At 37.7% G+C, this 109,017-nt stretch overlaps 4 protein-coding genes across 4 annotated transcripts; 1 reads left to right on the top strand and 3 right to left on the bottom strand.

The window, feature by feature from the left end:
• Positions 1-1,588: 1,588 nt before the first annotated feature.
• LOC117291512 lies at positions 1,589-12,652 on the bottom strand. Its single transcript, XM_033773260.1, has 8 exons — positions 12,009-12,652; positions 11,231-11,339; positions 9,969-10,728; positions 8,870-9,091; positions 7,010-7,051; positions 6,108-6,342; positions 4,898-4,974; positions 1,589-3,265 (listed from the first exon to the last, which is right to left on the bottom strand). Exons 1-8 carry the CDS (start codon positions 12,489-12,491, stop codon positions 2,326-2,328), a joined length of 2,868 nt encoding a protein of 955 aa, XP_033629151.1. The 5' UTR covers positions 12,492-12,652; the 3' UTR covers positions 1,589-2,325.
• A 3,382-nt stretch (positions 12,653-16,034) lies between these two features.
• Positions 16,035-43,744, bottom strand: LOC117291473. The gene is made up of 15 exons (XM_033773195.1): positions 43,129-43,744; positions 29,226-29,358; positions 28,655-28,848; positions 27,470-27,583; positions 26,555-26,641; positions 25,817-25,902; positions 25,149-25,257; positions 24,377-24,463; positions 22,267-22,381; positions 22,036-22,094; positions 21,129-21,260; positions 19,756-19,905; positions 18,451-18,570; positions 17,080-17,902; positions 16,035-16,477 (listed from the first exon to the last, which is right to left on the bottom strand). The coding sequence occupies exons 1-15, from the start codon at positions 43,300-43,302 to the stop codon at positions 16,245-16,247; spliced, it is 2,616 nt and encodes an 871-aa protein (XP_033629086.1). The 5' UTR covers positions 43,303-43,744; the 3' UTR covers positions 16,035-16,244.
• Positions 43,745-46,102: 2,358 nt separating this feature from the next.
• On the bottom strand, positions 46,103-60,233 carry LOC117291471 (integrator complex subunit 10-like). The gene is made up of 17 exons (XM_033773194.1): positions 60,011-60,233; positions 59,266-59,333; positions 58,745-58,848; positions 57,827-57,883; positions 57,243-57,325; positions 55,990-56,071; positions 54,631-54,943; positions 54,079-54,239; positions 52,736-52,863; positions 52,040-52,196; positions 51,508-51,590; positions 50,618-50,698; positions 49,794-49,853; positions 48,745-48,933; positions 47,981-48,146; positions 47,000-47,093; positions 46,103-46,426 (listed from the first exon to the last, which is right to left on the bottom strand). The coding sequence occupies exons 1-17, from the start codon at positions 60,194-60,196 to the stop codon at positions 46,270-46,272; spliced, it is 2,169 nt and encodes a 722-aa protein (XP_033629085.1). The 5' UTR covers positions 60,197-60,233; the 3' UTR covers positions 46,103-46,269.
• A 14,289-nt stretch (positions 60,234-74,522) lies between these two features.
• Positions 74,523-85,065, top strand: LOC117291865 (peroxisome proliferator-activated receptor delta-like). The gene is made up of 8 exons (XM_033773805.1): positions 74,523-74,770; positions 76,876-77,150; positions 78,479-78,555; positions 79,051-79,201; positions 80,472-80,680; positions 81,819-82,084; positions 83,365-83,549; positions 84,468-85,065. The coding sequence occupies exons 2-8, from the start codon at positions 76,946-76,948 to the stop codon at positions 84,719-84,721; spliced, it is 1,347 nt and encodes a 448-aa protein (XP_033629696.1). The 5' UTR covers positions 74,523-74,770; positions 76,876-76,945; the 3' UTR covers positions 84,722-85,065.
• The last annotated feature ends 23,952 nt before the right edge of the window (positions 85,066-109,017 follow it).

Below are 109,017 nucleotides of genomic sequence, written 5' to 3'. Positions count from 1 at the left end.
GCCATTCTCGCTGCGTGACAGGATCCTTGGTCGCATTAGGAAATGCCAGAAAATGTATATCGGGATTTTGCTTAGAATTTCTTAAACACCCACCAAGACACAAGACGTTGGCATGCTGACTAAGCACTTTCCTGTTTACTTCACGTGTCACATAACATCGACTTCCAACAGTACTCGGAGACAAAACATATGAATGAATCTTGTCGCTCAGGCCGAGAAGGATCGCGTAGGAAAACCTAGTGAGTGAGCATGAGGTGGAGAAATGTTTCAGCCCTAGGAGTAGGAATGAATGGTGCGAGAGTGCATGAGGAGAGCATGCGCATACCTGTTGGGCCATGTGCCAAGGGCCCAATTAGAGCTGCTTAGCACAGCTGCTTAGCAGTCCTTGATAAAAACAAGATTATCAACCAAATTTCCACAAGATTTTCAGGATAAGCAAACCACAGCTGATTACCAGGAACAAGCAATATGCAACAAATGGAAATTTGGTTGGTTATCCTGTTTTTATAGAGGAATTTTCTTGCTAAGCAAATTTTTGTGCTAAGCAACTCTATTATTGGGCCAGAGGTCAACTTCCTTTTGATAGGGTGATCCCTTTGCATGCAGAGCACACATTGGCTAAACCTCACATGCATATCATTTGCATATCAGACGCTTTTCATGATTTGAATAAGGCCAAAGCCCCGCATTTTGAGTTGCACTTTCTTGGAAAAATGAAATTTATATAAATATAATAAAAACTGTTGTTTAATTTATTCATAAAAGTAATATAAAGTCACAAGAGATATAAAGTCCACACAAGGTCTTACAACGAATTCTTAGAAACCCTCTTTACATTTTGTTCTTGTTGTTCACATAGCATTGCCCCCTCGCGGCATTTCTTGAACACCCGGCCGCCAACTGCACAACAAACAATCCTGTTCTGGGCGAGCGGTCAAGAGCACTGGGTTCAAGCTCTGGTGTTTGACCAGCAGAGTGTGGGTTCGAATCCGGCCATGACACTTGCTACTTAAAAATGTGGAAGGTCCTGCTTTCTGCTCTACCGGCCAGGCTTCGGACTGATGATACCCAAGCCTACATCCATATATTTCAGCCCTAAGAGTAGGTGGCAATGGCCTCTGGAAAAAAATAATTGTAGCCCACACCTTTAAGTGGCCTTCAGGCCTTGTGTGTCTGGCAACATGCATACAAAAATATATTTTTATATATATAAAAAAATTGCCACTATATGTCACCACACATTACATTTTTTGTACTTAAAGGCAGTGGACACTATTGGTAATTGTCAAAGACTAGCCTGCACAGTTGGTGTATCTCAACTATGCACAAAATAAGAAACCTGAGAAAATTTGAGCTCAATCGGTCATCGAACTTGCGAGATAATAATGAAAGAAAAAAACACCCTTGTCACACGAAGTTGTGTGCGTTTAGATGGTTGATTTCAAGACCTCAAGTTCTAAATCTGAGGTCTCGAAATCAAATTCGTGGCAAATCACTTCTTTCTCGAAAACTATGGCACTTCAGAGGGAGCTGTTTCTAACAATGTTTTATACCACCAACCTCTCCCCAATACTCGTCACCAAGAAAGGTTTTATGCCAATAGTTATTTTGAGTAATTACCAATAGTGTCCACTGCCTTTAATAGTTTCGAGACTCGTAGAGTAGAAAACCGACTGAGTGTTGTGTGTGCTGTAATGTCGTAAGCAAGTGTTCTACTTGTGATGTATACATGTACTCAGGGAGTCAAGCCTTGAATAACACCAAAGCCCCGCATTTATTTGAGTTGCATTTTCTTGAACAAATCAAACTTGCATCATTTAAACAATTTGTTTTAATAAATGACTTATAATGAGTAAACAAAAGTGAAGGTCTAATTCTTACAAATTCTTTGAGTCCGCTCTTCAAGTATTTTGTGATGGTGCACATCAATGCCCCAGAGTGAGTTAAAGCAACGTTTCAACATGCTTCAGTCATCACCAGTATACACATGTTGACTGGCATAATTTGGTAACTAGTGTACGTCTATTCACCCGAGGGACTTTGAGTGACCAGGAGAAATAGACCCCTCTTCTGGTCACTCACAGGCCCGAGGGGAATAGACGTACACTAGTTACCGAATTGTGCCAGTCAAAAGTGTTTTATGTGAAATATAAGAACAGAGAGGGCGCTGTAACCTGGCACTATTTGCAAAGACTAGTGCCCGCTCGGGCACTAGTTCCCGCAAAACAAGTTTTAATTATTCTTCAAATGGCTTCTTCTTTGACTTTAAGTTCCTTTAAGTTACAAAGTAAGTTCTTTTAGGTTCCTTTAAGTTCCTATAAGCATTTAGGGATCAATTCCTTTAAGTTGTTTTCTTTTTCTTGCAGACAATCGCAGGGGTGACTTTGGAAGAGGTCCTTTCTTTGCAGACTTTCGATGAGGTGACTTCGGTAGATGGTCTTTTTTGGCAGACTTTCGACGAGTTGACTTTGGTAGAGGGTCCTTTTTGGCAGACTTTTGTTGAGACAACTTTGGTAGAGATTCTTTTTTTGCAGACTTTCGACGAGGTGACTTTGGTAGAGTTGTCACTGCTAAACTGTTTTTACTCCACCAATCGATGCCATGTTTTTTCTTCTTATGATTCTTGAGACTGATGTTATGGTTGAAAGACTCGTCACAAAGGTCACATGAGTAGGGTTTAATCCCAGTATGGATACGGGTGTGCTTAAACATGTTGTACTTCTGGGTGAACCGACGACCGCAAACATTGCACTCAAAATTTTGTTCATTGCTGTGAATTAGCTTATGCTGCTTTAGAGCCTGTCTCATAATAAACACTTTGTTGCAAATGTCGCATTTATGTTTCCTTAGTTTCTCTCCGCGATGCACCTTGAGGTGCATTTTGAATGCATTCCGAGTGACGTAGCGCTTTCCACAATAATCACACAGTAGGTTTCTGCGTTCCTCCTCAGTTTTGGTGTGTTGCTCCATATGTTGCAGTAGAAGTGTATGCGAGGCACTGACAAATCCACAAACTTGACAGACTTGATGGTTCTCTCGTCTATGCTGCTTCAAATCTGCCACGTAACTTTCACATTGTTTACAAAACCACAGCACCGTTGAGAAATCTTCCGCTTTCATTGTAGGCGGTAGTGACGTGGTCTTCTTAGATGGGGTTTTGTTGTTATGCACCTCTTTATGTTGCGTCGAATAATGCTCAATAACGTGGACCTTTGTTGGCAAATGCTCCTTGCAAATGTTACACTGATGCACTTTTTGCTTTGGCCTGGTGGTAGACGGTAGAAGACAAAATGTTTGATTTAAATGAAAGTGGCTTTTGAAAGTTAACTTTATATATAACACCAGGATTGGCGCACGCACACAAACATCATTATTAACAATCTTAGTGACGACAAAGTTTGCAATCAAGTATAAATTTGAACGGCAGTTTAAGATCATTCCGAATTCATATATTTTGGTTAAAAGGCATAATAGAGTAAGAAACTCTGTCAAACTTATCCCTTTTCCGGCATCCTTTAGCTCTGTATATGAGTTGCATTTTTATGACTGAGAAAATTTCAGTCATGCATTCGTGCACTTAGTAGCATGCATCCTTGTATTCATGGGCCAAAATGGCATGGTGAGATCGATCACCCCTAGGAACAGGTTGTGAGCTTACCCGCTCAAACGTATCCGAAAAACAACAGGTTATAAACAGCTCCAGCTGGTTAGGACTGCAGATGGTCATTATCAACCGTTTAAACACCCCAACGTGACGCACTCTCCACCAATAGGATAAGCAAAACTGTCTGAGGTATTTATGAATGTTTGATTACCTGGTTATACTGAACCATATCTCAAAGAAACTGTGCAATGTGTGTATTTTTGCAGTATGGGAATAAAGTCCACCCGTATGCCATGCCATAACAAGTCATAGCCTGACTAACTCGGGAACTGGTTGTGTGCAGCTTTCATGTTTAATTTCAAAGTAAAATAGTTTGTCTTTGAAAACTTGTCAATTATTTACCATATATTGGCCAACAAAATGAGGCATCTAAACTTATTAACATGGTCATAAAAACAGTTTGAAGGCACTGAACACTAGTAGTAATTACTCAAAATTATCGTTAGCATAAAAACTCTTGGTAACGAGCAATGGAGAGTTATTCAAGGTATAAAACATTTTGAGAACCTCAATCATAGTTTTTGAGAAAGAGATACCCTGTAATTAAATTGTCACTCAAATAATAAAAGACTTTTGCCCTGAAGTCTTCATTTAGGCATATGAAAGCGCACAAATTTGTGCATCAAGGGGTTTTTTTTCATTCAGTTTTCTCTTTAAACTTTGATGACCAATTGAGTAAAATATTTCACAGATTTGTTATTTTAATGGCTTGGGCGATATCAATTTATTTTATTCACGATATATCACCGACAATATATCGCGATATTCTATATAATCGCGATTAATTAAATTTGACATCATCAGTATTCAAACTCCAAGTGAAAGTTGTAGAAGAGACAGTCATAGCATAAGAGAGGTGTTCTAATGACCTATTCTTCTAATTTAACTCCAAACCTATGGGGTGCAAGATGTCTCAGCTAGCAAATACATCGCGATATTTAATCGATATCGCGATATATTCGATAATATCGTGATATCGCCCAAGCTTAGTTGGGATACACCAAGTGAAAAGACTGGTAAGAATAAACTATAAATAATAGTCAACCTATGAGTACAGCTATACGTATTAATAATCTAATAAGGAATTGATGGGTCTGAATAGAGATGGTATTGTCTCAATGTTTCAAACAGTATACTCATCTTCAGGAGAATGCTGGTCTTTGAAAATTACTGAATGTGTTCAGTGCCTTTAATCTATAGATCTATGCCCAAAACAACTCTCAAGATACTCACATCTTGTCAGTGTCTTCTTCCATTTCATCACTGTCCCAGCTGTCTGACGATGATTCATTTGTTTTTTTGGGGAGAAGCTGCATTAATTAATAAAAATACGATCAAACATTGTTGGAGATTGTAGTGTGTGCCCATAGGACAAAGTTAAAGGATGGCGCCCTTCTAGCCCTATGTAGGACTCTTTCTCTGTACACCGCTACAGAGTACTAACTATGAGGGCGGTTTTTGGGGGGGAAATTTTCAAAGCTTCATAACTCACTTACCTGCAACAAGCCACTAATTTCAACAGATTCACATTCCATGGCGGCATACATTTTTCTGCGGTGGGTTTTGGTCGTCATATATTCTCCACAAATCCATTATTTTTGTGAAATAATGCAGCTCCCAATGTCATAAAATTCCGGTTTTGATCGTTTTCTTACAGTGTTGTCTTGTCGCCCATGCTATGCCTACGGGTATACATTCGCGTGCAAGACGCAAGATGCAAGATGCATGAATTCTTGGTCACCGTATCTTGAATGCACAGCGTTAACATGCTATGCAAAGCAAGATTTGCGCCTCGTGCGTCTTGCATACACACGGCAGACTGTGAGAATCTGAACAAAAATGGAAATTTCTTAACGTTGGAAGCTGCATTATTTCATGAAAATGACGGATTTGTGAAGAATATATGACAACCAAAACCACTGCAGAAAAATACATGCAGCCATGGAATGTGAATCTGTTGCAATTGGTTGTTTCTTGGAGGTAAGATTTGAGTTATGAAGCTTTGAAAATTTCCACCCCAGAAATGAACCCTGATACCCAGGACGTCACTGTAGTACAATACAAAAGTGTAAGGTCGCCAAGGCTAGGGCCCTTCATATGTTCTGTTTTAAAAAAATGTTTGCATTATTTCAAATTAGTAACCATGTCTTGTACGGGTGCCCATTTATCCCTGGATGGAGAGAAGTAAAATTTTAACTATAACTGCTTTTTGTAGTGCATTGCTCAGGGACCCAAGTGTCACGACTGGGACTTGAACCCACACTCTGCTGAACAGAAACACCAAAGCTTGAGTTCGGAGCAGTTATTCGCTTGGCCACGACACCACATTTTGGGATGGGTGTACTGCCATAATGGCAAGTAAACCAGAAACATTACTCTAGGTTTCAAACAGTGATTGGCACAGTCACATCAGAGGCTAAAACATGGAAGATTCTCTACTCACAGTTAGTCCACGTCTTCTGCGAGGGCGTCGCTCGATATACTCTGGCACATAATCTGAATCGTTGGGATCATCGTAGGGTTCTTCTTCATCCTCCTCCTCCTCTTCTTCTTCTTCTGATTCTTCTTCTTCTAGTATTACTACATCTTCTTCTTCTTCTTCATCTTCTATTACTATTACATCTTCTTCTTCTTCTTCTTCTTCTTCTTCTTGGTGATATTGTTCAGACCACTCCTCCCTGTCAATGACCACAGTACAGGGTTTGTTAACACTGGGGGAAGAAGCTTGATTTACTTTCAATCTTACAGCTCACTGGATGCACAGCTAAAAAATGTTTGCCCCTGAGAGTTTCACTGTCTGAATTAGCATCACAGTCAAGGATGAAGCTTTTTTTATGACCTCCTTAAAGGTTTCTGGTACTTTTTCAAAATGTCCACAGATTTACATTAAACTTACAGGGTTTGAAAATGGAAGGAGAAAGCTTCCCTTCAAATACTACTTACTGGGGTTCTGTAGCTTTTGAGAAATGAGTAAAAAAAGTCACAAAATAATTTTCATCTCAGTGAGACGAAAATTATTTTAGCAAGTAAAAACCAACTAACCGGTTATGATTGTATACCTTACCATGTAACATAACTGGTTAATATGTTTTTACATGCTAAAATTTAGAGAAAAACATTGGTGTACTTATTTCTCAAAAACTAAAGCACCTCATCAAGTAACATTTTAAGGGTAAGCTTTCTACTATCGTCTTCAAACCCTGTATTATCTGTGGACACTGTGTTTTGTGTTGGAAAAAAGTACGTCGACTGCCCCAAACCCCCAACTATTGCATTTTCTGTGGCCCCAAATTCCAGGGAATGGAAGTTTTTGATGGAAACTACCAAACAACAATGAATATTTACCTCTTCTTAGCTTGCTGTAGGTTTTCCAGTTGCTCCTCTAAGCTGAAAATAATGAAAGAAATCAGAAATACCAATTAAAAGCAGTGGACACTATTGGTAATTACTCAAAATAATTATCAGCATAAAACCTCACTTGGTTACGACGAGTAATGGGGAGAGGTTGATAGTATAAAACATTGTGAGAAACAGCTCCCTCTGAAGTGTCGTAGTTTTGGAGAAAGAAGTAATTTTCCACAAATTTGATTTTGAGACCTCAAGTTTAGAATTTGAGGTCTCGAAATCAAGTATCTGAAAGCATACAACTTCGTGTGACAAGGGTGTTTTTTATTTCATTCATATCTCGCAACTTCGACGACCAATTGAGCTCAAATTTTCACAGGTTTGTTATGTTGGTAATTGTCAAAGACCAGTCTTCTCACTTGGTTTATCCCATCATAACCATAAAATAACAAGCCTGTGAAAATGTGGGCTCAATCGGTCATCAAAGTTGCGAGAAAAAACACCCTTGTTGGATGAATTTGTGTGCTTTCAGATAAGAATAAGACTTCTAGCTAGAGGTCTTTTACTATTTTAGTGAGAAATTACCTCTTTCTCAAAAACTACGTTACTTCAGAGAGTCATTTCCAACAATGTTTTATACTTTCAACAGCTCTCCAATGCTCATTACCAAGTCAGTTTTTAAGTTAATATTTGTTTTGAGTAATTACCAAACGTGTACCTTCTCTTTAAGGTTAATACCAATTGCTGTTAAATAACAGATAAGTTGGGATATTAAATTCTTAGCATAACAGGAAAAACCACAATCTTTGTAGCAGCTCTACTCATGGTGCATCTCGTCTCTTATCATAAATTAAGGGAATCAATGTGTGGTAAAGAGGTTGTCAACTAGTGGTTTAATACCAACGAGGCCTGGTTCTTTACCGAGACAAAGTCGAGGTAAATTATAAAGCACCAGGCCTCGGCGGGTTTAAACCACTAGTTGCAAACTGATTCAACACACTTTGATTCCCATTCATAAATACCATAAAAACATCATCACTTTTTGGTCAAAAATTTACATAAATGCAATAATTATAGTTGTTAAATGATTTCTTTCAACACAAAACCCCTCCAGCTATGAAATGGTAAAGCCCTCCGCCGCCCTCGGGTTAACAACTCCTTATAAGGGAATGCTGTGCACTTCGCGCGTATCGCATGAAAGCACAACTGTTTCAGCCGTTGCTCTCGACCAATAGGAATGAAGAAACTGTCTTATAAGAACAGGTGCAAGATCTCGTGTCACGCCCAACACTTTTTACCGGTCATAAACAAAGGTTTAAACACACCCACGTGACGCGCTCTCCACCAATGGGAATAGCGAAACTGTCTGAGGTATTTATGAATGGTTGTTTTATCAACCACAAGTTTAAGTCAAAACCCTTTTTGGAGTCCTTTTACATAAAGTGTGACAGTAAGTCGACTAAAGCCAGGTTCATACTTCCTGCGAATGCAATACAAATTTTGTCGTCACAAATTCGCAACAAATAACTCACATCAGAAACTTGGCTGAACTGCAAACACAGCCATTCAGAATAATTAAGCACCAAAGATTATGAATGGAGAAACAACTTTGAATAGAGTATCTGGTTTGGGTAATTCAGCACATAAAATGCTCGCTGATATCTATGAGTGAAAGCCTCGAGTGATTTATTCAATTGGCAGACAGTAGACACCTTTCATTTTGTAGCACACTTTGTACCAACAAACTATGCATCATAAATTCCAAGCGTTCACGATTTAAGTTTCGGGGGGGGGGGGGGGAATCTGATATTTTTCTTTTCTTAGGACTCACTGTATCTCAAGATTATTGAAGGTCCTTACCGATCCAGTAAACAAGATGTGAACAGTTCGTCTGTTCTCCATTTAGGCCTGTCTGGATAATTGACATATCGATCAAAGTATGGGAGTTTCTTCATTCTGTCTCTTAGTGTCTCCCATCGTCCGGCTTCATGAGGGAATATCCTATGAAGCTCTGTATGTACTTCTTCGTCTTCATCTCCTTCTTGGTTTATCTCGCTTCCGTGGGCCAGATCCAACTCTAAGCTGATGAAACAAATAGTTTTATTACTAATAATAATAATGGCTTCTCATAAAGTGTCAACATCCCTCACTCAGTGACGCTCAAGGCGCTTAAACATTCAGTATTCTTCTGCATAGCACCACGTTATCGTTTCCAACGTGCTGGGGTGCAAATACGCAGCCAATCAAACCAACAACACCAAGGCGAACTCCTTCTCTTTGCGATAAAAGAGATGTCAGACAACTCGTCCGTCAAACAACTTGACCATTCGGACAACTTGACAGTTGAGACAGCTCGACCGTTCGAACAACTCAACGGTTCAGACAACTTGACTTTGAGACAACTCAGCGAATGGCCAAGACAAGTCGAAGGTTGAACGGTCGACCTCTGTTACTGACATATTTACACAAAGTTCCTGTAAATCCTAACCCTTACCTCCCCCCCCCCCCCTCCCCAGCCCTGTGCGCGCCCTGTACTGAGGCCATCATCATGGCCATCCATTGACTCGTCTCGGTCCTATAAGCAAGTTGCTTGACAGTTAAAAAACCACCGTAAAGTTGTCCAAACGGTCAAGCTGTCTCAACCGTTGTGTTGTCCAAACGGCCGAGTTGTCCGACGGACAAGTTGTCTGAACGCCGATAAAAGCACTGGGTTCTTTTACGAGTGTTAAACAACACATGGGACCAACAGCTTCACGAATAACGTGCTTTCTGAGAGGAAGCATCATGGTTACAAGTCTTACTCAAGGACAGAGGTTTCACGGCTGGGACTCAAACCCACATTCTGCTGACCAGAAATAAGGCCATATGCCAGAGGGACGTTTATCAAAGAGTCTTTCAGACAATCTACTTTTTTAATCCACTTTTACTCGAATAATAATGCAAATAACCTCTTTCTTACCAGTCCAATAGATAACTGGTAAATGCCTCATCGTCACTCCATGAAGTAAACTCATCCTCAACGACCCTCCTAGTGTATTTAAGAAGATCGGAATGAGGGAGCATTTGATCTCGAAGGTTCTCCCATCTGCTAAACTCATTTGGAATGAAACTCTGTAGCCCTTCATATAGATGTACACCATCTTCAACTCCGTTATTGATCTGCTCCTGCACTTCAATGCAATCCTCTGTAGTCAGCGGAGATGAGTCGTTAATCTTGGTCGATACATTTTCATCTCGCACCATGCCATCCTCTGTAGTCACCGCAGAAGTGTCTGAAATCTCAGAAAGTGCATTATCATCTGGTATGTTGCTATCATCTTTTGGCATCGCAGAAGAGACTGCAATCTCATTTGATCCATTCCTATGTCGCACTTTGCCATCCTTAAAAATAATAATCACAGTAGCATAGTCTGCAATCATAGCTGGTAGGTCAATATTTCGCACCTTGCAACCATCTGAAGTCGTTCCAGAAGAGTCTGCAGTTTTGGTTTGTTGATTCTCATCTCGCACTTTGCTATCATCTGGAGCCGTTTGAGAAGAGCTTGCAGTCTTAGTTGGTAGTTTATCATCTCGCACGTTGCCACCAACTGAAGTCGTTTGAGAAGAGCTCGTAGTCTTGGTTGTTAGTTCGTCATCTCGCACTTTGCCACCATCTGGAGCCGTTTTAGAAGAGCTTGCAGTCTTGGTTGGTAGCTTACCATCTCGCACCTTGCCACCATCTGTATTTAAAAGAAAATGCTGATGAGAGGACGGAATAACAAGCTGATGCAATTGCAAGAGAGTTCACTGGTTGGTGTTTTCACGGTTAAAGGCAGTGGACACTATTGGTAATTACTCAAAATAATTATCAGCATAAAACCTCATTTGGTAACAAGTAATGGGAAGAGGTTGCTACATGTAGTATAAAACATTGTGAGAAGCGGCTCCCTCTGAAGTGACATAGTTTTTGAGAATGGGGTAATTTTCTATGGATTTGATTCCGAGACCTCAAGTTTAGAATTTAAGGTCTCGAAATCAAGCATCTGAAAGCACACAACACGTGTGATAAGGGTGTTTTTGTCTTTCACAGTTATCTCTCTCGCCTCGGTATTGAAATGACGAACTAGTTTGTCGACTCCCAATACCTCTGAGAGCTACCCGGTAATATCGACTAGTCATCCTAAAACCATGTTTTATTTGTATTATAATCATTCATGTCAATAAAATTAGTATTCATCATACCTTTATCTTTACCTGTTGTTGATTTCTGTTCATCATGCACGGACACTGCTCCTGACCCCGAACCTCCACAATACTTGGCATCATATGCTTGAAAAGCTTCGAGAAGTACCTAAATATTTAATCAAAAGTAAATTTAATCAAACATAGTACTTTATTAGTAGAGACATTGGAAAAGTTTCCGTATGGCGCCACCACTTTTTCATTCGAAATAAAATAATATAGTATCTAATTTACCTGATTGATATATCCCTTTTTGTAAAAATGAGTGAAAAAGTGGTGGCGCCATACGGAAAGTTATCCGAGACATTTCGTGGAAATAGCCTACATTTATAAAATAGTAGATAGACAAAAGTTTGCTCTTTTCTATCATCATCATACGATAATCACAGAAATGGTGCAAAATTAGGAAAAGTTTCCGTATGGCGCCACCACTTTTTCATTCGATATAAAATAATATAGTATCTAATTTACCTCAATGAGATATCCCTTTTTGTAAAAATGAGTGAAAATGTGGTGGCGCCATACGGAAAGTTATCCCAAAATTAAGTCAATGCAATTTAATTTCAATTGTGTTAAATAATTTTCTTATCCCCGAAGCAATGTAATTGTAATTTAAACAATAACAATTTGTCAGATTTACTCGCCATGTTTTTTTTATCACGAAAATTGTGCAATGCAAGGAATGCGAACCAAAATTGCTACCTTGTTTTTTTTATCACGAAATTGGTTCAATGCAAAACAAATCGGACCAATTGTTGAAGTCCATGAATTCACTAACCCTGGCATGTTCTCTTTTCTGAAACGCTCCCCCTGATCGCCGACGCTTGAATGGCAAGTTCGGGTCTTCGTTGCTCTTATTGCTCCTGCCGCCAGCCGGAGGCTCCCAGTAGCTACGGTCATGACGGTAGCTAGCACTGCCGCCAGGGACAGTGTCGGTGGCCGTTGCTGGCTTTGCACAGTTCGAGGACGGTTCCTTTAATGTTGGTACTGAACCAGGCTTCAGACGAAACTGTTTTGTCAAGCCAAATTGGCGTTTGAGTCTCACAGATTCTACTTCGCAGTTGGCCTCAAAATGTGCACTGCATATCCTCGACGCCAGTATCAATTTAAAGTCTGTTCTTGTTTCGTTCACAAAGTTGAGCCATCCTCGACGCGTAAAAGGGTCCTCAGGAAACTTCAGAAAATGTACCTCGGGGTTTTTTGCGACATTTTTTGAACACCCGCCAACTGCACAAGACGCTCCTTTCTTCTTCCTATTCATGGTCATACTGGACTTCATATGTTCATACTGACTGGGCCCTTTCTACTTCACCACATAACATTGACTTCATCTTTTAAATTATAAACAATTCTAAAATATAAAGCAGTTATTCTCACGCTGGTCAAGACTCAATGAGTAGAAAACCGACCGAGTATTGTGTGCTTGACCATGGCTTGACTTGATCGCTATCGACGTCCGTGTTCATCCGTATCGTCCCCGTGTACTGTTTGTGCATGTTTCATACGTGTACTGTGTAGTGTATACGTAAGTACGTATGTCGCACGTCCACGTACGTCGCGATTATCGTCGATTCGATCGTCATGATCGTGTGGGGCTTCCCGCGGTGGTCTTCCTATCTTCCCGCCGACGATCCACACACCGGCCAAATCATAGAGCGCCCCCATCCTAGAGCGGCGAGCAACAACAAGTGCATGGCACGGTCGGTTCGCAGTGCTGTGTGTGGCAGCAGCAGTGTGGCAACTGCCTCATTTGCATAAAGACTATAGCACCGCATTTTGAGTTGCAACTTTTCTACATTTAATTTAAAAAAAAACTTTTTAAAGACATGATTTAGAGCAAGCAATAAAAAATACATCAAAAAGGTCTAGCAATGAATTCTTAGAGTAATGTCCTGTTACACTAAGTTCTAGGTCTTTTGATTTTGCCATGCCAACGTATCTAATAATCATCGTCAGGAGAACTAAAAAGTGTGTGGATTAGGCGTCTTTATGGATTCAGAGGGGGGGGGGGGGTAGAGTCTAATTGTTTGGAGCTTTTCACCCGAAGAACTAAGAACAGCCAAAGCAGAGTTCTATTTTTTCATCATGGTGGGGGCATACTCTCGACAGACCAGCAGACATCCATACACAATTACTAGTGCATTAACAGTGTGCCATTTGCAGCCAATAAATACAATAACTTAATGAGAAACAAAAGAGAAAGCAATAGTTCTTTTGGCCAACTGTTGATCACAGAATTTAATCGGTATTCTGGGGGAACAAAAATTTTGCACAATTTTACTCTTCGGAGCTTATAAAGAAATAATCAATTGTCATTTCAGATGTGCATTATAAATACTGTGTGAGAAACTTGATTTCAAATTTGAAACATGATTAGTTAACTAAGCATGTACTAAATAATGAAACTGACTGGGTAAGCGACAATAATATCTTTAAAGGCACTGGACACTATTGATAGCTACTAACTATTAGCATAAAAGCTTACTTGATAACGAGCAATGGGGAGCTGTGGATGGTATAAAACATTGCCAGAACCGGCTCCCTCTGAAATAATATAGTTTTTGAGAAAGAGGTCTCTCACTCAAATAATAAAATACTCCAGCTGAAGCCTTTTATTAGGCAGATTAATACACACACGTTTGGGGTATTTTCATTGTTCTCTTGCAACTTCCTTGACCAATTGAGTCAACATTTTCAGAGTTTATTTTTGTGCATATGTTGGGATACCCCAAATGAGATAACGGTCTTTGACAATTACCAAAGGTGTCTAGTGCCTTTAAACAAGTTGTTTTGCTGGAATGAGAATCTGGATGAAGATTACCATCTCATCTCATCTTGTGAAAACACCATACTTTGAAATGTATTTTTTTTCTCTCACTTCAATGGTTTCTGATAGGAATAATTTAAAAAAGCAACCAATTCTTTGCTTAAAGGCAGTGGACACTATTGGTAATTACTCAAAAGAATTATTAGCATAAAACCTTTCGTGATAACGAGTAATATGTAGAGGTTGATATTTTAAAACATTGAGAGAAACCACTGAAGTAATGCAGTTTTCGAGAAAGAAGCAATTTTCCACAAATTTGATTTCGAGACCTCAGATTTAGAATTTGAGGTCTCGAAATCAAGCATCTGAAAGCACACAACTTCATGTGACCATGGTGCGACAAGGGTGTTATTTTCCTTACATTGATATCTCGCAACTTCGATGACCGATTGAGCTCAAATTTTCACAGGTTTGTTATTTTAGGCATATGTTGAGATATACCAAATGTGAAGACTAGTCTTTGACAATTACCAAAAGTTTCAAATGTCTTTATAAAAATTACGACAAAATACCTTTACAAATTCTAAGCTGCAAAGTTGAGCTGCAAAGTCAAAAAATACTTAAATATAAATAATCAGTTGGCAATCCATTTCCGAGTAAAGCATGGAAATCTATATGTAAGTTATATATACACATTCTGTGACCGTCAAAAATATAACTTAATTTTCTCCAAAATATACAGCTACTTAATTTCAAACATTGAAAATATTTAAAATTAAAAAAGTATTGAAATAGAAAAAAAGAAACACATTTTTCATTTTTCATTTTTTTTCTATTCTTAAAATTATACAAATTAAATAAAAGTAATTTCAACTTTAATTCTCATTCTTCATCATATTTTTCTTTTAAGTTATAATTCTCTCCAAGATGGCCCACTGACTTAAGGCACATCTTGTTCTTTCTGTATTCATTTCCCTTAGGGAAACCCAAATTTAAATGTAAACTGCATAGCTCTTAGGAAGCTCATGATGTGTCAAAAATATATAGTATAAAAATGTGACTATAAAAAGAGACTTCTGCAAAATAGTCTGATACTGATCGTATCTGCAATGTTCTGGATCAAAAAGAAAGATTTATCCATGTAAAGCCTTTTCAGTATTTGTAAATTTGCAGCCAAAATACAAAAATAGATGTAAAATTATCTGGGAAACAAAATAGCGGAATATACTTTTTTTTTATGTTCTACCCCAAAGAGGGGTATTTTTATCAAAAGCAACAGTATGGCCAGCATTACTAGTAATGTACTTTAAATTTAAAGGCACTGGACACTAATGGTAGTTACTTAAAATAATTATTTGCATAAAAAACCTACTTGGTAATGAGCAAAGGAGACCTGTTGATAGTATAAAACATTGAGAAACAGCTCCCTCTGAAGTAACATAGTTTTTGAAAAAGACGTAAATTCTCACTAAAACATTTGAATCTGATAAAACACATCGAGCCTTTTTAGGCGTCTGAATGCACACCATTGTGCAACAATGGTGTTTTTCTCTTTTATTATTCTCTTGTAGTTTCAATGACCAGTTGAGACCAAACTCTCACAGGTTTGTTCATTTATGCATATGTTGGGATACACCAAGTGAGAAGACTGGTCTTTGATAATTACCAAAGGTACAGTGCCTTTAAATAGTGTGTGTGTAAATAGTTGTGTTAACACAAACCCTATAGTAGATTAAACCCCAACATTAGAAAGTATAGGAAGGTTTGCGGGAACCCCATGTAATAATAACCTCAAAATGAGTTGGGGTGGTTATGAAAACAACCATAGCTTCCTACATGTCCAACTCAAAGTTCGATCGGAATGCAGCATACTGCTAACCTTACTATATCATATTTCCACCATGCAAAGTTTCAAATCCAAATTAGAAAGTATCTGATCCCGTATGTGCAATAAAGTGTGCGTCCGATTAGCTTCCCTGGGTTGACCTCGCGGTGCTCACTCGGGTGAGCCCCTGACAAGAGCTAATTGAACGATCACTCACCCTCTCATGGTGACGTCATGCACCTCGGGCACGCCCCAAGTGATCCATTCCACAAGCAGGGCACTTGGGTCTGACCCAGGTAAGCCCCTGGAATTACGTCAAAGCAATTCGAACGTAACGGGGGCAGATTGGGGTCGACCCAGGGAAGCTAATCGTACTTGTTCCTGATTAATAGAAACACAACCCTGTATCCAGGATGTCTTTGTTACAGATCAATACCTTTTTCTCTTTCAGCATGTCTCAGTATGTAACTATAAGCCAAAAGGAACTGCAGCACTGTAAAACCAAAGTGTCCCTTGTCTAAGAAATCTGGAAGGTAGTCTTGAAGCATCATCAGCTGGTGGTAACCGCTGGCAACTTCATCAATATCACCATGGAGGAGAAATAAGATGAGAGAGGTCAATAGGTCATCTCCACTCAGCATTCGACATTTACCACCTAGACATGGAACAAAATCAAGAAACTTGAATAAATACACATCAATTATGCCCAGCCAAAAATACTTCCATACAATAATTAATTAATTCATTAATTAAATGATTTCCTTACTGTCTAAAACACAGCATTACAGAATGTATATATAGTAGCGAACAGAGTAGTTTAAGATCTTAACAGTAAACCAAAATGAACAGTATGGAGGCTAATTTGACAAGCCAAGGCTTGCAGTAATCAGCCCAAGGACAGACGGAGATAAGATAGACAAACAAAGAGAGGACGTACGAATAGGAACAAAACAACCTGAGTTGTAGTCACGATGGACGGTGCCGGGTGGGCCTGCCCAGAGCCAAGAAATTCAGCCCAGCACTCTGAGCAATATAAACTTTGTTGTAGTTATACGAGCTGCACAATAAAGTGTAGTTAAATAGGAACTTGAATACTCACATTAATGTGAGTAAGATCTCAAAGATCCCCTTCCCAAAGAAAACCCCTGTTTACTTCTTCTTAAATAATTTACATTATCCATAGATATTTCATAACACATTTATTTATTTGTCTATAGTCCAATGGTAGATTGTCAAACAAGAAAAAGTAATACTTACAGAAGATGAGCTGAGATTGTTTTTCTGCAGTTGAATTGACTTGTTGAATGCATCGATACAGCCACTGCAGCTTAGCCATTGGAACAGTGTCTTGTAATACAACCCGAAAGCAATGGTACGCAGTCTGGAACCTCTCAAGAAACACACGGATGTTTGGGTTATCTTGACACGAATGCCCCAACGGATCGTGGTATCCAGTGGTCTCCACCGATTCACCCTCCTTGTTCAGACACACCCCGGAATCCCCCACCAGACTAGTGATCGGTGTAAATGTCGTGGCATTACTGTTTGTGTTAGGGATATTAATAGGTATTGAGGGTTCCTGGTTAGATTCGCGCGGTGATTTCACATCGGGCGCTGACGTCGCCATGGACAGGGCATCGCTATCCTCCAACCTAGAACTCCCACGACTGCTTCGCTCAATACCACTCCAGGTGGATGATCGCTCTGATTTTGCCTGGGTTTCAACCCACATTAAGTCAATGATCTTGGTGTAGCGATTGGAGTACCTCTGACCCCATGTCCTTGATACTTTCCTTCTGTGAACTACTCCTTCCTCATCGTGAATATCAATCCCTGATTCAAGTCTCTCCCTAGGCCGGCTCTCGCCAGCTTCCTCATCATCTGTTTTCTCTCTCACCTCCTCTCCGACTTGTGGCTGGACAGATAATTGTTCAAAGTCGTGGGTCACTGAAGAAGTTTTGAAATCTGGTGCGTAAAGACCGAGGATATTCAGAATCCATTCATCATCCAGCTCGAGATCTCGCACCGTCACTTCCGGTAAAGTGGCCTTGAGTGTTTTGGTTTCTGAAGCATAGGCTCGCTAAAGGAAATAAAGTTTTAGGAATATTATTAATGATAATAAAACAGCATTTATATAGCATTGCGGATCACAGATCCCTTGATGCATTTTACAATTTAAAAAGGCGATACTTACAAAGATACACTACAGACAAAAATAACAGGTCAGTTGTTTTAACAGATTAAAAATGTAAACACTAAATAAAAATAAATGACTTATTTCAAGATCTGACCAGAAAAATTACAAGCTAAGAAACATATAATCAATACACTAGAAACTTAGTATAAAAAAAAAACACCCGCAATGACCTAGAACAGGGTATTTCTATGAAAACTACAAAAACATAAAAAATAAATTCCCTTATAAAATGATATTTCCAAACTACGATTGTAACTTAAACATTCCTAAGAAAGAATCTGAAACATAAACAATGGTTGTTAATTATAGATGGGGGAAGAAAAGAGAATTTTGGTGAACATCAAAACAGATTTAGTGACTATGTTCACTGAACTCGGTTAGCAAAAGGTTTGAGGATTGGATGGGAAGTTGAAATAAAATAAAAAAATCACCTGATATAGTCTTAGGACATCTCTACCCCTTCTGCTAAAGAAGCACCTCTCATAACTTGTCCACAGTCTTGAAAAGCATGTTGAAGGCACAGCAGCATCTCGGACTAAATTATCAACAACCTGCAAAGAAGGACAAAGAAACATTTCATAACAAACGTTATATTTACAACTTATCTTTTTAAACTGAAGTATGATCTAACAAAACCGGGTTAGGCCAATACTCTTATCATTTGAATTTGAAGCAAAGAAATTTCCATAAATTTGTGAAAAAATTATGATCCCCCAAACTCCCCAAGACAGGCCTGCTTAAAGAAAGGAAAATTCTTATCAAAAGTTCATAATAAGACCCCAATAATTTCCAGATATATTTCCCGCTATATCAAGGGGATCAGCTAGTAGGTTTTCACCTCTGTGAAGACCCCCATCCCAGGTTCGCATCCCATCCCAAACCGGAACCTTGCATGTCGTTTGGGTTTTCAGTCCCCAATGATCGCGCAGGTTTTCCACTTTATGGTTTTCCTCTCACACTATAAAACTGGGCATTTCTTCTTGTTTCTAAGCTTGGGCGATATTTCTTAAACGATTACCTTATCGTCTTGATTTTTTTTTAATCGAATTATCGACAAATCAAAGTTTTGATGAAATATCACGATGTCTTCCCTAAGTGAGACGTCTTGCAACCACAATGGGCTGTTAACAAAAAATATATCAAGTCCCAGAACCAACAAAAGATTCCCCAATTGAAAAAAAAAATAACATCAAAGACTTTATAGGCGCCCAGGCATCCTCCCACAAACACTTCAGAAGTAACACAATGTATCAATTACCTCCCCTGTGTGGGAGCCTTGTGCGCTGCCTCACCTCCGAACTGCAGACCACAACGGGATCATATTACACAAACCACAACCCATCCACAACCGTTTTATGAATGAGAGGTCACCCCATGTGCATTATGGATGCTTATTGGTTAGCTAGAATGAAATGGGCAGGATATACACACATGTAAGAACAGTCATGCGCAGTAGACACTTTAAAATATACAACACCATAGGTAGACAGTACACCTCACAGATCCATACCTCAATTTGTTTAGAATGTAGAAGCATGAAAATTAGGCATGGTAAAATGTCAGAAGTTAAGACTTCAAATATAAATCGCGATTTAATCGACTATTGCGATACTTTTTTGGCGATATATCGTGGGATAATAAAAGCAATATCGCCCAAGCTTACTTGTTCCCTATTCATCCTGCTATTGGTGCTAATGTTCTGTTGGATGTGTAGTCAAAATAAAAAATCTGCTTACTTGCTGGAAGTGTAGGAAGACTTCGTTCTGTAGAGTCTTTGTGAGACCCTGGAAGTGAGCTGACGGCTTCCTCTCCTTGATCGTCTGCCGAATTCGACTGAATTTGTCCGGTGACACTCTCAAACAGGAAACATTAGATGAATCTTCAACCTGGAGGAAACAAAAGTATTCTTGATCTTGATGGAATAATTGATCAGCCCCTTTCCAGGAACAACACTCAATGAGAGGTCAGGTCGGGAGGGAGGAACTCCTACCTGCATTTATGAACACCTATGAGTGTATGCGTCGACTTAGTGGGAGGGCTAGTGATGCTGGTTGTTGTGTAGGGGAGTGAACTTGATCCGAATGGAATTATTGAACTCAGTTACCATTCACATAATAGGCATTTATTCACAGGTCCCAATTTCATAAAGCTGCAAAGCAGTAAATTGCCACTAGACAAAATTTCCTTGCTTAGCAAAATATTTAGAGGGGCACCATCAACAACAATGCAACATTAATTTTATTTTAGCTGGTAACCTGTTTCTGCTACGCAGTACTATTCTGTGCTTAGCAAGTTTTTGTTCTCAGTCTTTTTTAAAGTGAGCCCTGCTGCCTTGATGGAATCCCTGCCTCCCAACATAGTCACAACCTTAATAATCAAAGCAAGGAACCAGTCTGTTTCACCACATGAATTGGTAAGAGAACAGTTGCACTCTACCAACTAAGCTATCTAGCACTTGTCAAGTTTACACTCCATCAAGGAAGCTTCGATCAAGTTCTATGCTTCTCCTCATTGAACCCAAGTCTCGACACTCATGGGGTGACAGGTCTTTTTCTTCAGCCGCGCCACGCATCTGGAACTCTCTACCACTTAATCTTCGATCTTGTCTTTGTACTGCAAAATTCAAGTCTCTTCTCAAAACTTATCTTATGTCACAGGTTTTCAATGACTAATTTTGTTGTGTCTGTTTTTTCTTTGTGTTGTGTTTTGTTTTTGTTTTTGGTTTTTGGTTTTACTGCGCCTTGAACACCCAGCAGGGTGGATATGTGCGCATTACAAGTCTTATTATTATTATTATTATTATTTATTATTATTATATTATTATTGTTTACTACAGTAAACAAGTGAAAAACATTAGTGAATCCAACCATATACCAGTGATGCCAACCTGAGTCAGTGGACTCGAGTTGCCAACTTCACTGACTGGCGACTTGGCTAGAAATTAAATGTACCTTTTGACTCGACTTAAAGAGAAAATTACCCAAGACTTGACTTTTGCAGAAATTTCAAATATGTCATCATTCTATTGATGGAAATCTCAGTTTAAAAAAATGCCCTTAAACTTCCTAAAAATTGTAATGAAATTTTATTCAATGAAATCCCTGCATACATGTGTGCACGGTATCTTTCCCATCCAGTTTGATCCATGGCGTTGGTCTTCCAGTTCTGACGTACAAAATCTTCGTATCCATACATTGAAGTCATAATGCAGTTGCCTTATAACAGGGTTGTACTCTAAACTCTGTAATCAAAAAAGGAAAAGAAAAATTCAGTTTGAAAAAAAAAAAAAAAAAAAAAAAAATCAGTTTTGGCTGTTAACCATAAACTTGCTTTGTTCTCCAAATTATTGGAAATTGTGCAAGGGTGATCAGTGCAAAATCGCTCCCCCCCAAAAATGTATTGAGTCACCGAAAATCAATATTGGGGCTTTCACTGTGTGGCAAAGCAAGTCTTTTTCCAAGATATTAATCAAATTTATTATAAAAATGAAATGTTAAGTTGCAAAGGAATATTTGGAGGTTATTAGCCAAAACTAAGCAAGAGTACATATATTGGGGGTGAACAAAAACGAGTTGACTATAAGCCAGGATTTGAGCCAATGACCTCTAGTTAATTGTGCCGGCACTCTACCAACTAAGCTATCTAGCACTATGGTGGCATTCTCCCTTTTTTCCCCCAATTTCTTTGTTCATTTTTTAATTTTATTTTACGTTTCACCCCCTTGAGGTGATCCCCTGACCATTGCTGACTGCCGCTTCCCAGGTTGTATCATAAACTTGGGTGTGATCTCTTGCTATACCGCAGCTAACGGTTGTATGGCTTTTGACTTTCACCCCAAATAAACATATTGACAAAATGGGGAGACCGCCAATAAGGGCTCGATAAGTCAGTCGCTAGAACGTCAGCACGTTAAAATGCAGGGTCATTGGATCAAGTCCCTCAAGTTCCCCCAATTTTTTTAAATTTACCCAGTCCAAAACATAACAATCACAAAACTTGAATAAAGAAATGATAACCTTTACAACTTGGCTCTGCAATGTTTCCCAGCCAGATGGAAGATGACTTGGTCCCAAAACTGTCAACAAATTAGAAAACAGATGACACACTAATGAATTTATGAAATACTTGAAATTATGTAAGGAAAAAATATTTTACAATGGGTAAGTAGATGAACAAATTACAAGCAACCTTACTTACAGAACTAGAATTATTTGATGATTGGACAATGCCATATGAGCCATTCTTACCATCAGTGGCCTGTTCAGTTCCTGTTGAAATGTACTCTACGCCTGTAGTATCAGCACCAGTTTTTAGCTCTGCCTCGGTAGTAAACAAAGCTTCTCGTACACTCGTAGCACAAACCTATCCACAGAGATAAACAACAACTTTAGCACTAACCAATGCCTCTCATATCCAACAACGTTAGCACTAACCAACGCCTCACATATCCAACAACTTTAGCACTAACCAACGCCTCTCATATCCAACAACGTTAGCACTAACCAACGCCTCTCAAATCCAACAACTTTAGCACTAACCAACGCCTCTCATATCCAACGTTAGCACTAACCAACGCCTCTCATATCCAACAACGTTAGCACTAACCTACGCCTCTCATATCCAACAACTTTAGCACTAACCAACGCCTCTCATATCCAACAACGTTAGCACTAACCAACGCCTCTCATATCCAACAACGTTAGCACTAACCAACGCCTCTCATATCCAACAACTTTAGCACTAACCAACGCCTCTCATATCCAACAACTTTAGCACTAACCAACGCCTCTCATATCCAACAACGTTAGCACTAACCAACGCCTCTCATATCCAACAACAATAGCACTAACCAACGCCTCTCATATCCAACAACTTTAGCACTAACCAACGCCTCTCATATCCAACAACGTTAGCACTAACCAACGCCTCTCATATCCAACAACGTTAGCACTAACCTACGCCTCTCATATCCAACAACTTTAGCACTAACCAACGCCTCTCGTATCCAACAACGTTAGCACTAACCAACGCCTCTCATATCCAACAACGTTAGCACTAACCAATGCCTCTCATATCCAACAACTTTAGCACTAACCAACGCCTCTCATATCCAACAACTTTAGCACTAACCAACGCCTCTCATATCCAACAACGTTAGCACTAACCAACGCCTCTCATATCCAACAACAATAGCACTAACCAACGCCTCTCATATCCAACAACTTTAGCACTAACCATCGCCTCTCATATCCAACAACATTAGCACTAACCAACGCCTCTCATATCCAACAACTTTAGCACTAACCCACGCCTCTCATATCCAACAACGTTAGCATTAACCAACGCCTCTCATATCCAACAACAATAGCACTAACTAACTCCTTTTGTGCGCTAATAATAGCACAAAACTACCGCAAAGTACAGCAACTTTAGCACAAAACCTTGTATTATTTTTTTGCAGAAATAAATTATGAACTTAATTATACAAATATAATATGGTTTGAGGGTGACTAGTCGATTAGCTCCCCAAGGTATTGGAATTTGACAAACTAGTTATCGAGGCCAAGCCGGGGAACTAGTTTGCCAACATCCAATACCAAGGAGAGCTCATATCGACTAGTCATCCAGAAAAAAACATGGTGTATTTATTTTAATCAACTTCGTACATATTCAGTTACCGGCACATGATCTGGAGCAAGAGAAAATGATGACTGTGATATAGAGTGCATATGATAAGTTTGTTAATGTGTTGGATGTCGCGAGAGCGATGTTCGTGCGTTTGTACAACAGTTCCACGAACCTATGACAAGTAGAATAGCGCACGGGCTTACCGGTAGCACAAGGTAAATATGCGCATGACAAGTAGAATACAAGTGAATACTCACGCGCGCGCCTGGTAAATAGCAAAAATAGCAACTGGCTTGTGATGAAGAATAGACCAGGGCTCGATTTCACAAAGCAATAAAATCCATCGTAAGACAAATTTCAGTATCACCATAGTGATTTGCATTGTGACATCACACTTTACTAAGCAACTACGACTGATTTGCAGTTGCGACCAATTTTAGCTCTTTGTGAAATCGACCCCTGTATGAACTCTACTCTAAGTCATGAACATGTATGCGGTGTAGTAAAACAAAATATCAACAAAATATCTTAAAACGTTGTATACAATAACATGAATAAAGCAGAATATAACCACACAATGAAATCTGGACTGTTCCATTTCAATCCGCTTCCCCTCATGAAATGGAACAGTCCAGATTTCACCTCCTGATTATATTCTGCCATTCTGTACACAATGCATCCAATATTATGCTACTACATTAACTTATGCATTTCTTAAAGATGCTATACCTTTTTCCTTTGTAATTCCGACAAATCTTTTGTGTAACTTTCCCATCCCTCCTGTGTTTTGATGTATGCTGTGTGCATCTCATTTAACTGTAGGTAAAACACAATAGAACAATGAATATAATATAAATAAATATAAAAGTTCATATCATTTCTGAGTTATTGAGTTAATTTATCAAATTAAATGAACTACAGAAATTACCATTCCATCTGTCCATGATAATTTTTATAACTGTCCATAACATATACATACACAATGCTAAAAATTGTGTTCTTGAAATTTTATTTTAAGAAAAAAAAAAACTTGTGCCACTCCATAGAAATGTTTCTATTAAAAGTTTTGGGAGTGACACAAAAAGGTTTTCTTGAAATCAGATTTTTTCATATTTCAAGAATTCCATTTTTAACAGCTGTACTCCATCTTTCTGTGATGAATACAAGACATAATTTTTCTACAAGAAAATTAAAGAGAGTTCACAGGAGAATTCCAATGTGCATGTAATAACACGTTAAATTTGCATCGGGGATGAAGAATATTAAAATTTTTCTTCTTTCTCATACACCGATGTGTGTTAGCACTGTATACTCAGTACTTTCCCAGAGTCCTGTTAAAAAAAGGAAAAGTTGGTAAGACACTGCTCTAGAGTGGCAAGAATCCCACCCGAGTAATATGCCTGTGATGTTTATTTCACAAGACTCAGGAAAGTACTGAGTATACAGTGCTACCACACATCAATGTAATAAAAGTTTGAAAAAGATGACTTAAGATTACTACCTTTTGGTTATCCGGTGACTTGCTCAATCTTACCATCAGACCAACTTCTTCAACAACAAACAATGATTTGGTAATACGTTCTGCAACCCGGTCTCTTATTGATCGAACTCTAATAAAATCCAAAGAAATAGTATTTCAGTTTTAATTTTATAAGCTCATATAAGCAAAATAGAGTAATCAAGTTTTGAATATACACACTAAACAACTATCCTCTAAAACCTCTTTCTCGTTATTTATATTTCACCACAGGCTTATGTCAGTCTTATATAGCGCACGTATCTACCAAACAAGGTACTCAAGGCGTTAGAAATATTTCCCTGAATGCAAACTTGCAAACTTTATCATCATTGATCTATTAAAACAATTTGTCAATTCTATAGTGAGAAAAGTCAATATATTGTAAATTGTTTGATAAGACCACAACATTAATCTGTTAAACTTTTTGTATAATAATTATTGGCAAATCATTTATGTTGAACCTTTTTATAGAACCTTTTCTTTAACAATTGATGGCAAGTCATTTCTGTAAGTTCTGTGTAACCTTTTTAGCCTTTGAGAAAGACTCTGCTAGGGTTGAAACGCCAGGCCATTAACTAGTGATTTTTTTGCATTTATACCACACCTTTTGTTTGGTAAGTTGTTTGCAACAGCTAATTTTATCTTCTCACCTTTTTAGATGAGTTATATAATTGTCTCCTTCTTTTCTAAGAACTTTCAACTTGGCTTCCTCCACTTTCTTCTGACACGAATCGAGCTGAAGTAAATACAATGAAAGATCACACAAATAACTTTTGGAAAGAATTAGTACGTTAATATATAGATAATTATGAGAAGGATTTGAGTTTTGCATGGTAGGAGTGATAATCAGGTGAGATTTGCAAAAGCGCCATGTTTTAATCACTTCTGAAAAGTACCAATGGGGTTGAAAACTCAACTTTATATTAGAATGCTCTGATCGTCTTTTGGAGAAAGAAAAACGATCAGAGCATACGGATCGAAACGTCGAGTTGTCAACCACATGTTCTTTTCAGAACCAACACAACTCAAAAGAGATTTACACATTGGTGCTATTGCGAACATCGACGAGACGAGATTGATAATCCTGACCAGTCGGAATTGATGTTTTAAATGTTCAGAAAATACAGAGGAGTATAGTGAAGATATATTTGGCTTGCGGTAACACCATGTGTGTAACTACTTGCCAGGGAGAGTTAGAGAACTGTCTCTAAAGAACAAATTCTACCTGGCAAGTAGCTTTACACATGGTGGTAGCGCAAACCGAGTATAGTGAAGTTGTAATTTACAAGAACAAATTAAGCTCTTTTTATATTTCACATTAATATTAGCTAAACTTAAAAGTGATAATGACGACACATTTGGGACATTACAAATACAACAATGCTCACCTCTACATAAGAGTTTCTGATGTCAACTTCCAAATGTGTGCATAAAAGCTTCAAGAAGGCTGTGTTGCATGAAACAATTGCCTTCTCCTGAAATCAAAAATTGATTTATTGTTTAATAAAAACAATAAAGTATAACACTAGTAAAAACATAAAGGACTGGCATGGGAAGGGGTTGGACTGGTACCTAGTTAGTCCTGTACATGTAAAGTGGGATTTATTTAAAGTACATTAGTCCATCAGTCAGTACTCTTTAGTCAAGGCGCACGCGGCACACTGGATAGCACGCACAACCCCCAAAAAGTAACGCACGAAAAAAAGACTATCACCGCGAGCGGCGAAGCCGCGAAGCGCCTTTACCAACTCGTTTTGGGGCCTTATGTTTTTCTTTGGTGGGAGAAAATGTAATGCATTATGCATTAGCATGGTGAGTTGCTGGCCATTAAGAAGCCACTATTACTTGCATGACGTCACAAGAACGTTCGATGCAAATTCGTTACATTTTCTCCCACCAAAATTTTGGCAAATGTAAAGAAAAACATAAGGCCCCAAAACGAGTTGGTAAAGGCGCTTCGCGGCTTCGCCGCTCGCGGTGATAGTCTTTTTTCGTGCGTTACATTTTTGGGGTTGTGCGTGCTATCCGGTGTGCCGTGTGCGCCTTGATTAAAGGCTAATCAGTCAGTTGAGCGAGAAGATGTCTTCAGCCGACGCCTTCTCAGTCCATAACTACATGTACATATTACAAGACACTGCTGGTCTAGAGTGATTTGAAAAAAACAATATCGGAAGATTTGATTCAGGGTCAGGAATTGGTGTGTTATGGGGAGAGTACATTTTACGCTATAAGTTCATTGGCCACTAAATTACAAAGTACTTTTAAAATATTTATTTCTTTAATTCCAACATCCTTGAACTTACCGTTTGAAGATCTTTGCAGATATCTTCCCTCCATTTCTTCATATCTTCCCTGATCTTTGTTCTCTGGTCTGACATCTGGTCAATCTCAGTGTCAAGTTTTTTAATCTCTAGTTTCTGAAATCAGACAAGTCATAGGCTACAAGTGAACAGCCTGATCTACCCTCCATGTTTAATGCCAACTTCATTTACTCATTGATTGATTATTTGGTTATTTAGTCAATTGATCATTGATTGTTTGTTTACTTGATAATTATTAGCTAAATTGACCAATTGCAAAGAGATAAAACGAAACCAAGAGGTAATGTGGCCTGATGTTCTTTTACCCCAGTTGAGTTTTTCTTAAAGGCTTTTTAAGCCATCAAAATTTGTTATCATTTAAAAATGATAACAGATTTTGATGCACATCATGTATTACTTAAAGGCAGTGGACACTATTGGTAATTACTCAAAATAATTATCAGCATTAAACCTTTCTTGGTAACGAGTAATGGGGAGAGGTTGGTAGTATCAAACACTGTGAGAAACGGCTCCCTCTGAAGTAACGTAGTTTTCGAGAAAGAAGTAATTTTCCACGAATTTGATTTCGAGACTTTCAATTTAGATGAGGTCTCAAAATCAACTTGCATCTGAAAGCACACGACTTCTTGTCTTTTCTTTCTTTATTATCTGGCAACGTCGACGACCAATTGAGCTCAAACTTTCACAGGTTTGTTATTTTATGTATATGTTGAGATACACCAAGTGAGAACACTGGTCTTTGATAATTACCAATAGTGTCCACTGTCTTTGAAGGGTGACAAGATGTTCTGGCCACACAGCTATGGGTATAGTCAAATATGAACACTGCAGACCTGGAACTTCATCTTTGCGAGGACAAGGCCAGTTTCACTTTGCAAAGGGCACTTCCAATCTTAAATTCTATGAGAAACTTTTGAAGGCAGGAAGGTCAAGACCAGGGGCAACAGGAGCCATGGCCTCCGAAGGCCTGAGTGTAATTTCAGGCTCGCATATATCTGTACATAGCACATCGAAATGGCGGCTACAGCTACGGCTACGGCTAGATTTCCACGTCATCATGTGTTGAGGTAAGGACGTCCTTAGCAACACCCTTGGCAATAGCCGTAGCCGTAGCTATAGATGCCAATTTGGATACGGCCTTAAACTTCAATCATAAGCTCCAATCACCTGATTGGTTAAAGCCTCGGTCACATGCTCCTTGTCTTCTGAATGCAGCCTTATGATTGGTAGAATATAGACATGTAGAAGGTGCAATAAGTCGACCAGGTCATCCTCCTTCTGTCGTACTAAGATGTGTTTAGCCAACTCCAGACCTCGGTCAAGATCCACATCAGGAAGGTGGAAGTCTTCATTCAGTAGACCTGGTCAGAAACATAGCAATTGGAACATTGAAAAATGAGGGCGATTCTTGAACCCTACTGTAGCGTTTAAGTTTAACTTCTTCTCAAGATGCACAGTCAAGTACTCTTTTTGAACCAAACTTTCCCACAGTTCTCATATCTGGTTCTTTATAGACCCACAACTTCTTCCTAGAACAAAATTACTCCACGGTCGTTTCTCATAAAACTACCGTAATCTTCGGCTTATTGCAGCTTAAACACTGAGTGGCTTATTTATAAGCCGAAGATTACGATAGTTTAAATCTCAATATCAACACGATAGTATTAATTTTATGTTTGAAAAAGAAAAGAAAAAAATGAAACCAATTCCTGTCCAATTCAGGGTCAATGTCACTCACATTCATGAGCATGCTTGCATCGTTGGAACCCGTTATCTCCCATGATCCTCTGGGTGCAGAGTTTATATCGGCAGGTTGTCCACAAGAGGCTGTTAGAGACGAAATCTAAACACACTGCATCAACGATCAGCACCTAATGCAAGACGAGAAAAAAACCTCATCAAAGGAGGAGTCGAACAATACTGTCATGGTAATGCAATAAAACAACGAATTTATTCACTGGGCACAAAACAAATGAAGGTAGTTAAAGTAATGATCAGTTAGGTACAATGCATGCAAATAAATACTAATATTAGCCAAAGTTACATATGATGATGGTGAAACAGTCTGCTTCTTTAAATCTCAATTGGTTTACATGTACAATATAAGTGCAAGTGAGTACTTTTTATAAGACCAACTGTTCTGGATAATCTGTCTTCAATTTGTTTTAATTTATTTTGGTCTTCAGTTTTTCAACATTGCACTGTTTTGTGCTGTTTGTATGCTCCTATACTTTGTTGTACAGTTTTAAGTAACACTATTTTTGACCCCGTGCAAAGTTTAAATATGGTTATATTTAAGCAATTCTTTTGAGGCAGCCTACCTTGTATGAATAAACCAGAACAATCATAATAATTTGTAGGAGGGCCATTACAAACCAGATACTTGACAAAGTATGATTAATGTCTCTGCTAAACTGCTCACAAAAAGTAAGGAAACTTTTGTCAATCCAGTATAGGCCTTTTGTTATTATTTAATACTCTCTTTGTATATGGTATATATCAATGCAAAGCTGAACTGTTCCTCTTTCAAATGATACCACATTTGCAATGATTACATGTTGCTGAACTTGGCTACACGAGTAACAATGAGGCAAAGTCACAAATCAACTGTGCCAAAATTACCGTTGTCTGTGAATGGTCAATAGGTAATGCTCATTATCAAACCGATCAAGCTTTTTAGAACCATTAATGGTTTACACAATGATTTGCACCAGTGAGCTCATCGGACACAATTTACCCTCATCTCATGAAAAACACCTTGTTTGATGGGTATTTGCAAGACGATATTCTACAGCCGATTGCAGTCCCATACTTGCAGACTCTTGGACCAAATGCCATATTTCAAGAGGACAACGCTTGCCCCCATCGAGCCCGACTGGTGACTGACTACCTGAAAAATGTTGGGGTGCACCGGATGGATTGGCCCGCTAACAGTCCAGACCTGAATCCCATGGAACATCTGTGGGACCAACTTGGCCTCGCTGTCCGCGCAAGAACCCCCAACACATCAACTGTGGCTGACCTAACCAGGTTCCAATGAAGAATGGAACGCCATCCCTCATCATCAGCGCATCAGAAGGTGCTAGGCTTTCATCAACGCCTTCGGATCATCCACTCGTTACTGAACTTTTTGTATCAATAAAGTGGATTAAGATCAGTAAGTTGTCTTGCTCTGTACCAAACTTCTTGTCTCAATAACGTGGATTAAGATCAGTAAGTTGTCTTGCTTGTTTGAATTACAGTGTCAATTTGACTGTTCACACAGTAACACAAAATTGCTAATTTTGGCACATTTGATTTGTGACTTTGTCTCATTCTCATTAACGTGGTCAAGTCCAGCAACATGTATTCATGCAATTGTGGTATCATTTTAAAGAGGAACAGTTCCACTTTGCACTGATATAAACCATACACAAAGAGAGTAGTAAATAATAACAAATATACTGGATTGAAAAAAGTTTCCTTACTTTTTGTGAGCAATTTAGATAACGGGGTTTGTTCATCCAAAGCCTTCACACAATTTGACCTTTGTTTGAAATTTCCAATGTTATAACGAAATTTTGGGGGTATTTTCCTGTCCCTCCATTAATACACAATATATTGACTAAAATTACAAAAAAATAAAGGGGAGAGATGCGAAGGAGATAAAGGACAATCAGTCACTCATAATTCTATAAAGGCACAGTACACAATTCATGTGAGTTGAACCTGACGAAAGAATTACAAAAAATTTAATAAATTCCCCTCGAAAAACCTGGATGATAAAAATGGTCTTCATTAATGCAGGATTGTTCAATAAATGAATGGGTCTTCGCTAAAGATAACATTATATTGTAACTAGGTCCAACCAGGAAGTGTACCCTTCGAGTTCATCCTAGTGTCGCAATTTATTGTTCAAACGGTGGTTCTACAACAGTGTACACAAAAACATTTAAAAATATATTTATTCTAGTAAATAATGGGTTTGTCTGATGCAATACTAGGAAAATCACCTACTTATGAAATGTTAAAAGCACTTGTCTAGACCAAGACTTAGAGAATTGTTTTTTACATTGTTGCTTAAATAAACAACATTGTATACTTGAGTTATCATACTGTTATGTTATGCAATGCAAATGTACTTGCAGGGGATATATTCAAACTGAAGTAACCAACCGTTTATTTCATATCAGAAACATTTATTTCCACATGAATTATCAATAACCTTCAGTTTTTATACAATTTAATAATGTTTAATAGTGTTCTTTCCGAACTCTAGTTTAAAGTAAAAACATCCAAACCAAATGTGACAGAATGCACCAGTAAAATGTATGCAGCCTTTTCAAATGAAAGCTTATTTCAATTGTGGCAACAGAGATTGTAAAACATAATTTTTCTTTACTTAAACTTTGACAATCATTCTCAAAGAGGACCAGTACTTATCTGATATTTAAAGGGTGGCTGCAGTTTTTTTTCTTTTCATTTAAACGATTAAACATGACTTTTTAAACCTGAAATATTTTTTATTTTTTACTAAATGCGCAAGTATTTTAAAAATGGTTTTCAAGAGATTAGGGGAACCCACCCCGCCCCTAAAATGGAGTCTTCATTTGCATAAACGTGACGTCATGTCGGTAACCCGAGCCGTCAGGCCCCCTGGCTGTGTGCATATAGAGACGTGTGTACTGTGTGGCCTGGTACCTAGGCGCGTGTAGTTAGGGACCAGACTCTTTTTGCCGACGATATGTTTGAATTCCCGACGTGGCGTTGATGGTGGGGGCGGTAACAATCCACAAAAGGGGGGGGGGGCATGACTTATTCACTAATTACGCAAGTCAGATATGTCGGGAATAAACAAAACACATTGTATTGATGTTCAATACATCAGAAATAAATGACAGCAAAATTAACAGTTTTATTTTAATTCACTATATATACATAGTATATATAGTATATTATATGTACCAACCTTGCTTTGTCTAAACTAGTCAAGTCTCGCGAGAATACCGCAGGAATCACGGGGAGATTCTGAATATAGAGTCGGAACGCTACAGACATTTAACAACTTGTTCAAAAAAACAAAACAAAAAATTAAAAATAAAATAAAAACCCACCACAAACTAGACTTGATGACAAATCGTTAATGGTGAGATAGTGGGTTGTGGCGGTGCTCTAGCGAGATCACTGCTCTCACAGTAACGTTGGTTGCCAACCTTGCCAGCAGTCTCGCGAGAATACCGCAGGAATTGCGGGGAGATTCTGACTATAGAGTCGGAACATTACATACATTTAACAACTTGTCCACAAGTCTAACCACAAACAGATAAACAAAGAAATAAAAAAAAATCACATGTATATACATTTAAAAGCTTGGGCGATATCGATATATTTTATTCACGATATATCGCCGACAATATATCGCGATATTCGATATAATCGCGATTAATTAAATTTGACATCATCAGTCTTCAAACTCCAAGTGAAAGTTGTAGAAGAGAGTCATAGCATAAGAGAGGTGTTCTAATGTCCTATTCTTCTGGTTTTACTCCAAACCTATGGGGTGCAAGATGTCTCAGCTAGCAAATACATCGCGATATTTAATCGATATCGCGATATATCGCGATTATCGCGATATATCGATATTGCGATTAAAACCAAATCCATCTGATATCGAAATCGTTTCCAAATTAATATCGCGATATTCGATAATATCGTGATATCGCCCAAGCTTAATATACATTGATGACAAAACTTTGAAAGACAAAAACTAAAGCTAAACTATTCTTTGTTGTTTTCTCTACTCAGGGTCATGCATGCAGTGAGATTACAATGAACATTGTAGATGTTGTATAGACCAAAAACTTATTTGACGACACAAATAAAAAAACCAATACTCTCAATTTTCTATAACAAATTCCTTGGTTCATCCAGACAGCCAAACCTGGTCATTGAAAAGGTTTTGCGGTAACACCATGTAATGAAGGAATTTGTTGTTTTTTGTATACTGGGATACAATAGAATGAAGTTGATGTTGCCCCGTTTTCAAGGTTTGTTTTATCCATCCTGGGAATGTGCAATGAAAAATGCTCAGTTAAAATAATGATGTTAATTTGGGTGTGTCTCATCTCTCAACCATCTTTTTTTCAGTATATCAAAATAAAAATTATTAATACTATCGATTGTTGTGTGTGTTATGTAAGTAAGTCTGCAGGCCTGATACTTCACGGAGGCTACGGAGGCGATTGCCTCTATGCCCCCTGGTCATTGCCTTGGTGCCTTTGAAATGTTTCAATAAAAATTCATAATTTCCTCATAGGGTGCCCTTTACTACGAAGAAACTGCCTTAGAGCCATTAGCCTTTCAAAAACGAAGCATACAGGCCTGTAACTGTAAGTCTGTTCTTACAATCATTCTTCTCAAACAAGTACACGTAACTTGGTAACAATAACTTTGGAATTACGTTTCTAAAATCTGCAAAATAACTGTCAAACCACAGGCTTGCCATGAAAAAGTGGAATATGCCTGTACCACTAGACAAAAAAAATCAGCACAAAATGGTCAACTGACATTAAGAACACCTTGTACAGTATGCACGCACGTCATCAACCAAGCTATAACAAGATTTGAAAATAAAGAGAGAGGCTATTTAAAAACTAACTACGGGCTTGTTCTGATTAGTGTCTGACGTACATTGCCGAATGACTAAGGATGATTGCCTGTCAGTCTCGGCTCTCCTTGACTCAAGATGGATACTGTCTGGGGATCAAGTGCAAATCATAAGTGCACTTTATAAAAATAATCTTGAAATCTCATGAGGTTTCAAACAGATGTCATAGACTATTTATAGACAGCCCCCATGAAACAAAATAAAATGTATTTTTATCTCAGCCTATCGGGAAATGAGGGCGAGAAGAAAGGGTCAAGAAATCTCCAGGTAGTTTTACAAAGTTTTAGTTCTGGAGTTAAGTCTAATTTTCAGGTTTGAATTAAAGCACCAACATTAATGTAGGGTTTGCTTGCAGCTTTTACTTTGTTGCTTTTGCTGTAGTAGTGCTAAGGCAAATTCAAATTACACCAAAAACAACAACATTTCCCGATGTGTGATCCGATTGGAACAGCAAGCAATATCTTTTTATTTCTGGAAAATGGCTTCCAATCTTCAAAGTTCCCAAGATACACAATAGACCATTGTGCTTATTAGTGTTGTTGTAAAAGTGTGAAATTTTATCACCTGAAATGTTTGGAAAATGTTGATCTCAATGTTAACATCTAAAAGGTACAAAACACTGATTGGCCAAAATGTAATGATTTTCTGAAGAACTTGCCTGTTCCTGAAAATGGTGACGATATAAGGTGTAGAACATAAGAAGGAGACTACATTTGTCTAAGATTATCTATATATGTAGGCCTAAACTATTATGGAAAAAAACCTGCTTGCTTAGTTTGATGAAAATACTTTCTTTCTTCCTTTCTATATAAGGAACATGCATCATAAAATATGGCAACTGTTTCAATTAAAAACCAGGATGTGGTTCAGAACCAAAAAGAAACTGAGGATAGAAACTTATTTATTTTAATGAGCTAACTAAAAGTCAACAATCTGACTCATCGAAGTGGAGCCTGGTCAAAAGGTTCTCAAAATATGTGTATCTACTGAAAAAGGATGTTAGAAATGAAGCTGAAATTTCAGACAGGTTGAGTAAATTTGCCAGAAACATAAAGCGTAATGATAAACAGGGCCTTCACATTTCTTGTTTAAATCTTCACACATAAGAATGAATAAAAATAGGAGGGTGTGCACATTAAAACAGGGCATTCCAAAACAACAAGGCATAGAAACACTAGTGTTTCTCAAAGATTTAAGATTAGTGTTATAAATACTCTTCCTTACTAGTATTAGTATTAAGTTTTTGAAAAAGTCTTAGGTCTAGTCCTAATGTAGGACTAGTCCTAATGTAGGACTAGTCCTAATGTAGGACTAGTCCTACATTAGGACTAGACATAAGGACTAGTCCTAATGTAGGACCTACATTAGGACTAGTCCTACATTAGGACTAGACATTAGGACTAGTCCTAATGTAGGACCTACATTAGGACTAGTCCTAATGTAGGACTAGTACTAATGTAGGACTAGTCCTAATGTAGGACTAGTCCTACATTAGGACTAGAATGTAGGACTAGTCCTAATGTAGGATTATATTTTGTGAAATGGAGCCCAGAAAAAGCCATTCTAAAACCTAAAATTATTTTGCAAAAGTTTGGTGAGTGTTGCTTTGCTCTCAAAACAAAACAGTCAAAAACGTGGAAAACTACTTACGAACTTTACATTGTATTTTAGATTTTAGACAGTCAATCTTGTACACCATCACCAAAGAAGAAAGAAATCACACTCAACTTAGATATAAGCTACAAGCTCGTCAACTTTTGTCACGTTATCAAGTAAAAATACTTGTAATACTCACATTGAAATACTCTTGTCACACAGGAAACGTTTAAATGGTGAAATCATCACACACACTGAAGTGACACAACTTGGTGCAGTTAAAAGTATGATTAGACCAATAATCGTATGAACCTTAGACACACCGAAGTGACGCAACTTGACCGACAACCGTATTAGGTACGTTTGTCAGAATGTTTGGAAAAAGTTTAGAGTAAAAATGAGCTCACTTTCTCCGGTGTAGTCAGGGGGAGATCCAGTAGGCGACTGGACCCAACTTACTGAGTGTACAGTCTATTTAAAGGCGAAGTCTATGTCACTACTCGTAATTGAATTAGAGAGAAACCTACGCAAACGATGGTCGGCCATGAGTCACTGTGTCTGTAATGGAGGATCACCATCCCACTGCATGACATCACAAAATGATTTCAGTTGGTAATCATCATGTTTCATTGAAGGATTTGGGCGTAATATAGATGGATTGCAATACGCGTCATCGACCGCCATCTTTGATGTATTTGACACTTGAAAAGTGCACGCGTGTACGCACTGCGCATGACTCCTGTGCCTTCCACGTGTAAAATACATCAAAGAAGGCGGTCGATGACGCGTATTGCAGCACATCTATTGATTTGGGAGGAGGGGGATGTTGTTTTCAAAGGATGTGTGGACTTGGGTGAGTTTGACAATTTTAAGATTGATAAAAAGATATTCTGACATGATTTGTTTCCATAAAAAGAGGAAAATGTTATTGACTGCCAGCCCAGACCTATTATTATAATTAATTACATCAAATCAAATGTTATCTTCATTGACATTATAGTTTCTGTGGACCTCGCCACATGCGGATTTCCTAGTTATTAACAACAAAACCTTTCACAATGAACAAAACACAAATCAGGTTTTACCTCAATCTCACTGGGCAAAGTTTATCGGGAAGGACCCTCCAGCCATTTTTTGAGCCTCATACTTAGAGCACTTCTTAACAGGCTTGTATCTAAGAAAACTATCACCCAATCACGAACCTTCCACTTACAATTGAACAAAATACACACGTAGACTGTACATGGATGTCCACATCCATGACATCAAGCATGTCCATCGACCCATTGACATCTGTGGGGTGGTGATGTCACTAATTCATAATTAAGTCAAGCAGGCACAAGCCTAGTGCTTTTTATAAATCCTACACAATCTTCTTCAAATTAAGCTCTACCCCCCCCCTCCAGTTCTCTCTCTCTCTCTAGGTTGCCCACAATGCCTTCAATTAGTACTGTATTGTAGCTAGCAAGATACATTGTACACATACTGTACACTTAGCTTGGCATTTCACAAGTTGTTCGCTGATCTCAAGTTTTGTCTGTGGATATTTCCTGTAGCAGTGGGGAAGCACTGTCAAACTGTTTTTAAAATCACATAGTGGAAGACAAGAGTAAAACAAATTGTACAACACATTGAAACAAAATAACACCTTGAAACAAAATAACACCACTTATTGCAATGGTTCCTAGATGGACAATTTTCTCCACAATATGCACTTTTACTTGGATTGTATCTAACAGAAAAGAAAGACAAGTACTGTGGATTATTTAAATTCATTGAGCTTTTCTTATAACCAGCTCTTTCCTCAAATGTAGATGCTACAACACTTTCAACAGAACTGTGTTAAAAAAATGAAATAAATGGTGCTTATAAACACACAACTTCTTTCATCATTCTGACAATTAATTTAGGTCTGCACTCATTTTAAAATTACCACGGCTGGAAATTATGACATGCATTTTATTCATCATACATGAAGCTGTTGTTTATCTTTGTCTGTCAAATTAATTTAGATCTGCACTCAATTTAAAATTACCATGGCTGGAAATTATGACATGCATTTTGTCATCATACATGAAGCTGTTGTTTATCGTTGTCTGCCAAAAAAAGAAGTCCTGGTTAGTTACCCCCCCCCCCCCCCCCGAAATAACGAAGAAAAAACTAGGAGGAAGAGGGGTAGACGTGCACTTAGAAGTAAACACAAACTCCCACACACTTGAGTTATCAAACTGAAAACATACTGTCTCAAATACAAATAGTCACCACTCCTCAGGGGGCAGAAACGTTATTCTGATTGTCAGTCAAGCGACACCCAACCCCCTTTTCAAACATTCTCCTTTTCTATACTGTTGGGATTAAACCCTACAAACCTAGTGTAAAGCATGACTTCCTGATTAAATTATCATCATACTGGTAAGAGGACCTGCATCCGCTCTGAAGGAAGGCAATATGGGACAACCTCAGAAACTGGATTCCTTCCTCTGGACTAACCAAAGAATATGCCTGGACATCAAACTGTTGCCTACTATATGTTTTTCTTTTATAGGGTAAGGGCACCAAGGCTTTTTCTCCTTGTTGAAGGGCACCCTTAACTTAATGAAGAAATTGTAAATTTCTACTAGAGCATTTCAAAGGTACCAAGGCAATGACCAGGGGGCATCAAGGAAGTTGCCTTCCTTGCCTTAACCACCTCTTCTCTCTACTCTAGATGTTACAACACTTTTCAGCTGAGTGGTGATTAATGATGTCACGCTCACCATGTTGGTGGGCAGTTAGTAAAATGCTCACTGCATAACGCACGGCATAGAGTTATATGAAAACGCACAGTGAAATTGCCCACCAGTATGGCGCATTCAAGATTTTTCTGATGATGACGTCAGGTGAAATGGGTCAATAATTTGATTTCCATGTAGCAGGCCTGGAATTACATGGAGGCCAAGGCCACTGTTGACCCTGGTCTTGGCCGTTTGTGCCCCTTCAAAAGTTTCCCATAGACTTTAAGATTTTCCAATGGAAGTGCCCTTTGCAAAATGAAAATGGCTTTGTCCTCTCAAAGATTAATTCTAGGCTTGATATAGATTTTAACTTAATTACTCTGGCAGAAGCATTGAGTGCGTTTTATGTAACTTTTTACAATTATAGCCTAATCTGTGTAAACCCATGACTAACGCAACATGATAAAACAAATAGGCCCCAAAATTGCTTTTCTTTAATTGGTACATGCATAAGAACCAGTTGAGTTGTTTCACTCAGTTTGTTGAAATCCCTATACGAAAGTTTTGAAGAAGTCAAAACGAAACCTTTAAGTGGCAGATCCCTTCTTTCAAAACCTGGAGAGAAAAGTTACATTGACGTCAAACACAGCTACAAAATTCCCACCACATCATCAAACATAACAGGTGCCCATGAAACACACCCTCTTTTAGCATGCAGGAGGAGGGGGGGAGGGAGTTGTGGTTAGATTCGACCTCTTGGCAAGGAGGGGTGGAGGGGGCAGATTGTCTACTGTAAAACCCTGGGAGTGTAAACCACAAGACGAAGAGGAAAGAACTGACCTGGGACATAATGGAGACTAATGTCCTACCTAAGGCCAGGCAGTGCCGGACTCAACTTCATGGCTCTGCTTACCGCCAAATTCTGTGCATACAATGTCTGATCACCATTCTCCGCTTGCCGTACGGAAAGAAGGCCTACTAAAGTGGAGTACCCACGCTCACTAGCAAATTCCCAGCTAACCCTTTAAGCAGACCCATGAAATTGGGCCCTGGTTTCATAGAAACTAAGCACAACAAATTTATGCTCATAAATCAGAATAAGGCTACCAGCCAAAATACCATGTCTCATGTAACTGATCAATGTCCTGCTTAATTTTTGCCTGGCAGAAATGTGCTAAGAAATACTTTCTGTTATTATTAAGCAGCTCTTTGAAATCGGAACAGGGGCCAAAAGTCATACAGCCTGTTAGCAAACAAACTGCTAACCACAGAAAAAAACTTGGTTGGGAGAACAGAAAATGGTTAGCAGACAAAGTTCCATAAAGTTTACATGTTGCAACTTGTGCCCCACTAACCCACCCATATTTTGTTTAGAAAGAGTTCAATAATTTGCAGCTTATAATCTAGGCCTCAAGAGAGGCTGGCAGGTTAACAAAAAACAGTGTCTGAAACTGACCTTCCAATGGACTGAGCAGGAGGGAAGATGGAGGAGGGAGCCAGTCAATCATAAGACTGATAGAGGGGGAGGGGGTGTGGATATAAGTGTTTCTAAGTATCTGATATGTCACGGAGGCAACGGAGACAATTGCCTCCATGACCCCTGGTCATTGCCTTGGTGCCCTTTACCAAGGAGAAAATGCCTTGGTGCTCTTGCCGAAGCATACAGGCCTGCAACTGTGATTGAGATCATGAAATTACTATGAAATGAACTAGTTCAAATCTTGAATCACTGTTTTATTTGCATGAATAAAATATCCATATTGGTTTTGTGGTCCCCCTTTAATATTCATGACTCGTTTCAACAGGATTTACTCTACTCTCATTGTCCATATAGGGAAGTAGTCTGCATGTGACATCACAAAAACAAGGTGTCTCATGTCCTGCATGCTCATCTCAGTTATCAACCAAACGATAAAGGAATTCTCTATAGGACAGGACTGGAATTATAAACAGACCATGGCCACCGATGCCCCTGATTTCTGCCTTGGTGTCCCTTCAAAAGTTTCCCATTGACACTAAGATTTTCAAGTGGAAGTGCCCTTTGCAAAATGAAAATGGTCTTGCGCTTTTAAAGATGAATTTGCATGCCCTGCCTATGATGATCCTTTCAGCTTAGAAATTATAAGATTTGGGTGCAGCACAGTAGCATGAAGACAATACAATTATGCAGGTTGAAAGGCCCTTAAAGCCATTGGACACTTTCGGTAAACAGTATTGTTCAAAGGCTCACACTTCATGTATCACAACTTATACATAAAATAATAAACCTGTGAAAATTTAGGCTCAATCGGTCATCGTAGTCGGGAGAAAATAACGGGAAAACCCACTCTTGTTTCCGAACGTTTCGCCGTGTCATGACATGTGTTTAAAATAAATCCGTAATTCTCGCTATAGGCCTAATATCGAGAATTGATTGTTTAATGTTTTCTCAAAAAGTAAAGCATTTCATGGACTAATATTTCAGGAGAAGTCTTTCACCATTACCTTCTGTAAACCCTGTAAATTATTTGTAAATCTGTGCATTTTTTTTTTTTTTCTGTACCGAAAGTGTATAATGGCTTTAATACTATGGCACACTGGTGATAATTCGGCCACAAAGGAAAACTACAGTAACTGAGGCCTTTAATGTAAACAGGATGCACAAATAACACACTGTACATGTACCGGTATGTCACGTAAACTTGAAATGGGATCAAAATTCAACCCATGATCTCTTAGTTACTAAAATGCATGCCATTCACAGCTGAAACACATGTATGATAAAATAAGGGAATAAAAGAGTAGGTAACAAGGTCTGAGATGGTCCTTTTTAAAACCGGCAGGGTAATGACCATGCCATAATAAAGATGTAAAATGTTGACTTTCAGGGAAGATGCAATCTTGTCGATCTTCAATTCATAATCATTTGTTTGTGAGGGACATTGGCTGTTGCAAGCTTGGTGTTTATATCCATTGTGGGAGTTTGCCGAGTTCCCTTGATGGGAAGATCATTCAAACAAACAAACAAACAAACAAACAAACAAACAAACAAACAAACAAACAAACAAACAAACAAGCAAGCAAGCAAGCAAGCAAGCAAGCAAGCAAGCAAGCAAGCAAGCAAGCAAGCAAACAAACAAACAAACAAACAAACAAACAAACAAACAAACAAACAAACAAACAAACAAACAAACAAACAAACAAACAAACAAACTGGCCTACATGTAGGTATGAACTGCAGATGTTTAACTTTTTAAGGAGTACAGTGACAGTGCCAAGTTACTGTCTTCAAGCAACAGGCTATATAATTTCATTTTTTTCTATCATCTGGGCCCAATTTCATGGCTCTGCTTACCGTAAGCACAGAATCGGCGCTTACGGAAGCAGGGAATTCTGCGCTTAGACGACAAGCGTATCACGGGTTAGCGGCGAATTTTGGCTTCTGCCCGTGCGTACTCCGCATTACTAGAGATCCTACGCTAACAAGGCTAGCGCAGAAACTGAGCGCTTGCGCGTAAGCGGGGAATCGTGGACGTAAGCGCTGAATTCCGCGGTAAGCAGACCCATGAAATTGGGCCCAGGTCTTTAGCAAAGATTGAAAAAAAGTTATTTCTTGGCTGCCACAGGGTTTTAAAATAAAGAAGGAAAACAATTTCTACATTTGTTCTACTTCCCAGTCCATTCTTTTCTTCAGAATTTCACACAGATAGGATTTATGTAGCAAGTTTGCTCATAGAACTAAAGTTCGTACCGCTATTGTGGAGATGATAGCGGAACGAACCTCATATTCTAGGAGTAGGCGAAACCAACCAATCTGCCTGACATTCAAAGTTAAAAAATAGAAAATTAGCTATATAGGATTTGAGGCATTGCATGGTGAGGTATCAATGTATATTTGGTTTGCGGTAACACCATGTGTGTATCTACTTGCCAGGTAGAGTTGTTCTTATGGAACTGTCTTGCTTTATTCTACTGCCGTGGAGTAGATAATCGGAGGTTCGGGAGACTTCTCAGTTCTGAAAAGAACTGTCCTGCTTTTTAACTATTACCAGGGCGGATGGTATAGAAATTAGACTGGACTACTACTTTAGCTTATAGGATCGTAATGAACTGTACTGCCGCGGAGTCAGTTCTGAAATTGGTCTCAACGTTTCGACTAGCTTGCTCTAGTCATCGTCAGTCTCCTGATGAAGTAAATGTTTACAGAGGCCTGGAGACCTGTTTGATTGCTGACATTTCAATGCTGCGTAAATGTTTTTTTTTTAAATAAAACAACAAGTTTGAAAGACAATCAGGAAATCTGGAGGATAACTTTCCGTATGGCTGCACCACTTTTTCACTAATTTTAAAAAAAAAGGGATATCTCAATGAGGTAAATTTATATTATATTATTAATATTTCATATCGACTAAAAAAGTGGTGGCACCATAAAGAAACTTTTCCAATCTAAATTATATTTTGAACATCACTTAAAAAATAATTTCTCATTTATAAGACCAATGATGTATGAATGATTATAGTATAAATTTACTAATTTAATAAAATTTAATTTCAATTCAAGCAAGACCACCATTAATATTGCATTTAATTGGGTTAATTTGGCATAATTAAATGGTCCAAACAATAAACCATACATTCTTAATATATAAGTTTGAGAATGCAACTTTGTTTTCTATAAAGGATTATCTATAACAGAAGCTAAGTACCTTAAACCACACTGCAGGCTCCAATCCGGTGATGCTCGCCACGCCGTTCCCGATGGTAGGAACACTGCCGTCCATGAGCCCCGCATCCGGGCACCGTTTCCATCTCTCTTCACGTACCCTCGGACTCACACACAGACCGGGCTGGCTCACTTCGCCGTGTAAATACACCCGCATGACCAGGATTTTCCGTCGGTTAACTCAGTTTACAAGATCACGAAATATTGCTTGGTTGTAAGAAACCGAATTGTCTTATTCTAAACAAAATTTCATTCCATAGTGTTTTGCTTTATAAATGCAAGGGCAAAGGAGCGTGCATCATTGGTAGTGAAATTGAACTGTAGCATGTGTAAATTCTTCATTGACGTTTGCGAATAACCAACCTTGACTGAGTGGCAAAAACTTAAAGTTTGCCTGGCTGGGAAAACGAAAAGGCACTGCTTAAAACTTGTTGTTTCGTCATCATTAAACCCACCGTCCAACGTCCATGTCGACGTGATGAAACATCAGATTTTGGAACAGTCAGTGCACAAGTTTTGTAGTGTTAGAATCCATAACAATGATTAATTTACCGTCTAAATTTCGGCTGTCAACGAATAGTAACTACATGTAGTGCACGCTGCAGCATGGACATGACAATGACAATAAAACCCGGATGAGGAAGCAACTTGCAACAAATGCAGCGCCCTCTATGGTGGAGGGGGCTTCCCCCAAAACTTTTTGGCAGCGCCTTTGTTTTCGAACAAAACACCTGTTCTGGGGTACAAACTAGCCATAGATTTCTAGTCTAGAGTCAATTAAAAAAAAAAATAATCATAACAAGTTTTTTTGTGTGAGTTCTTTTGTAAGGAAGTAAGTTGCGGCGGCATCACCGCACACCTTACTTTAATATTTCCCCCCATATGCATAGACTAATTATGAAAAAAGGGAAAAAAAAGACAAAAAAATGACAAAACAAACAAACAAATGGTAATCAAGAAAAACAGAACGTATAAGTCCAAACTGGGGTTAACCCCCCCCACCCCTGATACCAAGTATCAAAAATAATCAACCAAAAACAAAATATTAAATACACAGACACAAAAATGTTAAGGTCTATATGGCTTTTAATGCATACATTTTACAGATCAATTGTAAGTCAAGTGAGCCTTGTAGTAGCATGGAGGTAGGATGCTACCTCCGCATGGTAGAAGTGACCATGGACTATCCGGTCTCTAGCAGGCCAGCCGAAGCAGCAAGCGCTGTGACAGCTGAGATGCCAATGGCTATGGACTATGCTGGCTGGACCTGGGGTCGATTTCACAAAAACGTATGGCTAATCTGAAGTTAGGATGAGTAAATTGTCCCAACTCCAGATACCACTAGTCTCAGACTCTTTGTGAAATCCACTGTAGCTCAAGAATTAAAAAAAAGGTAGTTGGATGGGAGTCATAACTTTTTTAACACAACATTTTAGAAAATGTTATTTTTTCCTATTTATTTTGATGTGCAGAAAGGGTTATTTAAAATGAAATTCACTGACAAAATAATTTTTTTTTGAAAATCTTCAGTAAAATTGATCCTCCTTTTCTCATAAAAATATTAAAATATACATACCCTGCGTTGGGTATTATTATAACAACCCGCACACTACAGGTCAAAAAGCCACAAGTCTGTCCAGCCGTCGATTTCACCAAACTCTTCCTAACTTACGATTAATCTTAGGACTTAGGACGGGTTCAGTTCCATGTCCATAGGCGTTAGGCAAATTGAACCCATCCCAAGTTAGGACAAGCTACTCGTCCTAACTCGAGATAGGATTAATCCAAGCGTTTTGTGAATTTTGTTTTGCTCCAATAAATCACAATAGTTTTGCTGAAAGGCATTCAAACTATTTCTTGTTATCAATCATTACGTGATTTGAAAAAAATGTGAAGTCATGAAGATATGATGCAGGCCTCCTCTTGTAAACTTCCTTTGTGTATCACTCATTTTAATGCAAGGGAGCAGAAATTATGCAACCACTGAAAATAAACTTACTGTTTGGAATCAAGTGGAGTACTTGTTTATCTGATAAAGGCACTGGACACACCTTTGGTAATTGTAAAAGACCAGTATTCTCACTTGGTGTATCCCAACATATACATAAAATAACAAACCTGTGAACATTTTGACTCAGTTGGTCATCGAAGTTGCAAGAGAATAATAAAGAAAAAAACAACTTAGTTGCACAAATTTGGGTGCTTTCAGATGCATAATAAAATACTTTTTGTTTGAGCGGGAAATAACCTCTACCAAACTTCGTTCAGGGGGAGCAGTTTCTCACAATCTTTTATAATATCAAAACAGCTATTTATTGCTCATAACAAGAAAGTTGTTATGCTAAAAATTATTTTGAGTGATTACCAATAGTGTCCAGTACCTTATTTGGTAATAGGTAATGGAGCGCTGCTGAAAGTACAAAACATTGTGAGAAACAGCTTCCTCTGAAGTAACGTAGTTCAAAATTTTTCACTTAAATATTTGAATTTTGGTTTTGGGACCTTAAATTTAGATTTTGGGGTGTCGAAATAAAGCATCTGAAAGCACACAACTTGTGCAACAAGGACATTTTTTTCTTCCATTATTCTCTTGCAACTTCGACAACCAATTGAGTTCAAATTTTCACAGGTTTGTCATTTTATGCATATGTTGAGATACACCAAGTGAGAAGACTGGTCTTTTACAATTACCTCTGGCATTCTGCTTCGCTGCAACACCCCAAAAATAATTCCTGACAATAATAATAATATTATGTAGCACCTTTAAGTGTTTACAGGGTGCTACGGCGCATTCAGCAGCCACAGCCAGGAACACCGGGGCGAACCCCCTCTCTTTTTGATAAGTGCACTGGGTTCTTTTACATGCGTTACACAACACATGGGACCAACAGCTTTACGTCCCATCCGAAGGACAAAGCAAAGGCTAATTGTCTTGCCTAAGGACACAAGTGTCACGGCTGGGGATTTGAACCCACACTCTGCTGATCAGAAAAACCAGAGTTTGAATTCGGTGCTCTAAACCGCTCGGCGAAGACATGTCCACTAAAAAAGGTTGGCCTTGAAAGTATGCATTGCAAATGTGTTTCCTTAGTTTCCATGGCAATAATCTCAATCAGATACAATTTTACATCAGCAATTGTTGCAACGAGTCCCTCTCATTGGTCAGGAATGTTCTCATTAGCATATCAATGTTCTCTCCACAACGCGACACCTGTTTCTCCATGGCAACGCGGAACTCTTCCTTTCCCCCTTTGGTGATGTTACGAGTGACAGTCCTTTGTCTGTGTGCGAGTAAAGAAAAGTCATGTTAGAAAATAAAGAAAAGTTGCAACAGTCTGCATTGATAACACATGTACAAGATATGAAATATTCAAAATGAAGGGAAGAGAAAACAAGTTATTGTTATTATTACTATTACTATTATTATTGATCTTGGGTTGAACACGAAAAATTGACTGGAGCGTGATTTGAACCAACTACCTCTGGATTAACGTGCCGCCAATATAGGGTTAGATACATGTAGCTCAATTGGAAGAGCCCCGTCAGTTTCCCTTGTGATTTTTTATTTGATTGCATCCCCTTAAGGTGATCCCCTAGCTGCTGCTTTCCAGATTGTATCGTTAACTGGGGTTTAAAAATATTGACAAAATAAGGGAGACCCCAACATTGGGCTAGATAGCTCAGTTGGTAGAGTGCAGGCGCGTTAACTATGAGTTTGAATCCTGCTAAAGTAAAGTAAAGTTGTTTTGGTTCATCCCAAAATCGTAATGTGAGAGGCTCGGACCGGGGGATCGCGATCGGCCTGCACCAAGACTATCCAATACCCTTAAAACATGTTAGAAAATAAACTTCACCTCATGACCGAGGGGTTTGGAGGCAGCAGATCCAGCTGCAACTTCCCTCCAGAATCTGTCTTCAAGAAAGCAAACTCCTCCAGCATGTCAATGTCTTGAATCAAGTTATTAAGGAATACTAAGTTAAGACAAGATTGTCTAGACAAGATGGTCTAGACGAGATGGTCTTAGGAAAAGTATTGTTGGAATCAATCCTCCAATTTCAAGATCAAGAAAACAACCTGTGAAAGAAGGCCTATTCAGTGCTCACATTTTGGGGAAAGCAGCAAAACATGTACAAACATGCCTTTAAAGACAACTTTTCTTAAAGGTAGTGGACACTATTGGTAATTACTCGAAATAAATATTAGCATAAAACCTTACTTGGTAACGAGTAATGGAGAGAGGTTGATGGTATAAAACATTGTGGGAAACAGCTCCCTCTGAAGTGGAGTACTTTTCAAGAAAACGGTAATTTTCCACGAATTTGATTTCGAGACCTCAAGTTTAGAATTTGAGGTCCCGAAATCAAGCATCTGAAAGCACACACTTTATGTGACAAGGATGTTTTTTTCTTTCATAGTTATCTCGCAACTCCGACGACCAATCAAGCTCAAATTTTCACATTTTACGCATATGTTGCGATACAGCAAGTGAGAAGACTGGTCTTTGACAATTACCAATAGTGTCCACTGGCTTTAAAGGCAAGGTTTACTTTTGGTAATTACTCCACAATTGAATGGCCACAAAAACTCACTAGGGTAAAGAGCACTGGTCCGCTGTTGATATTCTCAAAAACTACAGCACCTCAGCAAGTAATATTTTAAGCAAGCTTTCTACCATCATTACCTTTATATGCTGTAAGTATAATGTAAATCTGTAGATGCTTGTGTTTTTTTGTTACACAAAAAAGAAGCAAAACCCTTTAAGGTCTTATAGGATCCTTATAATAACTTACCCAGTCAGTTTTCCTTGTAGATTATTAATTGATATAAAGGATACTTATGATATACTGGAAGAATGCAGGATAGAAGAAACTCCCTTGCTTCTTCAGCTTTTTGACGAGGTCTTGAAACAATACCTCTTCTCTCGGCCAATCATATTGCATTAACACCAGCATGTGACCAAGAGCCATGTCTTCTGTCTCCGCGTGGTGAAAAACTTTCTTCTGGAGAAATCAATATACATTTTTTTGTTTAATTACCTTCTTTTTTCCTGTCTTCCTTTTTAAAAGAGGGTGGGAGCAAATTATTTGCACAGAAAGTTCATCATGAGGAGTATTTACATACTTGGTTACGCCTTATGACAATGAGGTCACCCAAAGAACATATCTGCCCCCATCAACCAACTAATTAAACGCCGCCGCTCTGCCTTCTTCAGTCATGTCGCTCGCCTAGCTGACAACATCCCAGCTAAAAAAAGCTCTAGGCATCGCCATCAACTCAAGGGGGGGCCTAGCACCAGCTTCTGGCTGGAAGAGACCTAGAGGCCGCCCTCGATCATCCTGGGCCCAACAACTTGGTCGGCCTAGCGAAATTGACCACATGTGGCGCGAGGCTGTAGGACGTGGACAGAGGAGATCGGCGCGACGGACCCTTGCTGTCTCTGCGGTTGATTATTTGATTGATTGTGCCTTATGAGTGGCAACTCTGGGGTGATCTCTCTCAATCTTCTGCAATTATTTATGTCATTTGAGCTCCAATAGAACCTATTCACAACGCGAAGACAAGTTGCACAGAAAGTTCATAAATATGAGTTAATCATACCTTGTAGCAGAGTAATAAGAGCTGAATGAAGTATGGAAGGAGAGCCGGTGCTGTGCAGGTTACCAGTGGAAGTTGTCTCATATTCTTGCTTAGCATCTTGTCCGTTGTGCTACTCTGACCATTATAGGGCAGGTCCTTTGATGAGAGGGTCAGGTGACATACAGCATTCAGGGTCATCTCACAAGCATTCTATGGGCAATAAATGGTTTGGTGTATTCATTTATTTCATCTCATTTAAAGCCATTATACACTTTCGGAACAGAAACAAAAATAAAAGTTCACAGATTTACAAATAACTTACAGGGTTTACAGAAGGTCATGGTGAAAGACTTCCCTTGAAATATTATTCCATGAAATGCTTTACTTTTTGAGAAAACATTAAAACAATTATCAATTCTCGATATCGAGAATTACGGATTTATTTTAAAAAACATGTCATGACACGGCGAAACGTGCAGAAACAAGGGTGGGTTTTCCCGTTATTTTCTCCCGACTCCGATGACCGATAGAGCCTAAACTTTCACAGGTTTGTTATTTTATATACAAGTTGTGATACACGAAGTGTGGGCCTTTGGACAATACTGTTTACCGAAAGTGTCCAATGGCTTTAACCAAGGAAGTCCCATCAGGGACCAATTTAATGGCGCTGCTTACTGTTAGCAACAAATCGGCGCTTACTAACGTATTTCACATGTTAGCAGGGAAGTTTTGCTGACAATTGCGCATGCGTACTCTAGGATACTAGGCATTCTTCACTGACACAGCTAGCGCAGAAATTTTGGCCCTTGCCCAGTAGCCGCAGAATTTGGTTGTAAGCAGAGCCCTCAAATTGAGTCCTTTTGTTAATGAGCTGTTCTCCCTGGGGACCCTGGTTGCACACTTCAACCCAAGTTCATCCTTCACGTTAATAGGAATTTGTGTACACAAATATTTTATATGCAGATTACAATTCGTTTTTGTGACCCATAAAGAGGTCATTCATGTATTGTTAATAAACAGCCGTGAGGTGGTTCACACTGTTTTCGAAGAAAGAAAAAAAAAGCACTTACAGAATGCTGGCTCAATCTAAAGTAGCAAGCAGCGGTCTGCAAGAGGGTCTTCAGAAGTTGCTGAATAAAAAAAATAAAAAAAATAATAATAATAATGATGGGTGTTTAAACTAAGTGGCAACATGAACAATGTCAAAGTGCTTCACAGCGATTGTAGAACCTATCACATCAGCTAGTCAGAAATAGAAAAGAGGAAGTATTTTTTATAAAGTGATTTATCTACAGCATCTAAAAACATCCTAGTTGATTCAAATTGGATCTTTGACGCATCGGCTGAGAGCTTGTGTGTCAAAAGAAACTTGTCTATAAAGAGAGTGAGCCCTTTTCTTAACTTGAGAGAGAGACAAACAAATCATCAAGTGATAGGGGTTGGTGTCCAATGATCTGATTTGCAGTGCAAATGATGTACAAAAATTTTGACACCTTCTTATAATATTCGGCACCTTGTATGTGTTTACAAGGTAAGGCAGCGCACTCAGCACCAAATCCTGAAAGAAAAAGGTTTTACCTCGTCTTTTTTTGTGCATCACACAACACTCCGGACCAACGGCTTAGTGTTCAATCCAAAGAACAAGTAATTCCAGTTCAGTGTTCAAGTGCCATGAGTGAACTGAACTGTGTTACTGATATCAGCAGAGTGTGGGTTCGAGCCCCAGTTGTGGCACCTGCTTACTAGAGCAAGATAATACACCACTATTGCTTTGTCCTTTAGATGGGATGTAAGCCAACACCAGAACTTGAATAACGAACCCCTGGCAATGACACTCCGCCATCATCTCCAAGAATCTTTGTTACATGACTACGATAACTACACAACTACTAACCTGGTTGCCCTCTATGTGCTGTATCGTGGATAATTTCTTGTACTGCTCCTGAAGCATCCTTAATGCTTGCCCAAACTCAGCCTGGAATAAATGATGAAATAAGATTTTTGTGATTTGTGATGTTATAACAGATATATAAAGGGTCACATGGTGTAGACTGTTAGAGTGATTACCAATAGTGTCCAGTACCCTACTTGGTAACAGGTAATGGAGAGCTGCTGAAAGTACAAAATATTGTGAGAAACAGCTTCCTCTGAAGTAACGTAGTTTTCAAAATTTTTCACTTAAATATTTGAATTTGGTTTTGAGACCTTAAATTTAGATTTTGGGGTGTCGAAATCAAGCATCTGAAAGCACACAACTTGTGCACATGGTGTAGACTGTTAGATGTAACTTGCTTATTAGAGATCACAGCTATGCCAATAAGTTATTCAGCATCACCCGTGAAATAAGTTTTGATCTTGTGGAAAATACACTCTATTCTTCTGAAGGTATTGTCCAATTATTCATCTCAATTCATGTATTCAAGCTGTGTGTGTTGTCCTCAATCCATTCATTCACGTTAATTGACTTGTTAGGATAATAATGAGTTGATTACTTATCATGTGCAACAAAAATTGTATCTTGAATGTTCTTCAAGGCTGTTTTCTGATAATTGTTTGTCTTGCCACCCAAGAAGCCACAATGATACATTGTTAGCATTAAATTGGTTTCATAATATTAAATAATATTAAACCGTTCTTACATAGCGCATAATTATCACAGTGAGGTCCCTATATAAAGCGCATGATACAAAGCTAATAGGAAAGGTTTGCACCACCATCCCTAAAACTAATCCATACTACATAAAACTGCTCCGATTTGAGCCGAGGAGGGAAACTCACACTCACCTTATACAATAACCGATCAATCTGAAATGATGTAAACCACTGCCACGACTCCGCCTTCCATCTCGAAAGTAACCAATTTAAATCTAAAGAAAAACGAACCAAACAGGAGCTACATGTATAATGGCACCGTCATCAAACCAATCTTAAAGACACTTGACACTATTGGCAATTAATAATTGAAATAATTGCTTTGTTAGCATAAAAAACTTACTTGGTAACGAGCAATGGAGAGCTGTAAAACAGCTCCCTCTGAAATAACGTAGTTTTTTGCAAAAGAGGTAATTTCTCACTCAAATATTAAAAGACTTCCGACCTGAAGCCTTTATTATTTTATTACTTATTAGGCATCTGAAAACACTCAAATGTGTGCAACAAGCGTGTTTTTTTCTTGCTTTAGTCTCTCACAACTTTGATGACCATTTGAGACAACATTTTCACAGACTTGTTATTATGTTGGGATACACCAGGTGAGAATACTGGTCTTTTACTGGACTTTAAGAGAAAGTTGGCTCTAAAACAGAATTTCACTTACCTTTTTCAAAAGATTCATTCGAGTAGAGAAGTTGCCAGCAATCAACTGCCGTCTGGAACATGTCAATGACCTCCTGTGTGACCCCTGCTGGTTTGTTTACCCGTATCGTAGCAACAGGGAAGTGGAAACCGGGGTCATCGGAGCTGTCTGAATCTCCCTAAGAATACAAAGCAAGTAAAAGTTGTTTGTTGTTAGAGATATTTGATCCAAATTCATTTGAGGCATTAATTGCTCTGTTTTTCAGTGTAAAGATTATATTGTGAAACTACATTGTTTGAAAAAAAAGCATCAAACGAATAAAGTAATCAGATTGAAGTAGATCAAATTGTGCATTGATATTTGAGGTTGAACAAAGCAAGTCGACTAACATGATGGGTTTATTTGCTGACGCTCTACCAAGTGAGCAATCTAGCCATATGTTTTCTCCCAAAATGTGCACTGTAACACTACATGAATATAGTTTGAAAAAAACGTGCAACAAAATACAGATTTTTATCAAATGCATGTATTATGTAGAGCAACTTGTGCATTAAAACACTATGTAGTTTGAATAAAGAGCCAACAAATACAGAATTTGATTTAATGCACCTCTCTGGTATATCAATGTGTACTGGTACTATAACATTATGTAGTCTGAATAAAATGTCTAATAAAGTCATAACTTGATTAAATTCATCTGTTCAGTAGATCTATCACCTCTTTGTCCGTGCTATCCAGTTTCCTCTTCTTGTGAGCGTGCTTGTGATGTTTCTTCATCCTTCTCCTACACTCTAGATCTTCAAGGAGTACTAGGGATGAGAGATGGCTGGAACCTGTGCTGGTACCTAGGTAATAAGGAGAAAGACTACAGTATGTAAAGAGACCCTTGTGTTGTGTACCATCCTGGATTATATTCTGAGAAACAGAAAAAAGATTAGAGTATGTAAACATAGCTTTCAGTTTTGTACGAACCTGGGTAGTATGCAGGACAAAGATTAGAGTATAGACCAATCCGACAAAACAAAATTGGTAGCGCCCTCTATAGAAAATTACCAACTGCGGTGTCTTTAGGTGCACAATCTAGTCATTGAAGACAACCCAGCAAATGGCACGCGGTCCTCAACGCTTGCGCGCCCGGTGCGCGTCAGATTGGTCTATATAAAGATAGCTTTCATTTTTGTATACACCAGGGACATTTCTCAAACGCCGTCTTGGGCTTGTGGCTGGGGCTCTGCGCACTGCCTTATGCAGTGGAAAGGCAGCGAGTCCGAACTGGCCTTCAGGCCTATTCTTTTTGGGGCAGCATGCTTTTTGCACGCGGTGGTGGTTCAAACATCAGACAGCGCTGGAGCCCAAGCCGAGGTTTGAGAGAGGCCCCTGGGTATTAGGAGACCGATCAGAGAAAAAAAAATACCCGGACGCATATCTGAAACTCAAAATTGTTTTCGGGCGATTGGCACAAAGTGTTTTTTGTCTGTGCTGAAATGATTTGCACAAAAATGTTTGCACAATCAGTCGATCTTGCAGGAATAGTTCGTGCAATTGCCGATCGTGCAGGAATGAAAGGTTTGTGCAATCAGCTTATGTATTTGAGCATGAATAGTTTGCGCAATTTGCCGATAGTGCAGGAGTAGTGTGCGCAATATGCCGATAGATATGGAATAACTTGCACAATTTAGAGATCGTGCATAAACTGTTTGCGCAATTTGACAACAATGCAGGAATGGTTTGCGCAATTTGACGTTAGTGCAGGATTGGTTTATTAGTGCTCGGACAAAATTTAACCCTGTGGAGAACCCCGTGTGTTGTGTACAAACCAGGGCAATATGCAGGAGAAAAATAAAAGTATATTTAGAGAGCCTTGTGTACTGAGATGAGATGAGCACTGAGCATAAACATATCAAAGGATTAGGAATCACCAGGATTGTGTGGCTGTTATGGACCTTTGATGCAACGTAGAGAGGTTTATTATGAGTTTCACTATTCTGATTTACTTTAAAGAATAAGGAATATGTTCAAAAGGTAAACTGCCAGATAAGAAAAGCACTTTTTCAACTCACTAGCAAACTGTTCGGGATCTACAGCACTGGCATACCCATGTACTGCTTGAAGGTAAAGAACTAGCGTTGAGTAGAAGACAGGCTTACGAATGTTGACTGAGTCATTCCCTTTGGCTCGGCTGTAGTTCTCATTTATATGGAGCCAGTTCACTGTGAATGGTCTGGGAAAAACAAACACGGTAGGTAGAAAATAATGTAAAATCTGCATCAACATCAGGTATACAGTATGTTGCTTTCATGAGATCAAAGTTCCTTTAAGCTTACAAGATTATAATTACATCAAGAAATGTTGCAAAGAATTACTCAAAAGTTTTCCAAGCTGTTCAAAGCTACAGAAGTTATGTCCAGTTTTTATACTTGCCCACTTTTTTTCATTTGTAATGTTAAATTAGCAATGCCTGTCATGGACAAGCAAACTTGCTTGGAGCATAGTGTATGTAGCATAGTGTGTGCACATGTCATGTACATGTAGCATAGTGTATGTAGCATAGCAAATGCAGTGTAGGATGGAAAACCAGATTGGTATTATGTAAATTATGTAAATTAACGAACCTCTCCTCATCTGGTACAAACTTGGAGTCCCATCCACATTTATTTGCAATCATAGCCAGCAGTCTATGAAGACTTTCCCATGGCCTAACCAGCTCACTAAACCCAAATCCATGTCCTTTGGCTCCAGCCGACTTGATCCCTGGTGACAGGAGAGGAGTTGGAGGTCCCTTTGCCCCCTTCTGATCGGACTTCCAAGCTGGCTGGGAAGCATACACTGTGTAGAACTCAATGGCCTTCTGAAGCCATTTGTAGTATTGCTTGGGGGCGCAGTTCACCTCCTTACTTGCACAGATAGTGGGGAGGACTTCACAAACTACAGAGTGGAAAACACAAGAAAATATGCAATTCAATTCAGATCAGATACACATTTATTTCCATGCTTCTTGTGTGCAACAAGGGTGTTTTTTCTTTCCTCTTTCTCTTGCAAATTTTATGACCAGTTGAGCTCACATTTTCACAGATTTGTTATTCAGTGCATAATGTTGGTATACAACAACTTAGATTACTAGTTTTTGACATCTACCAAAGGTGTCCAGGGACTTTAGGCCGAGTAAAAAAAACAAACATGTTTCACGTCCGGGTTTTTCAAAAAAAGGAGGAAAAGGGGCTTTTTATTTTTAATTTTTTATTTCAAGATGGCCGCCATTCTTTGTTAAAATGTCAAATATCCATTGTTTTTTCTTCTGCTGAAATACACAAAACATAAATGAAACAATTAAGTCGAGGCATTCACTGAGATCATTTAAAATAACCCTGTTTAAAAAAAAAAAAATGTGCATACAAAAAATAAAATAAAAAATTAAATAAAAAAGGAGGCGGCCTGTAAAAAGGAAGGAGGCGGCCTGTAAAAAGGAAGCGGGCGGGGACGCGAAACATGTTTTTTTTTTTACTTGGCCTTAAAGTTAAGTGTATTATATCTGATACACTAAAACTTATTAAAGGCAGTGGACACTATTGGTAATTACTCAAAATAGTTATTAGCATAAAACCTTATTTGGTTACAAGTAATGGGGAGAGGTTGATAGTATAAAACATTGCGAGATACGGCTCCCTCTGAAGTAACATAGTTTTCGAGAAAGAAGTAATGTTCCACGAATTTGATTTCGAGACCTCAAGTTTAGAATTTGAGTTCTCGAAATCAACCATCTGAAAGCACACAAGTTTGTGCGACAAGGGTGTTTTTCTTTCATAGTTATCTCGCAACTCCGACGACCAATCAAGCTCAAATCTTCACAGGTTTGTTATTTTATGCATATGTTGAGATACAGCAAGTGAAAAGACTGGTCTTTGAAATTTACCAATAGTGTCCACTGCCTTTAAAAGGGTTAAACACAATAAAGAAATATAAGAGGATCTGACCCATGACACGACGGAAGCGATTGGTTGCCTGCTTTTCACCTTCGGTCTTCTCTGCTTCTATCAGCATATCTACCAATGGTATCTGCAAATACAATTAAAAACAGCAGCCGTAAAATCACAGGTTGTAGTTCAGTTCTTTGTAAAAAAAATTATTTATGAATTGAAAAATGACATTACTTATCAAAAGGCAGAAAGTGTGCACTTGATGATAGAGCAATCACCATCTATTGTCCCAAATTCTGGAACAAGTTCCCTGCATATCACAGATGCCAGTTCACTACATCTTTTATCAACCCAAGGCTCAAAGCCACTCTTGGGGTAAGAAGCTACTCTGTAAGTAGAAAAACTATTAAACTTTAAAAAATAGCTAAGGGGAGCTGAAGGTGTGAATTGATATTCCCGTTTAAACAGTCTAGATTGTAGGATGGAGGGAAACATGCACCAGGCAGGGAGTTCCAAGAGATGCAGTATGTGGAATAGTGCTGTTGGAATGGCTCTTTGTTCTACATCTCAGCAGATCAAGAGTGTTTGGGTGAGGAGAAGCAGAAAGTCTGGCATGCTCATATATTCTGATAGGAGGAACTACATTAAATCAAACACACTGGGGGGACTTTTACCATAAAAACATATGTAGAAAAGACAGAGGCTGGCTACAGACCAACTGTGAGAGTAGGTTGTAACAATGAATGATCCCAACACTTCATGAACTCGATAAAAGGAACGTTACCGAATTGGTAAAAAACAAAAATCATGAAGACCACAGATTTACTTATCCCTTGAAATATTTGTCGGAAATTTCATATTTGATGAGAAATAAGTTTAATCTAACTTCGAGTTCGGAGTGTATCGCTCAGTGAGCGCTTTACTCATTTTTGTTTTGGCATCGCTGAATGCAAAATTTGTAATGGGTTTTTCACTATTTTCTCGTGATCCAGAAGGCCGATCGATCTCGAACTTGTACAGGTTTGTCAGTTTATGTATAAAGTGCTTACACTGCGGCCAGCAACTTATTTGCTAGCAAAACCAATTCTGTAATGTTCTTTTAATAATACGCTTCTACACTCATCTAATAAAGATAACTGACAGGCAGAAGCTCCAGCCCAAATGTGACAACAGTACTCCAATAGGGGACGTATAATTGGCTTCCACAGGAAGAGAGTAGAATCGGGAGGTAAGAACTTCCGAGCTTGATACAGAAAACCAACTTGCATGGAAGCACTCATTGCAATGCCCGAGATAAACTTAAAACTCACCCCATGCTCAACAATAGCTGCTGGGAAGCGCTTGATCAACAGTAACTTCAGTTTACATTTCTCCAAGATATCTTTGCAGTGGTCTATAAATAACCCATACGAGAGAAATTTAGGCAAGTGGGATCTAAGCCTGTGACTCTTTCTTTGAAACATTTCCACTAAGAAGTGTTTTAACGTCGTGCACAAGCTTACGTTTTTGCACAATGTAATCAACACATACTGGTAGTCAATGTAAAATATATAACTTCGCGTCTAAATGCACAACCGCTGAGCAGCAATGCAGTGTTGACCCTTTCACGAAATGGAGCCAAATAACGGAGCAAAGATCGAAAATTTTCAGAATTCTCTTACAGGTTCAATCGACTGTATTTCGCTTTTTATCTAAAGGGCATTTATGAATGAAAGTAAAAGAGTAGCGAGTCCGTCTTTTAACTGGCCGTTTAAATCCTTGTAGGGTTGTGACCTTCGGCTCGGTCCTTAATTCCAAGTCCATGACCCTGCCATTTCTTATAACCTTGTTGTCTACTCTTTTATTTCCTTAAAAACAAACACCTCACCCATGAGACACCCCTACCTTCACTCACCTGCACTAAGTAGCAAGATATCATACTGTGTCTGGTCAGGGAGAGCTCCAAATACACCTAAAAGAAACAATTCAAAGTAATCATTCACTTTAATTTCATTCTCAGAAAAACGAGAAGGAGTTTGCCCAATGGTTCCTGGTCTGATCAACAGCATATTTCGCTTCAGCCCCTTGTAAACCATGACATAATAATAATAATAATAATAATAATAATAATAATAATAATAATAATAATGATAACAATGATTTGGGGGGGCTAATCATCCTTACTTGCAGCTAAGAGCTGAAATGCGAAGGACGCGGCTACAACGTGTTTGAGAAGCAGGCATGCAAGGGCGCCTCTGGCTGCCAGCCACATCAACCCTTATCATGACCACGGAGCACAGCCAAGATCGACAGTGTTTGATAAGTTTCCAGAGGGAGGAAAACCTGATGGTCTGTAAAACCCTCGTGGCACAGCAGAGAACCAACGCACAACTCAACTCACATATGGCCCTGGCCGGGAATCGAACCGGAGCCACCTTGGTGAGAGGCGAGCGCTTTACGCATGCGCCAACCATGCCACCCAAAAGAAAATAATAGTTTTGTATATAAAAAACAGTCTTGTTCATGAAATTAAATGGAATAGGTGTCACACTTTAACAACGTAGATCAACAATACCTTGCAGGAAAATACTGAAAGTTAAAACGCCTTGAGGGCCACTGAGTGACTGAGTCAGTGAGTGACGGACCGATATAATATAAAAAGCCATAGTACTAAATTATTAAAGAAATGTATCAAAATTGTGACCTCGTTGGATCCAGACTCTAGTACAGTTGTAGGCCTTTCAGTCTTTGAAAACGAACAATTGTAAATTAAAACAATTTGGTGACAATTGACTTGAGGAGATCTAGTTGAAAATAAAGATAACAATCCTACCTTGTAGAAATACTCCATTTTCATCATCATTGTGTGTCTTCAATGCTCCCGTTATTGTATGTAGTTCATCCCATAACACAACCTCTTCCTTAAACTGCTCAAACCTGGAGAAGTCAGAAGTCAACATAAATATCATCAAAAAAACACTTTTGAAAAGAAAATAATAGTTTTGTATATAAAAAAAACCCAGTTTTGTTCAATTTGTGGTAATCTTTGATGTAATTTTTATTTACAAATAAAAATGACATCATTGCAAATGATTCTCAGAGATAACCTAAAAATTACAAGTAATAATCAACTTTCAAAGGCACATACCCTTATTAATGAATTACCTTCATTGTTTGAGCAGAATTTGATATAAAAATGCCTAAATAACTTTCTAAAGTTTCCACAAATCTGGTTAGAGGTACCAAATGAAGAAAAAAATTATCTCGAAAATCAAACTTTGCCGAAATCACATTTTAAAAGTTTTGCCAGCACCAAATCATAACTGAGTTTAGATTTTTTAAGGGTTTACTTACATCTCCAGAAGTAGCAGCGAAGCTGGGTGTGTGTTTCTTGCTCTTTTCTCAATGCAGTATGCCTCAAACTGTGGAACAAAATTATTCATCGCAGTTCGCTGCTGTTTTTTTTTCATTTTGTAAAACATATTTAATTATAATGAGTGTGTTTTTAGGGTTTGCATTTTTATAAATTAATTTGTCTGAGGTTTATGTTTTCCAAAACGGCTTGTAAAATATAGTGTCAAGGTCATTGAAAATTCCCTAAGTATACTATTAATACTTCCGGATAGCTTTCCGTATGGCGCCACCACTTTTTCAATTCACTTTACAAAAAGGGATATCTCATAGAGGTAAGTTAGATACTGTATTATTTCATCATCGAATGAAAAAGTGGTGGCGCCATACAGAAACTTTTTCTTAATTTGAAAAACATTTTTATTGTGTGCGGCCAGAAAAGGAAATGTCAATATCGCACTACCTCTTCTAACAATACATTGAAAGTCAATGGTTGCTATTGTTGGAATGTTGGAAATGATTGTAAATCATTGTTGGGCTGCTTTACTTTTCAAAACTCAAATTCAGAAATGAAACTCTCTAGATATTCTTCAATTCGACATAGTTCCCCAAGCACTGTCCAATCACACTGTAATCACAACAACTAGTAAAAATTTTCAAAATTGTTTACAAAACATATCGTAACCGGGTAAGGGAAAAGTATGTGACAATTAACTGCAGACTCAATAATTTAAGTGACTCAGTTTACCTGAATTCGTAGGTTCTGTGGATGCAGCGTTCTGGCTGTGATCAGCAATGATTTTGAAGCATCCGGATCATACTTCAGGCATTTCTGTGCTTGTTCTACAAGCCATTTCGGGCCGAAACTAAGGTCATTTTCACCGTCCATTTTATGTATTTTTTCACGGCGCACAAGCAGTCTTGTTCCAAGCATTCACCAACGTCTACAACAGCATAGGGATAAACCAGACTGTTATGTTTTACTAGATGAACTACAGAGGGCGCTATGACCATTTAGACGGAGGGAAACTGTTGAGAGGTTATAATATAGGCGTGGCCACTAAACGTCGGACGATTTGAAATCCATCGCAAGCCCCCGTCGCAAAAGCCCGTCGCAATATCGGATGGGTTTGTTCTGTCACAGAAAATACGTTCTCTTTTGCATGAAGAGCACGCGTTATTCACGTACAGCAGATGCATTGCCACTGAATTTTACGATGGATTTGAGTTTTTGCTTTTACTTGTTGAGCGCCCGCAAAACTCAATGGCGCAAATTCGCCCATTTTGCGACGGGCTTGCCACGGGCTTACGATGGATTTCCAAACGTCCGACTTAAGTGAAGTCAGTTTCTCAAATCCGTCGCAAGTTTGCGACTGATTTCGAAATTTGCGATGGATATTGGCTGTTTGCGATTGATTTAAAGTTTCGTGAAATCGGCCCGTGTTACCTATCGGCAAGTTGCTTTATAAAAAAGAATTGTAATCGTTTGTTTGTTTTGAAAGGCATATGGTTAGAAAGATGTTTTAAAAGTAGAATACAATGATCCACACAAATTTGCCTCAAAATTGCGTAGTTTTCGTTTGCCAACATTTTTGGCGACCGTGAGTCGACGATGCAAAAGAAAAAACAGTGCAATTTTCGAGGCATGTTTGTGTGATCATTGTACTACTTAAAGACAGTGTACACTATTGGTAATTGTCAAAGACTAGCCTTCACAGTTGGTGTATCTCAACATATGCATAAAATAACAAACCTGTGAAAATTTGAGCTCAATCGGTCATCGAAGTTGCGAGATAATGATGAAAGAAAAATAACCCTTGCAACACGAAGTTGTGTGCGTTTAGATGGTTGATTTCGAGACCTCAAGTTCTAAACTTGAGGTCTCGAAATCAAATTCGTGGAAAATTGCTTCTTTCTCGAAAACTATGGCACTTCAGAGGGAGCCGTTTCTCAGAATGTTTTATACCATCAACCTCTCCCCATTACTCGTCAACAAGAAAGGTTTTATGCCAATTATTATTTTGAGTAATTACCAATAGTGTCCACTGCCTTTAATAAGACCAATTTCCGGGTGGGGGGGGGGGGGGGGGATTTCCCCCAGTTTTTGTTAACTCGTGTGTAGGTATAATTATATGGGCACGTGAGTCTCCCTACTTTTTCGTTCACTTGTAATGTAAAATTACCCCACGCCGTAAATGTTATGACTATCGATGTCCCCCCCCCCCGCCCCCAATCTTTCAAAACATATTGACGCCCATGAAGTAGACCATAACCTCGTGAAAGTTCCTATTCTATTGAATGTGAAGTTTCAAGTTCATACCAGGTGCTTTTGATAGCAGACAAGGGATGCTGTGAAGAAGAAAAAACATGTGAACTAAGGTACGCAATTTTAAGGGGGTAACAAAATTGCTTCAACAAATATGACAGGATGTTTTGAAGACGGAGGGTGAAAGGACCACACAATTTCCAGGTATAAATTTGTGTTGATCATTTATTTTATTTTGAAACATCTTTCTTACTATACTTTAATAACAAGCACATTTTGGAGCAAGAAATGCCCAACCATGTAAAGGTATTTCAACAAAAGTCAGACTCAGTACTCGTTATAAAAAATCCTTTCTGCTCAAAATGCAAAATTCAACAATTTCAATCACAACCAAAGATGTCATAAACTTTCTTTAAAGGCAGTGGACACTATTAGTAATTGTCAAAGACTAGCCTTCATAGTTGGTGTATCTCAACGTATGCATAAAATAACAAACCTGTGAAAATTTGAGTTCGATTGGTCATCAGAGTTGCCAGATATTTACTGAAAGAAGAAACACCCTTGTCACACGAAGTTATGTACGTTTAGATGGTTGATTTCGAGACCTCAAGTTCTAAATCTGAGGTCTCGAAATCAAATTCGCGGAAAATTACTTCTTTCTCGAAAAATATGGCACTTCAGAAGAAGCCGTTTCTCACAATGTTTTATACCATCAACCTCTCCCCTTACTCGTCACCAAGAAAGGTTTTATGCTAATAATTATTTTGAGTAATTATACCAATAGTGTCCACTGCCTTTAATCAAAACAAGATATTTCAATGTTTCAGGGATGTTGCACCCTCCTAAGACGATGTGACCTATGTTTACATTCAAACCGCCCTCTGTTGACAAAACACTATATACGTCATGTTTCGCTGGGCACTGAGTTGCGTAGTCATAGTAATATTGCGTACACTTTCTAGCTGGCTGCGGAACGTTGGTTGTGTGTGACCACGCAACACCAATGGTCATAATAAAATGGCGCTGCTCAACTCGCGCATGCGCAATGCGCGTTTAAATCCCAGCAGCGGCAGGGGTCACCGCTTTTGTTCGACGTCAAATTATCCAATGGCATCGCCGTATTTGTGTGACGAAACAATGAATATTGATGATAAGCTGTATTAGTCGTTAAACCAGCACTTAATTTAGTTATTATCACTTTCCTTGGATTTAAAACATTCCAGTCTGGAAAAGTTTTTGTGTGGGCAAATATTGAATCTTTTTCATATGATAGGCCTACCGGTATTTTTTATTAAAAAAAAAAACCCAATTAGCTTTGACTTTTCACAAACGGACGAGGCTGCAGCTATTTTTTAATTTTTTATGTCGGATCCTTAAATTAATTTTCCATTCAAATAAGAAAAAAACTTTAAAACAAATATACAATGAGCAAGAAATGTTTGCCCTTAAAGCCATTATACACTTTCGGAACAAACAAAAAAAGGTTCACAGATTTACAAATTACTTACATGGTTTACAGAAGGTCATGGTGAAAGACTTCAGAGGGAGCTGTTTCTCACAATGTTTTATACCATCAACAGCTCTCCATTTCTCGTTACAAAGCAAGTTTTCATGCTAACAATTATTTTGAGTAATTACCAAAAGTGTCCACTGCCTTTAAAAACCACCTCAAGTCTGAATCCTCAAGGTCAATCAATACTTTCCAAGGAATTATTTGAGAAAAAATACTAATAGGAAGAAGCTTGTTAATTGGCATGCGCCCCCTATAGTTTTGGAACGTGCAATCGTGGCTGGGTGATTGCAGTCCCTGTGGTTTTTCGCATTTTATACAATAATTGAGTTCTGAAAATATATGAAAAATTGTTTTGGTTTTAATGCTTTTTCTAATTTTCTATGGATGCAATAAGAATCCTGAGGAGATGTGGATGGTATATATTTAATCTTGGAAGAAAACAAAAAAATGTTTACCATACAAAAACTGTATAGGGACAGCAATCTCCAAGACAAACACTGATGGACTAACCAGCTTTATTTTCCTAACCCCAGGCTAAATTGGGCGCCAAAGTCTGCGATTCAACTTTGAGGTGTTGATAGATGCCCCAGTACAGGATAAACTTCAATAGCAGGTTCAGTGGATTTTTTTTCTCCAGATGTGGCAGATGAAAAACCATTAGTCAGGGATAGCTGTCACTGTGGTGACTTGTTGGAGAGTTAACATACAGTTACATTATAACCAAGTTTGACAAACTTACAATACTGTACATGTATGTGAAATTTTTATTCAAATGTAAAACTGCTCATTATCATTATACAGCAATCTCGTTTAGAAATATTTCCATTTGTATCGAAACCAAAGATGTGAAAAAGCTCCCAACTACACGTTAAATAACGGCTCCCTCAATGGAAATAATGGTTTCAATACAAATACAATCGTTTACAATCATTATTTTACAATCGAATGATTAGTTAAGTGAGTCCTGTAATATTAAAACCCACACTCGGATGACTTGGACATAATAACTTCTTAAGAGTAAGACCAATCACTTGGCCATAACTCGCTATTTATATACATTAAAAAAAGACCTACACAATACAGAGAACAATTTCAATTCTAAAGCGAAATGCTCCACAAATTAAAATGCAGTAGTTGGTACTCAAAAATGTACATTTTCCTATTACATTAGTGTGTAACAATCGATGTGCACAATTTTCATAAAGCTGTTTAGCAGAAGATCTGCTTAGCAAAAAATTGCTGCGCAAAAACAGAGTGGGCACCAGTTGCAGCAACGTAAACTATCTGGAATGTTATCTGGTAACCTGTATTTACTAAACAAGATTATATTCCTGTGCTTAGCAGGTTTATAGATTATCAGTGAATGCTATCCCAGGGAACTTAACAATAATGGGGACATAGTTAACTACCATAAAAAAGAAAAACCTGTAATGACATTTTCAATTAAGTTCTTAGATTTTCTATTAATTGTAAAAAATATTGAACACTGGCTACAGTTGCATTACTTCATTAACATTATTTTTGTATTGTGACATGACACTTTGCTAAGCAATTTAGATTGATTATGATCAATGATTATCTTAGCTCTTTATATAACTAAGCCCTGGTGTTGTGGTTGTTATCATTTAGATTGCGAGTTATAGGGCGCGTGATAGCTAATAATGTTGGGGCGTTCAGTTTCGTGGCAGAGATGCAGAAGAATATAAGACTTGAGTCAAGTCTAGTGTCCCACAGTCCACAGTCCAAGAAGCCTTGATTACACTCAAGATTGGTTGACTGCATCTCTAAAGGTTATCGTTTCATTCTGCAGGAGAACATTTTCACAAAATAATTATATGATTTTTTTTATTTCATTATTATCTCGCAACTTCAACGACCAATTGAGCTCAAATTTTCACAGGTTTGTTATTTTATGCATATTTTGAGATACACCTAGTGATAAGACTGGTCTTTGACAATCACCAATAGTGTCCAGTTTCTTTAAAAACCTTTAAACAAAGTTTTGCACCCGTTGGTTGTGTAAGTGTTTTTTGCACACTAAACGAGAGGATGATTTGATTCTTTCCTAAACTTTCAAAGATGGTCCTTCTAAAAAATCAATCAACTGAGCATTTGCTTATTGTTTGGATGAAGCCAACTTTCAAGGGCCTCCCTTTGAGTTTATTTACTGACACAAATTCAACTCCATTTTTAATTAGGTTTTCCACCAGTTAACTGCAGTTGGTTGTACGCATGTGTGTTTATTGCATACTTAATGAGCGAAATATTGGATTCTTTCAAATCAACTTTTTACAACCTTAGAAGATGCCCTTTGAATAATAATTCAACTGTTCCTGTATTGCTTGTTTTTTTGGATGAACGTTTTCTTAAAATAAAAGTGAAATAATGAAAGGACTTGTTAAAGCTTACCAAGCGGTGTGTTGTGGATCCCTTGCACCTGTCCTCCATTGACCTCCAACAACAGGGCCCAATTTCATAAAGCCTGTAAGCACTACAATTAGCTAAGCATGAATATTGTTCCTTGATAAAAAAAAAAAGAACACCAACCAAATTGTAGTTGTTGCATAAAATGCTTGATACTGGTGGCATTCAGCTGTTGCTTGCTTATCCTGAAAATCACGCGGAAATTTGGTTGGTAATCCCGTTTTCATTCAGAAAGAAATTTCACGCTAAGCAAATTGTTGTGCTTACACAGGCTTTATGAAACTGGGCCCAAGTCCAGCTGACATGTGTCCAACACTACTGCCAACAGGTCCGGTTGTAGTCGCAACTTCGCAATAGACTGCTTAAAACCTTGGAAAAATAATGGTAAGCACATACAAATTATATATTTTTTAAAAATATCTTTATCTTAAATTGCAAGATGAGCTGACTTCAAATCGCTTTAGGAAGATTTTAAATTTTGTTTGATTGTACAGGAGCTGGGTATTAAGTTGTTTTTAAAGCTCTGTTGTTGACAGGCCGTTCACCGTGCCTGCTTTTGTAGAAGCTCAAATGCTACTAGTATTTGGACTGCTGACTATACAACTATTTAAAAGTTCAAAATGTGGATTGTTTGCATGTATACTTTTTTATCCCAAAGTTATCATTATACTACAGTAGATTTGTTATGATCCTTCAAGCTTCCTGAATGAGTTGTTAGTCAAATTAGTAGTTTTTTTTTTAAAACCAGTTTGTCACCTGCTATTAACTGTTGCTTGACATAAGTCAGTGGTGAGCACTGCCTCAGCTCCAGCTAAGATTTCATTACACAAACTTCTTTAACATCATCAAGATTGAAACACTGATTTTTTGAAGAATAACACATAGAAGGTTTAGCGTTTGGGGTCACATCAATTAGCCGAAGTCAGGTTTACCATTCATTAACTGGGAAAACCTAAATACTATACCAAATCAATGGTGTTTCAGACACTGCAATATGTGCACAAGTCCTTGCCAGGAGATCCATTTCGGCATTAACAGGCTACAGAATGTGAGAAAACAAACACATTTTAATTACCAGTTGAGGGAAAAGAAAGGTAATATTTTTCAATCACATTAAAGGGAAGGTACACTATCGGTAATTGTCAGACCACTTGGTTTATCCCATCATAACCATAAACAAAAAAGGTGTGAAAATTTGGGCTCAATCAGTCATCGAAGTTGCGAGAAAATTATGAAAGAAAAAAACACTCTGTTGGACGAATTTGTGTGCTTTCAGATAAGAGTAAAAGACTTCTAGCTAGAAGTCTTTGATTATTTTAGTGATAAATTACCTTTTTCTCAAAAAAAGTTAATAAGTTAAAAAGTTTTTAAGTTAATAATTGTTTTGAGTAATTACCAAACGTGTACCTTCCCTTTAAAGCTTAGTTCAAACACAAATTCCCAACGAATAATTTGCCAAAGTTAGGCTGTGCTCAACTATTGCAAATTGTTCACAGCAAAAAAAAAGAAAAACCAAACAGCTAGAAGATGAGAGCATACTGATCGAAATGTCGAGTTGAAACCAACGGTTCTTTTCAGAACCACATAATCATTACATGGTGTTACCGTCAACCTTTCCATATCGTTTTTTTCCACAATGAAAAGTTTAAAATCCTACTAACAGCTAGAGTTGTGATGTCAATACTCGCTTGGCATTCGCAGGAAGTATGAACCGGGCTTCATCATCCCTTTATCAAATATACTTCACCTAATACTTAACCTTTGCTGCCAGCACTTGATGATGTGTTGACCCCAATAACAGACTGTCGTGAAAGAAGAAAACAGTCAAAACCTGGTGAGGAAATCGTTAAAAGCTGAAAAGAGGAATTGGCTAGTTTTCTCTCTTGCCACCCATGGACTTTTACCCGATAATCACTTGTTATACTTACCTTGCTGCAAACAGCCGAAAACAACGCTGTAAAAAACAAAACAAAAAATGGTTTAAAGCTGCACAAGAATTTGGTTAGAGCTGTTGAGAAAATGTTTGTTATTTGGAAGTTGTTGAGAAAGTGTTGGCTATTGGAGAGCTACAATGTATTGATAAAATGTTGGTTATTCGGAAGCTGTTGATAAAATGTTGGTTATTTGGAAGCTGTTGAGAAAATGTTGGTTATTTAAGCTGTTGAGAAAATGTTGGTTATTTGGACGCTGTTGAGAAAATGGTGGTTATTATTTTGGATGCTTTTGAGAAAACGTTGGTTATTCGAAAGCTGTTGAGAAAATGTTGGTTATTTGGTGAGAAAATGTTGGTTATTTGGAAGCTGTTGAGAGAATGTTGGTTATTTGGAAGCTGTTGAGAAAATGGTGGTTATTTGAATGTTGTTAAAAAATGTTGGTTATTTGGAAGCTGTTGAGAAAATGTTGGTTATTTGGAAGCTGTTGAGAAAATGTTGGTTATTCGGAAGCTGTTGAGAAAATGTTGGTTACTTGGAAGCTGTTTAAAAAATGTTGGTTATTTGGAAGCTGGTGAGAAAATGTTGGTTATTTGGAAGTTGTTGAGAAATTGTTGGTTATTTGGATGGTGTTGATAAAACGTTGGTCATTTGGAAGAAAATGTTGGTCATTGGGAAGAAAATGTTGGTTATTGGAAAGCTGTTAAAAATGTTGGTTATTCGGAAGCTGTTGAGAAAATGTTGGTTATTTAAGCTGTTGAGAAAATGTTGGTTATTTGGAAGCTGTTGAGAAAATGTTGGTTATTTGGACGCTGTTGAGAAAATGTTGGTTATTTGGAAGCTGTTGGAAAAATGTTGGTTATTTGGAAGCTGTTGAGAAAATGTTGGTTATTTGGATGATGTTGAGAAAATGTTGGTTATTTAAGCTGTTGAGAAAATGTTGGTTATTTGGAAGCTGTTGAGAAAACGTTGTTTACTTTTACCCTGATACTTCACCTGTTATACTTAACCTTTGCTGCCTTCAGTCACTCACCAGAGACATCAGAGGGAGAGTCTTCATCTTCGGCATTTACTGATGACTGGGTAGCTCTTAGTTTTGTTTCAAGATTGAGTATCTTATAATCAAGGCTAAGAACTACACCAGTCATCTTATACTTTACCCGTGCCAGTTAACCTGAGGGAGTTAGTCTGTTTTCTTAAGCTACCACTTTTCTTACTCTAGGCCTTTCTGTCTTACCACCATACAAACCTTGGCATCACTGGTGTCTTCCCCCATGGGTGATCTGCTCTTTCTTTTCTCTCATCATCTTCAGTCTTTCTCCTCGTTTGTTTTTTCTTTTTTTTCTCGCAGCGCTTGCAAAGTGGTTTACGGAAGTTAATATAAAGATGCGCATTTTGAGACTACAGCTTTAGAAGAATTTTACTGCTAAAAGGCACCCATCCCATATTTTGTTCTTTTATTTGAACTTAATTTGCAAGAATTACAGCTATTTGCTTTATTTCGTATGATTTGTTTCCCTAATTTTCAAGACTTAATTAGTTGAAGGTTTCTCCATTCATAAATGATGTAATGCTGATATTAGGAGTATGTAAATTAATAGTAATTTAGCTTGTCTAAATTATCTTTATAAATACTCCGTAATCAAACATTATCCATCAAATGAATGGTAATTTGACTAACATATTCGACTGCATTATTACTTTTACTTATTGTTGAAGATTTATGTTAATGGGAGCGTGTAAAATTGCTTTTAATTTAAATTAAATTGTTGTGCTTTGCTTTGTCCAACAAAATCAAGTTTTCATCAGAACTATTGAGAATTATTGTGAATGAATTTTAAGTTGCATTTTTATTCTTCCTGTTCTAAACATTATGTTTTACTACTTGGAGTTTAAGAACATGACAATTATAAATAAACATGACAACTGGTAACTCCAAAATAAATTTCCAGAAATTTCCTAATTAAAAAGCATCATTGGCTTCGACCAATATGCAAATCAAGAAATGCCAAACCAAGACACTCTGAAGTCACCTTGGAAACTCTCAGGCAAGGACAACATCAACAAGATCGATGAACATCAAGGAGGGGAAGGGGTGGTACGAGGGGTGGGACTCTGCAAGAGAACGGGTAAGATCTTCTCTTACTCTTTGCAGTCTTCATCTTGTCTTGATCTTGATCTTGAGGATCAACTTTCGCTATCCAACCTCCACTATTGCGCTCTATTAAAAATCTGACTTTTTAACTGTTGGTTGTTTTCAGAAAATTCACAACTCAAAAGTAGGTGTTTCATGCACATTCAATTCAATTGATATTTCAGTAGCAATTTATCATGTGCAATCACTAAAAATGTGTGGTACTTTAAGTTCGAGAACTAAAATGTTTCTGTGTTCACACGCCTTACTCCATTGCATTTAGGCCTACTGCCAGTTGAGAGATTATCAAAAGGTAAAACTGCAAAAGCTGACTTTGAAAAGTGGAGGTCGGATATATGGCAAAGTTGTTTTTACCTTGGTCCTTTGGTGACCTCCAAGTACGTCCACATACCACAAATCCATTGATCTTCAACACCCATCTGGACAGGCTGTACAATCTAAAAATTTAAGTAAAAAGAAAGAAAGACATTAATTTATCAAAGAGGTTAAAAAGTGGTGGCGTGATACGGAAAGTTATCTACCGAACATACCTTACCTACTCAATCAAAGAGTCCAGATACGCCCTGGACATAGTGAAAAACGTGCTTTATAAACTAAAAAACAAATTCACAGACGAAAAAGGTTTCGGCGGTGGTTCACCCTCCTACTTTGACCCCAAGCTTACCTCCACAAAACTAATGTTGTTGGTTCGATGTGTACAGCTTTGGTAATTCGGCGGAGTTCCCCATCCATGCATTCACTAACTCAAAACCGAAGTTTACAGCATCATTGCTTTCTGCAGTTGATCTTGAGAACTTCGTGAAACTCTCGAAATTTACTCAATGTCGTTGTGCTGAAGACTGCAGTTTCTAGTAAAAGCTTGTCTAGCCACCCAGTGACAAAAAGGCACAAATTTCATACATTTTGTCATGTAGGCCTACTTGCAATCTCGGCCAAATTGGTACCAAACGTGCAACAGTTATTGTCGAAATATTTCTGAATGCACATAGCTGGCCAGGGTAAGAATTTCGACACATTTACGGGTATACAAGTTCATCAGAAAACGCGACGTCCAAAGTTGTAGAGCCGAGAGGTACCGCCTGCTGCTCCAGTGCGCGACACGGGGAGAAATGCCAAGGGGTCACACGGCTGCAATGGTCGTCTCGAAAAAAGCGCAAAACTCCTTACAATTGTGTCTAACAATGAGATGAACATCAATGAGGTGACATTCCACAGTGACCCCGCCCAAACAAAAGAACAGAACGTGGATGAATTAATTCATTCAAGGGACATCAACACTGAAAAGGCAGTAAGACCTATGGAGAAATAATATGTTGACTCAAAAGAACTAAGCAAGTTAGTGTTCTTTGAGAATGGAAAGCTTTTTCTCTTTATACCATATAGACTTTTTGGAGGGTTGGTGAACAGTTTGCAACAATCAATTACAGACAATGTTGATTTTAAATGAGAAACAAATAATTGTCTAGTTTTTATTGATGTTTTTGACTTCCAATAACTTGTTTTAAGGCACTAGTACAAAGGGCTCTCTTTTATGGTAAACGCAAACACATGGGCTTCGACTTTTGTATCTATCCAGGGGCGGATCCAGGATTTTCCAAACGGGGGGAGGGGGGGGGGGTCGGGGCGTGATTTTTTTTGTCACAATGAAAGACCGCGCCATCCCCAGGCAGCATTTCTTTATGCTACGAAATTGCCAGTGTCGTTAGTGCTCTCAATGGGAAGGTTGTTTCTTCTTAATTGCATGGCTCTGCTTACCGTAAGCAAAGAACTTGGCGCTAACGGAAACAGTGAATTCCGAGCTTAGTTCAAGCGTATTCCACGGATAAGCATGCAGGGGTTTGTTTTGTTGCTTTATGCGCGTGTGGACACCACGTTACGGCCAGGCTGCAGGTGACTGAGACCATAAACTATTAGCCACGATTTAAAAAAATAAAAATAAAGGATTGTAAACAGATGCAGAGAGAGAATAGAGAATAATTTTTCTATGGAGATGCACTACTGACTTCTAAATGTTAATTTAAAATCAGGTTTATCCATAGCAAATTTTGGGGGAAAAAAAAACAGGGAGAAATTCGCATAAACAAAAAATCAGCGTTCCCATTTCTTGGACAAGTATTTTTTAACAGGCCTATATCATTTTTAGTGCACTGATATGATCTATACAACCATCATGTTATAAACATGTAACAGCCGTTGTTGCATTAATTGCGTATAACGTGATCGTGTAATTCTCCTTAAAGCCATGGACACTTTCGGTAAACAGTATTGTCCAAGGCCCACACTTAGTGTATCACAACTTATATATAAAATAACAAACCTGTGAAATTTTAGGCTCAATCAGTCATCGGAGTCGGGAGAAAACAAACGGGAAAACCCACCCTTGTTTCGCCGTGTCTTGACATGTGTTTAAAATAAATCCGTAAATCTCGATATCGAGAATTGATATTGTTTTAATGTTTTCTCAAAAAGTAAAGCATTTCATTGAATAATATTTCAAGAGAAGTCTTTCACAAGTTATTTGTAAATCTGTGAACTTTTATTTTGTTTTCTGTTTCGAAAGTGTCCAATGGCTTTAATTAAGAAAAACAACAAAACAAAACAGATCGCCGGTGTCGCATGCAATTATGTCCTCTATGCAATACTATCCGGAGGACAGTATTGCATATGCAATGTCCGCCGGACTGTTTTGAATATGCAATCGTGTCCGCCCGGACACATTTGCATATGCAGTTGTGTCCGCACCCGTGAAAAACCGTCCTTGCAGTAAATTAAACGCCCTTGGTCGACGGAACACGTTTGGCACTTTTTTTTCAAGCTAACTAAGTGCATGTCATGAATAACATGGGAAATGTTCGGCCGTTGGGTATTCGCTGAAATCATGAAATACGTGAATATTCATGCTGCATTACGTAGGTTCAGTGCATGCACGCTCGCTTAGTCCACTGGACGGTTTTTGCATAGCCCCTGACACGATTGCATATGCAAAAGTGTCCGAAGCAGACAGTATTGCATGGCGGACACAATTGCATCTGACACCGGCCATGCCCAAGCTCGCTTTGGTGACAAAAAATAATGTACGTTTACAGTCGAATAAGCCTGAATGAGTGACAAATCTTGTTTGTGTTTAAATAAAGCAGAGTTAAGCTGTCTAGATTATGGATGAATGCTGGTATAAGGAGGGAAAATACAAATTTAGTGGGGAGTAAGTAAACCTGTAAGAATGTATGTGAATGTCATGTTTTCCTTAGCCCCATACATTGGTCAAATCCCCTCGTGGCCAGTGTTCCATAATTTTTACAAATAGAAAATCTAAGAATTTACTTAAAAATGTCATTAAAAGGTTTTTCTTTGTTATGGTAGTAGACTATGTCACCATTATTGTCAAGTTCCATGTGATAGCATTCACTGATTTTATAAGTATAAACCCGCTATAAGCACAGGAAAATCTTGTCTAGTAAAAACAGGTTCATACAACAATACGCTAAGCAGATCTTCTGCTAAACAGCTTTATGGAATTTGGCCCTGAAATTTTTTTGTCTCAGCTTTGTAAGGCCGTTTTGGCAGCTTCAGTAGTAGCTGCGGTTGGATTGATGAAAATCCCCACTTCGCAACATTGTCACTGGGAGTCTGTGACCATAGCTGTAGTCGTAGCCCCCTTCAACCATTGCCCCCCCCCCCCCCAACCGCAGCCGCAGTCAATGTTGATTCAGACACAGACTTGCATTGATTAAAGATGGCTGCTCCATGATATCAATAGTTAATGTCAAACCTTAGATTTATTAAAACAATGACACATTACACTAATTTACTTGCAAGTTGTGATTTAATAAAGTTTTTGTGCAGGGAATAATTTTTACTGCGATTGGGCAACATTTGCATTACGACAAATTTATACTTCACATGTGTTGTGCACACTGATTGTTACATACTAATGTAATAGGAAAATAATTTTTTGAGTAGCAACTGCTGCATGCATTTTAATTTGTGGAGCATTTTGCTTTAGAATTGAAATTGTTCTCTGTGTTGTGTAGGTTTATTTTTAATGTACATAAATAGAGAGTTCTGGCGAAGTGATTGGTCTAAAAAAGTAATTATGTCCAAGTCATCCGAGTGTTGGTTTTAATATTACAGAACTCACCTAAAGGCAGTGGACACTATTGGTAATTGTCCAAGACTAGCCTTCACAGTTGGTGTATTTCAACATATGCATAAAATAACAAACCTGTGAAAATTTTAGCTCAATCGGTCATCGAACTTGCGAGATATGAATGAAAGAAAAAAACACTCTTGTCACACGTAGGTGTGTGCGTTTAGATGGTTGATTTCGAGACCTCAAGTTCTAAATCTGAGGTCTCGAAACCAAATTCGTGGAAAATTACTTCCTTCTCGAAAACTATGGCACTTCAGAGAGGGTGCCGTTTCTCACAGTTTTTAAACTATCAACAGCTCCCCATGATGCTGAGTGAAGAAAGCCATTGGACCGCCACGGTAGCTCAGGGCTGCAAGATAAAGATTAAAGGAATGTTATTGGCCCAAATGACCGTCAGGGCAAGCACTTTAAGCATATTGATACGCTTGATTATGAATAACTAGTTGTTTAGTGCACTACCGGGTGCATGCCGCAACAAAAGATCGGGCACCAAAAATAATGAGTAATTGATGTAGCGTCATTGAACAATTTCTGCAATATTGACAAGTATTGGGGGTATTATTAAAGTGTTACTTTCTCTGTGGTATTACTGAAAATTCCAAAAAGCTAACTTGCCAAAAATTGAAAAGATTTCTGAGGTTTAATGTCCGAAAACTGGTTTTAAAGAGGCTGAGAGACTTTCAAGTATTTGTTTGAGTATAGCGCCCTCTTTGTCACGGATTAGATTATCCCGTCATTTTCTCCTGGAGGACTTGCACAAGTCGGGGTTATTGGGGTCAACAAAAGGAAAGTAAACACGGGTTGTTGTAAAGACTGAGACCGCCATCAGTTGGCACAGAGTAGTACCCCGATCCGTACGATCCGGGCCCGTGTTTGTGTGTGTGTGATCCGTACGTCCTCGATGATTGATTGTAACTCCATGCTAGAGTGTTCTATTTATAAACCTCAATGACATGACCGTGTATTATGCATTTTGTACCTCACACAGTTACATAGTGTAGTACATACTACAAGTACAAGTTACATCTGACTGTGTACAAAAAACATGGGTTTTTATTACCTATCTACGGTAAGTGTATTGACTAATTAGTGGACCACCCGTCCGGCTCTCATTCGAATCTACATCGGTAGGCCTATACATTGTAACTAAAAAAAAAACCTTAGGCCTAACCATATTTAATTGAATAACGTCATTATGTCGATCCTGTATTGTACGCGTATGTGTAGGCATCATGTATGTACATCATGTAGCTGTGGTTCACGTTTGTTTCAGCAGAATCAGAGCATCATGTTTTATACTATTATAGAGCGCTATCTGGCTGAAGTGTAGGCCTAGCCTACATACATCGTGACATTGTTAGCCATTTTGTGTTTAGTGGGGTCATGGTGGGCTGGCTCAAGGAGACTCGAGCTTGGTGACTATTTTGTGCTAGACCATGTCAACACAGTCGTCATATAATATACAGTGTTGTCTCAGTTCATAAAAAATGAATACAAAACAGGGGTTGTGTCGTCATGATCAAAACATTCATGTGGCTGTAAATGCTATGAACTCTCACCCAGTTATGGTTATAATAATAGATAATAACGGAGACATAGGGCGTGCGTGCAGTCACTAGGTGAAAGGTCATAATGTCATGTACAGTATGGCAGCCACAGGCCCGCTTTAATCGCGATGACTTCCTCTCCTTTAGTTGGGACTATGGTTGGGGCAAAGGGCACTGTGATCGTTAGAACTGTTGCAGAAATTGTACAATACATATATAAAAAAAATAGAAAATAAATTAATTTAAAAATAGAAAACAAATATATAGGATGTGAGGCATTGCATGGTGAGGTATCAATATATATAATATAATTAATAATTCTACTACAACCGCGGAGTAGATTGTTCGGGTGTTCGGGAGACTTCTCAGTTCTGAAAAGAACTGTCTAGCTTATTAACAATATCACCTGGGCGGATGGTATTAACGAAATAGGCTGAGTTACAGAAAATAAGTATAAATCAATGTAATTGGAATCCGTTATTATGATCCATTCGTTAGTTGTTCAATTAATTGTTCCATTTGGAATTCCGTAAAGTCTAAAAAGACCATTCTGAGTTGACATCATGATGTATTATTTACTAGATTTTACTTACACATTCAAGTCAAACAACATTAAAGTATCAAAGTTCAATGGGATAGTATAACAGTTAAACTGCCCGGTGATATTTTTGTTTGGATTTTGGGCACCTTTGTTAACAAAAAAGCTATGATTACTCTTGTGGTGTTTATTATTCTCGTGTAGACTCAGAGGACAGCTATCAATGATACAATAATATTCAACACTTCCAGATAAAAGATCATGCATTAGGTTACTTCAAGAAAGGGATCTTAACGGAGAGAAACAAAAAAACAGCAAAAAAAAAATTTGTTGAGCCAACGTTGTGAAAAATCACACACACAGAACCAACAATTTGATTTGCCGTTGTGCTACCACGATCTCAACCAGTGGAGATATAAAGGCATCGGTACATCAAGTAGGCCCTAATTATACGAAGTATACAAGAGTTGAAGGTATATTATAGGCCAATACAGACAGATAGATAGACAGGTTGTTTTTACATTGTTAGACATTAACAGTAAAAACAATAATTTGTTTTAAAACTTTGTATCGATAAATGACAATTGGTAATTAATGGTAGTTTTGTGTTCTGTGCATTTTTAACCACTTTTGGGGTTTTAAAAACTAGTTCGCGGCTTTTAGAAGTTCATCTCGTTACACACACACACACACCCACACCCACATAGCCTATAGCCAAAGTCGGTCAACACTGTTTCAAATCATACTGTCTTTCAGAGCCTACTTTTTACCAAGTCAACGTTTAGTCCAAAGTGTTTTACGCAGTTCATAAGTTGTGGAAAACAACCAACAATATTATGTTTTTAACCACCCGAGCTAAGAGTAGATACATTTAAAAGATTGAAATCGTAAACTTGCAATTTAACATATCTTAGGCACGATGTTAAATTCAAGATTTAATTGAAAGTCGAACACATCCAAAGTCGAAACCGTTTCAAATAGTTATTTCATTCAGAACCACTTTTTTTACTAATTGAATTTTTTTTGGTCCAAAGTGTATTATGCATCGTTCATGACAATATAATTTTTATCCTGTTTTGTTCACATCAGCGGTCTCCAAGAATATACATTTAAAATAGTTCAGCTTGTAAACTTGGACCAGGGACTATTTAGACATAGCATGGCGGTGACCATAGAAGACTACCGGCGTGCTGAGGCAGACCTTATTGTTACTGCTCGCTTACAACGCCATCTTGAACAAGAAAATCCCTCAAAGAAAGCAAAATCAGAAGACGTAGATCTTCAAGAAAAGGGTGGCTCTGAGACGGCAAGTTACCATTCTGATGACTCGGCCGAAGACAGTAACAAAAGTTTTACTTATAATGGTAAGTCACAAATATAAACATTCACATTAATCAGGAACAGACAACAAAGCATTGAATAACTGATGAAAGGGTTGTGATGTGTGAGGTCATGCTGCCTCCATCTTGGTCATGTTCCTCGTATCGAAAAACGAAAATGAATGCTAATAATATTTTTGCAAATAGGAACCAGACTATTTTATTCTTCCAGCCTCGGTTTGGTAACATTGATACAACGGAGAAATTCACGATGGCTGCACCATGGTAAAGGTCTATTGGTGTGACACCCTGTGCAAGGCCCATGTAAAAGTTTACATTTTCCTCGTAGAGGTGCCCCATAACACTGACCAGTGATAAATTGATGTGCCCCTATAAAAGCGAAGGTCAAGGCCTGTAAGGTACATGCATGAAAACGGTTCACACATCGGTGTATTGTCGAACCAAAATAGTGAAACAAATATTGATAAAGATAAAATCAGATACAGAAATTGCTTTTACGCCCTTTTAGTACAGTTATATCTTCGAGAAGATAAAGAAAATTAATCATAAATGCCTCAAAAAAGATCAGATCGTGGAGTGCGTTTTGGCGACCCCAACAGAAGCATTGGTCATCGGTTGAGCGTTTTCGTGTGTTCGGTTGATCACGGTAACCGACTTGGGGAATCGGTTGTGCATTGGTTGGGGTCGCCAAAACGCACTCATGACTGCACGAACTTTGTAGCAGACACATGGGTGTAAAAGGCACTGGACACAATTGGTAATTACTCAAAATAATTGTTAGCATAAAAAATTACTTGGTAACAAGCAATGGAGAGCTGTTTACATCGCGGGAAACGACTCCCTCTGATAACGTAGTTTTCGAGAAAGAATGAATTTTCCACTAAAATATTATTTGAATTTGATTTCGAGACCTCTGAAATCAAGCATCTGACAGCACACAACTTCGTGTGACAAGGGTGTTTTTCTTCCGATATTATCTCGCACTTTCGACGACCAACTGAGTTCAAATTTTCAGTGGTTTGTTATTTTTATGCATGTGTTGAGATACACCAACTGAGAAGACTGGTCTTTGACAAATTATCAACAGTGTCCAGCCCTAACCTAAACAATAATTTAGGTTTCATTTTGTAAAGTCACACCATTGAATTATCCTGTTTTGGTCACGTTATAACAAAGTTGTCAGGCATGAGAAAACAAGATTATAATTTTGTAAAAAAAAAAAAACCAGTCCCAAAACATTACTTCTGAAAACCAAAACGTTTTTAGAGAAGATTCGCTGCCAGGATTCGAGACAAGTTGATTTTGAAATGTACCATTTCGACACACAATATATTATATTATATTGTTTTCAGAGATAATTCGATGTCAGATTTGCGGTGACAAAGCGTCAGGAATGCATTATGGCGTTTATTCTTGCGAGGGATGTAAGGTAAGTTCTAAAAAGTGATTATTATTTTTGCCTAACCGTTGTCATAACCCAAGTACAGTATCCAATAATATCAGCAAACAGAAGCTAGACTACCAAGTTCAGGTGTTTCCTTTCAGCCTAGGTTTGATTATACCATTGCTTTTTATAAAAACAAACCAAAATCAAAATCAAGATGGCTACAATTATTTCCTCTTAGTTTTTGATAGACGGAATCATTCTTTGGAATATCAGTTTTAATAATAAATGTCATATTGCAAAGAACGGGAAAGGGAAAAGAGGTAGACAGAGAAGAAGATGGAGAGATGACATCAAGGTATAAATATGCAGAAACAACATGGACCAGAACTGCAAGAAATAGAATGGCATTTACACGAGGAGGACTACATCTTAATCCAGTTGAACACACCTATGATGATGATCATCATCATCATTGCAATTCCGTGTACGATGGATTCATGCAACAAAATTCATAATTTCAACTGTTTATTGTTGTAGGGATTTTACCGGCGGACCCAGCGTATGAAGTTGAAGTACAAACCTTGCCCGTATTGGGAAAGTAAACCTTGCGATATTAACATCAAATCTCGTAATAAATGTCAGTACTGCCGATTCCAGAAATGTGTATCTCTTGGCATGTCTACTGGAGGTGAGTTTATTTACCATGAATCGAATAGAATCGATAGTCAGTTTCGATAATTAATACTTGACTCTCATTATCAATTAAAATGATGATCAATATTATCAATGATTGAACGTTATTATCAATCATGATTATCGAACTTTTATATTGCCCCACGTGAGGAAGAATCTCTACAACAATTCAAATACCAGGGTGCGCTTAGATTCGAGAAGAGTTTCTTACTTACATTTTGTTTGCGGATAGGAACGAACATATTATTTTTTGTTTATTTTATTTATTTGTTTTAATTCTTCGGACAAAGCAATAAAACAAGCATAGGCCGCCCAGGGAAGAGCAAAAGTAAAAAAAAAAAACTGTCATAAAAAAAGATGTGTCCCTCGGCCATCCCAATCTTACCCATGTGTTATGTCTGATTGGAAATGGCACACAACCGATTGCATTGATTGTTTTCCCTTTTTTTTCGTGGAGAAAATTTTAGCTTGTTTGTGACTTTTGACAAAACTGAATCATGGTATCCTGGAACTTATAAAATGCTTTAAAATGATTTAATACCTTTAAATAACGCACTGGTATGTTATTTTCCGGCTACAATTATAATAAGATTCCATTTAAATTATTTTAAATGACAGACACTTATACCTCTTAAGATTTCTTTCCAGTCTTAGTATTGAAGAAATTTGAAGACATTAAAGTCACCTGGAAATATATATATTTTTTCTTTCAAACATAAGAGTATATGCTTACGAACAATAAAACAACTTTTTTTAGTAATTGTTTGTCACGATTAAATGTTTAAAAAATATATAAAGTTGTTTGGGGGGCTGACTCCGCCTACCCCTTTTGTGACGTCAATCGAGGCAGACTTTGCCTGCAATGCGTATAGTAAACACACGTGCAAAGTACATGTACGTCCAAGTCGTGAGTTGGTACATTTCAAAAAGTGTTTTTCTGCATTCAGCAGCAATACACCTGGTCGGCATTTTTTTTGAAATGTACAAACTCACGATTTGGTCCGTACATGTACTTTGCAAGTGTGTTTACTCTACGCATTACAGGCAAAGTCTGCCTCGATTGACGTCACGAACAGCGCCCTCTCGGGTCGGGGTCTACTCTTAAATTTGTAAATAACATGTTAGAACTGATTTTTTAAAACCTTAGCTAACTGTTTATTCACATTCCACTCATCAAAACACATATATTAGTGACAAAAGCTTTATTTTGAAAAAATACCACTTCCTGGTGACTTTAACTAATCGATGTTTTTTTGTTCCCAAAGCCGTCCGCATGGGTCGAGTCCCCCGCGCCGAAAAGGAAAAACTTATTCACGATCTGGAACTAATTAAAGACAACTCTCTGCTCTCCGAGACTGATGAAGAGCGCCATCATCGGCAATTTGTGGACAGAATTTATGAGAGCTACGCTGGAATTTTCGAGTGCGAGAAATCCACGGAGGAAGTTGAAGGTTTTCGGAAGTATGTTCATCAGGTATGGTGCACTTTAAGCTTCGTTCAAAACCTTTGCTCAACGCATGTCAATTTTTTATATATATTTTTTTTATGCAAGTTCGCCCAAAACAAGGCTAAAAGCCACTCTAGGTAAAGGGCTACAAGGAAGAAAACATAGAAATGTACAAACCCAGAGGAGCTGAAGGTAGGAATTGATATTCCTCTCTAAAGATTGCTTAGCAATGTGTATCGACTGTCTCCATGGTCTTTATAGACATGTTTTGTCGGCTCAATATAGATACAGTAGTGTGATTTCCGGACACTTATTAGACATCTTTAAAGACCCTTTCACTAAACACTTCAAGGGTCTATGTACTTTTTGTAGGACAAAAAAACCAGTGTCCACAGATTTACATTAAACTTACAAATTAAAGATTATGATAGTAGAAAGCTTCCCTAAAAATATTACTTGAGGTGCTGTAGTTTTTGAGAAATGAGTAAAATAATGTCATGAACATAATTTTCGTCTCAGTGATTATGAGACGAAAATTATAAGCATGTAAAAACGTATTTACATGACATTCTTTTACTAGTTTTTCAAAAACTACAACACCTAAGCAACTAATATTTTAAGGTACGCTCTCTACTAACATTATCTTCAATCCGTGTAAGTTTGATGTAAATCTGTGGACATTGTGTTTTTGTGTTACAAAAAGTACCCCCAAATAAGCCATCTCGTCCACACAATGCACACAAGCTGGTGTCATAGTGTCCCGAGACATTTTTGTGACGGCCGCCGGCTTAATATACAGATAAACTGGTAACAAAAACTACTGAGTTTAAGTGGATCTGTAGTTACAATTTGCTATGGTGTAAAAGTTTAATTTTTTTTCTTCACATAAACAAAAAGTGTTTTTGATTGTTGTAAGAGAATTACCGATCGAGTATCTTGCCCTTTAAAAGCAATTTCGAGTTTGCTGACAAAAGGAATCAAGTTTGTATTAAGATGTGTTGAGTGTTTAAGCCATAAATATTTCTCAAGACAATTTGCAACGGTTTCAGAAGTTCTGAATAAGTCTTCAGACAAACAAAATGTTGTCTTTGTAAGACAATTTTACTGATTGCGTGCCCTATACCCTTTAATATTATAAACTTCGATTTTGTGATTGCCTTTTAAGGACATGGATGTGACATTCCCAACGGGTGTTGTCTTCACCGTCAAACCACTCGGCATCTCGGAGGAGCAGCTCAACGGTAAACCCAGAGAGCTGACCAACCCTTTCCATATCAGCCGGCACATCTCATGCGCATCTGAAATCGGTATCCACAAGACGGCCATCTTCCTGAAGAAGATTTCCGACTTCCGAGCCCTGGGGGCCAACGATCAGCTGATCCTCTTCAAGGAATCTTGCTTTGAAATTGCACTGATGAGCAATGCTGAGAGGTTCATGCACTTTAAGTAGTGTTTTTTTAAATAACAGAAGTTTTGGTCCGTTAGTTTTTCTCCTGTGGTTTTGCTTTGCTCCGGTAGTTTTGCTACGGTATTAAAGCGTTAAGGTACTTTTTGTACGACACGAAACACAAATTTCCACAGATTTACATTAAATTTACACGGTTAAAAAGATAATGATCGCAGAAAACTTCCCTTTAAATATTACTTTCTGAGAGGCTGTAGTTTAGATTTGAGTAAAACAATTTCACGAAAATAATGTTCGTCTCAGTCCGACGGACATTATTTTGTAGGATGTACAACGGATTTACGCGACTCTCCTGAGTACATTGCTTCGTGATGGGCACATTTTTATTTTGCAAAATCTTGAGAGACTAATGAAGCAGGTAAAAAATGATCACAGGTAAATTATATTATATACATCTTCATTCACGGTTAGTAGGGATTCGTGTCATGGCAACAAACTTGATTTTCAAAAGGTATCAAACCCTTAAAAATAAATTTTGCAAACTATATATTTATGGAGGTAGCAAACATTTTTGATATGGTTCTCAGAAAAAGTGTAAAACAACACAAGGAAATAATTTATGTATAATCAAATTAATTGACTCAAATAGTATTTTTTGAAAGACCTGTTACCGATGACATTGCTAACTAAATAGCCAACCAGCTGCTTCAGGCAGGTTTACAATTATTACACTGCATTATAAACAATAATCAACTAGAATGAGGATGGCAATGTGCACATTTTGTAAAACTATTTTTCTCTGCAAAACTTCCCTAGCTGAATTTGCTGCATTATCAGTGCAAAATGTACACCTCAAAGTAATAATAAAAACCTCAAAGGAAATGATACGGAATGCTGACGTATACTTTAATGCAGTGTACACTATTGGTAATTGTCAAAGACTAGCCTTCACAGTTGGTGTATCTCAACATATGCATAAAATAACAAACCTGTGAAAATTTGAGCTCAATCGGTCATCGAACTTGCGAGATAATAATAAAAGAAAAAAAACACCCTTGTCACACGAAGTTGTGTGCGTTTAGATGGTTGATTTCGAGACCTCAAGTTCTAAATCTGAGGTCTCGAAATCAAATTCGTGGAAAACTACTTCTTTCTCGAAAACTACTCCACTTCAGAGGGAGCCGTTTCTCACAATGTTTTATACTATCATCCTCTCCCCATTAATCGTTACCAAGTGAGGTTTTATGCTAATAATTATTTTGAGTAATTACCAATAGTGTCCACTGCCTTGAATTATTTTCTATAGGTACTACCAAGGGGTGCTACATTTCCCAGAGGATAATACCTTCGTCCATGAGCACAGAATGGAGGTAATTCTATCCAGGATGGATATCCAACGACCCAAGATCAAGTACTTCGTTAAACTTAACACATTGAAACTCAACGGACGAGAAAAGGCTCTCTTTACAATGCTTATACTTGCTGCACCAGGTGAGATCCCCTGTAACGTCTTGGTTTTTAATTAAGCCAAACATACAATGATAATACGTATAATGTTTTGCTCAAAGAAAACTGTGCCTAGTGGGGGAAAAAAACAGACTTTGAAACAAGTCAGTGTTTCTTGTCCGATGGAGATACCAAAATAGTTTATCTTAGCATGTTATGTGGTAGTGTAACCTACGCATTAGTATCAATATAGTGCGCCGTATAAATACCGCTTGAAACGAAGCTGCCTACAGAATTACAGTCTCATAGTAACTCACTCTTTGAGATGTTATTTGAAATGTAGACCTCAGATCAATAAAACGGACTACGAAATATTGGCATCACCAAGACTCTGTAGTTTGAAATCTGTACGATCCTGTGTAGTAGCTTGAATGGTTTAAAGTTAGCCTACCTGTGGGTCGACTTCACGAAGATAGTCTTAACGTAGGAATATACCTAAGACTCTTTATGAGTTATTAAGGTAACCTAAGGTAGGACGAGTAAACTTGTCCTAACTCGAGATGAGACTAGTTTTAAACACCTTTTGGAAATCCACCGGGAAGATCAAACGGGAGAAGTGATTGATGTTAGACATCCTTGTTGATCACAAAAATGAGACACATACTGTTGTGCTTAAAATAAATAATAATTATTTTGCAGATGTATACTTCAAAATAGGGACACAAGTGTTTGACTCTAGGAAGAACTAGGCTTAAATATGTTCTGTTTGAACAATTGAGACTACAAAGAAACAAATAATCAAAAAGATGATACACAAAGAAACACAGCAACGAAAAGATGAAGTCATTTCTTTGAAACTGTGTAGAGTAAGGTCCTTCCAAGTAACCTAATTTTTACAACCAAACGATAATGCCTTTCTCGAATAACACTACTGTACTTTCTTTCCATCTCATGCTGTTACAGACCGAGAAGATTTGGAGAACAAGACAGCTGTGGAATTATTCCAGAACCAGTTAGTCACCGCTTTTGCCAAGGAGCTAGCCAAGAACCACCCAAACAAGAAGAACTTGTTAGCGAATACCATTAATCTGCTTACACTACTTCGTGACGTCATGCCAGAACAGATCAGTAAACTGAACGCAATCATCAAAATGTTTGACGGAAAGTTACCGGTACAGCCAAGTCCACTAATGAAAGAAGTGTATCGTCTCACGTGAGGGCGGGCTTCCTGTTTTGTATAGATTATTAAAGTTGCTACTAATAACGATTTTCAAAGGGATTATCGGTTTTTAGAACCGTGTCTATAGGTTTCCCTATTAACCGTTTCCTTTGTGTTTCGGAATGGGGGCAAAGTTATATTCATAAAGTAGTGTTCCAACTGCCAGCACGCTATATTTTGCAAGCATAAGTGTTATGTCAAACTAAAGGCATCATTTATATCGCATCGGTGTACTTATTGCCACCTGAGCCTTGTGTCACCCCGTTGCTTAAATGCACTGGACACTATTGGTAATTTCTCAAAATAATTGGTAGCATAGATCTTACTTGGTAACGAGGATGTTGATATTATAAACCACTGTGAAAAAAACGACTCCTTCTGAAGTAACGTAGTTTTTGAGAGAGAAGTAATTTCTCACTTAAATATTTGAATTGAATTCGACACCTCAGCCGAGGTCTCGAATTCAAAGCATCTGAAAGCACACAACTTGTGCGACAATGGTGTTTTTTTTTCTTTTTCAATTATTAGAAGTCTCGCAACTTCGACGACCAGTTGCGTTCAACTTTTCACAAATTTATTATCTAGTTGAGATGCACCAAGTGAGATGACTAGTCTTTGACAATTTATTACCAAATGTTGTGTACAGTGCCTTTAGGTGAGTGCTCTCTGTGTTATGTGCACTAACAGCTCATTTCCGGACTTGGAGAAAAAGAGACAGAGTTAAATTTCTTATTTATTGAGTTAATAAGTGTCATGACCGGGATTGGAATCCACACCCGATGACTTTGTCATCAGAACCCCGAGTCCAGTGCACCAGATCTCTGGTCCGCGGCATATCAAGCTACCAATTGTGTACACATGGTCTACAAAGGGATCTACCGTCATTTTCACCAAACTCTACTTAACTTGGGATTAATATAAGGACTAATGACGAGTTAAGTTCAATATCCGAAGACGTTAGGACGCATTGAACCCATCCTAAGTTAGGTAGGGTTATAACTCGTCCTAACTCAAGATAGGATTAATTCTAGCGTTTCGTGAAATCGGCTGCAGGCAATACAACTGTGTATGCAAATGGACTCGAGCCTGATACTTCACGTAGGCAACGAATGCTATTGCCTCTCCATACCCTTTGGTCATTGCCTTGGTGTCCTTGAAATGCTCCAGTACAAAATTTACAATTGACAAAAACGAGGCACATCAGGCCTGTAATAGAGCTGGTGTAAAGGTACTGTTGCCGAAATCGTTTGAATAAAGATTTTTGTGTACATGGACATTCGAAGAAAGGCTAAAATAACGTAGGAGCAAACAGTAAGACCTAGTCAGGGAAAACAGTACTACAGTAGTTTACCGTACAATAATTATGTTACCAGTCCCCTGCTTTATGTTTCCTTTATGAATGGTCAACAGCAAATTGTTCCCTTTTCCAAGACACAATTCAGCCTGTGTATACCGTTTGCATGGCCTTTAAAGTAAAGCATTTCTGACCTGATGCCTGTTTTGATTTTCCTGTTGTAAATTAATTTAATTTAAACACTTTCACTTCCTGGGAGGAACTATTGTGAACGGTTGTTTTTCGAGAGAAGTTAACAAATAAGTAGTTCAACCGAATGATTTAATTTTACGAACGGCGATACGTTCGTGACGTAGTGGCACTTCAAGGCACTGGACACGTTTGGTAATTGTCAAAGACCAGTATTCTCACTCGATGTATCCAAACATAAAAATAACAAACCTGTGGAAATTTGGGTTCAGTTGGTCATCGAAGTTGCATGAAATAAATGAGAGAAAAAAAACACCCGTGTTGCACTAGTATGTGCGTTTTCAGATGTATAATAAAAGGCTTCAGCTGAAGTCTTTAAAAGTGATAAATTACCCCCTTAAAAAAAAAAAAAATTCAGGGGGAGCCGTTTCTCCATTGTGTTTAACAATCAACAGCTCTCAATTGCTCGTTACTATGCAAGTTTTATTCTAACAATTTTCTTTTGAATATCCAATGCCTTTGAAACATGCCTTTTTGTATTTAGAAGATTCCTCAATTTGATAAATAAAAAATGTACTGCACGGGATATGTTTAGTTTAGTCACTTTAAAAAAAAATCACTGCACATGGAAATACAAAAACTGTTGAATAAATCAGTAAAAAAGAACCTTGGTTTTCCTGTGTTCTTTAAAACTAAAACCGTTAGGAAGACCTGACCTACATACTGCCTTCAGTATTTTGATCACGAAACAGTCTCAATGGCAACCCCTCATGCTTCACGACATAATTCTTTATTCTTTAGAAGTGTAAATGGGCCCAGTGTGAAATTCTGGACCCTTTAAAATATGTGTCACTCAAAGAGAAATCTTAATTCTTTGTAGTGGCGTGGTGATACGGTTAATCCGTATAGGCGGTATACTGTCTTATCAATGGTGTCAATCGGTTCGATGAAACGGCAAATCTCGGGAATAAAATAAATGCACAAGTCGGGCGAAACCATTATGGTATGGCTTCTTCATTCTGAGTGGGTGGGTGCGGGGGGGGGGGGGGGGGAGGCTTTCTGGATTACGCACATCCTCGTGACATTAACAGATTCAACTGAGTTGTATACGAGTAGTGACATATTCGTGCAATAGTCTGGCCCATTTATCAAAAGTTAATTGCACATAATTATTTGATTAATTTTCTCTGGACATATATATCATGGCGCTATAGGTAATAATAACTCGACGCCATGTAAACACCGGATTTATTTGGGGGGCAGTAAGCGCATAAATCTATATTGGCTGTAGAAACATAGGGGAATGTCCAATGTCCAATATTGATGTTCAATGTAGACACTCACTGTACAAAGCTACGGGAATGTCCAATATCCAATATTGATGTTCAATGTAGACACTCACTGTACAAACCATGAATGGAAATGTCCAATATTATATCAAACTATCCCTACTATCTTCAGAAATCTGTGAGTTATTAAAAACTTAATACTGTTAATATAACATTGAAAATGAAATTTGATTGATTTAACGTCTGTTGTGTTTTGATGGATGTTATAAACGTTTATAGTGATACTTTGTCTGGAACGGCGTTCGTATGACAAAATGCCAGAAGTGATGTTTGCCAAAAAATGTGCTGAATTTCAACCATACAAAATGTCACGTCATAATGTCTGGTAGTTTGAACTTGTGTGTCAAGCAATGGGAATTGCGCTACATTGTCTCTCAATTATTTACACTAAAAACCTCGAACAACTGTATCCTGTGACGCATTACTGATTGTCTTACCATGGACATGTACAACACATAAACCACCGCACATTCTCAAAAACGTATCCCTGTAGAGACATCTTTAATTATTTCCATTGTCCCTGTCCTTATAATGTTCACCGTGACTTTGGTGATAGGGAGCACCCCTGTCTTTAGAATTTCCCTATGGAGTCTTTTTTCCCCTTTTTGTTTTGTACTTGAACTTCAAAAGGTAACGAATAATATGAGAGCTTCTCTTGAAGATTTTTCACACATTTTACATTTCCATTGATTTTTTATTTTAAAATTCGGACAATGCGATTGTGAATGTTGACTAAGGTATTTTGTACAGAATGATCAGTATAAGGGAAAGGGTAAGTTTGTATAGGTTGTAATAGGAACAAGAGAGGTTCAGCCATGGGTCAATCAAGGAAAGGATTTTCCCATCAAATTCCCATACTTCTTATTAAGCAAAGGTGAACAAAACATATGGAAAACGTTTTAAAGGGTCTGTGTACTTTTCCACAATGTCCACACATTTACATTAAGCTACAGTTTGAAGATAATGATAGGAGAAAGCTTTCCTTAAAACATTACTTTCCGTGGTGCTTTATTGTTTAAGAATTAATGTCACGAAAATTAGCTTATAGTCTCAGTTTTAGCATGTACAAACGTATTAACCAGTTCCGGTATCTTACCATAACATACCATGGTTAATACGTTTTTACATGCTAATAATAATGTTCATCTCACTGACGACCGAGACGAAAATGTGACATTGTTTTACTTGTTTGGTTGTATTGGTAACAACCGAAATTAATATTGTTTTACTCATTTCTAAAAAAACTGCAGCACCTCATCAAGTTATGTTTTAAGGGAAGTTTTCTGCAAGTATTTCCTTCAAACTGAGTAACTTTAATCATTAAATCTGTGGACATGTTTTGTGTAAAAAAAAGTATACCTAAATCCTCTAAGCATAACGGCGGGAGAAAATAGAGTATGTTCTGAAGAGAAAGTCTTATAGGGTTTGAAATCAGGGCCCAATTTCATAAAGCTGCTAAGCACACAAATTTGCTTAGCATAAAATTTCTTACTTGATAAAAAACTGGCTTACCAATCATTTTTCCATTTGTTGCATATTGCCTGTTACTGTTTTTCGTTGTTGTTTGCTCATCCTTAAAATCACGTGGAAACTCATGTTGGTTTTTATCGAAGGAAGAAATTTCATGCTAAGCAAATTTGTTTGCTTATCAGCTCTATGAAATTGGGCCCTGGTCGCCGAAAGAAATTGGACAATAGAGTATCTCAATTCGCCCTCTCTCGAAAAATGTGGATATGTTTCTGAGAAGGCTGGAACACAGCCATTAATTTGTCCGAGTTGTCTGGATCTATGTGCCGTGCAGGAAGCAGTCATTTTCGTAGACATTGTACACATGGACTTTGGAAAATACAACTTCCAATGCAAACAACGTTTTACTTGCATGTGAAATTTATCGCCGTATTGTCATTATAACTTTAGTTCTTAAATAGCACATAAGCCTACAATAACCATATCAACGCGCTGTATACAGTACCCTAGTCACTGGGCAAATAACATTCCTCTAAAGATGCTATGTCAGAATTTTGGCCGATTTGACCCAAAAATTTTGATTGAAAATTCAATAGGTATTTTGATGGGGGTCGAGAAAGTTACAAGTTTCATTTGAGCCATTGCTCGAAAAAGTCCGCCAATTATTAGTATTAGTGAAATAAAGTGCCCAAAATTAGTTTTTGTCGGGATCCCGACAATATATCACGTGACAAATTCTTTGGTGTTTTATAAGAAACGTTTCAAATTTTTGTCATGGTTCCTGACCATTAAAAGTAAAAATTAAACTTGTTTTCGTTAGAGCGAGTGATTCTTTGAAATACCATTCACTCAAAAAAAAAAATCAATTTTTTAATGTTTGGGGCAAAAAATCTGACATAGCATCTTTAAGGCATTCGCGTGTGTATGCTCGGCAGATGTATAACGAAAATGTGCGACGCAAATGTCACAAGCAATTATTTTGCAAAATGTTTGTAAGAAAACTTAATGTTGTTTACAATTCAATACATAATATTTTTACGAAACAAACAATTGTGGGAGAAATTGGAGCAACATTAAAATGCGCAATTTTATGAAGTCCTCCTTCCAGGACATGTTGAACTTAGCGTGCCCAGGGGTTCGATTTTACAAAGAACGATATAGGACTAGTTCTAACTTGCGACCAGTCCTTAGAGCTAGTTCTAAGTTAGGACGATTAATTTAGTCTTAACTCTTTGTGAACTTAAGGTGTTGCGTGTGTCGTGTGCTCGGCAGATGTGTAACGAAAATATGCTACCCAAATGTCACACGCAATTATTTTGAAAATTGTGTTCTTATACCGATTGTTTTGTAATGAATAAAGAATGACTTATTAATAATAATAGTACATCTTTGCTTAGTGCGGGTTGAACTGGCTCAAATGCCATCATCTCCGGTCTGTGAAATATATCAGACCACCAACTGAACGTCGCCATTGCAAACATTTAGGTAAACTAATTAGCAGTTACATGTACATACAATCCGCTTAATCATTAACAAGCACGGTAATATAGTTCAGCTGAACTGATTTCCTATAATTAAAGTCCCCTAACATTTTAAGCATTTACCGATTCGTGCTTTATTACACGTTGTGTACATGAAACTAGGCCCAGACTACGTTAAAGGCAGTGGACACTATTGGTAATTGTCAAAGAATAGCCTTCAACAGTTGGTGTATCTCAACATATGCATAAAATAACTAACCTGTGAAAATTTGAGCTCAATCGGTCATCAAAGTTGTGAGATAATAATGAAAGAAGAAAACACCCTTGTCACACTAAGTTGTGTGCGTTAAGATGGTTGATTTCGAGACCTCAAGTTCTAAATATGAGGTCTCGAAATCAAATTCGTGGAAAATTACTTCTTACTCGAAAACTACGTCACTTAAGACGGAGCTGTTTCTCACAATGTGTTATACTACCAACCTCTCCCCATTACTTGTCACCAAGAAAGGTTTTATGCTAATAATTATTTTGAGTAATTACCAATTGTGTCCACTGTCTTTAAAGGGTCTATGTAAGTTTTGTAGGACAAAAACCACAATGTCCACAGATTTACACTAAACTTACACAGTTAGAAGATAATGATAGTAGAAAGCTTCCCTGAAAATATTACATGCTGAGGTGCTGTAGTTTTTGGGAAATGAGTAAAACAATGTCATGAAAATAATTTTCGTCTCATGAGACGAAAATTATTTTCATCATTTACAAACGTATTTTCATGACATTGTTTTACTTATTTCCCAAAAACTACAGCACCTCAGCACGTAACATTTGCAAAAGGTACGTAAAGACACTTTACGTTTGACAATCAAATATTGTCAAGGACCAGTATTCTCACTTGGTGTAGCCCAACTAAGCATACAATAACAAACCTGAAAAAAAGTTGGACTCATCTGGCTGGTCATCGAATTTGCAAGAGAATAATTAAAGAAAAAACACCATTGTGGAATACTAGCCTTTAGATGCCTGCTTGGGGGGGGGGGGGGGGGGGGGGGGTAGACCTTACCGATGATGTTTGGACCATACAACGCTCGACAGAACACGTGTTCTATTGTCGTCATCAGTGGATTTGTATTGCACCGAGAATTAGGGGTTTGCAAAAGGGCGATGTGAAGGAGGAGAGCCTAACATTTGAAGCGTTATTGTCAAAGACCAGTCTTCTCACGTGGTGTATCTCAGAATATGTATATAATAACGAACTTGTGAAAATTTGACCTCAATCGGTCATCGAAGTTGCGAGATAATAATGAAAGAAAAAACACCCTTGTCACACGAAGTTGTGTGCTTTCAGATGTTTGGTTTCGAGACCTCAAATTCTAAATCTGAGGTCTCTAAATCAATTTCGTGGCAAATTACTTCTTTTTCGAAAACCACTCCACTTCAGAGGGAACCGTTTCTCACAATGTTTTATCCTACAACTTCTCCCCATTACTCGTTACCAAGTAAGGTTTCATGCTAATAATTATTTTGAGTATTTACCAATAGTGTCCATTGCCTTTAAACAGGTTTATGAAGCTCGGCCCAGATTGTTTCAACTTTACATACTGTTCAATAATCAGAGTTGCATACACATCGACGTGATTGGGGGGGGGGGGGGTAGACCTTAACGATGTTGGAAACATTTTAAGACTGGGTTGCTGTAAAAATCAAAGATATTTTTGAAATGTTGGCAGACTTCAAAAAATGGATTTTGGCAAAACTCCATGTACGAGTAGGTATGGGTACAGAAAACACAAAAATCGAAAAAAAAAGTTATTTCAGACATTGGTTGCCATGGTTACGGCCAAAATAAGATTTTCAGCAAATTTTCCAAGTTTTTACCTTTTTTAAGTGTTGAAATATAGGTGAATGTAAAGTACTGGTACGTCTAAAGGGGAAAACGTTGAAGTTTTTCTTTCACACATATTGCACAACCATGTTTACTCTTTCAGAAAATATTTAAAAAAATTAAGTGTGCGATCAACTTTGGATCGAACCACTATTTCAAATAGTTGTGTTTTTGTCATATTTTCTAATAGCGAAAAATAGGGTTATTGAATTGGGCCATAAGTCCGAAAGTGGCACGTTGTGGATTATGACACTTTTATAGTTGGAAGATAAGGTACCGACCTACATAAAGATGCAATAATTTTTGTTGGTATTTTAAGTGCGCGAACACAGTTTTGCCGTAAAGTTAGCACTTTTGCAGGGGAAAAAACACAATAAATGACCAAAAATTATACATTATTAATAGGTAAATATCAGGGTTTTATTTTTTTGTTTTTTTAAATACCTATAGGGGGGAAGGGCTGTGAGGTGCATTAAAAAAAAAAACTTTTGAAATCACCACATAGCCCGTTGCCATGGTAACAGCTCATTTTGTGTTTTGGCAATTTTTTTGCCGATTTTGTGTCTGAACAACTGCATTTTAGCATATTGCAGCTCCACCCAGCCTATGCGCATTTTTTTTATTATATAAAACCTTTCACATCAATACAACGAGTCGTCCTTTGTTTTACTTGAGACAAACAATTATTGCTTTAACTTTTACCCTTATGCTATTTTTAGAACGGCATCAGCGCATGTCTTTAGACAATTGCAAAATCAGCATTTTTAGCCTATTTTTGGCCCTCTAAATGACAATTTGCCAGGGTTTTCAGAATGTTTTCCTTTCAGTTGTATTTTGGGCCAACATTGGTCCTTCCATTTTGAGAAAAACCTTTGAGAAAAATACAATTGTATCCAGTTGTAACAGTACATCCTCAAAACAAAAAATGCATTTTGAAGTTGTTTTCTTCAGATTAAAATAATAACATTAATAAAATAATCCTTTTAAAAAAAAAGTTGTCCATCAATCCGGTACCTTTCGTTAGCACCCTGTAGCCCTTTGGACTACCCAACATTGACCAAGAATATTTTGAATGACCTAAGTTTTGGATTTTATACTTTGTTGACAATGCATTACAAAGCGCTGTGAACAGCGTCTCCTTCGTTGAAAGTCCCTTTTTAAATTCCCATTGCACATCATTAGTAGTAGGAAAGTCTGTAGTGCCTTCAGTTTCCTTCAGAGAATATATGATGTTGATTGAAAAAAAAACCAGGATAAAATAAAGCAAAGCAACTTAAAATAAAAATATAACTCTCAATTGTATACAGTGTATAGTTCGAAGACTCACCCCAGGCTAGCTTATTCGGCTGGTATAGTGTTTAAAGGCAGTGGACACTATTGGTAATTACTCAAAATAATTATTGCACAAAACCTTACTTGGTAACGATTAATGGGGAAAGGTTGATAGTATAAAACATTGTGAGAAACGACTCCCTCATTGTTTTCGAGAAAGAAGTAATTTTCCACGAATTTGATAGTATGCATATGTGGAGATACACCAAGTGAGAAGACTTGTCTTTGACAGTTACCAATAGTGTCTAGTGTCTTTAAGGAACTTGGAAATTAATTGATTTTCGTAACCATTAATTGTACAGTCACTGACTATGTGATGCCTGTGCGCCGCGTTAAGGACATGTAAGAAATTTTTGATAGTTCAAACGAAGAGCTGTGAACGTCCATTTGTCAAGAAAATTGAAAATTTTGTTGATGCTATAGCCAAACGTAAATGACCACAATCATACAACAGAATGTCTTTGTGATGCATGTTTATACAATTGAAAATTATATTTATATTCTTGTAAGTTGCTTTGCTATATTGTGTGCCTGTTTTTTCAATCAACATCATTGTTCAGCATGTAAAAAGTAATTAAAGAGCATTATTTTTTCATATGATTATGAAATTTGCAAAATACATTTTTTTTTCAAAAAAGCATGAAGTTTCTGGCAACACTGCTCCACAGTTCAAAAAATACAAAAACTTTCTTTTTTAATTATGTGATGCATGTTTATACAACTGAGAGTTAGGTTGCCATAAAATGCTTTATTATATTATTTTGTCAGTCTTCAATCATTGTTAAGCGTGTAGAAAGTTGTAAAAAGAGCATTATTTTATAACTTTAAATCTATACAATTGCCAAAAAGCATGAAGCTCTGGCAACACTGCTCCCCAGTTCAACAAATACAATTTTTTTTCGAAATTCCTACAGACCAGTATCTTATCTTTCAAGCCTGGTAGCAAAACCTTCCTAAAATAACATGCTACTATCGGACTTCTGACAGACTTAGCAACCCCCTCTATTTCCCAAAATGACCTTTGTTCAAAACACCCCTTTTGAAATAATGGATTGTTCCATTCACAATTATCTGTACCTGTTTTAGGTGCATTTTTGGAAAGACCAATGATGTCTATTTACCATATTCAGTTGAGAGGCAGGTCATATAATTTGGTCTTTACACAGTGTAGCTGTCAACTTTGGGTAGTTTTTACTTATGAAAATAGCTAAATTAGGTGAAATATGGCAATTTTCTTATTATTTTTTAAGCGTTGCCATGGCAACCAAAGTGTGGATGCGAAAACTATGCTTTCTTTTTACACTTTGGTTGAAAGAATTAACATGTGCAAAGAGTAAACAAGATCCTTTAAAAAAATAATTTTTTATATTTTATTTTTGTTGTTATACAATTTGAAAATAAACACCTTTTTTCCCCAAAAAGCACGAAGTTTGTGGCAGCACTGCACCCCAGTACAACAAATACCAAAACTTTCTATTTGAAATTCTTACAGACCAGTATCTTATATTTCACGCCTAGAAGCAAAACTTTCCTAAATATGCTACTTTAGGACTATATTTCCCAAGTTGACTTTTCCTCAAAACACCCCTTTTTGAAATAATGGAATCTTCCATTCACAATTAATTGTACTTTTGTCAAATGCATTTTTGAAAAAATTAAGGATCTATAGTTACCATATCTAGCTGAGAGGTAGGTCCAGTATTTGGTTTTTACACAGTGAAGCCCTAAACTTTTGGTAATTTTTACTTATTAAAAGTGCTAAATTAGGTGAAATATGGTAATTTTCGACTTTTGACCGTTGCCATGGCAACAAAGGTGTAAAAGCCAAAAAAAAAAAACATTTTGGTTGATGGCCTTCACTTGTGCAAAGTATAAACGAAATCCATTTTTGAAAGTCTGCCACCACTTCTTTGATTTTTACAGCAACCCAGTCTTAACTACGGTCAGTGCACATGATCTCAGTTACGATCGTCATACCAGTCATAACATATAGATGTTGTTCCCAAACATTTCTCACAGTATTTGGAGTTCGACAACCCGCTGAAGATGTCTTTTTTTTTTCTTGTTGCTGTGTCTTGGTTCCCACTCACTCAGCCAGACATTGAATGACCCCAGGCCACATTTGATGGACCAGTTTGCGGGAAGAGATCTAAGATGCGATCCTCAAGATATAGTCTTGAAACGAAATGATTACAAAACGAACGCTTGGGGGAAAATATGAACCAACGCATTATTGTCATAGACAGTGTGAAGGGGGCTGTTATAGACTAGGGGCTTGCATCAATTAAAAAAAACCGAACATTGTGCTGTTTATTATGACACTCATATTGAACATTTTGATGATGCAGCGATAGTGGGATGTTTAGTTCATGGGACCTTTATAGAGGCTCCTTCAGAGACAAAACAATGTGATTAGAGACGCATTTCTTGCAAAGTTTAATGGTCCCTTTAGGGAACGATTGACCGAGGTTTCCAAGGGTTTTGTTATTCGTGCATCGTCCGCAAACATCTCAAACTTATTTATAGCATTTTGTTCTCGTCTTCTTATTTTGAAATATAATTGAATTTGACAGCCTTTAATGTATTTATGTTTTGATGGACGCATTTTTTGTGTTGATGGCACCAGAGAGAGTTCGATGAATGTTTCCCGACGTCTCCTTTCCCAGATAGTTATTTCAAGCATCCATGATTCAGAGCCAATGTGGAAACGTCTATTGCAGATTCATGTAAATACTGACATTGGATATCTTTTGGACCTTAGGAAGACTTAGCATACCGTTAGAGACACTCATAGGCGTTAGGAGTCACGACTGTTACACGACTGTTACAAGACTGTTACACGACTGTTACGCCACTGTTACACCTCTGTAATACCACTTTAACACCTCTCACACATTTATGACCATACAAATGTCCTTGGTAAGAATTGCACTGCACTTGATGCTAATGTATTACATTTGAATACATAAGGTTTTCTACACTACTGTTCACTGTACACAACTGTAACACCAGTTTTAAACTACTGTCTGTTTCACAGTTCAACAGCCCTCATTATTGAGAAAATGTAAACTTCAGGTTAACGTTTTTGCGTAACTTGTCACGGTCGACTCCCCTAAATGTGACATTCGTGTTTCTTCTCTGTCAGCCAGAGGAGGGGGCTTTACCCGAGAAACTGTTCATCTGTAATCTTACAGGTGGACTCTATGATGGACAAGAATCTATCGGGGGTCTTCAACTATTGAATTACTTGGCGACAGCATTACTCATTCTCTGTCATTTATGATATTCAGTTGATCCGTTTCATACCTTAGTAATTGAATATAAACGCAGGGGATGATGGAGCACAAAAATGAAAGGATTGTTTTATTCCTTTGAGAGCCACCATGTTTTATAATTGAGTTTATGTTTGGTGCGTCAGTGACACCATGGTTGGACTTGAGGGCTAGGGAGCTAAATTGGTATCACTTTCATGTTGGTTGCTTTTAACCTAAATCACATCGCTGGGCATCTTAATGCTCATCATTTTTGTTCCACCATGTGGGGATTTTCGTTTAAAAGGAGAGTGGGGTGAATTTGATGTGTGCTGAGAATTGAAGTAGAATATGCAGAAAGGTGTTGCAAAAGAGGAGGGCTTGTATTTTGGAAAGTTGGAGTTTGAAGTGGATTAAGCCTATAAGGACACCCGAGGAGTTGGGCGAGTACTATAGAAGGAACATGATGCCAGTCACATACATCACCTACAGATTAGATTTCATATTCACATTTTTATGGAGACCGGGAACAAATCAAGAAGGGGAAAAACAAAAGGGTAGGGGAATTCTAAGGACTGGGGTAGGGTGCTTCACAAGGGATTTTGTGTACAAAGTATATGGGAGGTTCTTCAGTGACAAAGGAAAGAACCAAAAGGTGTTTCCACAGGGATGCAAAACATAAAATTAGTGCACCCGATGAGAGTGCTTAGAAAATAATACACATAACACCGAGAGCAGATGCTGATTCGAGTGCACTTTGCTCAGATTTTAAAACAGTGCAGTATATGGATTTAGCTTTTGGCGTATTTTCTGCAAAGGTACACCATCCCTTTAACTTCAGCTCATATGAAAAGAAGTACACCGCACGCAGTGCGAGTTGGCTTACGAGTGTTAAAAATGGTTAATTAAAAATTTCAAAACTCAAGTCCACCCAGTACAACTAAAGAGGCTTACTGCATGGCAAGTACACTAAAAGCAAACCTACTAAAAGGGAGAGAGTAAACAGGTGCGAAGAAACCAAGTTGGGTAAGCGTACAAAATGCGAAGACAGTATACGAGTACGGTTAGACAGCAGTCTACACTCGTACCAAGTTAACTGCTCAGAGCACCATGTATACGTGTACACAATAAAGTACAAACCAAACGTACCAAAGTATGTGCAATTAACGAAACGAGTACAGAACCGAGTACAGGAATAAAAATACATTTATTGAAAAAGCCAAGAACAATTTGGGCACGTGTTCAACATGGGAAAGATTGAAATAAACTATACGAGTTTATTATAGAGAGCAGTAGTCCAATGGCAGTACGTGTACCGAGAGAACTTATCAGAGTATCTAGGGTATACGTGTAAGTACAAAGCGAACAGTCAAGTAAAAGATCCGAGTACAGAAATAAAAACACACGAACGAGTACAAGTATTTGTCAAGAAATAAAAACACATGAACGAGTGCAAGTATTCGTACAGAAATAAAAACACAAAAACGAGTACAGGTATTCGTACAGAAATAAAAACACATGAACGAGTGCAAGTATTCGTACAGAAATAAAAACACAAAAACGAGTACAGGTATTCGTACAGAAATAATAACGCATGAAAGAGTGCAAGTATTCGTACAGAAATGTGTATTCGAGTACTTGAGTACAAAGTGCAGATATTTGTACAGAAAAAAACACATAATTGAGTACAAGTACTTGTACAGAAATAAAAACACACGAACGAGTACAAGTATTTGTAAAGAAATAAAAACACATGAACGAGTACAAGTATTCGTACAGAAATAAAAACACAAAAACGAGTACAGGTATTCGTACAGAAATAAAAACACATGAACGAGTGCAAGTATTCGTACAGAAATAAAAACACAAAAACGAGTACAGGTATTCGTACAGAAATAATAACGCATGAGAGAGTACAAGTATTCGTACAGAAATGTGTATTCGAGTACTTGAGTACAAAGTGCAGATATTTGTACAGAAAAAAAACACATAATTGAGTACAAGTATTTGTACAGAAATAAAAACACACGAACGAGTACAAATATTTGTAAAGAAATAAAAACACATGAACAAGTACAAGTATTCGTACAGAAATAAAAACACAAAAACGAGTACAGGTATTCGTACAGAAATAAAAACACATGAACGAGTGCAAGTATTCGTACAGAAATAAAAACACAAAAACGAGTACAGGTATTCGTACAGAAATAATAACGCATGAGAGAGTACAAGTATTCGTACAGAAATGTGTATTCGAGTACTTGAGTACAAAGTGCAGATATTTGTACAGAAAAAACACATAATTGAGTACAAGTACTTGTACAGAAATAAAAACACACGAACGAGTACAAGTATTTGTAAAGAAATAAAAACACATGAACGAGTACAAGTATTCGTACAGAAATAAAAACACAAAAACGAGTACAGGTATTCGTACAGAAATAAAAACACATGAACGAGTGCAAGTATTCGTACAGAAATAAAAACACAAAAACGAGTACAGGTATTCGTACAGAAATAATAACGCATGAGAGAGTACAAGTATTCGTACAGAAATGTGTATTCGAGTACTTGAGTACAAAGTGCAGATATTTGTACAGAAAAAACATATAATTGAGTACAAGTACTTGTACAGAAATAAAAACACACGAACGAGTACAAGTATTCGTACAGAAATAAAAACACAAAAACGAGTACAGGTATTCGTACAGAAATAATAACGCATGAAAGAGTACAAGTACTCGTACAGAAATGTGTATTCGAGTACTTGAGTACAAAGTGCAGATATATTGTACAGAAAAAACACATAATTGAGTACAAGTACTTGTACAGAAATAAAAACACACGAACGAGTACAAGTATTTGTAAAGAAATAAAAACACATGAACGAGTACAAGTATTCGTACAGAAATAAAAACACAAAAACGAGTACAGGTATTCGTACAGAAATAATAACGCATGAAAGAGTGTACAAAGTGCAGATACCTAGTTCATGTAAAGGAATATTTGTCTAAGCACAACTAATGCAAACATGACTTTAAACCTGTATAGAAGAGTCAGAGTTAAAGAAGTAGGACAACCATACAACATCCAACTCCTCTGTCTGAAGAGTAACACGATGCCGTGCTCCTCATCTTTAAGCGTTTCCTCCTCACCCTAAAGCCCTCGATCTAATCTTTCATAATCAGTAAAACACATGGGAGGAATCAAAACAAGCATTGAGACTTATTTTATACCTCAAGTATTTCAGAAATGTTGGGGATTTATCCTAGATTTTGAAATGCACTTAACCTTAAAGGTACAAGTCATTTTGGGGGAAGTATTATCTGTTACAATTTGCACTCAAATACTCATGTGCATATATAACCTTACCAGTGCAAAAATCAATACGGTGCAAGCGATAAGGTACTGGTTTGCTAGGTAGCTCTGTATTCTGAAGCTTATATTATAATCCATAACTCCCCTTAAGGAAAATTCTAAAGTTCAACTTTCCCGACTTAATCTTTAAAATAAGCTGTCTTTAGAATGAGAGATTGATTGAATTTGCGAGTCCATCACGCGCCGATATATACTTTTCCTTCACACTTGATTTGGTTTTGGGCAAAAAAAACTGGACTCCTTCCAAATAGTTGACATACTTGTGTTTTTGAGAAAATAGTTAATCGCCGGACGTTTTGACCCCAGAAGAATCTTTCACAGAAGGCTAAATGACAACACAGCACAACACAACACGTAGATGAACACACTTGTGTTTTTCTCATAAGCAATAGCCTCCTCTTCACACACACTGAGGCGTATTGTCCTGATCAAAATGTAGCATATTTAAAGGAGCTGAACAATATTGGTAATTATTCAAACTAATTGTTAGCATACGAACTGCATTGATAACGAGCAATGGAGATAAAATAAAACATTGTGAGAAACGGCTCCCTCTGAAGTAACAACGTTTTTGAGAAGGAGGTAATTTTTTCTCTCTCAATTAATAATAAAATACTTCAGACACTGAAACCTTTTATCGTGCGTCTGAAAGCACACACATCATTGCAACAAGTGTGCTTTTTCTTTCATTATTCTCTTGCAAATTCGGTGACCAATGGGGCAAAATGTGTCACAGGTTTGTTATTTTAAGCATATGTTTGGATACATCAAGTGAGTATACTGGTCTTTGACCAAAGATGTCCAGTGCCTTTAAAGAGACTTTGGCTCGTCCGGGTCGTCGACTCCTCTTGCCTGTCGAAATTTATTGGAAACTACATCACCTCTGGGCGAATCGTCTTTTACCGCGCATTTTAAAGTCTCTTCTCTCGTCCGTATGTGAGTTAGAAAGTTCACCAATAGTCTTCGATACGGAGTGGTTCTTCAATCATACCCATTTTATCTTGGTTTTTGTTTGGAACAGTGTTGTTTTTCTTCTTCGATTACAAAACTCGTAGTGAGAATAAAATAAGGTGAATAATAAAGTGAAATAAGGGGAAACAGTGCGATGGATATTGACAAGGTTTTTGTTTGCACTTTTTACTGCTGTGTAGTGCTTAAATTAGTCTTGATACGGTTCAATAAGGTCCGTTTATATTAATGGCAGAAAAGACCCAAGACAAACAGAATACAAAAACAAAACAAACATATTGAAAAAGTCTTCATTTACTTGTTTTGTTGAGACTATTAAAATGTCGCTACTATTAGTATTGATAAACCTAGTATAAGGCTTCATGCTTCATGACTGTATTCTTATTGTTATAAATCTGAATTTTTGAGTGTCCCTCCTTCTTTGGGGACACAATGTTAAAACTGAACAAAGATACACGACAAACAGGACAAACCAACAAACAAGCCTGTAAAAAAAAATCAAATTTTACATAACTTCTAGAAATGTCCAACTTAAACCGATTGTCACAAGAGACCGCGTTGTCCATCTTTATCCGTCCGTGATAAAATCTGTGGTTTAACGGTATTAAGCAAATACGTTCAAGTTGATTATATCTTGGTGAAAAAAAGAAAAAGTGAAAGCGACTAGATCAACATCACGTAGTTTTAAAAACCCATGGAACTTTATTGACGTTTTTAACAGTCTTTTGGGACATTCCTTCAAAGGCAAAGCGGAAATTGCGCATCAGGTCTGGTTTAGGGTTAGGTTAGTCCCTCCTCCTTACAAGCAATTGCTGCATAGTGGTCAATATTTACACTGACGTCCTCTCTTGGAAAATAATTCCTAGGAATCTCATTGTAGTGGGGAAGAAGAGGGAGAAGAAGACGATTAAGAAGAAGAAGAGGTTGAAGAAAAAAAGTCGGCAGAAGTCAAATTGACAGAGAGTCACGAAGGAGTTTTAGTTTATTCCTGTACAGGGCTGGGACTGTGTTATACCATGTGTTGTTGATGTATGCAGAATCAGAACCGATCTCTGATCTGGGAATAATTTGTTTCACATGTTTTCACTGTCAACTTTTATCTCTCGTTTTTTTTTTTTTTTTTTTTTTACAATACCGCTTTATTATGCACGCTTTATTAGTTACCACTTAGGCACGTATGAGAGTAAAATTGATTTAGGTCAGAACGAGAGGTCATCTAAGATTGATACGAGGTTGATGCTATGGTTCAACTCAAAAGTACTTTTAAAGGCACTGGATACTATTGGTAATTACTCAAAAAATTGTTTGCATAAAGACTTACTTGGTAACGAGCAATGCAGAGTTTGTTGATAAAACATCATGGAAATCGGCTCCCTCTGAAGTAACATTTCTTGAGAAAGAAGTAATTTCTCAGTAACATGTTTGAATTGATTCGGAGACCTCACGCGTGAGGTTTCGAAATCAAGCATCTGAAAGCACACAACTTCGTGTGACAAGGGTATTTTTTTTCTTCCATTATTATCTCGCAATTTCGACGACCAATTGAGTTCAAATTTTCACAGGCTTTTTAGTTTATGCAGAGTATGGTGGGATACACTAAGTGAAAAGAATGGTCTTTGACAATTACCAATGTTATCAGTGTCCAGCGCCTTGTTTAAAGGGTCTATGTAACTTTAGTAGGACAAAAAACACAATGTCCACAGATTTACATTAAACTTACACAGTTTGAAGATAATGATAGTAGAAAGCTTCCCTGAAAATATTACCAGCTGAGGTGCTGTAGTTTTTGGGAAATGAGTAAAACAATGTCATGAAAATAATTGTCGTCTCATGAGACGAAAATTATTTTAATCATTTACAAACATATTTTCATGACATTGTTTTACTCATTTCTCAAAAACTACAGCACCTCAGTAAGTAGTATTTGAAGGGGAGCTTTCCACTATCATTATCTTCAAACCCTGTAAGTTTAATGTAAATCTATGGACATTTTGAAAAGGTACCCAAATCCTTTAATATTGCTGTTGTTTGTTGTTATTTGTATTATACAGCACTGAGATATCATGTTAGCGGCACTATATAGGTTTTAGCTCAGTAATATTTGTGTTTCTTTCGTAATCACATTCATAGCCGATCGTTTGCCATTTTTGACTGTCTTTCCACGAAGTGACCTATATATCATAATTCCCCTATGTATACAAGAGGAAGTGACCTATCTGTCGGACTCTCTGTAAATAGCGCTCTCTGCGCTCTGACGGCAAATCCCGTTTTCACGAAATGACTTTAGGGCCTTGTTTGTGAATTAATTACCCATTAATGAAAATAGTACACAGAATAAAAACATGTTGACAGCTCTGTACGAATATCGATTTGGGGTTCATATAATACAGAAAATAAAACTGACTTTGGACCTTGTTTGTGAATGAATTACCCTTGAATGAAAATAGTACACAGAATAAAAACATGTTGACAGTCCTGTACGAATATCGATTTGGGGTTAATACATTAACATAGAAAATAAAACAAGAGCATCTGACGATAAATGGCAAACAACGCTCAGCTAAGTGTTTAACATTCAGTAAGAATGAGTTAGAAGAAATAATGTCAAACAAATAATCTGAAAATATATCAAATGACTCAAGCCGGTGCACTTTCACATTATAAAAAAAGTCTTTCATGAGTTGCAGGTTTTTAAAACTGAGTTTTGTAAAAACGTTTTATCACCCTTTAGAAATTTCGTGCTTTGGTTTTGATTATTGTCATTGAGGCAACATGCACATTCACCGTCCCTTTTTACTTCGTGCTCTTCCCCTTTTGCCCATCAATGCATCAATACGATTAACAGCTCACGACGGAAGAACTGTGAAATTATTCGTTCCAAACAAAGTTATCACGTTTCTAGCTGTATGTAGACCGATTAACATTGTTTAAAGGCACTGGACACCACTGGTAGTCACTTAATAAATAATTGTTAGTATAAAACCCTACTTGGTATGACGAGCAACGGTTGATAGTATCAAACATTGTGAGAAACGGTTCCCTCGAAAGAAAGTAACGTATAGTTTTTTTGTTTTTTTTTAGAAAAAGGGTAATTTCTCACACAAATATTAAAAGGCTTAAGGCCTGCAGCCATTGTTATCCGAGAGCAACATTTTTTTGAATAATAGTTTCATCATATTTTGTTTATATAAATCTCTTGATGCCCAACTAAGTCAATTGAGTTGATGCCCAACTGAGCCAACATTTTCACAGAATTGCTATGTTATACTTTACCACCCCCCGGACAAACTTTGAGTTGACACCCGTTATGAAAGGTTGACAAGAACCACGGTGCAATTTCCATTAATTTGTTTTACTATTTCCCTAAAATTGGGACACACCGGAAGTCCAGAATATCACGTGGTTTCTAATGAGATGGTGACGTCATGTACTGGGTAGTTTCATTACATAACAGCATAAAGGCCCGGTCCTACTGCAGCGATAACGAGAACGATAACGATAACGACGCAAAGAGAACGCATTTCATTGGTTGGATAAGCGTGTGCGTATTCTGCGTGGAGCAATTCAACCAATAGAATGCGTTCTTTGTGCGTCGTGATCGTTATCGTTTTCGTTATCGCTGCAGTGGGACCGGGCCTTTAACTCAGCCTTAACTCTTAACATTTTAGCAAAACAAGCTTACAATTCAAGGAATGGAATTAAGCAAACTAATAAATTCATGATATTATTTGATATCATGAAAGTTTGTTTTGATTTCGTTATTTGAGAGCTTTGAACATATATTATATTTCCAGGACAGAATCTGTGGTAATTTAAACGCAACATCCAGTGGCAGAGTTCAGCTGACTTTTAACAATTGAAACGACTAGAGTTATGGGTTCCCCTGTGCGAGGCACATCCAGCAACCCAAGCATTTGTTTGGAATCGAGTTACAAATAATGAACAGAGGTTCTTCTTAGATTTCATCTGATTGCGAACTTTATCCACGTTTAAAATGTGGAATGAATTTGTATAGGATCAGGTTGTAAATTCATGTCACCCTGGTGGAGACGGTTACGTATGTTAGATTATAGTAATAAAAGTGACTTTCTCATCGTGTATTTAGTATTCGGCTCCATTCGCTATGGAGGAATATATGAATATAGTTGATTTATAATTATGTTGTTTAAATTTCTTGTTTTGAGAAAATATATTAAGCTATTGCAAACTGCTTTCCGACCAAAAATGGACTCTTGGTACAAATGCGAAAAACAACAACAAAATCTAAAACAACTCTTTTTTTTAGTTTTCGTTGAAATCGTTGGAGCCATTTTACGCACAAACAAGATGTTTTTCATTGACTTACTTCAGTTGTCACAATATGCATAGGAAATGATATAGTGTGTCATTAATACACCTGCATTAGATGTTACACCCACCATACACATATCAAACGCATATTAATGTTCGATGTTCCCAAGCCTACCTGCTACTAACCAAACTATAATACAAGCGAAACTATCAACACGCTTTCATTACCATGTGTTTATTTTATAAAGCACATGCCATTGAGTTTTTTTTTTAAAGACTCAAGATACAAATTATGAACGCAAGTCACGCATTACTTTATTTGCGCGAGGTACACATCTAGTCCTCAGCACACTCGAAAACAAGTTTCTAATCACACGCCGGCACTGCCTCTTGTCCAGTAAATTGGAAAATGATTGTAATTGCAAGACTATAAGAAGGGTGTATACAATCTCACAAGACGGAGAAATGTCTTGATTTGCATTTTTACGACGTAATAAGTCTGGCAAGTAAGCGTCGATGCCAGACTAATTTCTTGATAAATCTTATGATTTACTTGATTTTGTGTAGAGACCTTTGTTCGGCAACGATCAAGGCTCGATGTTTAATTATTTATTCAATGATCATGGATAAGATATTGTTAAAGGAATCGGACGCCTTTGGTATTTGTCAAAGACCAGTATTCTCACTTGGTGTATCCCAACATATGCAAAACATAACACATCTGTGAACATTTTTACTCTGTTGGTAATTGAAGCTGCAAGGAATATTGAAATAAAACATCCTTGGTGCAAAAGGCTTCAGGTCTGAAGTATAATAATTATTTGAGTTAGAAATTACCTCTTTCTCAAAAACTACGGTACTTCAGAGGGATCCGTTTCTCACAATGTTTTATACTATAATCAACAGCTCTTCATTGCTCGTTACCAAGTACGTTAATGTTTATGTTTATGCTAACAATTATTTTGAATAATTACCAGTTAGTGTCCAGGGCCTTTGAGATATCAGGTCAGTGAAAATACAACTGGAAATGTATAGTTCTTCGACCTTTGTCGTCGTTTTCCAGCGCAATGCCTAAAGCGGTTGTATTTTGAGGTTTCATGCGGATGATGGCTCAATAATTTACATGTCTTGGCGACAATGTATCGATTTTGATTCACAACTATTAAATGCATGCAGGCAACAGTAGTGAACAGTAATAGTAAGGCACGATGGACAGTAAACCTTGACAGTTTGCGACAAATTCTTTATTTTATAAAAATTGCATGTTCGACACGAAGAGTTTTTTTAAAGGTTTTTTTTGTCCATTCTTTGGTTTGTATTTTTATATTGTTGTCCCTTCCTCTTATTTCTGCGGTGTTTTGTTGTGGGTGCAGTTTTTTCTTCAATAGTCTGGTTTTGCTTGTGCTTTAATGTTTTCTTTTGTGCGATTTTTAAATGTTTCAGTGCAATTACCTTTTTATATTGTAAAATTATATTTTTATCGTTGGCAGGGGTCTGGTCTTACACAGCTTTTGATGACAGTTTTTATACTTTTGTTTTAACCTTGACGGCCCCTGTACCACCTTATTGTGTATGTCTAACGATTTAAAATAAAAGGGGCAGGGGTCTGGTTTTACACATCTTTTGATGACAGTTTTTATACTTTTGTTTTAACCTTGACGGCCCCTGTACCGCCTGATTGTGTATGTCTATTGATTTAAAATAAAATAAAATAAAATAAATAAGATTAAATGTTGTCGATTGAATGTGACTAGCACCATTGTCTGTTTACTAGCAGTAGGCACCCTACTACAAAATTGCTATAGACACTGGACACTATTGGCAACAATTACGCAAAATAATTGTTAGCATAACAACCCACTTGGTAACGAGCACTATTGAGAGCTGTTGATTGTTTAACACATTGTGAGAAACGGCTGAGTTAAATTCACGCTTAAATATTTGAATCTGAAAAAGACTTTAAAGACAGTGGACACTATTGGTAATTGTCAAAGATCAGTCTTCTCACTTGGTGTATCTCAACATATGCATAAAATACCAAACCTGTGAAAATTTGGGCTCAATCGGTCGTCGAAGTTGCGAGATGATAATGAAAGAAAAAACATCCTTGTCACACGAATTGTTGTGTGCTTTTTGATGCTTGATTACTTGACCCCAAATTCTAAATATGAGGCCTCGAAATCAAATTCGTGGAAAATTACTTCTTTCTCGAAAACTTTATTACTTCAGAGGGAGCCGTTTCTCACAATGTTTTATACTATCAACCTCTCCCCATTACTCGTTACCATGAAATGTTTTATGCTAACAATTGTTTGGAGTAATTACCAATAGTAATTGGGATACACCAAGTGGGAATGTCTTTGACAATTACCAAAGATGTCCATTTCAACAATGGAATAGACCTAGTGCCTCTCTACACAAGGGATGTATTGGTTTACCTTTAAGTTAATACACCTCGTGGTAAATTATTTTGAAGAGGAAACAACCAAGGTCAGTAACTTTTGAAAGACCTGACAAACTTCCTCCTTTAGGTTAGGCGGTGTGTCTGTAGAGAGTAGGGAGTAATATGATTTGAATAGAGTTTGACTGAATCGAGAATTCAGGGCACGTAATAAGGACACTGCTGCAACCCATGGTCAAAGAAACTCAATTAATTCATTATACGAATGTGCTCGTGATTACTACAATTTCAAACCATTGTCAGGTATATATAATTGGAATTGTATAACGTATGACTTTTATACAAAGAGGGGACAAGAAAATACCCCTTTTTGATATATAAACTATGTAACAATACAACAGAATCGCTCAAAATGCTAATTCACCGCAGCACTACGAAAAGATAAGAAAAGAAGACATTTGACATTATGCCATTTACGTTCCGGAAAATAAAACGATCAAACAACGATTCCAAAAAGACTCCGTCATCGGTTAGCATTTACTTTCTGATCTATCTCAGATGCGAAGCTATTTACGGTGGCTAAGACACCCCCAAATAACACTCTCACCCATTCACCATGGCACTCCTCCTTCTTAAAGGCATGGACACTGTTGGTAAAATACTCACACACATTTGTTTTGCATAAAAACCCACTTGATAACGAGCAAAAGAAATCTATTGATAGTATAAAACGTTGTGAGAAACGGCTCCCTCTGATGTTACGTAGTTTTATTTAATGAAAAAAAGAGAGGAATTTCTCACTAAATATTTGAGTTGAATAACAGACCCCAGCTGTGGTCTCGAATTCAAGGCATCTGAAAGCACACAACTTGTGCGCAAATGTGATTTTTTTTCTACCATTATTATCTCGCAACCTCGACGACCAGTTGAGGCCAAACTTTCACCAGGTTTGTTTATTTTATGCACTGTGGAGATCCACCAAGTGATGATAATACTGGTTTATTTGAC

This window comes from Asterias rubens, chromosome 6, assembly GCF_902459465.1.
Source record: "Asterias rubens chromosome 6, eAstRub1.3, whole genome shotgun sequence".
Lineage (NCBI taxonomy): Eukaryota > Metazoa > Echinodermata > Asteroidea > Forcipulatida > Asteriidae > Asterias > Asterias rubens.
The sequence above is the reverse complement of the archived record's forward strand: the minus strand, read 5'-3'. Positions and strand labels throughout refer to the sequence as shown.

Bases quoted from the DNA above. Each gene is read 5' to 3' on its own strand.
- LOC117291512 (XM_033773260.1), bottom strand. From the start codon at position 12,491: ATGAATAGGAAGAAGAAAGGAGCGTCTTGTGCAGTTGGCGGGTGTTCA. The intron at 10,729-11,230 runs GTATGATGAATA...TTTTAAATACAG, and splicing joins AACAACAGGTAAAGATAAAG to ATGGTGGCAAGGTGCGAGAT. The intron at 9,092-9,968 runs GTAAGAAAGAGG...TTGTTTCATCAG, and splicing joins ACCAGTTATCTATTGGACTG to CTTAGAGTTGGATCTGGCCC.
- LOC117291473 (XM_033773195.1), bottom strand. From the start codon at position 43,302: ATGCGGGTGTATTTACACGGCGAAGTGAGCCAGCCCGGTCTGTGTGTG. The intron at 26,642-27,469 runs GTAAGTTCAAGG...TTTTGATTTCAG, and splicing joins TCTGCAAAGATCTTCAAACG to GAGAAGGCAATTGTTTCATG. The intron at 21,261-22,035 runs GTTATCATTTCT...TTTTGATTACAG, and splicing joins TGCAGAGCCAAGTTGTAAAG to AGTTTAGAGTACAACCCTGT.
- LOC117291471 (XM_033773194.1), bottom strand. From the start codon at position 60,196: ATGCTTGGAACAAGACTGCTTGTGCGCCGTGAAAAAATACATAAAATG. The intron at 54,944-55,989 runs GTCAGATCCTCT...TCCACTCTGTAG, and splicing joins TCGCTTCCGTCGTGTCATGG to TTTGTGAAGTCCTCCCCACT. The intron at 47,094-47,980 runs GTATCCTTTATA...ACTTGATTCAAG, and splicing joins ATTCTTCCAGTATATCATAA to ACATTGACATGCTGGAGGAG.
- LOC117291865 (XM_033773805.1), top strand. From the start codon at position 76,946: ATGGCGGTGACCATAGAAGACTACCGGCGTGCTGAGGCAGACCTTATT. The intron at 82,085-83,364 runs GTTCATGCACTT...TATTTTCTATAG, and splicing joins CTGATGAGCAATGCTGAGAG to GTACTACCAAGGGGTGCTAC. The intron at 83,550-84,467 runs GTGAGATCCCCT...ATGCTGTTACAG, and splicing joins GCTTATACTTGCTGCACCAG to ACCGAGAAGATTTGGAGAAC.